Source organism: Salvelinus fontinalis, chromosome 25, assembly GCF_029448725.1.
Source record: "Salvelinus fontinalis isolate EN_2023a chromosome 25, ASM2944872v1, whole genome shotgun sequence".
NCBI lineage: Eukaryota > Metazoa > Chordata > Actinopteri > Salmoniformes > Salmonidae > Salvelinus > Salvelinus fontinalis.
In genome coordinates, this window is record NC_074689.1 from 30,626,241 (window position 1) to 30,770,419 (window position 144,179).

Consider the following 144,179-nt stretch of genomic DNA (forward strand, 5'->3'; position numbering starts at 1 on the left):
TAGAATAAGGCTGTAACGTAACCAAATATGGAAAAAGTCAAGAGGTCTGAATACTTTCCGAAGGCACTGTATATATATATATATATATATATATATATATATATATATATATATATATATATATATATATATATATATATATATATATATATATATATATACTACCGTTCAAAAGTTTGGGGTCACTTAGAAATGTCCTTGTTTTCCATGAAAACATACATGAAATGAGTTGCAAAATTAATAGGAAATATAGTCAAGATGTTGACAAGGTTATAAATAATGAATTTTAATTTAAATAATAATTGTGTCCTTCAAACTTTGCTTCCGTCAAACATTCCTCCATTTGCAGCAATAGCAGCCTTGCAGACCTTTGGCATTCTAGATGACAATTTGTTGAGGTAATCTGAAGAGATTTCACCCCATGCTTCCTGAAGCACCTCCCACAAGTTGGATTGGCTTGATGGGCACTTCTTACGTACCATACGGTCAAGCTGCTCCCACAACAGCTCAATGGGGTTGAGATCTGGTGACTGTGCTGGCCACTCCATTATAGACAGAATACCAGCTGACTGCTTCTTCCCTAAATAGTTATTTTATAGTTTGGAGCTGTGCTTTTGGTCATTGTACTGTTGTAGCAGGAAATTGGCTCCAATTAAGCACCGTCCACAAGGTATGGCATGGCGTTGCAAAATGCAGTGATAGCCTTCCTTCTTCAAGATCCCTTTTACCCTGTACAAATCTCCCACTTAACCACCACCAAAGCACCCCCAGACCATCACATTGCCTCCACCATGCTTGACAGATGGCATCAAGCACTCCTCCTGCATATTTTCATTTTTTCTGCATCTCACGAATGTTCTCAAAATTAGATTTGTCTGCCCATAACACTTTTTTTCCAATCTGTCCAGTGTCTGTGTTCTTTTTCATCTTAATCTTTTCTTTTTATTGGCCAGTCTGAGATATGGCTTTTTCTTTGCAACTCTGCCTAGAAGGCCAGCCTCCAGGAGTTTCCTCTTCACTGTTGACGTTGAGACTGGTGTTTTGCGGGTACTATTTAATGAAGCTGCCAATTGAGGACTTGTGGAGGCATCTGTTTCTCAAACTAGAGACACTAATGTACTTGTCCTCTTGCTCAGTTCTGCACCGGGGTCTCCCACTCCTCTTTCTATTCTGGTTAGAGCCAGTTTGCGCTGTTCTATGAAGGGAGTAGTACACAGCGTTGTACGAGAACTTCAATTTCTTGGCAATTTCTCGCATGGAATAGCCTTCATTTCTTAGAAAAATAATAGACTGACGAGTTTCAGAAGAAAGTTCTTTGTTTCTGGCCATTTTGACCATGTAATCGAACCCACAAAGGCTGATGCTCCAGATAATCAGGACAACAGTTTTCAGCTGTGCTAACATAATTGCAAAAGGGTTTCCTAATGATCAATTAGCCTTTTAAAATGATAAACTTGGATTAGCTAACACAAGGTGCCATTGGAACACAGGAGTGATGGTTGCTGATAATGGGCCTCTGTACACCTATGCAGATATTCCATAAATCAGCCGTTTCCAGCTACAATAGTCATTTACAACATTAACAATGTCTACACGGTCTTTCTGATCAATTTTATTTTATTGGACAGAAAATGTGCTTTTCTTTCAAAAACAAGAACATTTCTAAGTGACCCCAAACGTTTGAACGGTAGTGTATATATAATTTGATGCGCTCATTTTTGTTAGAAAATCAATATCAAATACAGATTGAAAAATAGCTAGAGGCCTTGTGAAACATAGTTTAGCTAATGTTATTACTATGTATTGTAGTGGAACGAAATTGAACCAAGTATGTTATTTTATTCTGATTCATGCTGACTGTGTGTGATAGTAAGGTAAAATAAATGTTTTTATTGAAATGCGTTGCACATAATCTGTCTGTCCCAATTGACAGTGGTAAATGCACAATTGGCATAGAGTCGCCCGGGTTAGGGGAGGGATTGGCCAGGGGGGTAGGCCGTCATTATAAATAAGAATTTGTTCTTAACTGGCATGCCTAGTTAAATAAAGGTGAAATAAATAAAAATGAATAAAAAAAATGCACACTTGTCACATTGACGTCATTCTTGTATTTGACACTGAAGGTGCCTCTCCCACCTGATAACAATGAAGATCTTTGCACAATTAATGTGTGGGAGCATATCAGTTTTCTCTCCTCTCATGAATATTACATTCTTATCAAGAATTTCCTGTGAATATTCTCACTATTGTGGTATGTCACTTCATCCAATAGGCTAGCCTACTGTCACGGATATTGTGTCCAGGATTTCGCAATACAGTAATTTTTTGAAAAATATGTATTCTATCATTTGTGTAGTATTATGTTTATATTCTGTCTTCAGAGTCCTCCCTAACCCGCATACCTGAGAGGGTACGGAACTGGTTCTACATTAAATCAAATGGAACAAGTGTAGTCTCCATGTTGCTGTGGACTAGATTAGCGTAGTAAGAAAATATAGTAAACTGTTGCTTTAAAACATAACCCTCCTAGTTACGTCAACGTAGGGTCAACGTGGTGACATGTGATTATGGGAACTCAGGCAGGAAAGTACAGTGAAAGTGAACTAAAGGTTTGACGATGTCATTGAAACAAAGAATTGCATTTCACTCGCGGTTGAACAAATTTACTTTAAACTCGGACTATTGGTATAGTAAGCAAGAAGAGAGGACACACGGGGACAGAGCAAGTTTCACTACAGTTGCGCTCCAACCTAGCATTTCCTCTCTGAACACAATTTTGACGAGCAGCATCCATTCGCGCTGTAAACAATGTAACACCGATTCTGGCTCTTGCAACCTTGACAAACGAACATGGAGAAGGAGACTATTTACGGGAGTGAGCGCAACTAAGGTTTTTAAACGGAGCTTTTTATTTGTCAGAGGTATGTATGTACACTCTCTGAGCCAAGAAGACAACAAACTACACTGTCAAAAATAAGTTTGCCAGCTCGGGTTCAGATTGCAACGGTCGTCACTAGTTACCACAGCCACAACGTCATAAACCCCGCCCATTTCGGCAATTACTCTTAAAGTGTGAATGAAATCTAACCCTATATTTAACCCTACGTCTAACCTTATGCCAAACCATAACCTTAAATTAAGACCAAAAAGCATATTTTTGTTATAATTACATTTTTACAATATAGCACTTTTTGACTTTGTGGCTGTGGTAACTAGTAGAAATCGATTGCAACCGGGGTTTGAGTGACCTCGTGAGGTAAAATGATTATTTTGTAACAGATATATATATTTTTTTTAAAGGCCCAGTGTTAATGCATTAAACACCAGGACAGATATGCCACTAATATACATTAAATACATGAAATGTATCTTCATATCACCCTCAGAGTGCTATACATTTGTATAACATTTTCTTAATTTGATGCAGGATCCTATGGTGGTTATAAATAAATAAATTGTCATGTTCTGATCTGTACGCTACATCTAACTTTTCCTTTTATGTGGATATCAGAGCTGAGCACCTCTATACTTCAGTATGAATTGAAAACAGATATGACAAAGTCTGGAAACCGGAGGCTGTATTTTGATACCCATGCATTGGTTCGACTCCTCGAAGACAATGGTTAGAATAATGTTTTTTTATTTGTGTAATTTGAAGTAACCCCCATGCATATTTAATTCAGTGGTTGGTTTGAACCCAGTTAGTGTTTTTTATTTTCATCAACAGGCTTCACCACTCAGCAAGCTGAGGTAATTGTCAGGATGATGGTCAGGACAACACACTCCAACATGGATCTAATCTATAATGACATGGTAACCAAAGTGCAGCAGGTGAGGCTTGACTTTTTCATATCAACATACAGTATATGCCCAAAGGTATGTGGACACCTGCTCGTTGAACATCTCATTCCAAAGTCATGGGCATTAATATGGGTTGGTCCCTCCTTTGCTGCAATAAACCTATTCCCCCTCAAACTGAAAAAAGACTGAAAAGATATGGCATGGGTCCTCAGATCCTCAAAAGATTCTACAGCTGCACCATCGAGAGCATCCTGACTGGTTGCATCACTGCCTGGTATGGCAACTGCTCGGCCTCCGACCGCAAGGCACTACAGAGGGTAGTGCGTACGGCCCTGTACATCACTGGGGCCAAGCTTCCTGCCATGCAGGACCTCTTTACCAGGTGGTGTCAGAGAAAGGCCCCAAAAACTGTCAGACTCCAGCCACCCTAGTCATAGAGTGTTCTCTCTGCTACCGCACGGCAAGCGGTACCGGAGCGCCAAGTCTAGGTCCAAGAGGCTTCTAAACAGCTTCTACCCCCAAGCCATAAGACTACTGAACATCTAATCAAATGGCCACCCAGACTATTTGCATTGCCCCCCCTTTATGCTGCTGCTACTCTCTGTTATTATCTATGCATACGTCACTTTAATAACTCTACCCACATGTACACACACTACCGTTCAAAAGTTTGGGGTCACTTAGAAATGTCCTTGTTTTTCATGAAAACATACATGAAATGAGTAGCAAAATGAATATAAAATATAGTCGGTGATGTTGGCAAGGTTATAAATAATGATTTTTAATTTAAATAATAATTGTCCTTCAAACTTTGCTTTCGTCAATGAATCCTCCATTTGCAGCAATTACAGCCTTGCAGACCATAACCAAATACTAGAATACTAGAATGCCAAAGGTGTATGTAAATTTCCGACTTCAACTGTAGATATTCCATTAAAAATCAGCCGTTTCCAGCTACAATAGTCATTTACAACATTAACAATGTCTACACCTGTATTTCTGATCAATTTTATGTTATTTTAATGGACACAAAACAAGGATTTCTGAGTCACCCCAAACTTTTGAACGGTAGTGTATATATTGCCTCAATTACCTTAACTAACCGGTGACCCCGCACATTGACTCCGTACCGGTACCCCCTGTATATAGCATTGCTATTGTTATTTTACTTTTATGTGGCTTCACCACATATTTTACTGCTGCCCTTTAATTATTTGTTACTTTATTTATTTAAGGTATTTTTCTTAAAACTGCATTGTTGAGTAAGGGCTTGTGAGTAAGCATAAGGTCGACCTACACCTGTTGTATTCAGCGTATGTGACAAATACAATTTGATTTATAACAGCCTCCACTCTGTTGGGAAGGCTTTCCACTAGATGTTTGAACATTGCTGCTGGGACTTGCTTCCATTCAGCCACAAGAGCATTAGTGAGGTCGGGCACTGATGTTGGGCGATAAGGCCTGGCTCGGAGTCGGGAGTTCCAATTCATCTCAAAGGTGTTTGATTGGTTGGAGGTCAGGGCTCTGTGCAGGCCAGTCAAGTTCTTCCACACCAATCTCGACAACCATTTCTGTATGGACCTCACTTTGTGCACAGGGGCATTGTCATGCTGAAACAGGACAGGCCTTCCCCAAACTGTTTCTACAAAGTTGGAAGCACAGAATCGTCTAGAGTCTCATTGTATGCTGTAGCGTTAAGATCTCACTTCACTGGAACTAAGGGGCCTAGTCTGAACCATGAAAATCAGCCCCATACCATTATTCCACCTCCACCAAACTTTACAGTTGGCACTCTGCATTCGTGTAGGTAGCGTTCTCCTGGCATCCACCAAATCCACATTCGTCCGCCGGACTGCCAGATGGTGGAGCGTGATTCATCACTCCAGGTGTTTCTACTGTTTCACAGTCCAATGGCGGCGAAGCTTTACACCACTCCAGCCGACGCTTGGCATTGTGCATGTTGATCTTAGGCTTGTGTGTGGCTGCTTGTCCATGGAAACCCATTTCATGAAATTCCCGACGAACAGTTATTGTTTCCAGAGGCAGTTTGGAACTCGGTAGTAAGTGTTGCAACCAAGGACAGACGATTGTTATGCACTTCAGCACTCGCCGGTTCCGTTCTGTGAGCTTGTGTGGCCTACCACTTCGCGGCTGGGCCGTTGTTGCTCCTAGACGTTTCCACTTCACAATAACAGCACTTACCGAGGCAGCTCTAGCAGGGCAGAAATTTGATGAACTGACTTGTTGGAAAGGTCGCATCCTATGACGGTGCCATCCTGAAAGTCAGTGAGCTCTTCAGTAAGGCCGTTCTACTGTCAATGTTTGTCTATGGAAATTGATGACTGTGTGTGTGCTCGATTTTATACACTTGTCAGCAACGGGTGTGGCTGAAATAGCCAAATCCACTCATTTGTGTCCCACATACTTTTGTGTGTATATATATACACTGCTCAAAAAAATAAAGGGAACACTTAAACAACACAATGTAAATCCAAGTCATTCACACTTCTGTGAAATCAAACTGTCCACTTAGGAAGCAACACTGATTGACAATAAATTTCACATGCTGTTGTGCAAATGGAATAGACAAAAGGTGGAAATTATAGGCAATTAGCAAGACACCCCCAAAAAAGGAGTGATTCTGCAGGTGGTGATCACAGACCACTTCTCAGTTCCTATGCTTCCTGGCTGATGTTTTGGTCACTTTTGAATGCTGGCGGTGCTCTCACTTTAGTGGTAGCATGAGACGGAGTCTACAACCCACACAAGTGGCTCAGGTTGTGCAGTTCATCCAGGATGGCACATCAATGCGAGCTGTGGCAAAAAGGTTTGCTGTGTCTGTCAGCGTAGTGTCCAGAGCATGGAGGCGCTACAAGGAGACAGGCCAGTACATCAGGAGACGTGAAGGAGGCCGTAGGAGGGCAACAACCCAGCAGCAGGATCGCTACCTCCGCCTTTGTGCAAGGAGGTGCACTGCCAGCGCCCTGCAAAATGACCTCCAGCAGGCCACAAATGTGCATGTGTCTGCTCAAACGGTCAGAAACAGACTCCATGAGGGTGGTATGAGGGCCCGACGTCCACAGGTGGGGGTTGTGCTTACAGCCCAACACCGTGCAGGACGTTTGGCATTTGCCAGAGAACACCAAGATTGGCAAATTTGCCACTGGCGCCCTGTGCTCTTCACAGATGAAAGCAGGTTCACACTGAGCACATGTGACAGACGTGACAGAGTCTGGAGACGCCTTTGAGAACGTTCTGCTGCCTGCAACATCCTCCAGCATGACCGGTTTGGCGATGGGTCAGTCATGGTGTGGGGTGGCATTTCTTTGTGGGGCCGCACAGCCCTCCATGTGCTCGCCAGAGGTAGCCTGACTGCCAATAGGTACCGAGATGAGATCCTCAGACCCCTTGTGAGACCATATGCTGACACATGCACATTTGTGGCCTGCTGGAGGTCATTTTGCAGGGCTCTGGCAGTGCACCTCCTTGCACAAAGGCGGAGGTAGCGGTCCTGCTGCTGGGTTGTTGCCCTCCTACGGCCTCCTCCACATCTCCTGATGTACTGGCCTGTCTCCTGGTAGCGCCTCCATGCTCTGGACACTACGCTGACAGACACAGCAAACCTTTTTGCCACAGCTCGCATTGATGTGCCATCCTGGATGAACTGCACTACCTGAGCCACTTGTGTGGGTTGTAGACTCCGTCTCATGCTACCACTAGAGTGAGAGCACCGCCAGCATTCAAAAGTGACCAAAACATCAGCCAGGAAGCATAGGAACTGAGAAGTGGTCTGTGGTCACCACCTGCAGAATCACTCCTTTTTTGGGGGTGTCTTGCTAATTGCCTATAATTTCCACCTTTTGTCTATTCCATTTGCACAACAGCATGTGAAATTTATTGTCAATCAGTGTTGCTTCCTAAGTGGTCAGTTTGATTTCACAGAAGTGTGATTGACTTGGAGTTACATTGTGTTGTTTAAGTGTTCCCTTTATTTTTTTGAGCAGTGTAATATATATCTATATATATATATATATATATATATATATATATATATATATATATATATATATATATTTGTCAAATATTGATAATACATGTAAATAACAACTAATGAGACTGACTTGCTGTGGCCATGAATTGCAGGAGATCATGTTGCAGAGGGTGTTTTCCCAAATTGCATCGGTGAAAAAGGACATGATTATCCTTGAAAAGAGTGAGTTCTCTACTTTGCTGGCAGAGAATGAGGTGAGTATTAATTTGTAGGAGTTCTCTAATCCACAGGAGGCTGCTGAAGGGAAGATGGCTCGTAATAATGGCCGGAACGGTGAAAATGGAATGGCATCAAACACCTGGAACCATGTATTTTATGTATTTGATACCATTCCACTGACTCCGTTCAAGCCATTACCACGAGCCTGTCCTCCCCAATTAAGGTGCCACCAACCTCCTGTGCTCTAATCCTATCATCACTTGAAGCACATCAGGGAGCCTTTTATGTCTACTGCTTTACAGACATCATTTCAACGTCTATTCAACGCTGGTTCAACATAATTTAATTGATGAGGAAACAACATTGATTCAACCAGTGTGTGCCCAGTGGGAAGAGACGGTCCCGTGATGTGACACATGAGGGTTAGGATTACCTTATATATATTCCTTATGTAACTTATTTTCCAGTGGTAGTCAGTGTTCTTCCTTGTCATTTGAACAGTGACGGTAAACACTGACATCAAGTACATCCTATGGAGTCCACACACGTGGGGTCCCAGGTCATACTGGTTGCATGTCAATTGTTTAAAGTTGTCTCTTCACCTTGCATCTTCTCTTTCACTTGCTCTGAACTGAAAACATAGGATTGCTCCCTCTGTGGTCACATGACTGAGACAGTGGATGGAATTTTTTGGGGGGCCATGTTATTTCCTTAGTCAGGCATTTGAACTATATCAATGAATTGATTAATCTTTTCTTACAGAAAGTCAAGGTAGAGCTACTGCAACTGAAGGTGCAACTGGCTGTAAGTTGTTTTAAGGTGGTTTAATTTCTGTCGAATAAAAATCATGAGCTGGGGCTTACTAATGGCGAATAAACTATAACCCTGAAGAAGGCACAGTGATGCCGAAATGATTTACGGTATAAATAAATTACGGTACTGGGAATTTATATATAGTGTGTAACTCTTTATTTTTATGGTTTAATTTCTGTGAAAATATGTCTGCAGATCACCCACATGTTGCTGCCAACATTTCATCTGTTTGTGATGATTTTGCGTGTAAACCGTGTGTAAAGTTTTCTATATCTATAAAGTATGACTCTTTGTGAAACAGAGCGATGATCCGTTTGGATTGCAGCCTTTAACAGCACTTCAGAACCATTGAGAGTGTTTGAATGACGGAATACCTCCTTTTTCTTTTCGCAGGATGTGATGAATAAAGTGCGCTTTGACAATATCTTGGATATGAATTCGGAAAAGAGCAGCATGAAAGAAATGGTAAATGTCTTAGTATTAAATTGTATATGCTGATGGTTTTTACATTAGTATTCCTAGGATGAAGGTGTGACGCTTTGCTTATTACATACAGTACATCTTGCTCTTATCAATATTTAATGCAAATTTGACCGCACAGTTTCGACTCTGAATGACTATTTGACTTTCAGAAATCAGAGCATGAGAAGAGACTCATGGAAAGTCGGACCGAGATAATGGAAATGGTCTGTATACTGTACATTATGATTAAACCATTCTACTTTAGAGCACTTAACAGGTTACTTCATTCACCATGCATGTGTAACACCCATCTCAATGATGTCTTTTCACCATGTATTTGTTATTTAGTTATGAGGAGAATATTATGTGAATAATAGCCAAATCTGTCTGTTGTAGAATGCTGAGCAAAATTGTCATTTGACTCGGTCCAATATGAAAATTGACACTGAAGTGGCAGGTTTGAAAACCATGTTGGAAGCTCACAAACTTGATACTATCAAATACCTTGCAGGTAAGAAGTGTCATTCATGTATCCATGCATTATAGTCTTATTTGTTCAATATTTAAAAGGCACTCGCACATCTGAGCTATCTTTGTTGCAGGTGCATGAGAAAAAAGAAGAAACCCACACACTGCTCTTGCTAGTATCACTGCTCTTTATTAAGCTTTCTATTGGCCTCAATGCCTTCGTCAGAGCTTTTTCTGACTGAGGAAATCTGACAAATGCCTTGAGGCCAATACGTAAAGATTATTTGCTCAATAAAAACACACTATAAATGATGGATAACATATGTTCCTCGAATGAAATAGATACACAATTAGTATCTGGTTTTGGTCAACTAAACGACACTTTAGTCCATAAGCCATTAACAAGTTCTGACTGACTGACTCCTATGTCTTTCAGGTTCAGTCTTCACTTGTCTCACTGTGGTTCTCGGATTCTATCGCATCTGGATGTGACTCCGGGGAGTACAAGAAGAACTGGTCATATGGACCACTAGCTCAAAAAGAACCCATTTGAACTGCCACCATTTTGTGTTTGATAAGTAGTAAATCGCTATAGGAACAAACAACCACTGGCTGATGGCATGAAGACAGATAAAATGCTTTGATGTTGATATTTCTGAGGACCAATGACTTAAGATTTAGAAGATGAACCCAGCAAACCATGAAATGCGAAAGGCTGCACACTATCCAACATTTTTAATTGGTTGTGTTTTCATAGAGTACCCTATAAATTAAATGTTATTTAAGATAGAATCCTGACAACAAATATGTATTGCAATGTACATGAATGCATTTTTTTGTACATGCACTGTTAAGCAAGAAACCTGTGTATGTTGTGTTTGAGAAATATGTTGTAAAAATGCATCGATATATACTGTAATTGCCATGCTGTCCAAAGTGCATTTCTGGCTATGTAGCCAGATGTATGTAGCCAGTAAGATGCAGCTCTGTATATTTTTTTTAACTTGTAGACACTAGAGGACTTGTGAGTCATTGGAACACACATTCCATCAGTCTAATGGACAGTTTTTTATGACCATAGTAGATATTGTAAAAACTGTATAAAAGGAAAGCAGCACAAATGTATGACTAAACACAAATCAATAATAAAGGATAATTTGACCATAACATGTTTTTTATATTATTTACCAGACCATAATAGGATACGTTTATTGTGAAGGAAACAACCCAGAAGTTATTTCCCGCCTGTTAGAAATAATGCAATTTATCATATTTTGCTTTCTAAATGTTAGAATTATTTATACTGGTGGTCGTGTTTTGATGAGAAATTTGCGTCCGATACCATCTATGCCTGGTCACCTCTAAATTATTTGATTTGACATCAAGTTGGGTCGTCATTTACGAGCTAGGTATCTAGCTGTACAGTAGCCTATATTGACATGATAAATTGCAGATACCCAGCAGAAACTCCATGTTCTGTAGGAGCAGCATTTATCATAGGCGAGGAATTCAACAGTGAGCCTTCATTATCATCTTGCTACATTTGATTGTGGTGCTGGGGATGAGACCCTAATTCAACTATTTTCTATTAATATATATTACAATGACTGAAGCATTCAGCAGCAACAGAATGTTCACTCTGGGAATCTAAAGGAGCTCTATCAGATCATTGAGACACTTTTTATTTTATTTCACCAGGTAAGCTAGTTAAGAACAAGTTCTCATTTACAACTGCGACCTGGCCAAGATTAAGCAAAGCAGTGCGACACAAACAACACAGAGTTACACATGGAATAAACAATAACACAATAGAGGGGGAAAAAGTCTATATACAGTGTGTGCAAATGGCGTGAGGTGGTAAGGCAATAAATAGGCCATAGTAGCGAAGTAATTACAGTTTAGCAAATTAACACTGGAGTGATAGATGAGCAGATGATGATGTGCAAGTCGAAATACTGGTGTGCAAAAAAGCAGAAAAGTAAATAAAGACAATATGGGGATGAGGTAGGTAGATTGGGTGGGCTATTTACAGATGGGCAATCGGTTAGCTGCTCAGATAGCTGATGTTTAAAGTTAGTGAGGGAAATATAAGTCTCCAGCTTCAGCGATCTTTGCAATTCGTTCCAGTCATTGGCAGCAGAGAACTGGAAGGAAAGGCGGAAAAGCAGGTGTTCGCTTTGGGGATGACCAGTGAGATATACCTGATGGAGCACGTGCTACGGGTGGGTGTTGTTATCGTTACCAGTGAGCTGAGATAAGGCGGAGCTTTACCTAGCATAGACTTATAGATGACCTGGAGCCAGTGGGTCTGGCGACTAATATGTAGCGAGGGCCAGCCGACTAGAGCATACAGGTCACAGTGGTGGGTGGTATAAGGGGCTTTGGTGACAGAACGGATGGCACTGTGATAGACTGCATCCAGTTTGCTGAGTAGAGTATTGGAAGCTATTTTGTAAATGACATCGCCAAAGTTGAGATCCGGTAGGATAGTCAGTTTTACGAGGGTATGTTTGGCGGCGTGAGTGAAGGAGGCTTTGTTGCGAAATAGGAAGCCAATTCTAGATTTCATTTTGGATTGGAGATGTTTAATATGAGTCTGGAAGAAGAGTTTACAGTCTAGTCAGACCCCTAGGTATTTGTAGTTACAACATATTCTAAGTCAAGAACCGTCCAGAGTAGTGATGCTTTTCGGGCGAGCGGGTAGCGAACGGTTGAAAAGCAGGCATTTGGTTTTACAAGCGTTTAAGAGCAGTTGGAGGCCACAGAAGGAGTGTTGTATGGCATTGAAGCTCATTTGGAGGTTAGTTAACAAAGTGCCCAAAGAAGGGCCAGACGTATACAGAATGGTGTTGTCTGCGTAGAAGTGGATCAGGGAATCGCCCGCAGCAAGAGCGACATCCTTGATATATACAGAGAAAAGAGTCGGCCCGAGAATTGAACCCTGTGGTACCCCCATAGAGACTGCCAGAGGTCCGGACAACAGGCCCTCCGATTTGACACACTGAACTCTGTCTGAGAAGAAGTTGGTGAACCAGGCGAGGCAGTCATTTCAGAAACCAAGGCGGTTGAGTCTGCCGATAAGAATACGGTGATTGACAGAGTCGAATGCCTTGGCCAGGTCGATGAAGACGGCTGCACAGTACTGTCTTTTATCGATGGCGGTTATGATATCGTTTAGTATCTTGAGCGTGGCTGAGGTGCACCCACTTCATCAATGATCATCAGTTCAAAAATGTATAAGGATTGTTATCCCTTAAAACAGTTGCTAACAAGCTAGTTACACAAATTGTCACTTGAATAACAGTTTGTGTGAGTGTAGGCTAATTATGATTTCAGTATTTGTTATTGAATGAGACTAGTGAATTTGTAAGCATTAGTTTACCATTTTAAAAAAGGTCTAAAGCCCTTCTTGATATCAAATAATTTCTGAGTAACAATGCAGTACCCTACTGTGACTATTTTTTGGACCATTTTAAATTGACATCAAACAAAAAAAACTTTTTTAGCATGATTTTCACTACAACTGTCTGGGAGTGGTCTTGACTCTTTGTAATTGGACTATCAACTGTGTCACCGGGCAGGCCAAAACTCCATCCTACCAAAACAGGCTGAAATGTCAAACAGCTCTTACACTAAAATGGCATTACAATAATTTTCACAATTATTATTAAAATAATTATTACAACCTCAGTGTGAAAATATATATAAAATACAGAAAAATCTAGTTTTTGACTGCACTGGGCCTGTAATAATTGTAAGAGATTTATCACTATAACCGTATTGTCAATACTCATGATATTTCCAGTTGTGTAGATGAAGTTGCAGCGGAGCATGTAGGAGCGGACTGCATCATGCACTACGGGAGGGATTGCCTCAGCCCGTCCAGAAGACTCCCTCTGATGTACGTGTTTGAGAGGAGACGTGTGCCTCCTCCTTCAGAAAGCTGTACCCCGACAGACAGTCACATCATCCTCCTGTACAATGTCAACTATGCTCACATTATTGGTAATGTTTCACACTGACTTATGTCCCATTGTCTGAACTTATTTTAGGACTGGGAAACTGAGTTTGTGATATACTTCAAAAGGAATGTGAACAATTAATACTATTTTAGTGACAGTTTTATAAATGTATTAAAACAAGATAGGACATTTTCAACACCTTTTAGCAATGTATTTAATACTGGTTTAAAGCATGATAATGTCTGTCCTCAGATGATCTTCTGGAACTTCTTTCCTCTGAGTATCCGAACATTGCCTCAACCCTTCATGTGGACGGAGAACTTTGCTACAGTCAGACAGACAACACAATGACAGCAGTTCTCCGTGGAAATGAAATGTGAAATGTGGACAGACCGTTGAGGACTACAGTGTGTTCTTTATCGGTCACGAAGGTGCAACCATGACAAACTTCATGATGACTTGGTACCGCTGCCCTTTCTGTTCTTTTGACCCAGTGACAATAGCAGGTTCAATCAGTATCAACAAAGCTTTGACGAAGCCATATAACGCAATAGAGCGAACAAAGGATGCCAGTGTGGTGGGCATTCTTGTGGGCACAGTAGGTGTGGCAAACTACCTCACCACCGAGCAGCTGAAAGAAACCAACCACAGAGCAGGGAAAAAGAGCAACATGTTTGCCATGAGGAAACTGAATCTGGCCAAACTGGCTAACTTTCATGAGATTGACATTTATGTACTGATCGCATGTCCTGAGAACTCTATTGGACTCCAGTGAGTTCTACAAACAGGTCGTGACCGCCTTTGAAATGGAGGTGGCCTGCAATAAGAACAGGGAATGGTTGGGAGAGTATGTCACAGACTTCAGGGATCTCCTTCCAGGTAGGATCGGATTGACATTGATTTGCTGCTGAATTAAACTTTTGGCCAATAATATTGTGAACAAGAATAGGCCTAGCTTCTGCTTCACTGTGCATATCATAGCCTGGTCCCAGATCTGTTTGATGAGTTGGCAAGACAGCACAAACAGATCTGAGACCAGGCTATAGGTAATATGACTAATAGTAAAAACCTGTTATAGGTGGATGCAAGCATGTGGCCTTGGCGAATCCTGACGACCTCAAGGATGGTGATGAGACTGATGTCTCCCTCCTCACCGGAGCTCTACGAACGACCCGCTTCTTGTGCAGTGAGCCAGTGTCTTCCTCACGCCACTCCTCACTAGTCATACGGAACCAGACGCTCACTGTGGCCACCGCTAACACAGCTGGTACGATATGTGGGAAGAACAGACAGCTAAAAACAGGCCAAAAACAGGCTGGGTTGGTGTTAAAACTCTAAAAACTCTACTCTGGGATTGCAAGACAATAAAGAGGTTGTTGAGTGGTCTCTTCTTCAGTTACAATTTTAATAAGTCCCTCTGTTTTTGTTTCAGCCGCATTCCTGGCGGGCCGTAGCTGGCAGGGACTGGAGCAGAAACACTGGTGGTGAAAGCATTAGAGGGAAGGAAAGGCATTGCCTACGAAGAGGAGCTGACGACTGACCAGGACCATTTGTCATGAAGGCACTCATCACATCCAGATAATTAGTGCATTGCAAACATTTTATGCATAATATCTAATTATTTACAATATACACTGTATTATGTTACGTCATAGCTCAACAGATTCCAATTCAAGCAATCAAACTTCTGAGACATTTAAGGCCAGTATTATTGCATAACTAAGCTAACTGACAAAATAAAGGAAACACCAACATAAGCCGCCATAACAGCTTCAATGTGCATTGGTATAGATTCTACAAGTGTCTGGAACTCTATTGGATGGATGCGACACCATTTTTACATGAGAAATTCCATAATTTGGTGTTTTGTTGGTGGTGGTGGAGGAAAATGCTGTCTCATGCGTGTTCAATTGGGTTGAGATCTGGTGACTGATGCTCTTTTGGGACCCCTCTTTCAAAGTCATTGAAACCTCTTCTAGCCATGTTAGCCAAAATAATGGGGAACTGGGCATTTTTATACATGACTCTAAGCATGATGGGATGTTAATTGCTTAATTAAAGACATATTCCGGAGCTTTGGCGACTAGTAAGTACTTTTTTAAACCTCCCGCTTTGGGCTGGATGTGACAATGTGTAGCTGCTGCTCCAGTTTCAACTGTTCTGCCTGCGGCTATGGAACCCTGACCTGTTCACCGGATGTGCTACCTGTCCCAGACCTGCTGTTTTCAACTCTCTAGAGATAGCGGGAGCGGTAGAGATACTCTCAATGATCGGCTATGAAAAGCCAACTGACATTTACTCCCGAGGTGCTGACCTGTTGCACCCTCGACAACTACTGTGATTATTATTATTTGACCATGCGGGTCATTTATGAACATTTGAACATCTTGGCCATGTTCTGTTATAATCTCCACCCGGCACAGCCAGAAGAGGACTGGCCACCCCTCATAGCCCGGTTCCTCTAGGTTTCGGCCTTTCTAGGAAGTTTTCCTAGCCACCGTGCTTCTACACCTGCATTGCTTGCTGTTTGGGGTTTTAGGCTGGGTTTCTGTACAGCACTTTGAGATATTAGCTGATGTAAGAAGGGCTATATAAATAAATTTGATTTGGTTCATACATACATAATCTATGAGCAGAATAACGGTTTTACCTCAATTAGCCATGAAATCCCAAGTTTTAAAAGCGACTGTTTACAGCCCATCGCCATTTTAGTGACAGCTAGCAACATGCACACACAGCAGAGTGCGAGAGAGAGAGACGTGAACGTAGGATGCAATTTTTGGGGAACACTTTTGCCTCGTGAGCGCTACTTTCAGAATTACTGGATAAAAAGTAAACAGAAGTACCAGAGAATGTCTTTAACTCAGGAAACACACCTGTGTGAAAGCACCTGCTTTCAATATACTTTCTATCACACATTTACTCAAGTGTTTCCTTTATTCTGGCAGTTACCTGTATATCAACTGGATTATATTTGCGTGATGCTTATGTTAAGTTTGTTTTGCTACACTGAAGCTTGTCGTGGAGGCAAAACGTAAAAGTGCAAGCCTTTTCATGTAATATTTAGGCTTTTTAATGCACATCTCTTTGTAAGAAGCGTGGATATATAAAGGTTTATACAGTTTGTCCACATTTTGTTATGTTACAAAAGAGGTCTGAATACTTTCCGAATGCACTGTATATGCGTCTTAAAAAAAGAACAGAACCAGAACTGTTAAAATGTAACAGATGAAACTTTGAAAATGTGAGACCACATACTTGGACTTAAAGGAAAATTCCACCCAAAAGTTTAAGGTCTCATACCTTTCAAAATACAACAATATGCATCATACCGGCTGTATTTTAAAAGTTAAATATCTTGAAAACTTGATTTCTGACAGGCAAAACATTTTGGGACTATATCAACAATGGATTAATGAAACAGATAAATAATTATTTTTGGGTGTTTTCCTTAAATGCACTCATCGCTGTTGTGATTATTTAATCACCAACAGTTTGCTCCATGCACTGTAAATCACAAGAGACATATGAAAAAGAGTTATGTATGATTTTGTCATTCAAAATCTTTAATATAGGCTGCTGGATCAGTCATATTTGCAGATATCAAATGTGCTATGAAAGCTATTTTCATACACACACACATACCAAAAGGTCCTGAAACTGCAACTCAGAATAGTCTGTGTCCATGCTATACCCAATGTTTAATTTGTTTAACAATGACATAAAAACAACTTAGGTATAGCAGATGGTTCCCTCAGGAACAATTTGTGGTGTCAGATACATACAAGCACATACAGTTGAAGTCGGAAGTTTACATACACCTTAGCCAAATACATTCAAACTCAGTTTTTCACAATTCCTGACATTTAATCCTAGTAAAAAAATCCCCATTTTAGGTCAGTTAGGATCACCACTTTATTTTAAGAATGTGAAATGTCAGAATAATGGTCGAGAGAATGATTTATTTCAGCTTTTATTTATTTCATCACATTCCCAGTGGGTCAGAAGTTTACATACACTCAATTAGTATTTGGTAGCATTGCCCTTAAATTGTTTAACTTGGGTCAAACATTTCGGGTAGCCTTCCACAAGCTTCCCTCAATAAGTTGGGTGAATTTTGGCCCATTCCTCCTGACAGAGCTGGTGTAACACTCAGGTTTATAGGCCTCCTTGCTCGCACACGCTTTTTCAGTTCTGCCCACAAATTTTCTATAGGATTGAAGTCAGGGCTTTGTGATGGCCACTCCAATACCTTGACTTTGTTGTCCTTAAGCCATTTTGCCACAACTTTGGAAGTATGCTTGGGGTCATTGTCCATTTGGAAGACCCATTTGCGACCAAGCTTTAACTTTCTGACTGATGTCTTGAGATGTTTCTTCAATATAATTTTCCTACCTCATGATGCCATCTATTTTGTGAAGTGCACCAGTCCATCCTGCAGAAAAGCACCCACACAACATGATGCTGCCACCCTCGTGCTTCGTGATTGGGATGGTGTTCTTCGGATTGCAAGCGTTCCCCTTTTTCCTCCAAACATAACGATGGTCATTATGGCTAAACAGTTCTATTTTTTTTTCATCAGACCAGAGGACAATTCTCCAAAAAGTATGATCTTTGTCCCCATGTGCAGTTGCAAACCATAGTCTTGCTTTTTTTTATGGCGGTTTTGGAGCAGTGGCTTCTTCCTTGCTGGGAGGCCTTTCAGGTTATGTCGATATAGGACTCGTTTTACTGTGGATATAAATACTTTTGTACCTGTTTCCTCCAGCATCTTCACAAGGTCCTTTGCTGTTGTTCTGGGATTGATTTTCACTTTTGGAACCAAAGTACGTTCATCTCTAGGAGACAGAACGCATCTCCTTCCTGAGCGGTATTTCGGCTGCATGATCCCATTGTGTTTATACTTGCGTACTATTGTTTGTACAGCTAAACGTGGTACCTTCAGGCGTTTGGAAATTTCTCCCAACGATGAACCAGACTTGTGGAGGTCTACAATTTTTTTTCTGCGGTCTTGGCTGATTTCTTTTGATTTTCCCATGATGTCAAGCAAAGAGGCACTGAGTTTGAAGGTAGGCCTTGAAGGTACGCCTCCAGAGATATGCATCCAATTGACTGAAATTATGTCAATTAGCCTATCAGAAGCTTTTAAAGCCTTGATATTTTCTGGAATTTTCCAAGCTGTTTAAAGTCAGAGTCAACTTCGTGTATGTAAACTTCTGACCCACTGGAATTGTGATACAGTGAATTATAAATGAAATAATCTGTCTGTAAACAATTGTTGGAAAAACGGACTTGTGTCATACAAAGTAGATGTCCTAACCGACTTGCCAAAACTATAGTTTGTTAACAAGAAATTTGTGGAGTGGTTGAAAAACAAGTTTTAATGACTCCAACCTAAGTGTATGTAAACTTCTGAACTCAACTGTAAAAAGAATGTAAAACTAAAAAATGCATTTCTATTAAAATACGTAGAAAACCTGGGCATGCTTGATTTGTGCCGCCAAAAAGGTTATTAAAACTTATAACATACTTTAACAATAACATGACATGGTAAATATCAGCCCATTGAAGAAAAGTCCTTGCTTAGGTAATGACGTTTCAGACCTAAATGCCTTCCCTCAACATAAATATTGAAATCTGACTGTTTTTCTTTGATGTTTGTTTGGTGGTTTCCAGATTAGAAGACAAAGGCCAGGATTCGATCCCATATTGAGCTGAGTCAGCCGACATATGCAGTGTGGACCATGAATGTTGTTTCCACGATTGTGTGAACATTGCCTTTAAAAGGTGCATAGCTGCCAAAGCGTGATCGGATAGAATCCCGGACCTCATGCTCAAAGTAGAAATAACAAATCCCACAATCTCTATGAAGTCATTGTTCCTTATCCTGATATTATGACATTCCTTTTACATTATTTATCTTTCATAGGAACTTCTTCCACAAAGGATGCCGGAAATATGCCACTCTTTCCATTGCACTGTCCTTCAAACCAGTCTTCATTGACTGAAAAGAAAGTAATGAAAATGTGAATTTACTTTTGCTTCTGTATTTTAAAAGGAAAGAAATCCACTCCAAAACTATGTTTCATTATTTTTTCCCACTGTTTTACAGTCCCAACAATATTTTGCATGTCAGCAGTCAAGTTTTTGAGATATCACTTGCCACATCATGATAAATCCAAATGCATCATGGGATTAAAAACGCATCATTTTGATGTGACAAGTGACACTTTGCTTCTTGAAAATACAATATCTTCAAAACTTGACTGCTGACATGCAAAACATTTTGGGACTATATCAACAGAGAACAAATTAAACAAATACCAAAATATTGTTTTTTTTTAAGGGGATTGTAAGAAAACATTAGGTCGAGGCTTTTTCAAATGACAATAAGTCAATGTACGCCTCTACAGCTATTAGAGAAAATACAGTTAGTCTCTTGACACAAATTATTTTCCCAATGTCAAAATGGGGCCCCACATGAGAAATGAAAATGGGAATGTACTATTGCTTCTGTAACCCTAATTCTGTGTCCTGTAAGACAACAGCAGGTTTCCAGCTTTTCCAGGATATCATATAACAGAATAAAACACTGACAACTGATTTCTGCATTGTGGAAATGGTGCCCCGCATGAGAGAAATGGGTAGCTCACCTTTGGAGAGAAGTAAGATGGTATCTCCTTGATGGAACTCAAGATCCTCTGGAGTTGAAGACTCATAGGAATGAAGCGCCATCAGGTGAGTCTGGCTTTGTAGCTGCTCACTCATTCCCTGTAGTGTAGATTACATGAAATAAGGCACATTAGTACACACATAATGACATCTGTCAGAACAAAGTTTTGTTGACTATTACATTTGTAAATTAAAAATCTACATAGCAAAAAACTATTATGACATCAAATACTGTATACAGTACACGACCACATTACCTCTTTGAGATCACACCACAGTGTTAAACGACCATTGTGGACACAGCTCCAAACATCTTCCATCCTTGTGTTCTCATCAATCACTTTTTTACCAGAATCTATTTGGGCATAGCTTGAGAAAAATCACAAAAACCCTGAGCTTAGTTTTGTAATAGTAATGATTGTTGAAGTAAATTGACGCTAATGTTTCAACAGTGCCATACCTCAAGGTGATTGCTGTGGCAGGGAGGCCCAGTTTGTTACTGATTTTCTCCAGAGTTGTTGTGTAGGGAAGTCCAGGCACCATGCAGATTGCTATGGTGTATGTGAAGTGCACTTTCACTACACAAAGTGAATGGTCACTAAACTCTTCACTCTGGCAAGACTAGGGAATGAAATAAACGTACAATGATATTTAAAATGTGTAAGCGTAGAGTACTGATAAACAATTGATATTTGCTTTGAATATTGCATGCTGTGAAACATGTCTTGAATTCGATTTTCAATTATTCTCATACCTCTGTTTTTGTGTCCCCAATGCTCTGATTTTCAGTAGCAGAAGCTGCTGCAATAATACCCCCAAAAGTTACAACATTTGTAATAGGTGATGTTGCATTGCCAATAATTAAAATGTTAACTATACAACTTCCATTCCAGTTTTACATAAAATATCTTTACCAGAATTTCTCTGAGGTCTATTCGGTGGTTCTCGTCTAGGTGGCGCTGGGATGTCATCCTTGTCTGTCCCATCCTACAAGAAAGCAATCAACCCACGTAGGGGGAATCAATTAACATAGCAATTGAGGGGTAAACTATATTTACCAGTATTTTGGGGATTCAACTTTTAAAGATGTCCAATTTGTTATAGCTCAGCATTGACACACGTTAGAGTCAATGCCATCTTGTCATGAGGAATAAACACTATATTGACAGTAGACATGTACCTGATCTTGCTTAGATGATAAGGTTATTTCCAAACGCTCCAGGAAATTATAAGGAACAAGCCCCCTCTAAAAATGTAAAGTTGAAATTAATTCACTGCACACAAATCATTTTTTAAATACCGGACACTCATTATCAACCAAGTTTGTTTATGCTTAATGAGTACAATAGATCCACATTTTTCATGCTTAAAGCATTTCAGTGTAATGTTTGTACTCATACTCGCTCATTGAAGATGACAGAGGCCCAGTTGTCAGATCCTTTGTTCAGCACAAAGACAATGTTGCCAGGCACCACAGCTAACTCATCACTTGTCTCAGGGACAAACTCAAAGAGGACAGTGTGAGGCTCTCCCTCCAGAGCCCTGCGGGGGGCGACAGAGATATCCTACTTTAACTCATACCCAAATAATGCTGTTGAATCGTTAGTATGCTAGTATGTGGCCAAAGCATAAATTGTAGAAAAATAAAAAATAAAAAACCCCACCTCAAACTTGTATCTCAAATAGACAGTTTAAAAATGCTTGCTATTTCCTCATAGAACATGATGTTATGTTGGCACACTGGCTGAGCTGGCCAATCAGTGGTTTACTTGTGTGAATTAATAGTTGTAATGACTGGTATAAGGCCACACCATTCTGTTTTTGGGGTACGGCCAAACCATTCGAAAAGAGAAAAGCTTATTTATTTTTTGATATTTTGGAAGGACAATTATCTCACTTATATTGTAATTAAATATAGGTCATATTTCATAGAAATCTGGAAACACTGGACAATTACTTTAGGTGTCAAACCACCCCCAGTGTCCCCTACAATTAACATCGAGATCACATGAACTTTACCTCATAACTTCAGGCGCTTTTGGTCTGGTAGGAACATCTTCAACCTAATCTTACCGTTAAAAAAATGGCACATCACATTACACTGAATATTCCTCCTCAATCAATTTCTTATTTTAATTGTTCATCGTTTTTATTTTAATTGTTGACAGTTTTTAAAGGCACTGTTAAAACATCAAATCATATGACACTTCACCTGTGGCTGTAACGGAGCAAAGCCAGAGAACTCATCCTGGAAGATGATGGAAGAAACAACCTGAGGATAGAGAATAAAACTGGTTCAACATGAAACAATACTTTATGACATGCCTACTTACTAATAACGTGCCAAATAACAATCCTAAAGAAAGACCCAAGGCTATTCACAACTCATTTAAATTGCTTAAATTGCACATCTCAAACAAAGTAGGTACTAGACATGCATGTTGTATACACATTTACAAAGTCGCAACATTTTGGCTGGTTAATATGCATGTTATGTTTTTAGAGAGAGATGATAGGGATACCTTGGCCTTGCCCAGGTAGTCCTTCTTCTCCAGTTCAGCCACGTAGTTCTTGTTTGGCTTGAACAGCACTTTTGCCGGGACCTTAACTGGCTCAAACAGCTTCTGCTTCTATAAGGATTAACAGAGGACTTACATCTCCAACTTTGTTGAACAGTCAGACGCCGTGAAAATGCATAATGCATACACATTAAAACACTTCTCACACTACTGAGATGAGCCACCTGGCCTGGTTACTCATCCACTATAGCTGTTGGAACAAACAATGTAAAAAAATTAAATAAAAAAAAAGTACATATCTAAGCCAGCACAGATATGGGGTCGACATGATAGTGTGAAAAAGGCTTGAGAGAGAAGGGCCACTGACCAGGATGCACTCCAGACCTCTGTCGATGTGGCTGAGTTTGGCCTCAGTCCTGAGATTCAGAGCAGTCAGGAGGTTCTCCTTGGCTTTCTCCCACTGACCCAGCTGGGCATGGGCCAGCGCCATGTTGTGCAGTACCTGTGGGAGTGATACCACTCAGACATTTGTTGTTGTAAAATTACAGCTATACAGCACTTCCCGCCCAGGTCTCAAAGTGCTTTACATTGTAGCATCCACCTATGCACTTTTTTGCCACGTGTATACATACTGTGATGTTTGTTGGGTTAGGTTGCTGTTGATAGGTTGCTAAAATACACGTAACATATTCGACATCCAATCATTGTTACAAAGGCAAGACTTCCATCATATCTTTACCTGGACTCACCTCACAAGCATATAATTTGTATCTCAGACCAAGAGGTTTGTAGTCAATCAGCTGGTTCCCCCTCAACTCCTTGAAGGCATGTTGGAAATCAGCAAAAGACTCCTCAAACCTGCAGGCAAAGTGAGGAGGTATCCATGTAATTCACTATCCTGCTATATGTAAAACACATATGCAGCTGAATAATGTAGAATAAATAATATGCTACGTTTAATTTTACAAAACAATTATCCATTTTAAGAGACATTTCACAATTTAACTTCACACCAGATGATGTCATAAATGTTTCCAGATGAAGTCATCGGAAACACTTATCCTCTATAAAATCACAGAAACTCACTGTTTTCACATGTTGATGTTGGTGGTCCTGATGATGAATATGAACAATTGTGAAATGTCCCTTTAACACACCATTCGAAAGAATGCGATTATTTTTTAAAGCAATTATAATGCATCTAATCACCCATCCCTAATATGATAGATTTGTCTTGCCTTTCTTTTTTGTAGAATGTCAGCCCCCTTTGAAAGAATGCAACAGCCAAGTGTTCATCCTTTCCGATACAGCTGTCCAAAGCCTGTGTGATATTCAGAAAAACTCAGTGACTTCCTTCCAATCAAATGGTACCACAAGCATTGTGTACTCAAACTAAACTTCCCCTTTTTCTGTGACTTGCATTTTTGAAGTGTAAAATAACATTTAATTACAATGTAATAGTAACTTTAACCCTGAGATGTATTGATTTCTTTGGTAAAAACAGGGAAAGAGAGAATTGTCTTTTAATTAATGATGAAATTTGGTCAAAACTGCCATACCTTTTCAGCTGCATCTAGGTTCTTATTGATCAAATGTAGGCAGCCAATGTTGAAAAATATTTTGGAGTTCTTTTCCTGGATGTCCAGAAATGTTCCAAGGGCAGCTGCGGAATCCCCGCGTTCGAAACAGGCCACTGCCTCATCCCACTGTTTGAGAGTGTTCACAAATGTCATGTTTCCAAATAGAGTCGATGCGCTGAGCTACAGTGATATGATGAGAGAAAAGTGAAACCACTCTTCTTAAACTGACATTTCCCCCACTGAGGTAGGAAGGAAGTGTAATGATTACACAGAATCGCAGTTCCTTTTTTTCTCCAGTCCATTTAGTGTTGTAACAGTACGCCAGGGTTGAGGGTTCAATTCCCACAATGGACCAGTAGGAAACTTTACACCCCAAAAATAATAATATATATATATATATATATTTTAAATCGCCCTGGATAAGATTATCTGCTAAAATATAAAATGTGTTGGCTGCAACAGTGCATCTGGATAAGAGCGTCTGCTAAATGACTTAAATGTAAATGGATGTGAAATGGCTAGCTAGTTAGCGGTGGTGCGCGCTAATAGCGTTTCAATCGGTTACGTCACTCGCTTTGAGACCTTGAAGTAGTGGTTCCCCTTGCTCTGCAAGGGCCGCGGCTTTTGTGGAGCGATGGGTAACGATGCATCGTGGGTGACTGTTGTTGATGTGTGCAGAGGGTCCCTGGTTCGCGCCCGGGTCGGGGCGAGGGGACGGTCTAAAGTTAAACTGTTACACATGAAACAAACATGCATTTACAGGGTTGCCAACTTTTGAAGAAAGCTTAGAGTGAAATTTTGCCTAAACGGTGGTCTGCATCTGTTTTAAAGCTAATTTCCAGCAATTCTATGTATTTTTACAGGCCTATGACCAGGGTGGGGGGAAAATACAGGTCAGGTGTATTTAGAATGCTTTGAACATTAAAATGAACACTCAAAATTCTACGACTTTGTTACTTTTGGGGGATGACATTTAAAGTATGCTCATTTTTTTTAGGTGGTTTGAGACTTTCAGATAGTAATGAAATTAGATGGGAAAACAGGCAAATGTGAGGAATAGTGGGAAGGTCAGTGGGAATGCTCTGCACAGGAAATACTAATATTAATGGTTGATGGCAGTGGGTAACCAAATCATAGATTGTAGTCTCCTTGTCCATATACTGCTTTCAAGGTAAGGACACAAACATTTTGTATTTTATAATTTTGGTGAACTCTTTAAAACAGGGCTGGAAGAAAATCCTACTTGCTCTCCAGGAGGGTTGGCTTATCTATGTTTCCTAAGTGCTAGGTGTTTGAAAATGTTCTTGTTTTAACAATACATTTCTCAATCAACAAACCTTCAAATAAAATCTAACGAATTTCAATATTCAGGCGGTTTATGCCTACTACTTGAAGATCCTTGCCATCATCTTACACTGCATAGACAAGATATATGATGCGTGTTTAGGAGTCCCCCTCTACTATCTCTGCCTTTCATGTGCACTATACTAAAATGGCCTGAAGCATTTCATATCCATCCAATGCTTATTTGTAGGACTTATTGAAAATTGTCCATGAATGGCTTGCAAAAAGACTTTGCCTCATATAATTCATTTTCAAAGACACAAGTAGACATATCAGACACTGGCAATATTGTGAAGTGGAATAATAAATGACTGTAAGTGTGGGGAATAACAGTGGTGTTGTTGCTGTCAAGCACACTAATTCACTTTTATTTTAGCCCTTTGTTAAGAATGAGAATTGCTCAACTGATCAGACTAAATACAGTACATTGGTAATAAAATCTCCTGAAGACAAGATTACCCTAACCAAATAATTGTTATATTCTTTGTCCTCACTCTAGAATCAAATTTAAACGTTTGGGTTCACAATCTGACCAAATTATTTTTATAGTTAGAAATCAGGTCACCCTACCAATCTTCCCTGCTGCCTTTTCGATGTCACAGACTAAATGCCAATCACCAAACGAGGGGAATAAATCGATTTTAGTACCAGCTGTTAAAAGGCTGCATTCTGCAATAGGCGGGGAGTAGGAGCAACCTAATTTTGTTGACAACATTGTACATAAAAGAGAAGCATTGTAGCGCTGTTTTAACAGCTGTATAAACTCAGTGGATAACGTTCTCTCCATTCACCCACATTCTAATCTTGAGGGGCGTTTCTTTAAAGCGCACATCCAATCCCCTTGATTCCTTACATAACCAATCATATCCTTCAATGTGCCGCGGTTCACAGTCCTGTGGCAAGAGGTTTCGCGCTTGATTTAAATTGCAGTTTCCGATTTCAAAACTATTTGAAGCAAGGTTGAAAAGTTAACGCACTATACAATGAAAAAAAAAAAAAACGCAGTACTTTTCAATGCGTGAGATATAAGACGTAAGGAGTGAGCGTGAGAAGAGGTTCAAATCAAATTGTATTTGTCACATGGGCCAAATACAACAGGTGCGCCGAATACAACCTTACAGTGAAATGCTTACTTTACAAGCCCTTAACCAACAATGCAGTTGTAAAAGTAATAGATAATAAAAACGAATAATTAAAAAGCAGCAGTAAATAACAATAGCGGGGATATATAAAAGGGGGTACCAGTATGGGGGGTGCAAATACTCTGGGTATCCATTTGATTAGCTGTTCAAGAGTCTTATTGCTTGGGTGTAGAAGCTGTTTTGAAGCCTCTTTGACCTAGACTTGGCGCATGGCAAGCGGTACCAGTTTATGACTAGGGTGGCTGGAGTCTGACAATTTTTAGGGCCTTCCACTGACACTGCCTGGAACAGAGGTTCTGGATGGCAGGAAGCTTGACCCCGGTGATGTAATGGGCAGTACGCACTACCCTCTGTTGTGCCTTGCGGTCGGAGTCTGGGCAGTTGCCATACCAGGCAGTGATGCAACCCATCAGGATGCTCTCGATGATGCAACTGTAAAACCTTTCGAGGATCTGAAGATCCATGCCAAATCTTTTCAGTCTCCTGAGGGTAATAGGTTTTGTCGTGCTCTCTTCACAACTGTCTTGGTGTGCTTGGAACATGCGTGTGTCTCACGGCTAATGCGTGAGAGTTGGCGGCTCTTAAGTTTGACGTCCATGTAAAACTCCTTTGGGCCCTAAACAAATCTATCCTAGGTTTGGCAAATTTCCTTATTAGCAACAATTTCAGCTTCTTCTTTTTTCTTCTTCTTCTTTTTTCTGTGTATATTCATATTCTTATTCAATTGGAAAGGCAAAACATTTTTATATTCCATTTAGTCTATAGCTTTACTAAAACTGTATCAGATGGTAAACTTGTGAATGAACCTCTAAATAAATTAACAAAGAAATCACAATTTTGACCTTTACAGCAAAAAAATAAATACATTTCAAAAGAGGGGCATGAGTCACTCACCAAATGTACTTTCTCCATGGATGTTTTTTGCTGCTCTTGACTGATTCAAGCAGTCCTTTGTCATTTTGCATAGCCAGAGAGAAGCCCTTATATGACAAGTCACAGTTCACAGATATCTAGAGTTCATTTTGATCAGCTCTGTCACAGAGCCTCTGTGCGACATCTGTTTCTTAAGTCTGACCATTTAGTGGTCATCAGAGAAAATCCTCTCTACAAAGGCATTTGAGCCTGGCACACTGAGGACAAATGAGACAATCCTGAACATGTTGATCAAGTTGGCTTTCCCTAGGTTTTGTGAAACTGCCACTCACTTCTCACTGGTGGATTTTGTGGTATCCTGTCTGTATTTCCTCCCGGCTAGCACAAAACTCTTCATTTGAGGGCAACCACCGCCTGCTCCAGGTCAGTGAAGGAGAGCTACTCATAGAAGCCGGTCTGTTTCACCATTACATTTTCTGGTGAGAAATCAAACCACTTGTCAATGCATGTAATGACAGTGTCATAGAACTTCAAAATCCTGTTGCTGCTTGGACCTTTGAGCTGACAATTGTTTGTCCATCAGCTGCTTGGTCTGGTATCCAAAAAAGCTGTCCTGTTTCCGCTGAAGCATCTTCATTGTGAACTTTTGGACTTCCTCGTAAACATCTGTGATGTTGAGCGTTGTTTCCTCCAGCTTTTTACGAGTTGGTCATAAACACACCCTACGTTGTGGAAAAAACACAAATCTTAGCAGCTTCTGTTTTATCTTCATACTCAAAAATACTCTTCAGTGGCACAGGACAGGTCTCCAAGGGACCTGAAGTATGAAGTAAGAGCTGGCCAGCTTTGCAGGAGACGATCGACAGCTGGATGAAGAGAATGTTGCAGAATTTCACGCCACTCACTCTCCCTCTCTTCGGGAAGCAGATACTGAGACATGGCTGTAGATCTTTAAAACAATTGTTTCAATATCCAATGACAGCTGATCGCAGGCATGTTTGCAGGCATTATGAACACAGAGGTAAAGACAGTTTCAGGTTGAATATTTGACAGATATTCGCCTGTAGTTTTCCTTACGTCCACCAACAGCAGTTAGGGACCGTCAACATAGTGACAAATTTAATTTTTCAAATTTCAATAGCTCTAACCATTACTCCTAAAACTTTCAAAACTGGTTGTAGCTAACCCGATGGCATAGACACACATTGCACACATTTTTTTTGTCGATTTACATCTCACACTATTTTAAATTATTTATTAATCAATCAATTTTATTTTATATAGCCCTTCGTACATCAGCTAATATCTCGAAGTGCTGTACAGAAACCCAGCCTAAAACCCCAAACAGCTAGTAATGCAGGTGTAGAAGCACGGTGGCTAGGAAGAACTCCCTAGAAAGGCCATAACCTAGGAAGAAACCTAGAGAGGAACCAGGCTATGAGGGGTGGCCAGTCCTCTTCTGGCTGTGCCGGGTGGAGATTATAACAGAACTATGCCAAGATGTTCAAAAATGTTCATAAGTGACAAGCATGGTCAAATAATAATCATGAATAGTTTTCAGTTGGCTTTTCATAGCTGATCATTAAGAGTTGAAAAGAGTTGAAAAACAACAGGTCTGGGACAGGTGGCGGTTCCATAACCACAGGCAGAACAGCTGAAACTGGAATAGCAGCAAGGCCAGGCGGACTGGGGACAGCAAGGAGTCACCACGGGCGGCAGTCCCGACGCATGGTCCTAGGGCCCAGGTCCTCCGAGAGAAAGAAAGAGAGAAGGAGAAAATTAGAGAGAGCCAAGATTTTCAAAATGTTCATAAATGACAAGCATGGTCAAATAATAATCAGGAATAAATCTCAGTTGGCTTTTCATAGCCGATCATTAAGAGTTGAAAACAGCAGGTCTGGGACAGGTAGGGGTTCCATAACTGCAGGCAGGAGAGTTGAAACTGGAATAGCAGCAAGGCCAGGCGGACTGGGGGCAGCAAGGAGTCACCACGGCCGGTAGTCCCGACGTATGGTCCTAGGGCTCAGGTCCTCCGAGAGAAAGAGAGAAGGAGAAAATTAGAGAGAGCCAAGATTTTCAAAATGTTCATAAATGACAAGCATGGTCAAATAATAATCAGGAATAAATCTCAGTTGGCTTTTCATAGCCGATCATTAAGAGTTGAAAACAGCAGGTCTGGGACAGGTAGGGGTTTCGTAACCGCAGGCAGAACAGTTGAAACTGGAATAGCAGCAAGGCCGGGCGGACTGGGGACAGCAAGGTGTCAGCATGCCCGGTAGTCCTGACGTATGGTCCTAGGGCTCAGGTTCTCAGAGAGAAAGAGAGAACGAGAGAATTAGAGAGAGCATACTTAAATTCACACAGGACACTGGATAAGACAGGAGAAGTACTCCAGGTATAACCAACTGACCCTAGCCCCCCGACACATAAACTACTGCAGCATAAATACTGGAGGCTGAGACAGGAGCGGTCAGGAGACACTGTGGCCCCATCCGAAGAAACCCCCGGACAGGGCCAAACAGGAAGGATATAACCCCACCCACTCTGCCAAAGCACAGCCCCCACACCACTAGAGGGATATCCTCAACCACCAACTTACAATCCTGAGACAAGGCCGAGTATAGCCCACAAAGGTCTCCACCACAGCACAACCAAGGGGGGGCGCCAACCCAGACAGGAAGTTCACGTCAGTAACTCAACCCACTCAAGTGACGCACCCCTCCTAGGGACGGCATGAAAGAGCACCAGCAAGCCAGTGACTCAGCCCCAGTAACAGGGTTAGAGGCAGAGAATCCCAGTGGAGAGAGGGGAACCGGCCCGGCAGAGACAGCAAGGGCGGTTCGTTGCTCCAGAGCCTTTCCGTTCACCTTCACAGTCCTGGGCCAGACTACACTCAATCATATGACCTACTGAAGAGATAAGTCTTCAGTAAAGACTTAAAGGTTGAGACCGAGTCTGCGTCTCTCACATGGGTAGGCAGACTGTTCCATAAAAATGGAGATCTATAGGAGAAAGCCCTGCCTCCCGCTGTTTGCTTAGAAATTTTAGGGACAATTAGGAGGCCTGCGTCTTGTGACCGTAGCGTACGTATTGGTATGTACGGCAGGACCAACTCGGAAAGATAGGTAGGAGCAAGCCCATGTAACGCTTTATAGGTTAACAGTAAAACCTTGAAATCAGCCCTTGCCTTAACAGGAAACCAGTGTAGGGAAGCTAGCACTGGAGTAATATGATCAAATTTCTTGGTTCTAGTCAGGATTCTAGCAGCCGTATTTAGCACTAACTGAAGTTTATTTAGTGCTTTATCCGGGTAGCCGGAAAGTAGAGCATTGCAGTAGTCTAACCTAGAAGTAACAAATGCATGGATTAATTTGCATCATTTTTGGACAGAAAATTTCTGATTTTTGCAATGTTACGTAGATGGAAAAAAGCTGTCCTTGAAACAGTCTTGATATGTTCGTCAAAAGAGAGATCAGGGTCAAGAGTAACGCCGAGGTCCTTCACAGTTTTATTTGAGACGACTTTACAACCATCAAGATGAATTGTCAGATTTAACAGAAGATCTCTTTGTTTCTTGGGACCTAGAACAAGCATCTCTGTTTTGTCCGAGTTTAAAAGTAGAAAGTTTTCAGCCATCCACTTCCTTATGTCTGAAACACAGGCTTCTAGCGAGGGCAATTTTGGGGCTTCACCATGTTTCATTGAAATGTGTGTCATCCGCATAGCAGTGAAAGTTAACATTATGTTTTCGAATAACATCCCCAAGAGGTAAAATATATAGTGAAAACAATAGTGGTCCTAAAACGGAACCTTGAGGAACACCGAAATGTACAGTTGATTTGTCAGAGGACAGACCATTCACAGAGACAAACTGATATCTTTCCGACAGGTAAGATCTAAACCAGGCCAGAACTTGTCCGTGTAGACCAATTTGGGTTTCCAGTCTCTCCAAAAGAATGTGGTGATCGATGGTGTCAAAGGCAGCACTAAGGTCTAGTAGCACGAGGACAGATGCAGAGCCTCGGTCTGACGCCATTAAAAGGTCATTTACCACCTTCACAAGTGCAGTCTCAGTGCTATGATGGGGTCTAAAACCAGACTGAAGCATTTCGTATACATTGTTTGTCTTCAGAAAGGCAGTGAGTTGCTGCGCAACAGCTTTTTCTAAAATTTTTGAGAGGAATGGAAGATTCGATATAGGCCGATAGTTTTTTATATTTTCCGGGTCAAGGTTTGGCTTTTTCAAGAGAGGCTTTATCACTGCCACTTTTAGTGAGTTTGGTACACATCCGGTGGATAGAGAGCTGTTTATTATGTTCAACATAGGAGGGCCAAGCACAGGAAGCAGCTCCTTCAGCAGTTTAGTAGGAATAGGATCCAGTATGCAGCTTGAAGGTTTAGAGGCCATGATTATTTTCATCATTGTGTCAAGAGATATAGTACTAAAACACTTAAGTGTCTCTCCCGATCCCAGGCCCTCGCAGAGCTGTGCAGATCCAGGACAGCTAAGCCCTGGAGGAATACGCAGATTCAAAGAGGAGTCCGTAATTTGCTTTCTAATGGTCATGATCTTTTCCTCAAAGAAGTTCATGAATTTATTACTGCTGAAGTGAAAGCCATCCTCTCTTGGGGAATGCTGCTTTTTAGTTAGCTTTGCAACAGTATCAAAAAGAAATTTTGGATTGTTCTTATTTTCCTCGATTAAGTTAATTAACATTTACATTAACATTTTTGAATTTCAATAGCTCCTTGGTCGTGTGACCTACTGACTTCAAACAATGCTCAGAATGTCCATTCAGTGGGCCTACACATTGCACACCCTTTAGTTTGTACATTTTCAGCTCACACGTTTTGACATTAATTTTTCCAAATTTAAAATTTCAATAGCTCCTTGGTCATGTGACCTACTGACCTCAAACAAGGTTCAGAATGTCCACTGACTATGCCTTCATATCGCACACTCTGATGTATGTCTACTTTAATCTCATGCTATTAGACTTAAATCTGTAGGCCTGAGGCCCAGTAGGTGTGGACAGTGGACACCCACACTTAGAAGTCACTTGGAGAAAAAAAGAGAGTATCTGACTGATAGAGTAGTTAACAGTGATGACTATTATCTGTCCGACCCCCTTGTACCCTCAAACCCTTCCAGGACATTACAATCTCACAACGCAGGATATTCAATGGTCCTTAGACTCCTTTCTAACAGTCCTCAAGCTTCAATAGGATAGTCATAGACTGCATCACTGTTGAAATTCAGAGTCAATGTTATCATTTTAGTAAGTCTTATGGTCGGGCATGAAATGTCTCCAGTTTCTTGCTTTCTCAGGCCCTGCTGAGTGGACGGTATTGATGCCTTTTCAGTCTAGCTCCAGTCAGGTGTCATTATGTTATAAGCACAACGCCACTCCCATTTCGTAACACCCTCTCACTTTCTACCATTTGTCTACACTTCAAGAACCATGAGAGCCTTCTAGCTGTAGACACCCCCAGATCCATGACAACTGAGATTCCCATATCCATTGCCTTCTTAGCTTGTAGGTCTAAAAGCGTTCTTGTCCTTACTATGTTGAAATATCAAGAACACTAAGCTTTTGTGACTCTGGTAAGTCATTTAAAGTCAAAGACTTGTTTTCCTGGTACATAAACATATTCTACTAACTAGTTCTGTTTATTTTGACTTTGCAGCATAAAAATCTTGTTGGGAGCTGAAAAACACTTCCACAGCTGTATGTTAAATAAAGAAATACTACAGCTCAGTGCAATGGTAAATGTTAAGTCAGCTGTGCGATATGAACAGTAGAGGGGGATGCTGTTGTAGTGACAGTAGAGTCATCACTATTTTCAGGACTTTTCTTTTGATGATGGTCACAGCACTGGAGAATAACCTGGTTCTGGTCCAGATGTACCGGACTCATTTGCCTGAGGGTGGCCTCTAAAATAGTAAATAAAGTTATGTTTGCTTGTATACTGGTCATCCTTATGCACTCCATGCAATACTTGCTATTGTTTGTAATAGTTAGTCATGTTTTTGTCCACATTTGTTTGGAAATACGTGTAACTGTCCTTTGTCATTGGCATACAGCTGCATGGTATGACATTAGTTGTCATGTTGTCACTAAGCTGGATGTTGTTAGTCTAAAGCATACTTTTACAAGTTTGTTTAATATTTGCATTTGTCCCTCAGCTCTTTGCCACAAGAGTCCAGTCTGCTTTTCACAGCCCGTATTGCAAAGACGACATTGTAAAATCCTTTTTCCAAAATTGATTTAGGTACAGTTTTGTTACGAAGTATGAGGGTTGTGATATGGATAATTTAATAGTAAAATCATTTAAGGGATCAATACATTTCTATATTGCATCCCCAGTATTTGCATGAACCATCAGGCCAAGTGTTTTGGTTGACCCTGCTGGACAGAAAGAGGAATCGGGAACACGCTGCATTCAAATTCAGTTCTTAGTTGTACTGGATCTAATACATATTAACATTTTACATACATTCATAAGTGTAATAATTGTTTATGACATACTGTGATAAACTCGCTTGGCTGCTGGCTCTGTCACTTTCAGACATGCACAGAACCACAGAAGTTCTCTATAAAGAGAGAGTAATCCAAAAAGGCACAGACACACCCCTTGACTTTCAATTGGTAGCCTTGACCTGTGTATTCTCTCCTGATTGGCTCTGTGGTGCTTAGTCAATGGGAACTCCGTTGCCGGCCCCATCATAAAGTTTTTACAGTCTGACTAAAGTGCCAGAGGTATAAGGAGTGACATCCTCTTTTGTATTTATGGGAACAAATATTTCTTAACAATTTGGATCCTATTCTTGGACAGTTAGAAGACAATGCATCAATGCAACAACAACAAAAATTAACTTACAAATTACTGTCCATGAGTAACCTCAACCTTGTGGGTCTGTGGGTGTTTGGGCAAATAAAGTGGCAACTCAATTCTACCACTGACTAGTCTCTCATGCCCCTATGAACGGGGACACGGGGCAATAGTTTTTAATCTAAACCAGCTCTTTTTTACTGGAGTACACTAACCCCTAATTGGGGCTCTTTTCTTGACACACAGTAGCAGTTTAGCAGATAAGAAGTCAAGAAGATCAAAAAGTAGATTGTTGTAAGGGTGTATTACATCCTGTGCTGGCCACATTGTCATATCCATTCTGGATTCTGAGTGGTAAAATCATAGCTGAAAAATGCCTCTGTATGTGTATACTGTATGTGGGAATGTCTTATTCCATGTACCAACACTACATGTAAAACCCTTATCCGCCCGCGTTGGCTCGCGATTAGCATGAAAACATTTACAAAACTCACATAAAGCTCATTTGACCTAAGACAACCCTGTAAAAACTTTGCTAATATCTACAACATACCAGCTTTCCAACAGCACAGATATTACTTTTGAATACCCTTTGAAATTGTAATATTTCATCTAAGCCTATGATGCAGAAATGAACAACTTCAGAACCAGGAACGTTAACGTTAGTACTATGGCACTGTTTTAACAGGAATCGCAGTCCTATGGTCTCTAATTTCACAAAACTGTCTCTTGCAAAATGGAAACCATGCAGAGGAGCCTTGACTGAGCTAGGGGGAGGCTGATGCACAACAAGGTAAGAAACATTGTAGTGGGTTTGGTTGGGTTCACTGTTGTTTTTTTCACTCTCCCTTCTCCTGCTGGCCATTGTATTCGTTCTTGGTCCACATTTCTATTTATGGCTTGGCTTTAAAATCCAATATTATAAAAACATTACTTGGCCACAATTTATGAGTTACTATAATTTGGAATGAGGGGGGTGGGCGGTGTGACAATACATTAAGTAGCCTAAACGCATTGCATTGTTGTTACAGCCAGCTCTGGTTACCGGGCTCCTCGGACTTGGAGAGGAGCTAGAGGTGCACCGTGTTATGCCATCACTCAAGAGCAACTGAGGTTTCTGATGTCCTGTGCTTTGTGTGTCTCAGATGGCAGATATTCTACATGTGTCCCGATCAACACTCAAACATTGTCTAAGGTCAGTTGTTCTTGGGCGTAATGCTATAAACTACAGACTAGATGCATGGTTTCCAGTTTCTTACCAATCAAACAATTTTAGAATGGCTCCAATCAAGACAGGACTTTAAAATGACTATGATGATATACATTACCTCATCCCTGTCCACTGTTACAAATTTTTCCCCAGACACATCAATCTGTCACATGCACTGTTATATTCTGACATGTCAGACTTGGCTCTGGATGAAAAGATTAAGGACTTGGTGGCTGGGAACGACAAACTTGGACCGGAGGCTGTTCGAGCACAATTAAGGGCGTTGGGAATCCGGGTGCAGAGACGCAGAGTGAAGGACAGCATAATTTGTGTTAACCAGAGGGCGGCTGCCCTCAGAGCCATGTCGCAGAGGCTGCATAGAAGGTCATACCGTGTTGCTGGATCAAACTCGTTATGGCACCTTGATGGAAACCACAAACTGATAAGGATGATGTATCTTTGTGATAGACACAATTATCTATATCACTGGTGAGAAGTTGTACATTGTAACATCTCAAATTGTTCATCAACAATTAACAGTTTAGTTTAGCAAGCAATGGTCCAATATGTCAATCATGTGGATAATAATTGTTTTATTGTGTTTTTTGCTACTTCTGTGATCGATAGAATATCTGCATCATGAAATTAACAAACATGCTTATATTGAGGACATACTGAGGAAAAAATGGTTGGAACAAAGTATTTGTGCCTAAGTGTGAACAACAGGAGTCTGTCCTCTTGACTCATTAACTTGATTAGTTAACATTGTTCCACATTTTGGATGTTAATTTAATATCTGGTCTGCTGCTTTGTTATATACTGCAGGTACCAGATGCAGCATCTAAGTGGTAAAGGAGGATGGTGATGTTTGTATATTTCATGTGTCTTCAGCTTTTGTATCAACCAGCGCTGTGTTTTCTGATTTAGGTGGAGGATAGTCATTCATGGTGGCATTGATTAGTACAGCCGCCTCGTTGTGTTTCTCCGTGCTTCCAGCAACAATCGCAGCAGTACTGTAATGGATTGCTTCATGAATGCTGTCTCCAGATATGGCGTTCCCTCCAGAGTTAAGACGGACCAGGGAGGAGGAAACAACACCGTCTGCTTGTTGAATGTAAAGTGGCTGCTCCACTGGATGTCATTAGGTGAATGCACCAATTTGTAAGTCGCTCTGGATAAGAGCGTCTGCTAAATGACTTAAATGTAATGTAAATGAATGTAATACACATTGAAAATATTATTGAAAAATAAAGCTACATGCATCCTTAAAAGGTATTCTTGACCTACACATTGATTACATTCTATAGTGAGTGATGCATGCGGCTACATTTTTCTTCTGTAAATCATATTCAGAACACAATCACATTATGTTTGACAGCTTTATTGCTTTCTCCATGTTTTTGAAATGTATAAGCCTTTAAATGACCTTTTACATGGGGGTGTAGAGACACATTTTTTCAGTGAGGCTATACAGGCAAGTGTGTGGCCTTCAACCTCCTGTGCCAGAACTGAAAGAAATTGCAGAATATGACTTCAGAGAGAAGTTGGAGAAGGTAAGTAACTTTATACTGTGATGGATGTTATGTTACTGTTAATTTGCACTAAGTTTGAAAATAAATTGGGTTGTAGTTCATGAGAACATTTCCACATGGATTTGGTTTATTTTTGTTGGCAGTCAATCTTTAAGTTTTGTGATAATCAGTTTATTGTTTTGCTAATTCATCCCAAAACACAGTTCAATAAACAATCTAAGACCAGTTAGCACAAACTGTTGACAAGGCACAGGAAGTGGTCATGCTGGGTCCAGTGCGATACATTCGTACATTGGAGAGGGATGCCCTGGTGGAGTCAGCCACAAAGTTCTACTTAGAAAGCAGGATGCGGGATCCTCTTGAGTAGTGAGTTTCCATATATCTAAGGAATCTCAAGTTTAGTTCAATTCTTCAGGGCAAATTCATTGACTTTTTTTAACTTTATAGATTCAAAGAGGGTCTGGAGTGTCTAGGTCTCCAGCCTTACATGAATAGACACTCAAGCCTCTTCAGAGAGGTTTTCATCTACGCTGAGAAACCTCTTTTGGCCAAAGACATAGCTTCTCTCTTTAAAGCAGAACACTCCCCACCTGGTACCAATCAAAGAGCAATAGAGAGAAGAGTCATATTTTTCTGGAGGGACTGACTTCTGGAGGTGGAAGGTTAGATGCAAAACCATGATCATTGAAGAAACACAGCCCACACAGCGCACATCAGTAAAACATCACCTAATCACCCTCACAACTGTGGGACAGCATTTTGTAGCCTTATTCTTCCATGGGCCCCCTAAGAATGTAATAGATCAATTAAATCCCAAACTACTTTCACTTAAGAGTATTGTGTTCTCCAACAAGTGTTACTTATGGACTTTAATGTCCCCCTCTTTCCTTTTTTCAGGGGGGAACACATACCCTTTAACTATGGAGAAGGTTTTCATTTTCACTTGGGGGCTTCAGCATTCCTAGGCTGGGATTGCCAGTGGAGCCACAGCTACAGTTCTCTGCAACTGCACGGCAAGCAGTACCGGAGCGCCAAGTCTAGGTCCAAGAGGCTTCTAAACAGATTCTACCCCCAAGCCATAAGACTACTGAACATCTAATCAAATGGCTACCCAGACTATTTTTGCAACTTTTCAGGGAAGTTAGGAACAAATATACACAGGCAGTTAGGAAAGCTAAGGCTAGCCTTTTCAAACAGAAATTTGCATCCTGTAGTACTAACTCAAAAGGTTCTGGGACACTGTAAAGTCCATGGAGAATAAGAGCACCTCCTCCCAGCTGCCCACTGCTCTGAGACTAGGAAACACTGTTACCTCCGATAAATCCACTATAATTGAGAATTTCAATAAGCATTTCTCTACGTCTGGCCATGGTTTCCACCTGGCTACCCCTACCCCGGTCAACTGCCCGGCACCCTCCACAGCAACCCGCCAAAGCCCCCACCATTTTCCCTTTACCCAAATCTAGATAGCTGATGTTCTGAAAGAGCTGCAAAAACTGGACCCCTACAAATCTGCCGGGCTAGACAATCTGGACCCTCTCTTTCTAAAAGTATGTTGACCATGATCTTGTCCCTCACGAGGAGTTTATTGGGCTATACAGGGTGTCGGAGACAACAGGCGAGGGCATTGCGAAAGTGGCAACTGAAGTGTTGTTGAGGCTCAATTTGCCCATGTCTGGCTTACGTGGGCAGAGTTACGATGGTGCCTCAACCATGGCAGGAAAATACACAGGTGCACAGGCAATTGTGAGAAGGCAGCAGCCATTAGCCCTCTATGTCCATTGTGGAGCACACTGTGTAAATCTGATTACACAGGCTGGCTGCTCAGCCTCCCCACTGATCCGGGATTCCCTTTCTTGGGTCCATCAGTTAGGTGTCCTCTATGGCCAGTCAGGAAAGTTTAAGAGCATGTTTGAATCAATTGCCACGTCCAAAGATACAAATCTGGCCACCCGGAAACCCCTATGTCCAACAAGGTGGACTGTGCAGAATACTGCTATTAGAGCTGTGCTAGGGCAGTATGAGCGGGTACTAAGCAGCCTAGAGGAGATGGCAAAATCTGCATCCAAGACAGCTTCAACTGCCAGTGGCTTATTCGAGCACTTCAGAAAAGGCAAGACTGTGTTGGGCCTCACACTTGCCTCTGCTGTTCTTGGAGAGCTTGAATGTCTAAACATTTCACTGCGGAAGAAAACTCAGACTGTCTCTGTTATGCAGGCTGCAGTCAAGTGTGTGCGGTCATCTTTTAGGGGCACGAGAAATGACGAAAGCTACCTTGCATTGTATGAGAAAGCAACATTGATTGACTCTATTGAATCCATTGAGACGCGCTCAAGGCGATTTGCTGGCAAAGCAGTGGATCTCTATAGGGCAGAATTTTTTACGTGTTGGATGGTGTGGAGTTTCAGTTTGGTGACCGTTTTGACCAGGACGGTCTAAACGTCCTGCAAAAGTTGGAAAGAGCGCTTCTCACGGAGGAGTTGGATGAGTCTCTAGATCAGTACCCAGAACTGAACATAGATTCTCTTTCAGTGCAGATCCCTCTCTTTCACAACAAATACCCCTGTAGCAGCAGTGGAGAGGCAGCAGAGGTCCTCAGGAGGCTTCCAGTGGAGATGCGGGGGTTGTTTGACCAAGTTGAGGTGCTGATCAGAATTTTCTTTGTGGTGCCAGTGTCTTCATGTGAGGCTGAGAGGAGTTTCAGTGCACTCCGCAGGTTGAAGACTTGGTTACGGGCTAGCATGGGCCAAGAGAGACTGAACGGCGTAGTTGTCTGTAATGTACATAAAGACAGGCTGGACAGTCTCAAGAGGGAAATATCAGCCAGCAATTTGTTGGATCCATTGAAACCCGCAAACATATGTTCGGTTCTTTTGTTCAGTAGTGTGTATAGCAGTGGTTCTCAACCTTTTTTGGGTACTAGAACCCCTGCATATTTTGAGGCAAGGTTTTGAGCGGTCCTCAGGGAACTCCACTCTATATTATATGTAAACTTGCTGGAAACCTTGTGGTACTGACTACATTCATTACACTTTTTTATTTCACGGACCCCTTGCAATTAGTCCATGGACCCCTGTTTGAGAACCCCTGGTGAAATTGATATTTGTTCTTTTGTTTAGTAGTTTTTAGTACATTACAGTACACTTACAAATTATTTATTTCATGTTATTTTGAAGTAGTTATTTTGCTTTTAGAACTGTACTTATTTTAAGCTTTTTGTTCTTGTAAAGATATTGTAGTAGACTCAGGCCAGTGGCACATATTTAATGACTATATAAATGTATCAGAAAAAGCACAATTAAAAGGTCAATTCAATATGGAGACCAACTTTGGGATGGTTCTCAATGGAGATTATTTTAGATGTGATCACACCATGTTCATTGTATTTATGAAAACTACACCAATACAGTGTACCTACTGGCCTTTCTTGATATTGCTGGTTGTAAGTACGAATACCTGCATACATACTGGACTGGTAAGGAGCACTGCTATAACTATTATTAGTAGTAGTATTATAATGATTTAAACATTTGAACAAGTTGGGAAAACCCTTCAGTTAACTACTGTACCTATCAATTATAAAGTTGTAGGTATTATGGTTCCTCAATATACATTTACCATATTACAACGTAGGCTATGTGTTACAGCACTACTTTTGGTGTCCCCCTCAGGAATTGCTCTTGAGAAAATGTAATGTAATTGTCCCCTCCAAGGTTGATATCAGATTTTCGCTCCTGGGTCTGGTTGAAATATTATCGATTATGTTTGTTAAAAACAACCTGAAGATTGATTATAAAAAACAATTGACATGTTTCTACGACCATTACGGATACTTGGAATTTTCGTCGAACGAACGGAACGAGGCTTTGGCTTTCTGAACATAATGTGCAACCCAAATGGCGTTTTTTTGTTATAAAAGTAATATTTATCGAACAAAAAGAACATTTGTTGTGTAACTGGGAGTCTCGTGAGTGCAAACATCCGAAGATTATCAAAGGTAAGCGATTAATTTGATTGCTTTTCTGACTTTCGTGACCAAGCTAATATAAGGCTAACTGTTCTAGCATTGATTGATACACTCACAAAAGCTTAGATTGCTTTCGTTGCAAAGCATATTTTCACATTTTGACACGATAGGTGGATTAACAACAAGCTAAGCTGTGTTTTGGTATATTTCACTTGTGATTGCATGATTCAAAAATATTACTAAAAATATTTATAATCTGATACGTTTGGGAATTTTCTTCTGGCTTTCAGGACCAGAACGAGGCTGTAGTTTTCTGAACATAACACGCAACCCAAAGGGCGTTTTTTGTTATAAAAGTAATATTTATCGTACAAAAATAACATTTATTGTGTAACTGGGAGTCTCGTGAGTGCAAACATCCGAAGATTATCCAAGGTAAGCGATTAATTTTATTGCTTTTCTGACTTTCGTGACCATGCTAATTTTGGGCTAGCTGTTCTAGCATTGATTGATACACTCACAAAAGCTTGGATTTCTTTCTCTGTAAAGCATTTTTTCAAAATCTGACACGATAGGTGGATTAACAAGCTAAGCTGTGTTTTGGTATATTTCACTTGTGATTGCATGATTATAAATATTTTTAGTAATATTTTGCGCCCTGCAATTCAGCGGTTGTTTAGGAAAATTATCCCGTAAAAGGGGTTCGTAGCGCAGAGAAGTTTTAAGTTAATTTACCTTGATAGTGTTAGGATTTATGTTTATGCACTATAGGCTGTTAGCATATTGATTGAAGGTGAATGATGTTTTGTTGCACACACACACACACAATACAGAGGGGGGTAGGTGTGTAAAAACGGACCACCACAGGCCATAAAAGCTGTGGACAGTCTGGAGAGGGGAGGGGTGCATCTCTCTAGACCAACCAGGAGTTTAGAATACTGGACAATACCATATTAGGAACTGTTTCCGTGAATGGTCGAGGGGGACAAGATAGAGCTGCTCTACCCAACAACCGGATGTGGAGAAGGAAAACGCCAAGGGGCTTGGACAAGTTTGGGGGCCCACAAAGGAGGAGCAAGAGTATGAACCATGCTAAACCTCTACTATGATAGGCCAACTGGACAAGTTGAGAATAAACTTGTCATAGTATAAAACTACTATTTTGAGTACATTCCACAGTTCTCTGATCTACCCTGCACGGAGATCCAGTGAACCCGTATATACGAAAATTGCATTTACCATTTATCGTTTGAGTTTAATTAAAATATATTCGGTGACTATGAATCACATTTTGTCCTGATGCCAGATTTGAACTGACGCAAATCTTTTTCAATAGTATTGTAATGAAACAGCAGGGAGCAGGTCTCGAACCCTCGACCTCCTAGCCCGAGGTCCGGCGCGCTATCGACTGGGCCGCAAAAGCATGCTCAAGCGGCAGAGTCGATTTCCGCGCTTATAAACCCAGGGTCGTTACAGTATTAACACAGTCCTATGCGTTTCCGTGGCTGTTATAGTTTACATGTTTTTTCAGCAGGGCTTTTAATAAAACACAAGACGTGCCGTTCACTGCGTCTAGCAGTATGACAGGGCAAAGTTTGAGGCTAACTATATGATATAATGTGGCCGGGGTTCGAGGCTACCGACGTTAGCTAAATTAACTAGCAAAATATCTGATTTAGCTTATGCTAAGCACTGCTGATCCTGGTGCTAGATTGATTTTAGCTGAATTTTATAACCAGTGATGAGAAACAGATCCTTCCACTGTAAACTAGCTGATAAACTTTACGATTCAGTAACAACAAATTTCAAAGACAAAACCGTTACCTTGTAAAGCAGGGGTGTCAAACTCATTCCACGGAGGGCCTTGTGTCTGCAGGTTTTTGGTCTTTCCTTTCAATAAAGCCCTAGACAACCAGGTGTGGGGAGTTCCTAACTAATTAGTGATGTTAATTCATCAATCAAGTACAAGGGTGGAGCGAAAACCCGCAGACACTCGGCCCTCCGTGGAATGAGTTTGACACCTGTGTTGTAAAGGTTCACACTCTGCTTGTTGTGGAAAGGGAAGTTCCTTCAAACTGTGAAATCTGGTTGAAAGGAGGAGCTATGGAATTTAGCATATTAAGGAACGCTTTAAGTTAGCGTGTCTTGACGTGTGCAGGACCGCTTGCAGCCGTTTATTTAGGACATGTTGAACAGCCTGCAAGCACATTTCCACGCGCTTATTTGACACTTTAGGCGTTAATTTAACATGTGCACGCGTTAATTTAGCGCCGGCACCTGTTTACTTTACACAAGCAGCATTAAAAATATCGCGTTTTGACCACGTGCTTGAAGACCCAAACGGTGTTCCATAGGCAGTCCTCTTGATCTATTTACGTGACAGAGAGTATTGAGCTGAGAACGCTGTTCATGTTCCTTTCAAAGAGGCAACAGCTGGCTTTGCTAAGACTTATCTCTGACTTGGACCAAGAGAAAGGCTATCCACAAGATCAAGTACGCCACCTATATGCTCATAGCTTGATAGATACAGAAGGACAGTGTGGAAAACGTCAGGGTCTGTGTGACCTCTAAGAAAACAAGTATGGTTTAATAACATTGACCAACAGGTCACATTCTCCTACAAGTATAGCATTACAAATGTATGCATGAATGGTGCTGGAGTAGCCTAGGCATATAAGGTTGAAAGTGGACTTTCAAGAAGGAAATTGGCTGTTTTGATCCCCCACCCTGCAGGCACCGATTTTCTTCAGCTCCCACTTTAAGTAATTTAACTAGTTTCTTTCTCGTGTGGATAAATAATATGCATACCATTTAAAGCACAATATATGCGTTTATATATGTTATATGCATAACATTTGTCAGCCTGATAGTTGTTCGAGTAGGACACAAAGTAAAATAAAGACTTGAATTAACTCATGATATTCTCCCTTGGATTCCCCTGTTTGTGTTGAGTCTCAAGCTTGGCCTTGCGGTGAATTCAACAGCTGACTAGCAGGCCACAGTAAAAACCGGCTACATCGTACAAATTAATGAAAACAAAAATGTGCTTTTTTGTCTTTAAGGTCAGGGTTAGGCATAAGGTTAGAAGTGTAACATTTTAGAAATGGGCGGGGTTTATGGCTGTGGTAACTAGTGACGACCCAGACAAGGGAATAGTTTGAGAAGTAGGCGTCTGGCATGTGCAGATATCTATGGTTTCAATACACAGCATTTCCTGTCAATTTAGGTGCAACTAGCATACTAGCTAGCACGGAGCCAACATGGCTGTGCGACAATTCAGGAAAAAAAATAGCTAGCTAACCTCAAAATAAACAAAACCAAACCAAAAGAAAGGTGTAGGTTACATGCCTGAAAACAATGCAAAGCTAGCAGCAACGCTGGGAAGTGGTGCGTTCATGCTATGCATGTCGTCTGTTTACAAGCTAACATGGACCTTGGATCAATGCTGTACAACAATTTGAAAGATGTATCATGGAGCACGACGTCTTTACCCTTAGATCGACTTGTCAGTGTTTATAGATTGCCGCAAATTGTGAAGCTGGACAGTGGTAGGTAAACTTTGAGCAATATATTGTTTTTAGTAAGGGTTAACGAGTTAATACGCTGCTTAAAATGGCAGTAAGCCAATTAAGTTAGCTAGCCTCCAACCTAACCATCTAATGTTAGTTAAATTGGCTAGCAACCATTAACTAGCTAACAGTTAGCTACTCTGTCATTGTTGACAACGTAGCTAACGTTAGTCAACAAAGTTGCAAAAGCTTACCTAGCTTTTTAATACAATTTGAAAAAATAGAAGAAATGTATAAACGCTTGTAGCTAGCTAGATTCATTGCTTGATTGTTATCAAGTTCCCGGCACTGCATCTCAGTGCTAGAGGCGTCATATTGACCCTGGTTCGATTCCAGGCTGTATCACAACCGGTCGTGATTGGGAGTCCCATAGGGCAGCGCACAATTGGTCCAGTGTCGTTAGGGTTTAGCCGTGGCAGGCCATCATTGTAAATAATAATTTGTTCTTAACTGACTTGCCTACTTAAATAAATAAACATAACGTTACATTTGTAATTGAAAGAGGAATGCATTGCAATAGTTTTTTTCTGTAGCATGCAGTCCAAGAGTGGGCTACCAACAAAAACGTAGCTAAACAGTAGAGCAAATGCAGAGATTTTTTCACATGCAAATGTAATTTGGTTTAGGCCGTGATAGCCATATCTACAGTTCTATTTAAAGCTTTAGCAACATAGCCATTGAAAACAATATTTTTTACATTTTAGCCTACTGTTATAAGTCTAGATTAATGCTTAAAGTCTACATTAAACATGAGGTGATACGCTAACGTTAATCATGTAAAATATACCATTCATGTGGGACTGATGACTAGTTATACATTTAAATGATTGATATTACTGTATTCAAATCAATCTGAAAAATTGTGGCAATTTTTTTTTATGACAGTGATGTTTGCTACTTGTGTAATTTGAATGAAAGTGTCTCTTCTCCAGGTGAGTTGGTGGATGTCTTACGAGACAATGACTACCTCTTGATTCATTCCTGTCGTCAATGGACTACAATCACTGCACACAGTCTGGAGGAAGGCCATTATGTCATTGGGCCCAAAATAGAGATCCCGGTACATTATGAAGGTTAGTCAAATCACTGTTCCATTTTTAAATCTACTTTGTCAGTGGTTCACGTGGCAATGTTTACTCAGATGTATGTGAATGCCTTAGAGTAATATTAATCAGTAAACTAAACCCACTCAACCTTTACAACATTCACAATGACTCTCCCTTGCCACGGTCTAGCATATCTTTTAAGCAACCTATTTTACATCACACTTCACATGGACTGATTAGACAGATCTTTGCTAAAAGCTTATTTTATTGTTAACAAGCTTTTCAATGCCCTTCTAAAGCCATTGAAGTTAATCAAGGAAAAATACATTGATTTGTACTACCAGTACATTTTAAATCCTGTGCCAGAATCAAACATGCAAACATGCACATTGTACTGTTTGCTCAGGGTTTAGAACAGGCACAGTCCCATTTCACTAATCTTAAAAGCTTCTCAGGCTTGAATCAATGATTACACAGACGGTACCCTTTTTACATCACTGACTCTCTGCTCCGCCTGCACCAATCCAACTGATCTGGCCAATGGGACCTCAGACTGACATATGATCAATGCTCTCGCCTCACAGCATATGGGAAGTGTACTTAGTCAGACTGTAAAACTGATTCACAGAAACACTGTACATAACACTGGAACATTGAGGTTGCAATAAAAGCTTGGCCTGGTGCAGGCTGAGGCTACTGCTGGGAACCAGGGTTATTCAGATAGCAATGTTCCCAAAGGGTCTTTGTTATGTGTTCACTGAAATATTTCAGAGATGTTTCCTTTTGAAGCACAGACTAAACTAAAAGGGCCTATCCTATCCAGTAACATAAACAAAGGTAATATGCAGCTAGGCTATCCTGTCTGATTCTCTCCACCCCTTCCTGTAGGTCAGTTTAAGCTGCTGGAGCAGGACAGAGATGTCAAGGAACCGGTGCAGTACTTCAACAGTGTGGAGGAGGTGGCCAAAGCATTTCCCGAACGGGTGTATGTCATGGAGGAAATTACGTTCAATGTCAAGGTCAGTTGCTATTGGTTGATAGTTAATCAAAAGTTAATTTTAGCCTTAGTGACTTGTAAGTTATGTACATTTCCAAAATCTACAGATGTGACATTGTCATAAGGAGGTCAATTGGAGTGTTTTTAGGGGTTATAGTTATGTGATCTTTAGGCTATGAGACTACAATCCAACACGTCCTCGTCTCACAGATGGCTTCGGGCGAATGCAACGAGGACACGGAGGTGTACAACATCACACTAAGCACCGGTGATGAGCTCACCCTCATGGGCCAGGCAGAGATCCTGTACGCCAAGGCATCCAAGGAGAAGTCGCGCTTCAACACCATCTTCAAGAAAATCGGCAAGCTCAACTCCATCAGCAAGATCGCGAACCGTGGCAAGATGCCCTGCCTCATTTGCATGAACCACCGGACCAACGAGAGTGTCAGCCTGCCCTTCCAGTGTAAGGGTCGCTTCAGCACCTGCAGCCCCCTAGAGCTTCAGATGCTGGAGGGCGAGCACACCATCCGCAACATCGTGGAGAACACCCGGCTGCCCGTCAACGTCAGCGTGCCTGGCAGCCCGCCGCGCAACCAGCATGACGTCCACCTGATCCGCGAGAGTCACCGCTACAAGTTGGTCAACATCCAGACCAAGACGGTGGTGGTGGGCTGCGTGCTGCGCAGTAACAAGATCATCCCCGTCCACTTCCCGCTCCACATGGCCTCCATGCCCAAGTTCATCATCCCTGAAGGGTTGCTTCAGAACGAGCTGTGGCTGGACACCATGGTGCACCGCTGGTTCACCTACTGCCAGGAGCAGTTTGACATTGACGACTATTCCCGTGCTGTGCGTGATGTCAGGACCGACTGGAATGACGTTGATGGGAGGAGCCCCAAGAAGAGTAGTGGTAGTGGTGGTAGCAGCAACGGCTGCTCCTCCCACATGCACATGCCCAGCTCTCTCACGTACGCCCGCGACGAGCTTACCCAGTCATTCCACCGGCTCTCGGTGTGTGTCTATGGCAACAACCTGCACAGCAACAGCGAGGTCAACCTGCAGGGCTGCATGACGCTGTGCGGAGACTGGGTGCTCCTGCCATCCGAGGGTGTGCCGGCTGATTCGGTTGACACAGAGTACCTCTTTCCTGAGCTGCTGGAGGACATGAGCCAGTCGGATGTTCCCTACGAGGAGCTGTGGCTGGACCACTTGAGATCAAGTCGGGGAGGAGGAGGTCACAGTGTAGGCGGCGAGGATCCAAGAGGCACCAGCAACACTATCGCCACCTCCATGGCTGTCATATCATACCCCGTCAGCTCTGAAATCTGTCTAGCTCCGCCCCCAGTCCCACCAAAGTCTGAAGCTGTGAGTACACATGAATTCTATCACCATGGCTACATTTAACAACTAATATTCCAGTATTACTACCAAGCAAATTGGAGAAAATATTGATGTTACTGATATAATTGGCTGATCAGATGTAGGCCCATTGTAATAATTTAATATTCTTTACTGGTGTAAACATCCTCTCACAGCTAAAAACAAACCATTTCCCAAATTAGCTAGCAGTTGTTCATTGCTTGTTTTCAATGGCTGTTTTGGGATGGTTTGAGGCTTTCTGATTTACCTTCACCTTCCTCTCCAGGTGAAGGTAGAATGCCGTCATTTGAACGCCCCTCCCATTCCCCCCCGAAGTTCCAAGCAGATGATGTCCACCCCAACGCCGGCTGTAGCTAAGGCTCGGCAGACGGAAACGCGCTCTCCAAGCCCTACACTCTCCTATTATTCCTCAGGCCTACACAGCATGTAAAATCCCAATGTGTAGCCTCATCATTTGCACATACCTTTTGACTTCAATGCATGTTTCACACACACCACTCAAGTTAGGATTTGGTCCTGCAGTCTATAGATTTTATTCTGATACTAGATACATTGAATTTACCATTAAAAAAAATTACTAATGTACACACTTCCTTACACATTGACTAGTCAATAGCCCTTGTTTCCCTCCCAATGGTCTGGAGTGTTGGGCTACATTTATCCCTATGTGACATTATTTCAGAATATTTTAGCTGTGTTTAGACTCAACTTGTACCTAGTTCTTTCACTAACTTTGGTATTTTTGTTTTGCTCGCAGCAGTGGAGGAGAGAATGAAGTGACCGAGGCAGACGAGCAGAACCACGTATGTTACCCCTGTAATTGGGTCAAGGGCAACGAGGAGTGCCTGACGGCATCTCACGTGAGCCCACCTCTCGACGGCGTACTCTCCTGCCCTTCTAGACTATCGTGGCCCAACGACTTCTATGGAGGGGATTCTCAAAGCATGGAGGAGTTCCTGCCTATCCCCTGTCAAAGTTACTACAGCTATCCCAGAAAAAGACCCTCTGGCACACCCAAGTCGCCATGCACTTCCAGCCTTTTTGACTTAGATAGAAAAGAGCAGAAGGGCGGTAGCGCCATCCCCTTGAAATCCCACAAAGCCTCATACACTAATCACTTTTGCACCAAGTCGTCGAGCTACACCCTGGAAATGTACAGAGACAATATTAGAGACGAATGTAACACTAAACAAAGCCTATCGTGCCCCATCTTGCCACCGAGGATGCCCAAATCAAACGAGACATGTAAAGATTCTGTCGAAGATACGGCGCAGGACACTCTAAAGTGCCTGGTCAGCCAACAACACGACCAGGTCACGACGACGGAAATATTCTCCATCTCCTATCCCCCCTTACCGCCACTGTCCTCCCCCTCCCTGCCAGCCCCCGGAGGACAATGGCAACCACCTACCAACCTCTCTGGTCTTTCCATCGAAGAGGTGTCCAAATCGTTACGGTTCATCGGCATTTCCGGTGACATTGTGTCTTCGTTCGTGACAGAGAAAATCGATGGGAATCTACTTCTGCAGCTTACGGAGGAGATTCTGACGGAGGACTTCAAGTTAAGCAAACTCCAAGTGAAGAAACTCATGCAGTTTATTAAAGGTTGGAGGCCTATAATATAGCCTAACCCTTTACCAAAATGTTTTGTACTCAAATGCTATGCACATCCAGAAATTTTTCTGGGGGTTATTTCATATAGCAGAAGTTGGCCAGATGATTTTCTGAAACAATTCTGCACATTCTAGTTCTTTGAGAAAGATAACACATGAATTGGGCATAGTATATGAATTACTATACACCCTCAATAACCCACACTCAACGTTAAGCTTTCTTGTTAAACCAGAAAACCAAGAGCAGTCTCGAAGGTGGCTGCCTAACTTGTCAATCCAGCTCTCCGAAGTCCAACCCTGGTAATCATTACAGTTGTCTATGTAACAGGGATGTGTTTGTTGTGTGTTAACTCGTCATTATATCTGTTTAGATTTTCTGTTTGTCCTCTTTAGGGACATTCCCTCACAACTCCGTTACTATTTGCTTTAACCCAAAGCCTTTCAACAGAAGTAAGAGGTTATTCATGAAAGTTTGCAATCCAAGCGATGGCATTTAACTAATTTGTGTGTGCTTCTTGTAATGCGTAATTAATAACCACCAATACAATGTAACTTCATATTCCGCATAATGAAATGCACTTGAGTAAAACCGCCGTTGCCAGTACAAATAGACTGTGAATCGACTCATGACAACAGTGTCCTTAAATCTGTCATTTTTTTGAACCAACGTTGACTTTAATGGTTAGAGGAAGCATTGGGGTTCAAGAAACAACTACCGGGATGTACCGTTGCTAAAAGGACAATGGTTTGACAAATTAAATGGAGAACTTGCTATTTAAACTAAGGATATGTTACATGGGTTTTAAAGAGTATTTAATAACTACTAGCCATTGATTAATTTTATATAAACTGGGATATATCTTCCCTTATTCTGCACATTCACAAATACAGATTCTGACTTGAGACTAATCTGCCTTAACCCACCATAGACCATTAACTATACTACATTTAGCTGGGGTTCAAGGTAGTGAAGCGTAACAAAACGTTCAGATAGATATGCTTTGTATAGAAACGTGAAATCATGTTACGACTATAGCTATCTGCAACATTTCACCTTGTGTAATTTTTCTGGTGTTTGTGTCAAATTATTGTAATGTTATGACAGTAAATGATCAGTAGCACAGGACCATGAACGAGAAAACGTACTAACTTATGAACCCCCATTATATTTTGACCTAACTCTTTCTATGGTTGTGTATGATCAATAAACATGGACACGTCTCATCTTTTGGCTGAGCTACAATGACGACAACCTTGCACAAATGCACATCGAAGGACTGCTGTTTTATTCAATGATTCGCCATGCAGTGCCTTCCAAACAAACAAAAAGACATTTAAATGAATTGTCAAATTTGAGAGTGTGTTAGAATTCATTTATTTTAAGCATTTTTTTAAACAATCATAAAAAGACTGAAGACAGGGCTTCATGTACTAACTTCATAATCCATAAGGAACAACATCAGCACTATATCGTGGGCAACAGTCCATTGGTCCTGTTTGAATATTATAGGAACGCATGCTTCCTCGTTCCCTTGAAGAAATCTCTGATCCTTAAAGGAAAATTCCACCCCAAAACTCATTTGGTATTTGTTTCATTAGTCCATTGTTGATGTAGTCCCAAAATGTATGTCAGCAATCACGTTTTCAAGATATACAGCAGTACAGCCGGTTTCATGCATTTTGCTTCGTATAACGCAACAGGCGTCATATCGGCTGTATTTATGTATTTAGAAAGTGAGAAACTTGATTGCTGACATGCAAAACATTTTTGTTGAATCAGTGATTACTTCAAGGAAGGGTGTGTTTTTAAAGTATTCAAACATAGTTAAGTTGTGTCTCGGAGGGGCCTCATTGGGAGAGATGTGTGCATTTCAGATCCAGGGCTCCCAGCCCACCCAGACCCTCCCCAGAATGTTGGGGTCCATGGCCTGGTCCAAAAGACAGTCCACCTGGCTCTCTACCGACAGGCCGTCGGGCACCAGCCGGGCACGCACATTATGCTCCTCACTTCCCAATGCCACAGACTGCATGCCCTTGAAGGCAGAGTCCTTCTCAAAGCCCAGCTTCAGCTCCTCACTAAAAACAAACAAGAGAGACTAAGGGCCAGATTCAGCCATCCTACCATAGAAATGTTTACTAAGGCCGGGATTAAAACAAGCGCTAATAAATGACTAGTGCACTGCGATTAACTGATCAGTGATTTCTGCTTTAGCCAACATCCGTGGAGTTCACAGCAAATTGATCTCCGCAAACGTCGGGGAAATTGCCTTTAAAAGGAAATAATTGTGCACAGGTCATTAATCTGCGTTAGACTGAATCCCGGTCAAAGTTCTCTCATTTACTTTGCACTACTAATGCCTATGCACTCATCTTATTGTGCTGATCTCTTCACCATAGTCAAAACAGAGATACTGCAATGCGGTTTTGATTGAATCGAGCTCTTAAGACATGTACACAAGTAAACCCCCTGACTTTGTGAAAACCCAATTCAAAACTCCCTGGACACAAAAATCAATGAAAGTTATCCACTGTGTTTTCCTTGAGGAAATCTTGCCTACCTGGTTATGGTGGCAGGGTTTGCTCCTTCTAGTTTTCTTCTGGCAAAGTTGACTTTCTGTAGAGGGTACCAGTTAATTTCTTTGGTGTTGATGCTCTCAGTCCAGGTGCCTCCCTTCTTCAGCTGTTTCAGCTCAAAGTTCTGAGGGTTAGTGAAAACAAGTTAGTAACATTTTCATAATGTACACACATCAAATTAAAGTTCTCTTAGATGCTGGGCCCTAGACCTCGTGCACCCACCTTCCAGTCCAGAGACGGCTCCTTGACAAACACGTCCATGGTGTTGAGTAGCAGCTCAGGGTTGGCCCTGTAGGCTCTCAACGAATGCACCATCACACTCTGGATCAGGCCCGACTGTTTCATAGGCTGCATCAGATTCACAAACTGCCTCGTCAAGCGGAATGGCATCAGCTCTGGCACGGGGAGGAACTGTGCAAAAAAAATATGTTTGTCCAGATTTTCTTAGGGGTATAGATGTGAACTTGTACAAATATCATTCAAAAAGAAAATACGCTTAACTATATACCCAATGTAATAAACAGCTGCTTGCACATTCAACTCACAAGGCTGCATTATCCACTACACCAGTTAGTCTTATTCCTGGTCCTGGAAGCCCAAAGGGGTGAAAATATTTATTTTGCCCTACCACTGTACAGTTGATTCAAATGATCAACTCATAAATTGCTTTGATGGTTTAAATCACGTGTGTAGTACAAAGACACAAATGTGCCAGAATTAATAAACACTGCTCTACACTATCCCTGCCCTCAAAACAAGACAAAACATCAAGGGTGCCCACCTGTGTGGCAGAACCAAAGGCGTGGCCAAAGTCGATTCCGATCATACCACCGGTCTCCATGTTGACCATGAAGTTGGAGAGGTGACGGTCACCGATGCCCAGGAGCCATTGGCTGATACACAGCAAAGCATGGGAGCTGGTGAAGTGGGAGCGCAGAGAGAGGAAGGCTTCGGGGGTGGTGCTCATCCGGACAAACGCTCTCCTGGAAAAAAGATTGACAACGACCCTTTTTGAATTTGCAGAAGAATCTATGGCCGGCACACGCTGGATTAATCTTCTATTACATGTACAGAAACTTTTCATGACATGGATTGTTCCTCGGTATTGGACTGAAGACTGCTCCACTTCAGTATGCTCTAATGATAATTGATAGGATCAAAGCCTTGGGCCCTGTTAATAAACATCCTTCATCCCTTTCTTTCTTGAAGTAAGCACTGATCAAAAACAAATTGATAGGTGAAACCGTTCTATCACAAACAGTAGCTTTCACCAATCCTGGCATGTCAGATCAGGGATTTCTTCAAGAAAATGAGGAAGGAAGGACTTTAGGTTTGTTTACTAAATGTAACAGCTTGATAGCCTCATCTATACACAATGGTGTGGGTCATTATATAAATTAGAAACCCACCTCAACAGATCGCCCGGTACAAGCTGTTCCATCTTCATGAAATTATTGACTGTTTCATTGCGCTTTGCCATCCTGTGATAGATGGCATAAATACATTTAAATGGAAAATTATCTGGAACAGTTAGGGGAAAAAAAGGCACAAATGGGATTTATTACAGCACAAGACCCAGGATACATATTTACTAGATAAAAGCATAATAACAGGGTCAGCGAGTTTATTATGTTTAAGTACAACACACAGTTCAGTTGACTTACTTGTAAGACTCAGCATAGCGTCCGATACCCTGTATTTGACAAGCGTCTGACTTGGTGACTTTGGTGAGCCAGTTTTCATAGACTTCATTCGGTCTACAGTGAACAAAGAAAAAATGATCATTTATTTTGTCTAGATCGTCAGTGAGATCAGTTGTAGATTCTTCTATGTTTTTGGCATATCCGCTACTACTGGCAAATCTGGTACTACTGTACCTTGTTACAGTCTGCTGCTCCTCCTCAGTCCTGGTGCGGAGCAGCAGGTCTTTTAGCGTACAGGTGTTCTCCATCCACTCAATCAGTCCAATTCTGTAGGGATACATCAAAAACATACTGAAAAGTACAGGAGCTGTCTGCTTGGTAAACAGAAAATAACTTCATGACCCCTGCAATACTAGCTGTTAATTTTAAACTGCCACATTTACACAATGATGATTATTAGTTGAATCATGTGTGCAAGTGATGGATAAAGTATGTTGGCCCTGAGGACTGGGTCGGGAAAACACTTTAAATAAAATGAAAAGCTACCTGGTGGTTATGGGCACCACCTGGTAGGTTCGGAGCTGCATGCTGCTGTGGGCGCAGGTGGTGTTCTGGGCCAGGAGGATGTTCATGACGGTGAAGAGCTGTTCGATGCGCTGGTCCTGACGGAGGTCCTCTCCGCCCTTCACCAAAAATGGGTACTCCCGCTCGTCGTCCCCGCGCACGATCAGACGTTTGGGCCGCCGGATGGAGTTCATCACCTTTACCTGGGGACGGATGAACGCAGACACACACAAGTTAAATTAAGTGCTACTACTATTTCCCCTAGATTATATCCATGCCTAGATATAAAAAGGCCCCCGAAGTAACATTCAGGGTTGCAAACAGCAACACATTCAATTGAAATAGAGGCTAAAGTGAGGGTCAAGAGAACAACAGGAAGTGGAAATAACAGCTGTGGATCATACATACCCTTTCATCAAATCCTGTAATTTTTGCATGATACTCTGGCAAAGGTTTGGATCTGCTGTCATATTGCCCTAAAAGACAAGAGGAGATAAACCACATAGTATTGGTGATCATATATTATATATAAAGTGACGTCTGGAAAGCAAAATGGCATCACCTGCGTAGAACTTGACTTGAGAAACGTTGTATCCCTACTGACCTGGGACTTCCAGCTCGTTCCGGAGTGAGTCGGCTTTGAAGCCGCTCAGCCAGGGGGAGTATTCCTTCAGGTTCCCTGGCTCTTTCTGGAACCCGCGCATGGAGCTGATCAGGTCTGTCTCCACCTGCCTCAGGAAGGCCTTGTCTCGCCGCTTCTCAAAAAGCCTGGCACCACCACGGCCCAACCACTTCTCCACTTCCTTGGCAAATTTCTAGAGTGCACCGTAATGAGAGTGATTTCAGTTGAATATAATAACATATATGATATACGCTGAGTATACAAAACATTAGGAACACCTTTCTAATTTTGAGTTGCACCCCCTTTTGCGCTCAGAACAGCCTCAATTGGTCGGGGCATGGACTATACAAGGTGTCAAAAGTGTTCTACAGGGATGCTGGCGCATGTTGACTCCAGTGCTTCCCAGTTGTGAAACATCTCAAGGATGATCAATGGAAACAGGATGCACCTGAGCTCAATTTTGAGTCTCATAGAAAAGGGTCTGAATACTGATGTAAATAAGGTATCTGTTTTTTATTTTTAATACATTTTGAAACATTTCTATGGGGTATTGTGTGTAGGTTGATGAGAATAAAAAATTATAATAATTATAATAAGGCTGTAACGTAACAAAATGTGGCAAAAGTAAAGGGGTCTGAATTCTTTCCGAATGCGCTGCATATGACAAGTACACCTGTATCTGTGTTTTTTATGATATGTGAAGATGCCTACCTGTATAAACTTCTTGCGGAATGCGCCAAGGCCTTGTGACTTCTGATCGCAAAGGGAAGAATACATTTCTTCATACATGTTCCTCATCCTCTTCTTATCGAAACTCGTTTTCTCACATTCAGTTTTTACATCGTCCCACCAATCCTGTGACAATCACATGACAATGTTATCAGAATCTACACCTCAAAATGAACTGAGAAGAATCAACAACCACTGATGACCGCAATAAGAAAATGGTTCACTTGTTTCAATGTTGTAATCATCAACCACCTTGAAAAGCATCTCAGGGTTTGTTAGCTGCTGGAGGGCATCAACAAAGTCCCGCACAGCACCCCCTTTATCCAATAGGGACTTGAGCCTGTCCAACACACATCACCCGTAGTAGTTATTATACAGTTAGTATGAAATACCAATTATTCCTAGTGGTGCTTGTTGCAATGAATCCCAAAGGTATAGGCTAGCTTATGAGCAGATGTAATTTTTGAATAAATTCCATGCAGGTAAATAGCGGACTGTAACATAAAGCGTAATAAAATACACTGTAGTGAACACTGAACTGTTCGGCATTGCTTGATACTGGATCCATCTCTAGTAACACAATTTGTTACTATGTGATTGTATGATTCAAAACTCAGCGTCCATGGTCTTTTGGCGAGCTGAGTAGACTGTTTGCCAGGGTGGAAACAGAACAGTACCTGTCAACAAACTCCTGGTGTTTGTGTCCACTGGCCGAGTCCTCAAAGTGGTAGCTCTCATTGCTGATCATATAGGGGTAGACCAGCGCCTGGGGGTAGCACTCTGCAATCTGACCAATCATATGCTGCACCGCCACCGCCTCGGGCTTGTCCAATAAGGCCATCATCTGACTGATCCAGCCAATCAACAGCCAGCAGGGCACCGTCACCATCTGTCAACCACAACATGGGAACTTTGAGATGATAATTCTAAACAAAGCTATAGTATTTTGAGGAAAAGCTTTCTTATGGAAATGGAATGGACCCCGGGTAGGCTCCCTACCTCTTTGGCCATGAGGTCCAGAGTCTCAGCAGGGTAGAGCTCGATGATCTGCAGAAGACGGGGGAACTTGAGCCGGGCCTCTTTTGAGTTTAGCTTCAGGGCTTTGAGCATGCTCTCTACCACGTGAACAGGCAGGGTGGCCAGCTCAGGGAACTCACTAACTACAAGACAACATCCAGATAGACACGTTAGTAGTGATTAGACGATTAGTCACTGCCTAAACAGCAATAAGAGTACATTACTGTGTCTAATAGTTGGTTTCCCTAACTAAATGTCAGTCCTATTTCAGCTGGAATCTACTAAGACATTATACAACGACAACTGGTACTGTCTGGTGCTTAACAAAACTCAGCGTAACAATTACATCTAACCAGGAACCAAATCGTCCATAGTGATACACTCATCTTTCCAGGAAACTAGGGCTAAAGTCAGAGGTGCTGGAGGGACTCACTGTTACTGCTTTGCTCCTCTTCACGCAATCCTTGGTCACAGAAGTTGGCCAGAGCCATGTAGGCCTCGACGATGCCGCTGGTGTCTAAACACTCCTGAGTATAGGACTGGACTTCCTCATCCGCCCTCCTCACGGCACCACTGAACAACTCCAGAGCTCGCATCTGCAGCCCTACCACCGCCTGCACAGAGGGTTAGAAATGTTCTGATGTGGCACGGAATTCATCTTTTTGAAAACATACAGCAGGTTACAAACGATGCCCCATAATTGTATACCTTCTGCTGACTAGCTGTTGAGGAAGACCCAGCTAGCTGCAGAACTCTGTCTGCCTTCTCTCTCCCGATGCTCTCCAGAACCGAGGGGCTCCTGCTCACAGCCGAGGCCATGATGTGGTAGGACGTTCCCAACAGGATCCTCTGGTCTCTGAAAACATGGCCGCTGGCACTCTGGCACTCGGCCGGAAGGTCATCTATAGAGGACAAGACTGAACGTAAGGGCTGCACCACATCACGTTGAGGCAACATGCACCCATTTTTCTTAACAAACCTGCTCAATTAATAAAATGAAGATTTATGTAGCCCTTTTTACAACACTTGAGGAGCTTAATCAAACTCAGGCAGATGGTTTGGCCACTATTGATCCCAGACCAGTCCATAACGGACCTCCAAGTATCCATGATACGTACCCAGCAGTGGGATAGCCTTCAGCATGGTGGCGATCTGCTCCACGGGCCCCTGAGCCAGGCTGCGTTTGTGGCTGAAGCGGCTGAAGCTGTGGACCCAGCGTAGCAGCCAGCCTCTCTGAGTCTTGGCTTCTCGGTGGAGCTCCTTCAGCAGCTTGGTTGCTACAGGGAAGTTGCTCTGGAATGACAAAGCATTTTAAAAAGGTGCAATGTGTCACTTCCTGTGTGGCCATGGGAGGACATCCACAATGGACAATGGTCAAACAAAAACACGTGGCCTCGGCTGTGAGCAGGAGCCCCTCGGTTTTGGAGAGCATCGGGAGACAGACTAAGATCTCACCTGTTTCCAAGCGCTGTCAGCCATGCATAGCTTCATGCTAAACTTGCAGTTCTTGACGATAGTGTCGAGGTCCTGGGCTTGGTCCTGCTCTGCCCCGTCCACCTCCATGGTGTCACTAGGGACCTGGTTGCTGAGCTTCTCACATATCTTGTCCAGGAAGAAACATCTGGACCACGGGCAGATAGAAGGGGATATTTTGACAGTACAAAGAAACCACACACCCTGAATTATATAGACACATTTTCTTCAACAAAACAAGAAAAAAAAACTCTTACCGAGACGTAATGATATCATCCCATACATTCATTGGATCCATTTTGGCGTCAGGATAGCGGTCAATCCATCGTCTAATGAGGTTTTGTAGGGAGTTAATGGAAACTACGACAAAAAGAGATAAATAGAACATATACACTGCTAAAAAAAATCAAGGGAACACTTAAACAACACAATGTAACTCCAAGTCAATCACACTTCTGTGAAATCACACTGTCCACTTAGGAAGCAACACTGATTGACAATACATTTCACATGCTGTTGTGCAAATGGCATAGACAAAAGGTGGAAATTATAGGTAATTAGCAAGACACCCCCAATAAAGTAGTGGTTCTGCTGGTGGTGACCACAGACCACTTCTCAGTTCCTATGCTTCCTGGCTGATGTTTTGGTCACTTTTGAATGCTGGCGGTGCTTTCACTCTAGTGGTAGCATGAGACGGAGTCTACAACCCACACAAGTGGCTCAGGTAGTGCAGCTCATCCAGGATGGCACATCAATGCGAGCTGTGGCAAGAAGGTTTGCTGTGTCTGTCAGCGTAGTGTCCAGAGCATGGAGGCGCTACCAGGAGACAGGCCAGTACATCAGGAGACGTGGAGGAGGCCGTAGGAGGGCAACAACCCAGCAGCAGGACCGCTACCTCCGCCTTTGTGCAAGGAGGTGCAGGAGGAGCACTGCCAAAGCCCTGCAAAATGACCTCCAGCAGGCCACAAATGTGCATGTGCCCGACGTCCACAGGTGGGGGTTGCGCTTACAGCCCAACACCGTGCAGGACGTTTGGCAATTGCCAGAGAACACCAAGATTGGCAAATTCGCCACTGGCGCCCTGTGCTCTTCACAGATAAAAGCAGGTTCACACTGAGCACATGTGACAGACGTGACAGAGTCTGGAGATGCCGTGGAGAACGTTCTGCTGCCTGCAACATCCTCCAGCATGACCGGTTTGACGGTGGGTCAGCCATGGTGTGGGGTGGCATTTCTTTGGGGGGCCGCACAGCCCTCCATGTGCTCGCCAGAGGTAGCCTGACTGCCATTAGGTACCGAGATGAGATCCTCAGACCCCTTGTGAGACCATATGCTAATGCGGTTGGCACTGGGTTCCTCCTAATGCAAGACAATGCTAGACCTCATGTGGCTGGAGTGTGTCAGCAGTTCCTGCAAGAGGAAGGCATTGATGCTATGGACTGGCCCGCCCGTTCCCCAGACCTGAATCCAATTGAGCACATCTGGGACATCATGTCTCGCTCCATCCACCAACGCCACGTTGCACCACAGACTGTCCAGGAGTTGGCGGATGCTTTAGTCCAGGTCTGGGAGGAGATCCCTCAGGAGACCATCCGCCACCTCATCAGGAGCATGCCCAGGCGTTGTAGGGAGGTCATACAGGCATGTGGAGGCCACACACACTACTGAGCCTCATTTTGACTTGTTTGTTGAGGACAGAGGGCGCTGTTTTCACTTTGGGGGAAAATCGTGCCCAATTTAAGGACATTACATCAAAGTTGGATCAGCCTGTAGTGTGGTTTTCCACTTTAATTTTGAGTGTAACTCCAAATCCAGACCTCCATGGGTTGATCAATTTGATTTACATTGATCATTTTTGTGTGGTTTTGTTGTCAGCACATTCAACTATGTAAAGAAAAAAGTATTTAATAAGAATATTTCATTCATTCAGATCTAGGATGTGTTATTTTAGTGTTCCCTTTATTTTTTTGAGCAGTGTATTTTGTCACCTATGCAGGATATTATGGTGAATCAAAATAGCGAGATAGCTCTGTGGACTAACACCGGTGACCCGGGTTCGAACCCCAGTTGGTCACGAAATAGCAAGATGATATGGTTCCTCAGATCAAAATTAGCGCGATTGGGGGGCACTCACCCTCTCCAGTGATGAACTGGAGGAAGTCCTGGATCTCTGTCAACGCCTGCACCGACTGCAGAATGGTCAGCCGGCTGCGGTTCAGCAGAGAGTCCACACTAGAGTAATTCTTCACAGAGGAAATGTACAAGTGAGTGATTGAGTGTGATCAGGCACCTCCATATTTAAATGACAACTGACTTTGTCTGCACTACTCCATCGACATTAACCATGTTTCCTACAATCCCCCCCCCCCCCCCCCCCCCCTCGCACACTAGCAGTAACTACAGTAGCAGTATTTGTCGTCTTGTGGTGCCACTGACCTGCATGAAGACCTGCAAGCAGTTGTTGGCGTAATACTTGGCGCGGTCGTAGTCCTCCTGCAAGATGTAGAGCAGGCTGAGTTCCTGGCTGTAGTGGCTCTCCAGCAGGGCCTTGCGCTCTTCCACCTTCATGGCGCCATCCACGAAGCTGAGCAGAGCCTGGTCCCTCTCCCCCAGCTGCAGCTGCTTCAACATACTGCGCATCATATACTGCAGGTATGTTTCCTGTCAAAAGCCAACACACACATTAATGAATACAATCCATCGTGCAAGTCAAAACCCAACTGATAAGGGAATTTATATGTTTAAGGTAGTGACTAAAGAATTCCACCCTGAAACGTAATTATTAGACTATGTAAAATGTATTAAGAATAATTAGACTAAAGTCCAATAAGGTTTGGTCGAGACAAGGGAGAGAAATGTGTGTGTGACTAAGAAAACAGAGGACAATTAAACTATACATGACCTGACCTGGTTGGAACTTTGAAAAACTTATGACAGGAAAGAGACACTGTCAAGGTCCCTCTAATCCTGGGAGGGAGGGAACGGTATGGAACTGCCAGCTTGGTAGTGATAAACGAGGAATGTGAACTGTGGGGTGTGTGTGCATGTAATCCCCATATTGTTTGTGTGTCGGTGTGTGCGTGTAAGTAGGAAGGGGGGGTGAGAGTTATAAAATGACATGTCTTTGTATTATGGACTTCAGAATGTTCTTGTGAATAAAGAACCAACCTTTTTCTTGAGTCTTTGCCTAATTATTATTAAACCCAGGGTCTTACAAACCTCGGAGATTGGTCAAAGCTTAAATAATTGTTTAGTTATCATCATTGGGATTGAAAATTCTCGTGACACCAACACACACATTCATGAATACAATCCATGATGCAAGTTAAAACCCAACACACACATTCATGACTACAATCCATCGTGCAAGTCAAAAGCCAACTGCTACTGTAGATAGCTTTGATATAGTACATACAGACTATAAATAGACTAAATAAAAGCAAATACATACTTTTGTGGCTTGTCATGTATTCTGTGATCCCTCCTTACCCCATAGGATGTCCCACCCAGTTGACTACTTTAAAAATGGTGAAAGGCTTCAATGGCACAACTCATGCAGGCTTTGTGGCAAGCCCTCTATCCAACTCTGTGGGATGGGATTACCTGATAGAAGGGTTCTGCCCACATCTTGTCCAGGTTGACTGGCTGTTCCTGGTCGATGTTGACGATAGAGCAGTACTGCAGAGACTTCCACTCTGTTAGATGGCTGTATGCCTCCAGGGCCGCCATTTCCCAGAAGTCCTTCTCTGTGTCCGTGGGCTCGCCGTCACTCCACTCCGTGTTGAGCGCCTGCCGCGTTGAGGAACATCAACGTGAGCATCAACGTTAAAAGGTGTTACAGTTGGTAACACTTTTTATAAACCACCTGTGTGTAATGCAATATGACTGCATGTATAGCCTTTAATGCAGTTATGATTACTGTTGTAAGGAGCGGTGAGCTGTTATGAACGCTGTTATGAATGCTTATAAGTTTTATAATACACTATGGGGTGATAGAGTAACAGGAGTACCATCTACTCCAGGACCAGCAAACTTAAAAACATTGATTTGTTGGATGTTGGTGTTGTATCTGTATTCCTTTTATACACATGTACTTGCACAAATAATCACATCTCAATGAGGCAATTGAATTAAAATCAGCTGGACTTGATCAACATTCTTCTCAATGCATTACCTCGTTGTAGAGCCTCACTGCCTCAGCATAGTTGCTGCTGGCTTCCGCTTGGAGAGCAGTGCATGTGATGGACTTGGTCCCAATCTTGCCGCCAAAGATCCCCCGAACGACGTCGTAGTCTCCTAGAGATCTGTAGAGTCTGGAGGAGAGAAAAAGGAAAAACAATACCACATCAAATTCAAAAGTATAGTACTGTATTAGATGAGGTGTGTGTGTGTGTGTGTACAGCTAAAGCATTTTTAGCACTTGAAAAAGGGCTCTGCAGAAATAAATCCAACCTATAATTATGATTCCCTTTTATTAGATCCTCAAACTACCGTTACATACTTTGCCAGATGAATCCATTTCTCTGTGTCTGGAGGGACCTCTTTGCGTCCACCGCGGGCCCGTTTGGCAGGGGGCTCTTCGGGGCTGCAGCCCTGGACCAAGCCCTCCTCCAGCAACAGGATGCCAGTGGGCTGCTGGAGGCTGGCCAGGCAGCTGGAGCTCACTGCTGCAGGCTGCATTTGGAGCAGATCCTTGTGCTGGTAGCTCATGTCCTGTAACACACACACACACCAGTCATCTTGCAAATCATCTTGTTCACTGGGTATTTCTGTGAATGCATTATTTTTTCTTACTGTATGCAATGAATAATACATGCACGCCCACAACATACAGTTGGAGTCTACATACACCTTAGCCAAATACATTTAAACTCAGATTTTCATGATTCCAGACATTTAATCCTAGTAAAAATTCCCTATTTTAGGTCAGTTAGGATCACCACTTTATTTTAAGAATGTGAAACGTCAGAATAATAGTAGAGAAAATGATTTATTTCAGCTTTTATTTCTTTCATCACATTCCCAGTGGGTCATATCTGTACATACACTCAATTAGTACTTGGTAGCATTGCCCTTAAATTGTTTAACTTGGGTCAAACATTTCAGGTAGCCTTCCACATGCTTCCCTCAATAAGTTGGGTGAATTTTGGCCCATTCCTCCTGACAGAACTGGTGTAACTGAGTCAGGTTTGTAGGCCTCCTTGCTCGCACACGCTTTTTCAGTTCTGCCCTCACATTTTCTATAGGATTGAGGTCAGGGCTTTGAGATGGCCACTCCAATACCTTGACTTTGTTGTCCTTAAGCCATTTTGACACAAATTTGGAAGTATGATTGGGGTCATTGTCCATTTGGAAGACCCATTTGCCACCAAGCTTTAACTTCCTGACTGATGTCTTGAGATGTTTCTTCAATATAATTTTCCATCCTCGTGATGCCATCTATTTTGTGAAGTGCACAAGTCCCTCCTGCTACAAAGCACCCCCACAACATGATGCTGCCACCCCCGCGCTTCACGGTTGGGATGGTGTTCTTCGGCTTGCAAGCGCTCCCCTTTTTCCTCCAAACATAAAGATGGTCATTATGGCCAAACAGTTCTATTTTTGTTTCATCAGACCAGAGGACATTTCTCCAAAAAGTACGATCTTTGTCCCCATGTGCAGTTGCAAACCGTAGTCTGGCTTCTTTATGGCGGTTTTGGAGCAGTGGCTTCTTCCTTGCTGAGCAGCCTTTCAGGTTATATCAATATAGGACTCGTTTTACTGTGGATACAGATATTTTGTACCCGTTTCCTCCAACATCTTCACAAGGTCCTTTGCTGTTGTTCTGGGATTGATTTGCACTTTTTGCACCAAAGTACGTTCATCTCTAGGAGACAGAATGTGTCTCCTTCCTGAGCGGTATGACGGCTGCATGGTCCCATGGCGTTTATACTTGCGTACTATTGTTTGTACAGATGAACGTGGTACCTTCAGGCATTTGGAAATTGCTCTCAAGGATGAACCAGACTTGTGGAGGTCTACAATCTTTTTTCTGAGGTCTTAGCTGATTTCTTTTGATTTTCCCATGATGTCAAGCAAAGAGGCACAAGGTAGGCCTTGAAATACATCCACAGGTACACCTCCAATTGACTCAAATAATGTCAATTAGCCTATCAGAAGCTTCTAAAGCCATGACATCATTTTCTGTCATTTTCCAAGCTGGTTAAAGGCACAGTCAACTTAGTGTATGTAAACTTCTGACCCACTGGAATTGTGATACAGTGAAATAATCTGTCTGTAAACAACTGTGGGAAAAATTACTTGTGTCATGCACAAAGTGGATGTCCTAACCGACTTGCCAAAACTATAGTTTGTTTACAAGACATTTGTGGAGTGGTTGAAAAACGAGTTTTAATGACACCAATATAAGTGTATGTAAACTTCCGACTTCAACTGTAGCAGAGATGGCAAAAATTCAAGTGTTACAAATGCAGATGCCAACATATGAGAAATATTCCACAATAATCCCAAAATAACTGACCTAAAATAACTGAATCATCCTCTACACAGTGAAAAAAATGTGAGAAGTCTCGAACCTGCACACATGCAACAAAAGGAGGAAAGTAAAGGGTACTCTTCCTTAGGAACCCGTTCATATCCCTCAGTAGCTCCTCCTTGATCCTCTTCTTCTCCTCATTAGACTTCTCCAAGCCGTCCATTTCTTGCAGGACACCAGCAAACAGAGAGCTGAACAGCTGCTTGGCCAGAGTGGGATCTCTCTGGGGAAAGACATTTAGAATAAAATGAAGTAGATGAGAACCTGAGTCCAGCTCTGATGAGATGGAAATGTGTGTTCTGCTCTCCCACAACACAGAGCACTACTTTTTACTATCCAAAGTGAAATGTTAAACAAAAGTAAAGTGAGTACAGTATATGAAAGTGACGTAACAGTGGGGTGGCCATCCAGAGGTGGGACAGACCTGTGCCAGAGCCTGCAGTGGAGCGATGAGGCTACTATGCTGGATCTGGATATCAGGCAAGTCTCCTGATCTGTAGCTGCGGTACAGAGTGACCTGGGCCTCCTTTCTTAGCCTCTGGTCGGCCATCTTGTCCTAAGTTAACACATAACCCGGCCATTTTCAGGTAAGGGGAAGACAAAATGGCAGCATAAAACTCAAGCAAAAAAAGATCGAAATGCAGATAACTACAAATACAGAACAAATATGGATTTGATCTACACTGAGTGTACAAAACATCAGGAACACCTGCTCTGTCAGGCTGACCAGATGAAACCAGGTAATAGCTATGATCACTTATTGAGGTCACCTGTTAAATTCACTTCAAAAATCTGTGTAGATGAAGAGAAGTTAAAGACAGTTAAGACAGGTTAAAGAAGGATTTTTAAGCCTCGAGACATGGATTGTGATACATTCAGAAGGAGAATGACAAGACAAAGTATTTAAGTGCCTTTGAACAGGGTATGGTAGTAGGTGCCAGGCGCACTGGTTTGAGTGCAACGCTACGGAGTTTCTCACGCTCAACAGTTTCCCCATGTGTATCAAGAAGGGTCCATCACCCAAAACACATCCAGCCAACTTGACACAACTGTGGGAAGCATTCGAGTCAACATGGGCCAGCATCCCTGTGGAATGTTTTTGACACCTTGTAGAGTCCATTCCCCGACGAATTGAGGCTGTTCTGAAGGCAAAAGGAGGGGGTGCAACTCAATATTAGGAAGGTGTTCCTAGTGTTTTGTACACTCTGTGTATAACCCCTTCACTTAAAAAGGGGCTTTCTTGACGCTTGCCTTCTCCTGTCTCTGGTGGCGTATTTCCTTCTTGGCGAAGCCCAAGCTGACTTTCTCTTGGTCCTTGAGGAAGCGTCTCCTCAGCCTCAGGATGTCGGCGCGTTGTTCACTCTGAGCTGTTGAAGAGAAGCAGACAAACAGGACATTGACAGCTGATAGACATACAGTATCCATAAGTGCACACAACGGAAAACATTTGGGGAAAAATGTTTTCTTTGCAATGAAAACAAAAAAATGTCTGTTTCTTATTCTTTATGTCCTGGTCCATGTTCATTCTGAGACTATTGTGTTATCATTTTTAAACAAAAGGAATAACATCAAATGGTGGTATGAAACTTGAGAGACTAGCCTTTGCTGCGGCTGTCACCATCGTCAGAAGGCGAGGCGAGGCGCCTGGTGCCAAAGCCTTCCCCGGTGGGCCTCCAAGCAGCCGGCTTCTTCTTGTCAAACACGAGTAGAGAGGAAAGGGACTCAGAGGACAGCGAGTACTCAGCCAGGGTGTCCACGCTGCTGCCGGTCAACCAGTTATAGGCGGAGCGCCGGCCTGAAATACAGGGAAACAAAACAATATAAGACGCACGTAACCACACAAAAAACACAAATATGCTAAACACTATCAAAGAGTTAACTCAAATGTATAGCTAACAATTAGTTAGTTACAGCTGGTTAGTCATAGCTAACTCACACCCATACCCCAACCAACTGAATATCTCAGTTTCAAAGGCTTTTGAAGGAAAGGGGATGTACATACCTGGAGCTTGAGTCTGGCTGAACTCCAGTGAGCCTTGTGTTGCTCGGAGCTGGTTCCTCACGGTCCCTGGTTGAGACGTGGAGCTCTCCGGGCCCTGCGTGGCTCCCTGTGTGGCTTGAGTTTCTACAAACATCGGGGTTAGGACGGTGCTCCTGAGACGCCAGTTCGAATCAATCACATAGTCCTTTAAGAGAGAAAACGTCATCAAAACACTTTGCTCTACAGTCTTATTACAGATTTCCCCACAGTAGTAGATGTTTGTGTCTTTTCTGATCATGTGTGGAATTCACATTTAATCTAATAAACCTGAAAATATATATTTGAATGTACTTTTCTGTCACATTGTTTTGTTAAAGTACATCTATCAAAATGTGCATTCTTTGCAGGCTGAAGCCTATATTAGTCACTTCATAGAAATAGAATGTTCTAAAAATAACAATCTTGAAAGAATGATCAATAAATAAATGATTTGATTTCTACGGTGGTCACAGTCTCCTGACCTGGAACTTGCACTCGGACAGCGGGTACTCAAACATGTTGCGTGTGTAGTCTGGACTCTGGCTGGTCATCTCCAGGAGCAGGTTAGTGGCCAGACTGAGGAAGTGTTCCTCGATGCGACTAGAGTATAGAGAGTGCAGTAACACCAGCATGCGCTCCAGGGTGGCTTTGGGCAGGCGCTTCTCGTGGCTCCAGAAGTTACGCACGTACAGCCTGCAGATCGAGGGGAGTCAGAATGCTACAGACACTACTTTGTGAGAAATTACTTTTATGCCACATGTAAGATAAGTACTTACTGCAGCCCTTGGTTTCTATCGGTAAGTCCCTGAAGCAGGGTTTCCTTTGCCTCGTTGAACACTTCCACCGAAACACTGTCAGACTGACTCTCTACATCACTGAAAACAAATGACTTCGTTAGCCTTTCACAATCATTCCATCCGTAATTTCCCGAGCATCAACATTAGAGCAATTATAGGGGCATAGTGGTGGGGCCCAAATAGGAACTAAACCGTTGTTGTGTGAGGGTGAGGCATGGTGATTGATTCAATGCGGTGAGGCTGTCCTAAAATGAGCACTGCACCAACCTGTAGTTATCCTGAATCCACATGAGGATGTCGTACATCCTCTCTCTGCAGGCCGGCGAGGGGTGGGAGATAAATGCTGTGACGGCTCCCAAGACCTCCTGGAGCTCCGCTGGCTTCAGCTTGGCCAGGATCTTGTGGATGATGTCCAGACACACTCTCTGTCTCACCTCATCCCTAGGAGAACAGCAACAACGTAATGTGGTTTCTACCGGAGTTTATGTGTGACATTAAGGCTGATTCTGGACTAAAAAGCAATTACACTGGAGATTCTCCAATTGACCATGCTTTTTAGTCCAGGCCTCATGTGTGTATGTGTAGGGGGCAAACCTGTGGGCCATGATCTGGGTGAATCCCTTGGTCTTCAGCAGCAGGTAGATGTCTGGGATGACGTCGGCCCGGCTGAAAATACACTCCAGACAGTGGGTCTTCAACATGCCGTGCAGCTTCGGCAGCAGGTAGGACACTACGTTGACAAACCTAATATAGACACACAAGTGTGCGCACACACACACAAACACACATTATTGTAAGTCAAATCAAAATCAACTTTATTTGTCACGTGAACAGGATACAACAGGTGTAAACAGTACAGCGAAATGTTTACAAACTCTCATAAAGCTGCTTTGTGTATTTAGAAAGTAGCTTTGTGTATCAAAATAACTGGGTAAATTGCCCAGATTTGATTAGAGCAAACCAGCCAGGAAGTCTTCCTCCAGAATCCATTCTAATCGAGGTGACCCGATGTTTATCTACAAATATTTGTAATCTTTGCCATTTCCTAACAAAAGGAGCATTATCAAAGTAAGTTGGAAATGTAGGACAGTAAAGGAGTGCAGCTTCACTTTTAGCCCAGTTAATTTTGTACCCAGTGAATTGGCTAAATTATTTTACTTCAGTTTTAGCACCTAACCCACTGATGGACTTGGGCTGAACTAGCTTACTAGATCATGGTGTTTCAGGAAGTTACAAGATAAAAACACTACTCTTACCGGTCCATAAAGGGAGGAAAGTGTTTGGAAACTTTGCTCAAGCAGATAATGAATTTGTCATCCAGGTCTTTTTTCTTCAGATCTGTTAATTTATTTACAGTGAGACTGAGCAGCGATGCATCAGGTTGCTGAAAGAAAGAAAAAAAAACATGTTGAATCATGTTCAAATAAAAAGTAAATAAAGTCCATCATTTGGGTTTAGGATTATCAAGAGGACAAGTTTACATACACTGTCCTTTTCAGTCATGTTCTTCAAGATAAGACCGATGATCTCAGCGGCTGCAGAGTAGACCTCCTTATATCTGGTGAAGGCCAGGTTGTTGGTCAGGGACTGGATATACCTGCAACACATTTCACATAGTAAGGCCTTATTCACTGAAACACTCAGTACCCTCATTCAATACAACACTCACAATTGAGGAATGGGTTCTCAATCACATTTACCACGTAAAATAAGGTCAACAATAGTCAGGTAAATAATGCCATAATACTACTAGTCATCTTCATCATCATCACCATCATAACAACAATCATCATCACCATCATAATCTTCTTCATCATAACCACAATCATGCTCATCATCATAACCACAATCATCATCATCATCATCATCATCACCACAATCATAATAATCTTCTTCATCATAATCATGCTCATCATAACCACAATCATCATCACCACAATCATCATCATCATAATCTTCATCATCATCCTAACCACAATCATGCTCATCATCATAATCAATCTAATCAGCTGATGCATTCGTTTACTTTCTCGACAGACAGACACACAGGTTGCCCATTTACCTGTCGTACTCGATATCACACTTCCTGGCATCGTAGGCAGGGAGGCTGTTGGCCAGAACGATGCCCAGCAGCTGGAGTCCTACTGAGTTATCTTTACTGTTTGGGTCTGTGCCACAGAAACGCTCGTAGATCAGGCTGAGCAACAAAGAAGAAAGAGGACACATGTTGATATTAAAAGGATAGTTCACTTTTTTGAGAAGGTTTTCAAAAGCTTGGGGAAATCAGTGGGAAAGGAAATAAAATGCTTGTACTATGGTCATTCTCACTTGTAGGGCACGTCCAGACAGTCCTTCCAGCACTCCACCACAGTGCGAATGATCTCCAGGTTGTGTCTGAAGACGGGTCTCTTGGGGTGGAAGCTGTTCCTCATCAGGAACTCCAGCAGACGATTGGCCAGGACTTCATCTCTGGTGTTGCCCTGGGATACAAAAAAAAAAGGACTGTATTGCAACATTTCCGCTATGGGGGGGGGGTGTGTGCAAAATCATAGTAGGAGAAACAATGCTGTATTGGAAGTACACTACATGACCAAAAGAATGTGGACAACTGCTCATCGAACATCTCATTCCAATATCATGGGCATTAATATGGAGTTGGTCCATATTTTGCTGCTATAACAGCCTCCACTCTTCTTGGAACGCTTTCCACTAGATGTTGGAACATTGCTGCGGGGACTTGCTTCCATTCAGCCACAAGAATATTACTGAGGTCGGGGTACTGATGTTGGGCGATTAGGCCTGGCTCGCATTCCAATTCATCCCAAAGGTGTTCGATGGGGTTGAGGTCAATGTTTCCTCTAAGCTTAGCACGGGCGTGCAGTAGCCCAAGACTGCCGCGCTGGGAACACCGCACAGAGCTCAGAAGAAATATCAGCCCACGTAGAGAAGCACGAGATTGAACTTCACTCAACTTTCTAGAGTTTTCCCTGTTAGTTAACACTATCAACGTTTCCCTTTACTGTGGCAATTGTGATCGAATCAACACCATATTAGCCACTTTCAATACAACATACCGAAACAAAACAAATTATGCAAGAGATTTTGTTGTTGGTAGAACGCGTCAAAGTAGGATTCTATTGTGCACGACTCAGCCCGTACTCTACACAGACCGGTGCGGCATAACCAATCAGAGCTGCAGAATGCCTATATGCAAATAGACCATTGCCATATGAATCTGTGCCATTTACTTTGAACTGGACTCTGTTTACAGCTGTGGTCATGAGTAGATGTGCTTGTTTTGAGCTCAAAGCAAGAGCTGCATGTAGCCAGTGAGTTAATAGCCTAGTTATAGATAATGTGTAGTCAGCAATAGGGGAGTGATTGCTTCTTACAAGAGCACAAAACGTGTACATTTCTCTTTAAAATGAGAGTCAGGTAGAGGTTTTTTTGTCTTAAAGAGGCAGTGTTGTATTTTGAGACAGGCTTGAATAAGCTAAGTACCCAATAGGCAGAAGGTAGGATAATTTGTCTGATTCTCTGTAATAATGCATTATTTTTTGTAAAGTGGTTTCTAGCATCAAAACACAACAACATTTTCCTTGTCTGAAGGGCAAGTGGATAAACAGGTTAAGCCCTGTACTGTATGTTTTTTGTCAAAAGTCTCATGGAATGTAGGCCTACATTGAACACCACACATTGGCTGCTACTGTAGACAAACTAGCTATTTCCATGTTAAAATGTTATGGGATGCATTTTCTCCATTGTTTTTTTTATTGTAGGCCACTCTGGTGGGCCTACATTATGATCAAACATAAAAAAATAGCCTACTTGGCCACTGTTAAAACTGTAACTTAAAGCTGGTACAGCCTCAGTGTTCACAGTAAACACATGCTGAGATGAGATTGGAGTTGTTGGTTAAAGCTGCCTGGCCCTATAAAAGACACTCACAAAATGTGAGTTTGCTATTCACAAGAAGCATTGCCTGATGTGAACCATGCCTCGAACAAAAGAGATCTCAGAAGACCTAAGAATTGTTGACTTGCATAAAGCTGGAAAGTGTTACAAAAGTATCTCTTAAAGCCTTGATGTTCATCATCCACGGTAAGACAAATTGTCTATAAATGGAGAAAGTTCAGCACTGTTGCTACTCTCCCTAGGAGTGGCCGTCCTGCAAAGATGACTGCAAGAGCACAGCACAGAATGCTCAATGAGGTTAAAAAGAATCCTAGAGTGTCAGCTAAAGACTTACAGAAATCTCTGGAACATGCTAACATCTCTGTTGACGAGTCTACGATACGTAAAACACTAAACAAGAATGGTGTTCATAGGACACCATGGAAGAAACCACTGCTGTCCAAAAAAACAATTTCTGCACATCTGAAGTTTGTAAAAGTGCACCTGGATGTTCCACAGCGCTACTGGCAAAATATTCTGTGGACAGATGAAACTACAGTTGAGTTGTTTGGAAGGAACACACAACACTCTGTGTGGAGAAAAAAAGGCACAGCACACCAACATCAAAACCTTATCCCAACCGTAAAGTATGGTGGAGGGAGCATCATGGTTTGGGGCTGCTTTGCTGCCTCAGGGCCTGCCTGAACAGCTGGCTATCATCAACGGAAAAATGAATCCCCAAGTTTGTTGACATTTTGCAAGAGAATGTTACGCTATCTGTCCGCCAATTGAAGCTCAGAGGTTGGGTGATGCAACAGGACAATGACCCAAAACGCAGAAGTAAATCAACAACAGAATGGCTTCAACAGAAGAAATATTGCTAAACTGAAACAGTTTTGTAAAGATGACAAAATTACAGTTTTGTAAAGACCCAAAATGACAGAAAACATTTGGTTGAGGTTATTGCTGCCAAAGGAGGGTCAACCAGTTATTAAATCCAAGGTTTCACATAATTTTTCCACCCTGCACTGTGAATGTTTACACTGTGTGTTCAATAAAGACATGAAAATGTATAATTGTTTGTGTGTTAATAGTTTAAGCAAACTGTGTTTGTCTATTGTTGTGACTTAGATGAAGATCAGATCAAATTTGATGACCAATTTATGCTGAAATCCAGGTAATTCCAAAGAGTTTACATACTTTGTTTTGCAACTGTAGCAGAATCATTTGCAACTGTAGCAGAATAATTTGAAGGGGTGTCCACATACGTTTGTATATATAGTGTAGCTCAATGAGAAAAGGGGTGAAAAGAAGACATGGGAAAGAACCTTGGGGGTGACCAGGCCAATCCAGGAGAGCACTGTGACCACTATGTCCACCACCATGAAGTGGATCCCTTCACCCCCGTTGTTCCCAGAGACCACCAGCTGTAGGAGCGGCCCCAGCCACAGCCTGGCGTATGGACGGAACACCTGCAGAACAACAGAGTCAAGACCATCAGAAATATCAGGAACAGTATGTTGGAACCACACCTGCCAATTTTGATTTGAAATACAAATGGGAAATACATAATCGATGAAGGGTAAACTCGGGGAGAAAATATATTGTTGGCAGATATTGTTAGAGGATGGGTGGCCTCACCTCCTCTGTGTTGATTATCAGCTTTGCGATGAAAAGTCGGATATTTAGCGTTGTGGCTGGATTTGCCAACTTTCCTTGCAAGAACTTCATCCAGGGAGGGAGTTCACTGGGTACACCTCCCTAGATCACACAGAAGACAAGACAACATGTTGGAATGGGTCCCAATCCCAAAAATGTACTATCAACCTTTCTCCAACTGCAGTAGACAAACTTGTGCAGAATTCCAAATCCACCCCTAGCCCCTACTCCCTACTCCCTGTAGATCTGATGAGGGCTGGATATGTGGAACCGATATTGCAAAAAGCTGACCAGAGGGATTAAGATTAAGCCATAATAATGCTTATATCTATCAAAACCTCTCAGATCTACAATAGTTCCTGGGGTTCAGGGGCTAAGTGGTCAGTGTGGAATGGAACAGTAGAATGGAGCAGACCTGTTCAACTCTAGGAGTGATGTTGTTCCTCTGCATGTGGCCCACCAGAGACGTCATGGCCGCCATGCACTCGTGTTGGTTCAGTTCATCCATCTCCAGGTCCACCGTCTCCTCCTGAGCCGAAATGGTCTCTGCTCGCTCCTAAGGTAATTCCAAAAACAGTCAAACATATCCCAATAAAAAGATACAACAGTGCAAATGAGATTGTAGGCTCTTTGTGTATATTTATATCCAAAGAGACACACAGCTGTTCCTTCTGCTAAAAGGTGCTTCTACTAAGTATTGACTCAGTATATCTTTAGGATATCTTAAATATTGTATATGTACTTATGCAATGTGTATAATAAAGGTAAGGGGCCTGTTTGGGGATGGGACAAGAGTCTCTCCCATGGATACACTCTAACCCTAACCCATGTAAAAGCAACCCTGGTGCATGGAGAGAGACAGCGGTCGGACTGACCCTCTTCCTGACTGTGCGACTTTGCCCCGCAGGATTCTGGGAATTGTAGGAGAAGCTCTGGACTCCAGTTGAGAAGTCAAACTGACTCATCTCCTCACTCAGACTGCTGTCAGCCATGTAGGACTGAGAGGAGAGGTATACTGGCTCCTCTGATGGGCAGAGACAACACGGATAGAAAGGTTAGATATGGAGACAACTGTTACTTCCAACAATCTAACGTGAAGTATACTAAGGAACCTCAACTGAATTTCAGGTGGAGATGCAGATTCATCCTACCTCCGTTCTCCTCGCTCACTTCTTTCCGAATCATAACGTATTTCTTCTTCCTCTCCATAGGAACCTATAGGGAGAATGAGAAGGCTATGCTCAGATTACCGACATCACTCCGATTACTCACTGATGTTATCTCATCAGTGGGAAAAAAACAAAACAATATACCTCGATTTCAATAGGGAATCTGTACGTCCTTTGGGTATCAATGAGATTCTCGAATATGAATTGATTCTGGGGGAAAGAACAGAAGAACATGCATTATTGATTTGTATTGTAGAATTGATCATGTGAGATGAGCCTGGTACTTCTATACCCATACCATTTAGCAATTTTATTTCACCACAGGAAAAAAGTACATAGTTTATAGGTTTTTATAAACTGAGTGTATATATTATAATGCACACTCTAGAATGCCCTTCAAGCCAATCAGAAACTAGTATTCAACAATGCCATGGTATAACTTGTATTATAAACTGTGTGGTTCGAGCCCTGAAGGCTGATTATATCTGTGGTATATCAGACCGTATACCACGGGTATGACAAAACATTTATTTTTACTGCTCTAATTACATTGGTAACCAGTTTATAACAGCAACAAGGTACCTTGTGGGTTTATGATATATGGCCAATATACCACGGCTAAGGGCTGTGTCCAGGCATTCTGCGATGCGTTGTGCTGACAAACAGCCCTTAGCTGTGGTTTATTGGCCATAAACCACACACCCTCGGGCCTTACTGCTTAAATATACAACTGGATAAAATCTGCAAGGCAGTTTGGTTGAATTAACCCTTTTTTATGGCATGACAATAGGAGTTGGCTATAGAGCACAAACAGATCTGGGACCAGGCGACTTTGTATCACCTTCTCAGGTTTCTCTGTGAAGAGGAAGCCTTGGTAGAACTTGGTCTCGTTGAAGCTACAGCTGATGACTGCGATGGCACAGTTATACCCAGCACAATGGTACTGCCTCCTGATCTCCAAGAGCTGAGTTTCTCCCGTCATGTTCTCCGTGAAGGCTTCAAAGCATGACCTAAAGGGAAATTACAACTGGATTTAGCAACACAAACAGATTAAACTAGACGACTGGAGAAATTCATTGAGTACCATTTTTATTTATTTTTTTACCCCTTGACAAGTTAGGGGTGAATATATATTTAATGGGTGGCTATATTGGAACATTTTATGGATGGCACCTTTAAAAAGATACAACTTATCGATGGACTTACTTGATGAGAGTCTTTGAAAGCTCGTTGCCCTCTGTTTTGACTGTGGTTCCACAGTAGGCCTGGTTGATCTGGGAGTCTTTGGAGTAAACCTCCTCTTTAGGCAGATGAGAGTAGAGCAACTCCATCAGTTTGTAACAGCCATTCTTCTTAATCAACTGGGCCTCATAAGCCGCTTCGTTGGACTGAAAAAAAAAAGTCAGAAACATTTTTTAAAACTGGTTAAAATGTTTTTCAACTCTATGAGAACTTCAGAAAAAGCTCAGTTAGGATTAAGTTTATCTGCAAAAACAAAATACATTTTCTAATTAGGCTAAGTCAAATAACATTTCAAGCCTTAAACGTGACAGCAGATCTACACCAAAACACTAAGTTCTCTGTTATTTAAAAATGTTTTCAGACTTTTTCAGTAAAGCACATGTCCCACCATATAACAGATTAAAGCAATGAGCCTTGTAGATTCCACAAAAGCCAAAGCTCTCTGCACTTGTCATTAATGTTCCACCACGGCAAAACACTGCAGAATATTAAATACAGATAACAAGAAAGCCACCAACAGACCTTGGTAAAGCGAGCAAGCAGCGCCGCCATGATGTCAGAGACATTAGCGCTGAAGAATTCAGCCAGGGCTTTTGGGCTGCAGTAAGAGGCTAATGGTAGCAGCACTCTCTCCAGCATGGCTTGGAGCATGGAGGGGACAGGCACGTCACCCTGCTGGATGGTCTTGTACACGGCGCATAGCAGCTGCACCATTCGCTCACCACTGGACCTGCTCACACACAAAACAGTTTTCAATCCACCTTACACTTGGAGAAACCAACACTGATCTAAACACGGTGGGGGAAATAAGTGCCTCACTCACCCTCTAGCAATTCTTTGGAAACACGTTTGGAACAATTCCTCCATAATGTGCTTTGTATCGCGGCACAGAACTCCGGCCATTAATTTCAGCAGAAGAGGACTTTGAGAGAGTTCTAGGGCATCCAAAAACTGAAAAGGAGTGACATTCATGATAATGTACAATAATAATTCAAGATATCATTAAATATGTGGCGGGAATCAAACCCAGAACCCGGATGTTGCAAGAACTATGCGCCCACCAACTGAGCCATTAAAACACTACTGGTCTAGCGAAGTTTCCACTACTCCACCCCCTTATGGATTTAATGTGGACTGGTGTAAGAACAATGTTGGAGGGACTTAGGACTTAACCATTCAAGTTGATGGCAGATCAGAGCTCAAATACAGGTGTATTTGAGTATTTGTTTTTTAAATTATTATTTTTCTGTGTAGTGAGTATGTTCAAATAATGTGTCCCGAATCAACTACTTCTATTGGAAGTATTTGAAAGTATTTTTAATACTTATGTTAAATACTATTTATAAATACCTAGGTTAAATGCATTTGAGTATTTTCAAATACTTTCCAAGTGTATTTACAAATACATTCCAATATTCAACTACTTGTATTTTCAAATAAATAATATTGAAATACTTACTTCCAAATGTCTTTGAAAGTAATTGAAATACCCTAAATACTATTTTTGAACCCAGGTCTGGTTGACCTTACCTTTCGAAGACAGTCCATGTAGTTGTTGCGGTGCAGGGAGCCGCGGGGGAACTCGTCTGACTGCATCGGGAAGTGGGATGCCACCAGGGCCTCCAGGGACGTCTGCAGCTGGGCCAGGGGCTCCTCCGGCAGGGTGGTGAAGAATGGCAGCATGATCAGTGCCTGGCTCTGAAGAGTGGTGGGGTTAAAGGGATAGTTCACTCAAAACAGTGATTAACATTTTTCCTCTTCCCTTGACTAAAGGTAAGACAGTTTTCTATGACTATGAGTCAATCCCATAGCACTTGTTGACAAGATTAAGGACTTAGTATTGTAGTGTGGCTTATGTTCCCAACCTGGCCATCCATGCTACCACAGTCAGTTAATTATCCACAGCTACCAAATGACCCTTCTCCCATCCCCAGCAACTCGATTTTCAGTGAACACACCTTGTAAAATAGGGCTTAAAAAAAATGTTAAAAAAAATTGAGATACCAAGAAACAAAATCAGGAAGAATAAATTGATTAAAACGACCTTAATGCTTTACCTTGAGATTCAACGGCAGGGCCATGTCAACGATGAGAGTAGTGAACGTGGAGAACACCAGTTGGAATGCTTGGTGGCCAGCATTGGAGCACACAGACGAATCAATCTGCACAGAATTAGATATACATATAGTTAGATAAACTCATATCAAGCTAAAACCAGGGTCCAAAAATACAATGAAAACATGTTTAAAAAGATGAAAAGAAGCCTATATATCTGGCTATGCTGCACCTGTAGAACCTTGGAGAGCAATGTGAGGGTGGCGGTTTTACTTTCTGACGTGGAGGCGTTGTTGCCCCACCATGGCCTCAGCAGCTCCCACCTCTGCAGTACCCGCTCCACCAGCCGACTGCCCTGGCTCTTCCTCATCGAGCGCTCCCGGAAACTGTGGTCCAGCATGCCGTTCAGCAGCACGCTAACCTGTTGCAAGGACACCAAAGAAATGTACAAATGTATTCTACAACACTTTTTGGTCATCTTGCTTAGAGAGAGATATACTTTGTCCATTTTCTTGGTAGGTCATGGAAATGTGTATTTTGCTTTCAACCCAATCCCTGGCATTTGAACAAAGGTTTGATTCTAAATCATTTATTAGATGAGACCACTACTTCTCACCATGCTAGGATTTTGGGTGGCGGCTTTCATGAGCAGTGTTACGGTGGTATCCAGGTTGCTGAGCAGCTCTGCATTGAGCGTCATCTGGAAGAGGCTGTAGAAGTACTCTCCATGAGAGAAGCTGAGGAAGTTCTGTTTGCGGCTGCCCGCCAGAGGCACAGACAGCATGATGGTGTTCAAAAGCAGCTCTACCAGCTGCTCACTCTGCCAGAATGACGACAGAACACAAACAGGTAAGCCCAGCAGAGACGGAGTTTGATGAAGTACTTGAGTCAAGCCGCAATCTGTGACCACTCTCAAATTCATAGCTGAAGCTATGAATACAATCATTGACTATCTACGAGATTAAAGTTTTAAACATATTTGGAAGTTATACATTGTTTGTTTACAAAAAGATTAAAAAGAAACAGAAGTCTGCCATGTAAGCAGAAAACTGCCAGAGGGCATGGATGTTGCTCTGTTGGCCTTAGCACCCCGCCTGCAAAACAATCTAGGGGAAAGACTGGATTAGGCTAGGTGTTTCCAACCTGTCCACCCAGGGAGAAGGCCAGCTGCACCAGTCCGTCGGCTAGCCTCCTGCTGCTCACGTCCATGGAAGGGAGGGCCTTCCTCTCCTCTCCGGGGGCGATGCCTTTGTATACCGCCAGGAGGAGTTTGGATCCCAGGGACTGTGAGTAACTGAGATCCTTTAACACACAGCAGAGAGAACAACCACATATTTAAGAGATTTCAACAAGAGGGATGGTGTGTAACATTTACTATTTGTGCACTACAAGACAACAATGGAACTCTGGCCTTAGTAAAGCTGGGCCTAAATGTTTCAGCAGCATCAGGTAGATCAGTAAGACAGGGGTAAGGAGAGAAAGAAAGAAAGAGAAAAAGAAAGAGTACCTGGCTGTGCAGAAGGGAGCTGAGGAAGCCTGCTTTGTGAATCTGTTTGCAGGCAGAGAGAAGCATCTCCATATTGGCATGGCTGGTACGAGTGTCTGGATGGTAAAGGTCCACGCTACACAAGTCCTCCACACTGAAGACAACACAAACCCATTATTAATCATCATTCCTACACTATGACTTACTCTGTGCTCTGATGATTACCTGATGAAAATGAATGATAGAACTCCTATAAAGACCATAGTTGTCTACCTAACATGTTTAAAGGTGCTACTTAGAAACGACAAAGGTCTAGTGGTTGGTTCGGGACTGAACTGATCTTAACCTTAACAGAGGACTAATCAACACCATACAGACCTTTGCTGGGATATCCTCTTCCTGAGGCTGTCTTCCAGATCCTCTCTGTAGGGTGAGACCAGCAGGGCCTTCAGCAGGGGAACACACACCTCTGGCAGGCGCTTCATCACCTCCAGGTCAGCCATGTTGAAGCCGATAGACGAGGGCTCACAGGCAGTCAGAGCCACCAGCTCCAAAAAGGCAGAGTCAAACAGATCCTTCTCCAGTAGCTAGGGACAGGGTTAAAACAGGTATTTACCCGTTTATTTCTACAAGTAAACAATCTTGCACGTTTCCAGAAAGCAGCAAACGAAGACCCATGATACCATACTTCATCAATAATACAGCGAGACAGTGGGCATTCAAATGATAAAGGGATACATTTGACACTTTTCTGACACTTTATCCTCCCCCAAAAATACATGCAGCTTGTGATTGCATGGGGGAATTGTCAGCGATTCAGAGGTTATGTACATACATTTTCCAGGAAGTACTGAGAGTTTTGTCTTGTTGGACACTAGCACAGAAACGAGGTGCCCATAAATGTCTACAAAGCCAAGAATATACATTAAGTAAGCCTTCACCTTCCAAAAGTCCTGTTGGCATTTGACCAGTACCACCGTGGCAAACTCCATGAGTCGTACGATGATGGTGCACTTGCTGTAGTTGTACTGGTCTCTCTCTCTGGGACTGAAAAGGGAGATTCTCTGGCCTGCTCTGAAACAGCCCTCTGCTGCCTCCAGCTCCTTGGTGGCCAGTTCAGCAAGGAAGAACCCCAAGGCATTCAAAAAGCTGGATTTCTCATCAGAGCCTTCAAATAAAGAGAAAAACTTGTGACCGAAATGCAAGTGTGACCATATTGGAGACCATACAGGTCTCCTGTGCGTCACGCTACTTTGTTAGCCCTCTGAGCTAAAAGCGAGTCCTCATGTCTCAGGCAAGGTCCCTCATCATACGAGTGTGGCTCACCAGTGAGTTTACTCACCTAGTATCTGCTGGGGCTTGATGATGTGTAGGCCAATGAATGTGTTGTAGCAGTCGAGGGCGGCCAGCAGCAGGTCCATCCACTGCAGCGCGGCCCTGACAGTGAAGGGGCCTGCCAGGTGCCTGAGGGTGGGCTGGGAGAGCAGCCCTCCACCCTCCAGCCTGGAGATGAGGAAGCCCACACCATGCTGCTGCAACAGCTCCTGCAGCCATTGGGACGGAGACCTCTCTCCTACAGACAAGAAAAGTCTCATTAAGATCGTTGTGGGCTATACTAAGCCTTGTCTCGGGGTAGTAAGTTGGTGGTCTGTTGATATCCCTCTAGTCGTGTGGGTGCTGTGCTTTGGCAAAGTGGGTGGGGTTATATCCTGCCTGGTTGGCCCTGTCCGGGGGTATCGTCAGACGGGGTCACAGTGGAAAAAGTACCCAGTTGTCATACTTGAGTAAAAGTAAAGATACCTTAATTGAAAATTACTCAAGTAAAAGTGAAAGTCACCCAGTAAAATACCATTTGAGTAAAAGTATTTGGTTTTAAATATACTTAAGTATCAAAAGTAAATGGAATTGCTAAAAGGTACTTGTATCAAAAGTAAAAGTATAAATCATTTCCACTTCCTTATATTAAGCAAACCAAACAGCAACATTTTCTTGTTTTTATTTTATTTACGGATAGCCAGGGGCACGGTTCAACACTCATTTACAAACAAAGCATTCGTGTTTAGTGAGTCCGCCAGATCAGAAGCAGTAGGGATGACCCCTTGAGAAGTGTGTGAATTGAACCATTTTCCTGTTAAAATGTAATGAGTACTTTTGGGTGTCAGGGAAAATGTATGGAGTAGAAAGTACACTACATTCCTAAAGAAAATAATGAAGTAAAAGTAGCCAAAACTATAAATAGTAAAGTAAAGTACAGATACCCCCAAAAACTACTTAAGTAGTACTTTAAAGTGTTTTTACTTATGTACTTTACACCACTGGTCACAGTGTCACCCAACCCCCTGTCTCAGCCTCCAGTATCTATGCTGCAAGAGTCTATGTCCCGGGGGGCTATGCTCAGTCTGTTGTATCTGGTGTAATTCGCCTGTCTTGACTGGTGTCCTGTGTGAATGTAAGTATGCCCCCCCCCCCCCAGCCCTAGTACTATGCCTCAGGACTACCTGACCTGATGACTCCTGTCTGTCTCCAGCATGTCTGTCCCCCTGCTGGTCATCTATGAACATTTGAACATCTTGAAGAATAATCTAGCCTTAATGGCCATGTACTCTTATAATCTCCAACTGACACTGCCAGAAGAGGACTGACCACCCCTCAGAGCCTAGTTCATCTCTAGGTTTCTTCCTAGGTTCCTGCCTTTCTACAGAGTTTTTCCTAGCCACCGTGCTTCTACATCTACATTGCTTGCCATTTTATTTAAAACTTCTATTTATTTAGACATATTTAAATTAAAAAGGTAAAATATTTAAAATGTGCATTGTGGTGTGGTGCCAGGGCTTTATAAATCAATTTGATTGATTGACTGATTGAATAATATTGCCGTAAATAAACAACTTTTTCAGGTCAATTGTGTTTGCCCTTTGTCTAGAAGCCATAGAATTGCACATTTAAATATTTAACCTTTTTTATTTAAATGTGTCTTAATAAATAGAAGTTTAAATTTTTTTAAACATACTATAGTTAGAATGTGTTATTGTCACATTTGTCTTTTTACAGAAGAACAGATACGAAGAGTACCTGGTAGCAGGGGCACAAGCTCGTAGAAGAGCTCCATGCACTTGTGACGGCACTCAGTTTGAGGTCGCCCACACTGCTCCAGAAGCCACATAACAACATCGGACAAACACACATTTCCATCAGGGGGAAAGCCCCTAGTGGAAAAGAGAGAAGATTTAGTAAATTCTACAATTAAAAAATGCTTTAAAACGAAGTTGCGTGTACTTGAAGTCGAAAATGCAACCATCCCAAAAGAGAGCCAGCCTAGTACATTGCTAACCTTGGAATCCGCCTCTTGGTGTCCTGCTGATTGAGGTTGGAAGCCTTGTATTTGATGATCCTCTTCAGGTGGTCAATAGCACTTCCACACTGTTGCAAGGTTCCTAAGGAAGTAGAAGGATTTTATTCATCTTTATGGCGATATGGATTTGCATGATGATGCATATTGTTGGATTTCAGCACCTCAAGATCTTAACTGTCTGGACACACGTAGAACCTAATTATTTTGTGGACTTTTGTTCATATTGAATATCATCATTAACAGGATGACAGAACCAACAGGAATTTAGTGACAATCCTTACCCAAGGATCTCTCGTCGGAATGGGCCAGTGCCAGGCTTTCAACGAATACCACTAGTGCTTCAAAGACAAACTGCTCCACCAGGGAATTCTCTTCTCTGCACAGACAAAGCAAACAAAAACAAATTGCAGTCTGTAGTGTAGGCAATCTAGCCACATTTCCTTTATTTCCTAGTATGACTGTCCCGTTTACTGCACTGTCGAAACGTTGGTGATTACATTTTTGCATCTGAGCTCCTAGAGTGTGCAGCTCTCTTTTATTTTCAAGTTTTGTACTCCGCTAGCCAGCACCTCGCCTAAATAGGTGTGCGTATCTTTTTCTTCTAGACCGTTTACTGCACTAACACGCTTCACAGAATCAAATAAGACCGTACCTGAATAGTCGGTAGATACTGTTGAAAGCCAGCGCAGCACCCAGCCTCTTAAAACCATTAGGATGCAGGGCCAGGCTGTAGATGCGCTTGAACAGAGACTTGATGTTGGCTGGGCTCTTCTCTTGTTGCTTGGGGGTGGTCTGTTTAATGGACCACTTGATGAACTCGTGAATGCAGCGACCACAGAAGTCTCGGAGTGTGCTATCCACAGGGTCTATCACGCCATCCTGAAGAAAAACTAGATCTTCAGCAACCTTTCATAACAACTGCTGTAGAATAAGTACATTTAAGTTTCACACATTCAGTCCTGGTTTAAATACATTTGTGACAAATTGTGGCAACATGGGACCAAAAGCATTGAAGAACATTGCAGTTGCAACTACTTTTTCTATCAGTTTCACATTCTATTAAAAATAAATAGTATTTGAAATTCAGTAGGGGGAGAATTACCATAATAGCCTCCAAAACAGCAACTGTGTCCTGACTTTCAAATTTCTTGTTGTTGGTGAACCAGTGGATGAGCTGCATCACCAGTGGTTCGAAGAGCTGCCTTGTTACCTGAAAACAAAAAGTTGAGGTTCAAATACATGATTTCTGTAGCATCTACAGTGCATTCGGAAAGTATTCAGACCCTTGACTTTTCCACTTTGTTACATTACAGCCTTTTTCTAAAATAGATAAAGAAAGAAATCCGCAATCTAACCACAATACCCCATAATGACAAAGCAAAAACTGTTTACTTATTTAGCAAATACAAAAATACTGAAATTTCACATTTATATAAGTATTCAGACCCTTTACTCAGTACTTTGTTAAAGCACCTTTGGTAGCGATTACAGCCTCAAGTCTTTTTGGGTATGACACTACAAGCGTGGCACACCTGTATTTGGGGAGTTCTTCTCTGCAGATCCTCTCAAGCTCTGTCAGGTTGGATGGGGAGCGTCGCTGCACAGCTATTTTCAGGTCTCTCCAGAGATGTTTGAACGGGTTCAAGTCCGGGCTCTGGCTGATCCACTCAAGGACATTCAGAGACTTGTCCCGAAGCCACTCCTGCTTTGTCTTGGCTGTGTGCTTAGGGTCGTTGTCCTGTTGGAAGGTGAACCTTGGCCCCAGTCTGAGGTCCTGAGGGCTTTGGAGCAGGTTTTCATCAAGGATCTCTCGATACTTTGCTCCGTTCATCTTTCCCTCGATCCTGACTAGTCTCCCAGTCCCTGCCGCTGAAAAACATCCCCAAAGCATGATGCTGCCACCAACATGCTTCACCGTAGGGATGGTGCCAGGTTTCCTCCAGACGTGACGCTTGGCATTCTTGGTTTCATTAGAACAGAGAATCTTGTTTCTCATAGTCAGAGTCCTTTATGTGCCTTTTGGCAAACTCCAAGTGGGCTGTCATGTGCCTTTTACTGAGGAGTGGCTTCCGTCTGGCCACTCTACCATAAAGGCCTGATTGGTGGAGTGCTGTAGAGATGGTTGTCCATAGGGTTCTTGGTCACCTCCCTGATAAAGGCCCTTCTCCCCCGATTGCTTAGTTTGGCCAGGCAGGCCAGCCCTAGGAAGAGTCTTGGTGGTTCAAAACGTCTTACATTTAAGAATGATGGAGGCCACGGTGTTCTTGGGGACCTTCAATGCTGCAGAAATGTTTTGGTACCCTTCCCCAGGTCTGTGCCTCGACAAAATTCTGTCTCGTAGCTCTACGGACAATTCCTTCAACCTCATGGCTTGGTTTTTGCTCTGACATGCACTGTCAACTGTGGGCTCTTATATAGACAGGTGTGTGCCTTTCCAAATGATGTCCAATCAATTGAATTTACCACAGGTAGACTCCAATCAAGTTGTAGAAACATCTCAAGGATGATCAATGGAAACAGGATGCACCTGAGCTCAATTTCGAGTCTCATCGCAAAGAGTCTGAATACTTATGTAAATAAAGTATCTGTTTTTTTTTTATTTTGTATACATTTGCAAACATTTAAAAAAAAAACGTTTTTGCTTTGTCATTATGGGGTATTGTGCGTAGATTGCTGAGGATTTTTTTTTATTTAATCAATTTTAGAATAAGGCTGAGACGTAACAAAATGTGGAAAAAGAGAAGGGGTCTGAATACCTTCCAAATGCGCTGTATATAATAGGCCTTACAAAGTGGTCATGAAGGCTACATCAAGCCTAGCGGTTAAGAGCATTAGGCCAGTAACCGAAAGGTTGCTGGTTCGAATCCCTGAGCCGATAGGTGAAAAATCTGTCAATGTGTCCTTGAGCAAGATACTTCACTCTGATTGCTCCTGTAAGTTGCTCTAGATAAGAGCGTCTGCTAAATGACTGAAATATAAAAATGTATCAAGGCTACATTAAGCTTTAAGCTGATGTTTTGTCTGAAGTCCATCAGGCACATGTGGAGCCCGGTTCCTCTCTAGGTTTCTTCCTAGGTTCCTGCCTTTCTACGGAGTTTTTCCTAGACACTTTTTGGGGTTTTAGATTGGGTATTGTATAGCACTTTGTGACAACTGCTAATGTAACAAGGGCTTTATTAAAATAAATGTAATTAATTGAGTTAGACTTATGGACTAACCTGGTCCACGTCACAGGCGAGCCGGAGCAGCACAGGGAACAGGCGTTTGTGCAGGTTGTACATAGGAAGGCTGCCCTTCTTCCCTTCCACCATCTGAGAACCCTTACCCACCATGTACACCACCAAGCTATGAAGCAACTCACAGGCTGCCACCTGAACACAGCACATACACAACACACAGTAAAAACCTTAATAACAACTCTTGAGAAGTGCACATTGGATAAGTGCTGGATCTATTCAACTCAATGCCATGTATAGAGCTATATTGTTTTGACTTATTTCAGGGATCTGCACACATTCACAACAGTCCCAAACTATTAGGTCTATCAGATATATACTTAATCAGATTTTTTTTGCCATCTAGCTTCCTTGTAAAATATATATGTTTGTTTACAAAGTTTGAGGGGCCATACTTTGGTTTGCCTGTCACTTGTGGACAGCGCCAGCTCTGTGATGCGAGGTAGAAATGGGTCGAGGTAGATGACGGGCTTCATGTCAGCAAAAGGCACAGCGAAGCTCAGTCTTTTCTCAGAGTCCCAGGCCACAAACTTCTTCATCATCTCCTCGGCTGAGGTCGCTGGTGAGAGAATAAGATCCTATATAAACTATAGAAACACACCAAAGGTGATATATAAAGATATGAGGGTATACATACAAGCCGACATACAATCAGCTGATATGCAGACGTTCAAACACATCACAGGAGGTTGGTGACACCTTAATTGGGGAGGGTGGGCTCGTGGTAATGGCTGGAGCGGAATGGTATCAAATACATCAAACACATGTGGTTGATACCATTCCATTCACTCCGTTCTAGCCATTATTATGAGTCATTCTCCCCTCAGCAGCCTCCTGTGATGCACATATTAGGTATACTTACAGTACACACACACACACACACACGTTTTTTCATCGTGTTTAATCAAAGTGGTAGTTGCAAAATACATCTAGATACTCACCGGTCACCAGATTCCTGTTCAGCTGCCCTCCCAGGTGTCCCAGCAACCGCACCACCCTCTTCCTCACCATGGCAATGGGAGAAGCTTCCTCCTGACAAACAAAACATCCTGTAATTAATATTTGAGAAACTTATGCTTCGGTTACTTATAGCAAGGAAAATGACTCCTACTACTTATTACCATGGCAACCTTCTTGGATCTCTTCAGGAGCTTAGCCATCACTTTGCTGTATCCTTTTTCTTTTCCCGTGGATAGAGACGTCACCTCCCAGGGGCTCTCATCGTTGTCTGCAATCAAGACAAAAAGGGGAACAGAATTATAGCATACCGTACAAACAAGTAGGTCAGATTCCCTGAGGGAAGTACAGCCAAATAGAACAAAGATATTATTTGTAATTTCCTTTCTAGACTGAGATAAAGCAAGAATGGATGGATGGAAAGCGAGGTCAAATCACCGTCAGCGGCGGCTGTTTTCAGGTATCCGTCGAGGTGGGGCAGGATCTCCCTATAGTATGGCTGCATGGTGTCTCGGGGAATACGTGACGACCACGCCTCCAGAGCGTCCAGCGCTGCATTGGCCAGTGGGGCATGGCTCAGGCCCAGCTTCAGAGCCACCTGGGGTACACCAACCACAGAGAGCGGTTAAGTCATCAATTGGGATAAATTGAAAACAGCACCTATACATGTACATGACTTAGTACCAGGTAGGTAGGTATATGTTGAGTTGAAATGTTTTAGGCACCTGAAGTGGGGGGATGTATGCCTTGATGTCCAGAGCAACTATGTCATGATGAAGGGAGAGAACAAAGGTCAAGCAGGAGGCCAGGAGCTCATCTTTATACTGCTTCATTCTCACAGCCACCTAAGGAGACAGCAACCATCCAGTACATCATTCTGACCAAACAACATGGCCTTTAACACCGCTCTTCTCGTTCTAGAGTGGATTCAAAAAGTAGTCGTGCTGTACCTCTTTTCCAAACTTTGAGAAGAGTGCAAAGCAGGCGCTGCTTTGAGCGCTTTTGGGTCCGACACCCTGTTAAAGAAAGTATAGTGTTTATCAGCCATCATGTACATCACACGTACATCAGCCATCATGTACATCACACGTACATCAGCCATCATGTACATCACACGTACATCAGCCATCATGTACATCACATGTACATCAGCCATCATTTACATCACACGTACATCAGCCATCATGTACATCAGCCATCATATGTACATCAGCCATCATGTACATCACACGTACATCCGCCATCATGTACATCAGCCATCATGTACATCACATCACATATGTACATCACATGTACATCAGCCATCAAGTTGTAGAACATACAGCTGTATCTACGTGGCATATATAACCTTTGTTCTAAACTTTTATCCAGTACAGTGACTGAATAGATAGTGCATATGACCCAAGAGGAAATCAAACCCACGACGCTGGAGTTGCTAGTGCATACAGCGGAAATTTTATTAAACATCTTTTCAAAGCATAGTGATGGGATGGAATTGATGAACACGGTTTACCTGGAAGTACTTGATTCTCTTGGCTACTTCCATGGAGACAGAGAGTAGCTTGTAGAAGCCACTGACAAGCGGGGCTCTTATGGACTGAAGGATCAGCTCGTGGCTCAAAGGGTACACCCACTGCCCAAAATACTCCAGACGCTTCTTCAGGAGCAACTCACTACAAGGACAAACAGATAGAGGCCTCATAGTGTAACTAGAGGTAGGGACTCAGGTGCCAAACTGGCATACAAATACTCAGCTTGAAAGCACTGGATGATTTAGGCTGCATTGAGGATTCCTCCCATTCACTGAATAAAAAACAAAGTCACAGATCTGTGCTGTATAGCCGCTTTCTATGGTTGTTGTTATGCCAGACAGCACACATACATCTGGGACCAGGCTAGAGGATGGGGACTGGTACTGTACCTGCAGAAATCAACCAGGTTGATGAAGGCAGTGAAGTCCTTGGGTTTGTTGGGCAGGAGGTGGGCTGTTGGGTCAGAGGACGGCAGAACCATACTGCTGTTGACCTGGTCATCCTGATCCTAAGACAACACAAACCACATATTGTCAATGAGAGATTCTCATGTGTTTACAATATCAATTATTTTCACACGTGGCACACCTTTATTAATCGGCTAAAGCCGGGACACATCAGTGATGACCGTTTTTAAAAATGATTCACCACAAATCAAAAGTTATTATCAGAAGAGGTCTCACCTCCTTCTCTGTGTTGACTTTCTGAACTGAGAGGTCCAGCTTCTCTACAATCCTCAGGATGGATTTCACCAGTTCATCATAAAGCAGACGGCTCAAAGAACTCAGGGTAGCGTTCTGGGTTTCAAACCCCTTGTCGAGAAACCCAGTGTCCTACAGCAGAAGACATTTTGAGTCATTGATTGCAAGGATCACTTCATCAACCAACACTGTATGTGGAGGACTAATCTCTCATGGACAGACTACGTCAGCATAAATGGTAGCATCTAACCAAATGATGCACAATTTAAGTTCTGGGTTAACCGAGATTAGTGGAGGACTAACTAGGCTAAGAGAACCAAACTGAGCAAGGAAGATTAAAAACATCTTTCCCCTTAGAACCAGACCTGGGTTCAAATAGTATTTGTTATATTTGATAGAGCCTGCCAGCGGAGCTAAATGGGCAGCGTTCACACTTTTAGGACTATTCTACTGGGCCAAGCCAAGCTTAATCAAGTGCAGTTAAAGTATCTGAAAGAGAAAAATACTAATTTAACCAGGATCTGCTTAGAACAGCATCCTAACTGGTTACACACACACACACACACACACACACACACACACACACACACACACACACACACACACACACACACACACACACACACACACACACACCTTTAGATGATCACAGTCCAAGAGACCCCTGAATAGATCCAGGTAGTCACGACAAGAGGGAACCCTCCATTTCCCAGTCTGCATTTGAGAGGCCTCAGTCCCGGTGACACTCTGAGCGTTCTCCCCCTCCTAACAGAACAGTTACCACCATTAACAAGTTCCCACTGACAACAACTGATCCTGCCAACTGACAATCCCCCATCCCGCCAACTGACAATATCCCATCCTCCCAACTGACTGACAATACACTATCCTGCCAACTTTCAATCATGGTTAAAGAAAATATACCTTTAAAGTATACATTTAAATAACAAAACTATGCAACTAAGTAGAGTTGATGAAAACAAGGTCAACAACACATAGATCACAGTCCATGTAAGGAATGTATGATATTCTCATATTAGAGCATTAAAACAGTGGCATAATGTAGGGCCAAAATGACCTTACCTCAAGAAGGACAACAGGCTTCGAACAGACACGAATCAAGCCCTGGTGCACTGAAAGGAAAAAAATCAAACAATTCTGGCATAGTGATGCATCAGAAGTTACGGTAACAACAACTTTAACGACTTAATGAGGCCTTCATAAACCCTTTATAAGGTCGATATAGATTTTATTAATACTATACACGTACAACAAAGGCTTCAGAAAAATGTCCTTACATCTGGCACTTTGGCGATTGTGTCAAAACCCTTTGCAGCCTCTACCTAACATGGCATTTGTTTACAGCCTAAATGATTGTAGCTTAAATGGTTTGTGAAGCAACTATGATGGCTTTATAAATGTTTTTTGAAGGCCTTCATAAATGGCGTATATTATAGGCTAGAGTCTGTGACTCAGTTTCTTCAACTCACCCACAGAACTGATGAAGCTCCAGAATACTGGACCCTTGGATGCCATGGCGACAAGCACCTTGACGATGGCACGAGTGCAGGTGGGCTGCATTCTAACGCTGTACTGAGGGAAGCTGTCGATCTGTACCACCAGGAGGCGCTCTAGCACAGGTGTGTAGACCTCAGGGATCTGTGGGTGCACAATAAACAGTGATATGGTAATGCTAGTCTCTCCACCATCTGTAACTAAAGTTACATCGGTTGGAACATAGGAACAATTATTGCGGTGCGCTAGATTTAGCATCACTGATTATTTGGACAAATCAGGATTTCGCGGGGGTAAGCATTTTTCAAATTTCGGAAGGGGAGGGGTTCATTTGGACTGTGTTCTGGGGTTACCTTGTCTAGGTGGATGATGACACTGGCGATGGAATCCAAGAAGCTGGGGAGCTGGTAAACTTTGTCCTCCTCTCCGTCGGACTCCGTGAGGTACATCTGTTTGCAGCGTTGGATCAGCTCTGTGTACATCATGTCCACGTCTTGAGGGCAAACCACTTTACATGGCTGCAACAGCAACAATTATACAATAAATGGTTCAGTAATGCAAAATAAACAGTGCACTGGATAAATTGAATATATCACAACTCCAAATGCATGTACATATCAGTGACTAACTGTAGTATACTACAACATAACAACAAACCAGTCAGTGGCTTTTCCAGCAGGACAAGCCCAAAGGGATGAGGGGAGAAAATAGAAACGTACCGCTGCAAAGAATCCATAGCCACGGATAGCAATGGAGAGCTCCTTGTGAGTGGAGTCCATGGTCTTGATTATGGCACAGAACTTCTGCATGAAGAACTTGAGCTTGCCTTTGTGCTCCTCAACATTCTCTGCCACCTGGAGAGCAACCTAAAGCGATAATCCAACAAACAGTTATATTTCTCAGGACAAAAAGGAAACACTACACCTTGCAAAACAAAGGAATAGAAATACGGTTATTCACAAAAATCCTCTCAAGTGAAACGCTACCTATATCTTATGAAACAATAAGTATAGGGGACAAATTAACTGATGCCCTTCTGTGCAGCGTGACTGCAAAAAAAGCCTAAAAACTAAAACGGCACCATTAATTTGTCTGACGGCAGTTCCACGGTAACAGAATAACACAGACTCCGGTTGTTCACTTTCAAAATGTAGGTCAAACAAAAACCAATGATACAACTCTATGCACAAGTAATACTTCTAACAATTTCCAAAACTATACAAAAACACATTTACTTGAAGAACAGTGCAGATTGACAATTTTTTGGGCTCTAAGAGTCTAGCCGCCCTAGTCATAGACTGTGCTCTCTGCTACCGCACGGCAAGCGATACCGGAGCGCCAAGTCTAGGACTAAAAGGCTCCTTAACAGCTTCTACCCCCAAGCAATAAGACTGCTGAACAATTAATCAAATGGCCAACCGGACTATTTACATTGACACCCCCCCTTTGTTTTTACATTGCTGCTACTCGCTGTTTATTATCTATGCATAGTCACTTTACCCCTACCTACACGTACAAATTACCTCGGCTAACCTGTACCCCCAGACATTGACTCGGTACCGGTACCCCCTGTATATAGCCTCGTTATTGTTATTTTATTGTGTTACTTTTTTTTACATTTTTTACTTCAGTTTATTTTGTAAATATTTTCTTAACTTTATTTCTTGAACTGCATTACGGTTTGTTCTGTCATTCTGTTACCAAACTTTGCATCTGCACTGTTTTTCAAGTAAATGTGTTTTTGTAAAATGTTCAGTAGACATTGTTTTGTAGACATTGTTTTTCATTGGTTTGTTTTAAATACATTTTAAAGTGAAATATCGGAGTATCAGCATCATTCTGTTACCATGGAATTGCCCCTAACTACATTCAGGGATGTGGTAAGCCCACCTGTTTGAGGAAGGACTCCAAGGCATAGTAACTGGTCTTCTTCATCTCTTGGTTGATGTGTCCACACAGCTTGGACATGACATCAAACAAGGCTCTGTAGTGGTCCATCAGCAAGTGGCTGAATTGAGTTGCATGCTTTGCTAACAATCTCAGTCCAGCTACAAAGCGTAGAAAAATTGCTTATTGTCAAGCTCAAACAATGCTGCATTTGATTGAGATTGCCTGGTGCAATGGAATGGATTTAGCAAATCATTTGGCACTCAATGCAGTAAATCTTACCAAAGGTGACAGCATAACGGCACATCTCCACCTGTTCAAAAGAGAGGACGTGAAATGAACGGAAGGATGAATGAACAGTCCTATTGCTCACATTAGACAACCTGTACGCTACCACATAGGATATTGAAAGCACTAATTGTATAACATTTTACCAACCTGGGGACTAATTGTCTTCAAGGCATACTCGAATATTTCCTTTGAGGTTCCTGGGTCTGCAGAAAAAATATTAAAAATTAAATAGGGAAAATACAGGATGACCTGAAGACAAAGTCACCTTATTGGTGCTGAGAAAGTCAATCAGAAAATTTACAACTGAAAAAAAGGTTCCCATACATGAGCAACACATCCAGTTAAGTAAAGGCAATAAACACAAAACACACACACCGTCTTCCACTGACTTGGTGAAATTAACCATTAGTGCCGTGATCCCTCTCAAACATCCAGCTACAACAGTAAGCTTTGGCTCCTTTGTCGATGAAGTCATCTAAAAATGGTTTCAACATTGCAACCAAAAGAAAATGAAATTCAATGCACACAACAAAATCTATTGTAATTCAACTGTAAACCTAAATATTGCACAATGAACACGGATCAAATACCACACAGTCTACTGCAGGGATAGGCAACTAGATTCAGCCGAGGGACGATTTTTGTTGGCCCGGATGTGTACGGGGGGACGGAACAGAATTATAATAATTTGTACACTGCAAATTGACCAACTTGTTACTTGAAAAGAACAATCATTTAATATCTTGATTACATTGCGACACGATCACATACAGTTGTGGCCAAATAGATAGACACCCTTGCACATTTCTTAAATAATTCCCTATTTCTTAAAAAAAAAAACATTTGAAATTGAAAAAAACTGTCTCCACAACCTGTTATGGATTTTCAACAATGCAGAACCAATTTTATTTTTGTAAACTTAAGTTTAAAATTGTAATTTAGAAAATAAAGACAAATTTGATATGGACAAAATTAAAAAGTATATATTATTTTTTTTACCCCTTTTTTTCTCCCCAATTTCAATCATCTTATCGCTGCAACTCCCCAAAGTGCTCGGGACAGGCGATGGTCGAGTCATGCATCCCCCGAAACATGACCCGCCAAACCACACTTCTTAACTCGCGTCCGCTTAACCAGGAAGCCAGCTGCAACAATGTGTCAGAGGAAACACTGTTCAACTTATGACCAAAGTCAGCCTGCAGACACCTGGCCTGCCACCAGGAGTCGCTAGTGCGCGATGAACAAAGTAAAGCCAAACCAAACCCTCCCCTAACCCGGACGACGCTGGGCCAATTGTGTGCCGCCCAATGGGACTCCCGGTCATGGCCGGTTGTGACACACCCTGGGATCGCTCCCGGGTCTGTAGTGACACCTTTGACCTCTGCGCCACTCAGCAGGCCATATTTGTATATTTATTTGAGAAGAAATAGGGAAATATTTAAGAAAAGGGTGTCTTTATATTTGGCCACAACTGTATGTCTCTTTTTTTAATTCATGGAAATACTTGGGAACAGATTTACTAAATAAAACTCGTTTTAAGCCGAATTCCTGGTGAATTTACAGTTGTTTTGAGGGGACGATTTTGGCCTGCGAGCCACCTGTTGCTGACCCCTAGTCTACTTTATATGGGATGTACCTGAAGTTTCAGCTCTCCTAAATAGGCTCTGTAGAGTTTATCTGAGTGGTTGACCATTTCGCTGGGATGGACCTCACCCAAAACTCCTAAGAGCTCATAGATTTTACTGAGAACTATTGAAAAAATAAGACAAATCAGAAACACAAATCAGTGTCAATAGGACTTGCAGGTATAGTATACTGCATTATAGAGAGAGCAGACAGTGATTCCTATGCCATTGGAAACATTGGAATTACAATGTAGGTCAGTAAACATGGTTGAATATGTGGGGCTCTATTGAAAGCTATTCTGCGACACCTACTTGAAGGTGCCTGCTTTTGTACACTGTCAATATGACCCCCATCAAGAAGGAAATTAACACTCACCTGTATCTGCGATTTTGTTCTTGTAGGAGAGCTCGAAATAGAATTTGTCGAATATTTTACCAACTTTTAAGTCCTGAGCAATGCTGGAGTCCTTAGTTAAATAGAGAACCTATAAAAGTTAGGAAATGGAAAACTGACATTTAGTAAAAAGATGGTGTCATTTAACCAGTTTTCAATAAAAACATTATCACATGAATGCATGTTAATCATTAACCTTGATCAGGAGATCTAATGTTGGTGCCTTGCATTTTGCAGCTTTGTCCTTTGTGTACACAACCAAGCATATGTCCTACGACCAGAGGAAGGATGGCGTTAATACTGAGGAGTCCAAGGTGTCAAATAAAAATCACTTCAAAATGTATAAATAAACATTTTAAAAATACATCAAATGTAACAGTTAATAACATACCTTGACATCAATGGCATAAGTCTTCTCCCAACCCTTGACGCTTGTAGATATCCTCTGCAAGAACTTGTCCAGTAGACTGATGGTCTCAACTCTTGTATCCCGGAGCTGCATTTAAATATGAACCAATCATCATGGCAACAACAACAAAATAGAACTGGACTGTCATTCTACATTTAAATTGGGGAACAGATTTTCATTGACCTCATTCATTTGCACTAACCTCTTCACATGCCAGTGATTTTCGAAGAAAGTTGAGCAACCCATCTTCATTTGAGAACAACAAGGATGCATGTAAAGCTTCAAGAGAAAACAAATCAATCAATGACTTGATGTCACTCACTCACCACTTCAAAAACAAACAGGTAATTCTATATTTCACAAAAACACTATGTCGTATAGTCCCTACAGAATTAGAATAGCATCCTAGAGCAGCGTGGACTTGCCCTCCTGACCCCAACGGATTGTTGAAAGCTAGGGAAGATCTTAATTGCATACTCCTTGTGTCCTCTCCTTTTGCCGCCTCCTCAAAACACATTGGAGGGGGAGATCAGAAATGAGAGACTTCTGGCTCTCATCCAATGGGTTTTGAGAAAGAGACTAGAAGAGGACGTGAGAATGCAACTGAGATCTTCCCATAGTGTGGACAAGCCTGCAACGCTGCTGACCAGAGCCTCAGATGTAGCAGGCCTGATAGTCAAGAGCTACAAAAAAAGTAAGGACCCCTTTAGTCCTTAGAATGAAACAACATTGAGAAACACGCTAATTTAGGGTCTTAAATCACTATTACCTAGATAGTTAATCCCAAATGACATATGAATGGGGACGTTTGGCATCATTCAAGATGGGTGCAATGCGCATGCGTAACTGTGATTATTAGCATCTCAAAAAATGGCTCTGGCCATCGTCTCAAACAGGTGCCCAGTCTGTGCCAGTATTCGTTCATTGGGAAGGTATGTAATCATTGCGCCAATTCTGTAGCAAAACGTTTTGCAACAGAAACCGTTTCCTCCAAACGAAAACGAGAGTTTATATTAGACAAATTCAGATAGGTCCCTTCCCGTTAAAGAAAAGTTTTGCAACAAAATAGGCTAAATTAATACACCCCCCCCAGCATTAGCAAGCCAAGGGTAGGCGCAAATCTATACTTGCTAGCTAAATTGCTATGCTATCTACATAGCTAGTTAACGTTATGCTGTTTGGGTCTGACAACCACTTAAGTTAATATATTGCACACTTTATATAGAACTACAGTGAACCTTACCCAGCTCGTTCTCGCTGTTCGTTAGCATGCATTCTTGCCCCAAGTCCCCGATAATGTCATGACATCTTAGCGCTGCATCTCTTGTGTCGACATCTGAGAGAGCTGCATGAAGTTTCAGAAGATGCCCTTGAATCCCTCCAACAACCTTAACTTTGTCGTCGGAGGACATGTTAAACTAATCTAGCTACTGCTAGCTATCCTTAGAACACATCAACAACATTCATACGCGCGCGACCAGAAATACATCTAAAAGTTTAAACACTCCCATCAAAGGTATATTCACGACCAAGCATGATGTTCAAAAACGTTACAAACCCGGAAATCAGATGTCAACTGTTTAAAATGTAGCAATCTCAATCAAACTCTAATTTATATTGCAATTTAATTCTAGCATGGACTAGCCTTTCAACAGGCAGCGATTGTGTCACAAGTCTAATAAGTAACCTTAAATGTATCGTCGTTTTCAAATGCTAAAGCAACGCTGAAAAGATCCTGAATATACCCCTGTAGTCGTCAATGCTAAACGCATGCAACTGTAAACAGCGTAATCTACTGGCATGGAGTATCGATTATATTCCTATAGGGAAATATTGTTAATTTATTTATTTTGGAAGCCAAAAACCATAACACAGAAAGTTGAGTTAGTGTACACTCTACAGTCTGTAGAGAGCAATGTGTAGGTTGGCAGTAATCTGAATACTAACAAAAGAAGAACACTGTCCATCTTTTCATGAGGTTTAATAATGCCAGTTACTACGTTCATCAGCGGACTAAATCCTACTTTGTTTACACACACAAATCACTAGATTTAGTACAAGTAACAACATTTCCGATAGTGAAATAGCCAAAACGAATGTAGAAAAAGAGAAAGGCTGAAAAAAAACTGAAAATCAGACATTAAAAAAAAAATGAGGACAATCTTCCCTCATCATTCTGGCAAACCATCCTCCAATCACTTACATCATCAGTGTGCGACAATCTTAATTCAAGCCTTTTAAACCTTTATCTCCCACATTCATTAAGACATTACGGGCCAGTTTCCCAGACACAGATTAAGACTAGTCCTGGATTCAGAAGCATGTTTAATAGAGATTCTTAATTGGATGTACTTTTTAGTCCAGGACTAGACGTAATCTGTGTCTAGGAAACTGGGCCTGAAGGTCCGTTCTCACTTAGTACTCACTCTCTCGTACATCATCAGCGCTTGTCGCAACAGTCTCAATCTCAGCCTAAAGGCTTTCATCTCCCACATCCATTAACACATGACTAGGCATTTTCTTTCCTAGTACCCGCTCACTCCCTCTACTGTATCTCCCCTATGACAGCCCTGTTGCCATAGCAATAAAGGATGGCTGCACATCACGTGCCGCTATGTCGCTAAGCAGCAGACCGCCTCCCAGTCGTGGCCCCAACTCTGGGTCATGGGGTCCCTTCAGGGTTTTTTTTGCTGCAGCGTTCTCCCCCACTGGGAGTGTTCTGGAACGCTGGCGTCCAGGAGAGTCTCCTCACACCTGGGCTATAGGGTCAACTCTGACTTCCTATACGGTTGGTCTTCAATCGGAGTGTCATGCCTGTTACCTCTTGTTAGAGGTGCGCGCACCTGGTGTCGGACCCAGCCTGTAGGAACTACAGAACAGAATGATTATATGCCTACTAATTACAGTCAGGCTGTGAATGCAATTTAAGGAAGTGATGGGGACATAGGTTTATAGATGGGATTTTAACATGTGTAATATTGGATTCAGACACCATGTGTCCTGCATCCTGGTTAGGGGTTTGTGATGTCATGGTGGTCTGGGGTTACTGGCACTGCTGCCAAAGGAGGAGTGGAAGTTGTGGATGGTCTACTGCAAAATCTGCCTTTCTCTCCCCTGCAGCAACAATTCAGGTGAATCATAATAATTTATATATTTTCAGTGGATGTATCAAGGTGTGACCCCTCTTTGGTAACTAAACACGATATAAATAAAACAAATAGATAGGCAGGGAACACAGAAAGGGGGTTTAGTAAAGAATGAAAACGACCTTCCCAGCATTGAGTTCAGAAATTGCTGCCAGTATTTGATACCTCGGCCCATCTGTTTTAATCCCCATCCTTTAAGTCTCCATCTGTCAGAGTAAAGAAAGCCTCCATATCCACCTGTAGTGGATGCACACTCACTGACCGACCGACCGACCGACCGACTGACTGACTGACTGAAATCAGGGTTGGGGTCAATTCCATTCAATTCAAAAAGTAAACCAAATTCCAATTCCTCATTTTCCTCATTAAGGTAAATTGGATTTTCAGTATAGTTCCTAAATTGACTGGAATTTAAATGGATTTTACCCCAACCCTGGATGAAATGACATGTAAGCCACAGCTATGAACATTTTATAATAAGTAGCAAATGCAACTTGGCTTATGATATAGTGTGAATGACACATACCTCTTGCTCTTCGAATATGGGCTGGATAGTTAATCTGTTTGTAGTAAGAGATAAGCAGAGATCAGCAGAGGAAGGGTGTGTTTTTAAAGTATTCATACCAACCACAGATGCCCAGGCTCACCCTCGTCGGTGATGGTGCCACTATTGGAGCCGCCGCTGCTCTTGGAGCGTGGATGGGAGGAGGCGGAAGACAGGGAGTCCCCCAGGGCAGGGGTGGGGGATGGGGTCAGGGTGGGAGAGGTGCTCTTGGAGGTGGAGGAGGTTTCAGACAGGTCTCTTCTTCAGGTCTGTCTGCACAGAAAATAGATGTGTGTATATCACTTCATCATCTTTTGCTAGTAATACTGACATTTTGTAAGCATGCGTGACCCTTTATAATGTCTTATAATAAGGCTGGTATATTTTATGTCTGACCCGTCTGGAGTGGACATCGCTGGCCACCAGGCTGGGGGTGCTGTGGATGTCTGGGAGGCTGATGTCAGGCACAGTGGAGGCAGGAGCAGGCACAGGGGTGGGGCTTGGGACCTCTGCTGCCTGGGCCTAAGCATCCAGCAGGCCTGCAGCTCTCTTCCTCTGGGCAGCAATTTGAGACAAGTCAGTGCCCCCTGTGGGGAAGAGAGGAAACGCAGCGCATGAGAAGCAGCACGAGCACTGGCTGTGTCTGCCCAAATCTCATAGATGAAAAGTCTGAAAGCGGGGGATCTGTGTGTGTGTTTGTGTGTGTGTGTAGCCTAGCGCATGCATACATATGTGCTTGTACCCAAGCGGTTGTGTGAGTCTGGCCCATGGCGGTTGAACACTGTTGGAGGCCCCGAGGAGTGGGGGGAGTAGTAGTTGCTTGAGTTGGAGGGGGAGGTGGACGAGGGGCCCTTGGTGATGCTGGGGAACTTGATGGATCTGCTCATCACACGACTGATAGAGGTCTGTGACACAGCATGAAATTAAATAATAATTTTCTTTCCTCCAAAATCAGGATCGATCTATCAGCGGTTTTCAATTTCATACAGTGAAAATAGTTTTTTCCGAAAATCGTCGACAACATGTGACTCAGTTGCCATTGCTGTTGAGGTTGGCTTTGCCGGGCCTCTGTGGCATGGGCAGCTGCGGGGTTTCACTCTTGCCCTCTTGGATGACTCGCGAGCAGTCTGAGTTTCACGGTTCAAAGTTCGACGGAGGCAGGAAGGGTGGGATCACTGCCTTCAGCTTGTTGTTGGCAGACGGGTCAGGGACGCCCCGTTTCTCAGCTGGAAGTTTAGTATACGTTTTAATCAATTCAATCACACCAGCATTGCAGTATGGGGGGGTGTATGCCCAGGGAGCCATACAAGCTAGAACCGCCACTGTCTAGTACCATACTTGACTCATGTTCCTCTATCCAAGGTCCAACTGTTTCACCCACTGACCACAAAACAGTATGTTTCAACTAAATCTCTCAGTAAGAATATGGCCATTGTGAAAAATGAACAGCTCCAAAACATCATGGAATCAAGATGGTTTTGCAACGGAACCATTTACGCCACTGCTTTTGTTCAATTGCCATTTCCCACAGACAATCCAATCAGTAGGACAGCATCTTACAAGACTAGAGTGTTGGCATGCTGGTTCTAAACTGGCTATACTGTATTTACACAAATTCAGCTTTCAAAACAAAAACAACAACTTTGGAAGCTTGTTTAACATTTGTTTGTCATGTGTCACCACTGTCTTTGCTCTTGGCTGTCCACGCTGTGCTGATGTCAGTCCTCCCCAGAGCTGCAGGGGGCACTCCTTTGGGGGTGGCACACTTCCTCTCAGCCTTCATGGTGGCATTCCAGAGATGCCTCGGGGTTGTCTGGGTAGGGGGCCAGGCGGTTGGAGGACAGCCCATGCCTTAGAGTGTGGTTCAGCTTGAGCCTCCGGAACCTGTTAGACATCCTGTTCCAGCACGACTGGACAGGAAGGAGACAGTAATGTCATATGATAATAAGCTGAGAGTAAACAACAACTGGCCCGCAGGCCAAATGTGGTCTGCAATCTGAGTTAATTTGGCCTTGGTCTTAACAGTGCATAAGCTTAAGTCCTCCTCTGTCATCAGGTGGTACTGGGACGTTGTTGAGAAACTGCCTGCTCATGGAGCCGGTGAGGGGAGTCCTGCCCTGGTGTTTTCCCTTGTCTTTGTCTACCTGTATGCAGATGGACACCAACAGCCTCACCAGCTCAGTGTCTGTGGGGAAGCAAATGGCTGAGCGTGACTGGGGTGTATTGTGTTTACCGGGGATGTAATCATTAGTCCAAAGGGTTTTGCAACGGAAGCCGTTTACTCCAAACAGAAAACATTTAGACATTTCTATTGGACAAATTCAGGTAGGTCCCTCCCAGTTTAATTTCATTCTGTTTGCTCCTGTTTGGTACCTAGTGAATACACCCCTGGTGAACTAAGCACTAGCAATGGTTACGACACATATCACAGTGCAGATGCATTCTAACACTTGACACTGACTATCTACACAAGTAATACACCCAGAAGCAGTGGCAGGTTGAGTCGTGGTTTACCTGGGTCATTCAGCAGCTTTTGACCAGGTCAAAGGCCATGTATCCATTCTTGGCTCGCAGGTTGACATCTGCATCCTGATTGAGCAGATACTTCACCACATCTTCATTCCTATGAGCACAGGTACGAAAGAAGAAAAGCTTAGATATGAAGCCAACTCCTAAAAAGCAAAGTTCATGCAACCTGGCTGTATGAGTGTTTTAGCCATTGTGTGTTTGTGAAGGTGTCTGTGTCGTACAAGAAAGCATAACCAAAATGGCTGCCACATGTCATACGTGTTTACCCATAGTACGTGGCCTGCATGAGGGTCCAGCCATGTACTCTATCTTGTTTGTCCACGTAGGTGATCTTCTCAACCAGGAGCTGCACCACATCCAGCTGCCCACTGACAGCTGTGATCATCAGGGGAGACACCCCGTCCGGGTTGGCCATGTTCACCTGGGACGGGTCCCCCTCCAAGATCTCCTTCACCAGTTGGGAGTTGCCTGAGATACACACACACACACACACACACACACACACACACACACACACACACAGAGATATGCAAATGAACACACACACACACACAGGATTACCACAGACCACCCAATTTCAGCTACAGACAATCTTACTGAAACAAAGGTCTCTGGTCTCTACCCAAAAGTTTCAAATGTGTTCAACCCTTGCAGACCCCACACAATTGTCCCTCGCAGGATTTAGGGTTAGTTGTGAATGAGAGGTTTTCAGACCCCACACAATCTTCCCTCCCAGGGTTTAGCACTTACGCCAGACTGCATTGAGCAACTATGTAAGATTGCCCAGTGCACATGCCATGTTAGATTCTCATAAAATCACATAGGCCCCATTTTGGGGATGTTTGAAAATTACTTCTTGGCTTACCTACATTCATGGTTGGTTTACATATTGAAGACATAGCTCAATATGACAGCTTTCCCCTTAAAATGCAATACGTCCTCTCACAAGGCAAACCTCTGTTTAACATGTGTCTGCGTCCTCTAAACTCACCTAACTTCAAGGCACTGAAGACATCTTGTCTCCTCTTCTTGTCATCTATGAGGGGGTTAAAAGAACAGAAGATAAATATACAAAGGACCTTTTGGTGGGGGTGAAGCAACAATCAGACATGGTCATGAACTATGCTACCCACCACACACTACCCCACTGCTGAACCCAGTCACATTGGGTAACAGGATAAGGCAGGGAACCCTCAGTGGAGAAATACTGGAGAGATGTACAGGCTAAAGTTAAAGAGATTCTCTGGTACTTTTGTATACTTTTTAGCCCGTAGTTATACAAGTAGCACTTACAAGCCAAAAGTGTTCCCCAAAGATTGTGTACTATGTCACATATGTTCACCATGTCATCGATCTCTCTCGCTTTCTCTGCTGTGTCCATTGAGCCGGGCAGGCCTCTTGCTAGCTATCACTCAAATACGAGGGGCTTGAACTTGAATTGCTAGGGGGCTGGCCCACGTGGGGGTAAATATAGGGGAAATGGTCGCTGCACAGCTTCAAACTAGGGATTCTGTGGCTAATTGAGGTATGATAGTCATTCTGCTCATAGTATATGCATGTATGAACTACACATTGAAACATTCAGCCCTCCCCCAAAATATTTTCTTAGTCGCCAAAGTACCAGAACATGTCTTTAACAAGTCCAAAACCATCAGGAGAGTGTACCACAATCACATGACTGCTATCCAGGGAGAGGGATGAGGGAACTCAAAACACAAGTGACTGGTCCTAATTTTGTCCTGAATTGTAGTTAAGGTTATTGTGCTTAGATGTACAGCATACCACACAAATAATGTATACATTAAGAATGCAGGAGTGATATGGACACTACGTGAGCAGTGACTTGAGAGTTCTGATGCATCAATTAAACTGCAAAACATTTGTGAAAATGTATGTAGAAAATATTTTTTACAATTGTTTAGGTTAAGACCAATGATATGTATTAACCCTAAATGACTGACCGGGGGTGCAGTTTTGAAGCCACCGCACAGCCATTTTGGTGGTACTCCTCCTCCAGTGTAAAAAAAGAGTTTGGAAGATATAGAAATACATTTATTAATGTCTACATTTGTTTTTGGCAAGTATATTCTATTACAGACACCTTAACTGTAATGCATACTTTTAAATATTAAGTGAACTGAACATGAACATTTAAATCAAATGCAGTGTTTTATATATAATTCCACACTATGAGGTTAGAATAATACTGTGCTATTGTAAAAATTAAGATAATGCCGTTTTAGTTGAAGAGCTGTTTGAAAAGACCGCTTGATATTTCAGCCTGTTTTGGTGGGATGGAGTTTTGGCCTGCCTGGTGACATCACCATTAGTTAGACCAATAAGAAATAGAGTTCCAAACCTCTGCCAATAACAGCTAATTTTCAGCTGCATTGGACATTTATTTCTGTAGAGTACTAATGTTAATGTCCCCACTACAACAAATAAATACATGTAATTTTGACCTTGAAACATTTTATTGAAATACTGTAGAATTCCATTCTTTTCTATGGAGGACTGCTCCTTCCGGGGAGTGCCAATATGGCACCAGTGGCTCCAAAGCCTCTCATTGGCCATTACATAGAATCAGCAAACCAGGGTTTACTTTATAGACATCATTGGTTCAGCCCTAATGCAGTCAAAGAAGGCAAGATTCATTGTACACGATCTGCACCACACCAAAGACATAAATTGTCTTTCCAGCTATACAGAAATTGCAGATATAGCCTAATCCATAGTATCACGACGGAGCCATCGTGATCATTAGAATAGGTAACTGACTGAACAAATTCCCTCCTGTGTACATCTTGTCCAAACACAAGATGCACATCAAAGAGAACAGGTGTCTAAAGGGGGAATTCTGTAACGATGACTGTTTCTTTTAGACACCCAAGATGTGACCACTGACTGCATTTCAAGATTATTACAGTTTTTCTCCTGAATGTTTCTTCAGCAGGACACAGAACCCTGAATCAGCATCAAGCCCTGCCAACAATAACATTTCCTAAACAAATTGATACCTAGCCTGAAGGTTTTATACAGGGCATCTGTTCTGTTCTATTCCAAGTAAGCTTAATGATAAAACAAATATGGGAGAACTCATTTCAGACAGTGTGTGACCGACCAGGGTTCGAGTCCGGGTCCCCAATGTGTTACAAGACTTTTAGCCCACCGGGCTAAAGTCTGGACGTTAGCTTGGGAAGCTAACAAAAGTGTTCAGGTCTCAGGCAGGGTTAGTCATCACATGAGCATGCTTCACCAAATCACCTGTGTTAGACCTGGACAGAGAAGTGAACTCGTTGGCTGGTCCATACATGGCTGTGGGCGCAGGGTGATGATGGAGTCCAGGTAGGCCTTGACATCCCTCTGCTTGAGCTGCAGTGACAGGTCAAAGGCCATCTTGGCCAGCACATTGACCTGGTCCGGGTCTGCCCCCCGCTCTACCAGCTGCTGGGCCACGCCCACCTTCCTGCTCAGCATGGCCAGCATGAGGGCGCCCCAGTCTGTTGTCTTCTGGGAAATGTTCACCTCTGCCCCCCACTCCAGGTGCAAGTGAATGGCCACCCCGTGGCGAGCACCTTGATGTTCATGAAGTCTCTTTCGTCGCTGCCAAAGCTGCCGATGCTATTGTTGTTGTTGCCGTTGGCGATGCCCTTGGCAAGCGCCAGGTGGTCGTAGTCGTCGACAAAGGCGCCACTCTCCAGGAGGAGCTTGGCCATGTGGGTGTGGCCGCCATGGTCAAAACGTTGGCCCTCATCCGGTTCCCGTCGTTCACCTCTGCCCTGTTCTCCAGCAGGATGTGGGCCACATTTAGATGGCCAAACCTGTTGGGCGACAAGACAATGTCATGATCCTCTGTAGCTCAGTTGGTAGAGCATGGCGCTTGCACCACCAGGGATGTGGGTTCGATTCCCAGGGGCCACCAATATGTAAAAATGTATGCACGCATGACTAAGTCTCTTTGGATAAAAGTGTCTGCTAAATGGCATATATTAGAATGGAACTGTCCAGAGATTTCCAAAAACATACTGTACTAAGATGTAGGCAATGGCCGAACAATGATATCTTAATGCTTCATGTTTTGTAGACCAGGGGAACTCTCACATTGGGTCATTGGTCACATAGTACACAGGTGACCTGGAAGTGTTAGCACATGTGAGAGCAGAGAGGCTATAAGGAGACCTTATTTTAACCAATTATGAAATGAAATATCGGTTTGCAGGTCAGTAGTGTCCATAAAGCTTTTCCAGGAGAGCATAATGGTTCTTACCGTTAAAGATTCACTTTATGTTTTTGGGAAACGCACCCCTGCTAGTAAGGATTGTTTTATTTTGTTGTGCATATTATAATATTATAATTATAACGTTTTAATCGGTGACACACCCATTTAACATCTGTATAAGTTATTGACCAATGAGCACATAAATTGGTAGCGACCACATGAGAGGCGTCCAGCCATAGTTGTTAAGGCTGTCCACCGAAGCCCCCTTTCGCAGTAGAAATCAGACCAGATTCTCATGTCCACTATCTCAAGAATCCCTCGAGCAGTTTCGTAGTCGCCTTAATCACAAGCACGAAACGACAACAGTGCGTTTCCCGGAACATTCATCTCTAAGGTTAGTTTGAGTTTCAGTTGTGATGTTATAAAAAATGTCTCCAATGTCTATCGGTGGCCCATCTTTGAAAAGCATGACGCACTAACAAGTGTAAAGTTCACTCCTCGAGTAATACGCAGGTTTTGTTTGTACTATCACAAAAATAAAAAGCTTTTTTATTTTCTACTGTAATCATATAGCAACCGGTGTTACCATCCCGTCTCAACCTCTGGAAATCATTGTTCCCTGTTGACATTCTGCGTGCGCAAAATGAATCAAACATAATAGCGGTCTTTTCGGACCACACAGCCCAGCACCACAAGTACAATGAAATGCTTAACTCACAAGCTCTAACCAACAGTACAGTCATTCAAATCATTCATCACATTCATTTGTAGTATAGCAACTTAATATTCATATTTTAATGGTCAACTTTAATATTAATTAGGCATGACATTGGATTTTGGATATAGGCCTACTGTTCTCTAGGCTTCTAAATTAGAGATCACTGGACATTTTTGTTGTAGGAAATGTGAAACATATTAACGCTTCTTTACGCCACTATTGTTTTATATTGCTTTTTATGAATTGGACTTGTGGTTGTTAATTGAATTGACAATTGTCTTTTATAAATGCATTCCAGTGGAGGCTGCTAAGGGGAGGACGGCTCATAATAATGGCTGGAACGGAGCTAATGGAATGGCAACATGGTTTCCATGTGTTTGAAGTATTTGATACCATCCCACCTATAGCCCTCCAGTGATTACCACCAGCGCGTTCTCCCCAATTAAGGTGCCACCAACCTCCTGTGAAATGGCTGCAGTCAGATTCTCTACCCTTCTCCCATAGGGTGTACTCGTTCACTCCCCCTCATCAATTAAAACCACTCTATGGGTTAGACACCCCAAGCATGGGCTAGAGGTAGTCTCCACCATATTTATCTTACACCAATCCATTCCTTTTAAATCTATGGGGGGTATGTAGTGGAATGAAATAGTTACACTTTGGGGAGATGAATTTAGGACCCTAATACTTTGATCAGGATTCAATACTTCATTGATTCTGTAGGGCTGCAAACTCTGTATAGCTGTGCATTCGGAAACTATTCAGACCCCTTCACGTTTTCCACATTTTGTTACGTTACAGCCTTACTCTAAAATTGATTAAATAAAATAATTCCCTCATCAAATCTACACACAATACTTGAAAACAAGTTTTTAGACATTTTAGAGAAAACCCCCAGAAATACCTTATTTACGGAAGTATTCAAACCCTTTGCTATGAGACAAATTTAAATTGAGCTCCTGTTTCCATTGAATATCCCTGAGATGTTTCTACAACTTGATTGGAGTCCACTTGTAGTAAATTCAGTTGATTGGACATGATTTGGAAAAGCACACACCTGTCTATATAAGGTCCCACAGTTGACAGTGCATGTCAGAGAAAAAACCAAGCCATGAGGTCGAATAATTGTCTGTAGAGCTCCAAGACAGGATCGTGTTGAGCCACAGATCTGGGGAAGGGTACAAAAACATTTCTGCAGCATTGAAGGTCCCCAAGAACACAGTGGCCTCCATCATTCTTAAATGGAAGAAGTTTCCAACCACCAAGACTCTTCCTAGAGCTGGCCGCCCGGCCAAACTGAGCAATCGGGGGAGAAGGGCCTTGGTCAGGGAGGTGACCAAGAACCTGATGGTCATTCTGACAGAGCTCCAGAATTCCTCTGTGGAGCAAAGTACAGAGAGATCCTTGACGAAAACCTGCTCCAGAGCGCTCAGGACCTCAGACTGGGGGCGAAGGTTCACTCTCCAACAGGACAATGACCGTAAACACACAGCCAAGACAACGCAGGAGTGGCTTTGGAACAAGTCTCTGAATGTCCTTGAGTGGCCCGGGCAGAGCCTGTACTTGAACCATCTATGGAGAGAGCTGAAAATAGCTGTGCAGCAACGCTCCCCATCCAACCTGACAGAGCTTGAAAGGATCTGCAAAGAAGAATGGGAGAAACTCCCCAAATACAGGTGTGCCAAGTTTGTAACGTAATACCCAAGAAGACGATGCTGTAATTGCTGCCAAAAGTGCTTCAACAAAGTACTGAGTAAAGGGTCTGAATACTTATGCAAATGTAATATTTCCAATTTTTACTTTGTCATTATGAGGTATTGTGTGTAGATTGATGAGGAAAAGTAACAATTTAATACATTTTAGAATAAGGCTGCAACGTAACAACATTTGGAATAAGTCAAGGGGTCTGAATACTTTCCGAATGCACTGTAGCACTACCCACCAACAGCAGATGGAGTCATTCTCCTGTCAACTGCATTGTGTGTAGTCAACTACCAATTAATTTGAGGGTCACATTCTCCTCTCATAACTCCACTCCACACACAGTTTATGAACCTAAATGTAAGGATCCTGAATGAGTAATGTTCTTTTCAACCTGTGGCAACCGGCCAAGCACAACAACTATGGCCTGTACATCAACCATTTCCAATTACCCTGTCAAACATTGATATAGAGCTCAATGTCGTCAGCAACGGACTAAAGAGCCGGAGGTGCGCTCATCCCCAAAATACAGGGACACTTTTTTTTATAGAAACACGGCTATAAATAAAAGGATTTGACAAGTCTTAAAGTAGGAGTCACTTTGTCTGTCCTTACTGCTAATAGGTCTACATTGGCCAGTAGGACGTGTAAAACACTAAGCTTTTTCCCATTTTTCTCCTTAGGTCCTGTTTGTTACTGTAAAGTCATATCACAGCTCACTGATCCCTAGATATCAGCACTCTTCTGGGAAATGGGATCGTCAATCATCAACTCAGTGCCGTCATATTGGCCCTTCAATATGGTTGCAGCCAGGTTTCACTATGTTTTTTGGATATTATGGTTTTGATATTCAACAGTGTAATTTATGCACTTCAAATACATTTAGACTAACAATTGGGCAACACTTAAAGCATGCATGTATGAGGCTTTTTAATGTCTTGTAGTAAGGCGTTGTCACGATCGTCTTTAGGTGAATGAGTGGACCAAGGCGCAGCGTGATATGAATACATCTTCTTTTAATATGACGAAAACTGAAGAACACTGACAAACTAATACAAAAACAACAAATGATCGTGAAGCTATACAAACTACGTGCACACATGCAACATAGACAATTACCCACAACCTACCTAATGCCTATGGCTGCCTTAAATATGGCTCCCAATCAGAGACAACGATAGACAGCTGTCTCTGATTGAGAACCATTCCAGGCAACCATAGACTTACCTCAACACCTACACTGAACACAACCCCATGAACTCTACAAAAACTCCCTAGATAATACAGCCACCCAAGACGAGACAAACACACACAAACATCCCCCATGTCACACCCTGACCAAACTAAAATAATACAGAAAACAAAGATAACTAAGGCCAGGGCGTGACAGGCGTACTACCTTATGTGTTATGTCTCTCTATGTATCAACATTTCAGATGATCGAAATGGCTATCATTTTGTCAAGATTTGAGACGAAGAGAATAAGACTGTATAAGGGGGTCATACATGCTCAAGTCATAATGCATTATACAGCAGGCTTTAAAGAAGGTGTTATCAACATTCTTCGTAAAGTATTGCCTTATTGCTATATGCAAGAGTTAAAGGAAAATTCCAACCCAAAACTATATTTTGGTATTTGTTTAGTCCATTGTTGATATAGTCCCAAAGTGTTTTGCTTGTCAGCAATCATGTTTTCAAGATATGTAACTGTATGACGCAAAACGCAGCATCAAATGATGCAAAATCCATCATACGGGGATGAATTTCTGTATTTTGAGAATTACTTATCTTAACTTGATTGCTGACAAGCAAAACATTTTGGGACTATGTCAATCATGGACTAATGAAACGAATACTAAAATATTGTTTTGGGGTGGAGTTTTCCTTTAAGTGTTTGTTTGTCCCAGAAGGCAGGTATATAAATAGTATATGTAGCTAAACTGCTGACTAGAGCTGTTATAGCTCATTATGTAAATCTAAACACACCACAGTCAATTTGAATAAATCATGAAGGGCTATTTCAGTAAAACTGGTTTAATTCCTCTGGTTCATATGAATTATAACGGAAATGAAACTTCCTGTAGACTACTAATGCACATGTCCAGAAGGGATGCATCATTGGAATGTATCCAGAGGATATGTTCCAAAACTGAAAGGTCAGTCTATTAATTCCCCCCCTATTCCAATACCTTTAACCGCATGGGATATTAGACTGTCTGAGTCGTTAGCTGTTTTAATGGAATCCGGGAACTGAAGGAAACAACGTTGTGAGGCCACTACCTCATACACTGAAATAGTCCCAAACGTGAAACATCTGCGTAAGCTTTTAATGTGCAGGGACCTTAGTGCAAAAACACACAGATGTCCCAAAATTATTCACCAGAACTGAAATATTCAGTTGCAAAGGTTTTAACATAATTTCCCTTTAAGACATGTCACCAAAAAGAGACTCTCTAAATCAATGTACTTTTGTTCTCATTGCCCTGTCATTCTCTGAGTATTCAAAGCCCATCTAAAGCTCTGTGAGGGGGATCAGTTCATACACTTTGTGAGAAAAAGAGAGAGAGAAAGAGAGAGAGACACACAGACACCTTTTTCTCCCTCTCTCTCTCTCTCTCTCGCTCACGCTCTCTCTCACTCTACCTCTTTACCTATCTACCTCTTTACCTCTCTACCTCGCTCTCTCTCTCTCTGAAGAACAGGGAAGGCTGTTATCAAAGTCTGTTTCCCACTTCACACTTTAGCTGACTCTGACTTAAATTACTGAATATGATAAAGTGCAGAGTGGCATATCACTGCGCAGTTCATTTTGTAGAGGGTGAAATTAGTGATCCCTCATTAGATTAACATGTTGATTATTTTGTTCCTGGGAGTATGAGAAAGCACAGCCATACATGTTGGTTATAATGTTATTATAAGGTTATAATGAGTATTATTTGCAAACTAAATTAAACTAATTTGAAAAACAAAAACATATCAAAACTTAATTTGACAGTCATGGGAATACGACTTTGACAACAATATTTGATAGTGTGACCATCTTACAGAGTGTGGCTTTAGCCCTGAAGTTGATTCCGCCTTTTGTTGACTGTAAATCAAAAGACTTGGATCTGGCAACAGGCGGTGATGACAAATCAATCATGGACAACAGTGTCCTTGAGAATCCCTTATCTAAAGTATTGGTTTTAAGAGAAAGGAAAGAGGTGCTTTCCATCCATGTTTCACAATTGAATATGTTGTTTACCATCGCCCCTCTAAACTAGTAGTGCTTTGTGTGTGGAAGATATAGAACTGGTGTTGAAATGTCTCTAAGCCTCAGTCACATTCTGAGTTAGACAATATATGTCAACTGTGCATATATTACCATTTTCCTCAACGCTAAGCTAAAGGGGCGTATCAATCACTGGTGCGCCGGCTTCTGGGCTGCCACTTTGCTGTAGCAGCCCAGCCACATCTGTCACTGCTGCAGGCAAATCCCCAAGATTATTTATGGGGTTGTAAAGATTTGGTTTTGCACAGTAGGTAAAACAAAATAAAGCTTTATCTACCAGATCTAGGTAATTTCATACTCCGGGGCACTAAAGAATGTTCCTCATCCCTGATCACAGTTTCATTTTAGTCGGTATGCATTTCCATATACCTTTTGGGATAAATTGCTTGCTTCAGTAAGTAAGGGATTTAGCTACAGCTGTGAGAACATTAGTGAACATATTTTGCTTGGTGTCAGATTTTCTTATTATTACAGATATTGTCATTGACACAGGAAGTTATATCTCTGGGTATTTCACTCACTTACCATCAGGATAACATTTAGATAGATGTGGACAACAGGAAGTTTCTTGACATTGCTGACATTTATTTAACCTTTAATATGAGGAAGGCTATGAAATTGTTGCTTTTAAATTTATACACTATAACACAAGTGAGACTTCTCCAGCAATGCTTTTCAAAACTTATGATCTCTCCAAATACAAAGCAATTTGCTTTTAAATGTTACAACGAGATTTCCTCTGTTTTGTTTGAATGTAGCCTCTCGCTACAAAAAGGCAAATGGTAAATTCACACAAAGAACAGCAGAGGGCAGTATAGTACTGACATTTTCACAGCAGGGTAGCCTCTGTAAATCCATGGGTAGTCACTGATGTCCAAGACTCAGGAATGACAGATTATCAAATCAAAATAAAAAATGTATTAGTCACATGCGCCGAATACAACAGCTGTAGACCTTACATACGAGCCCCTTACCAACAATGCAGTTTTAAAAAATATGGATAAGAATAAGAAATAAAAGTAACAAGTCATTAAAGAGCAACAGTAAAATAACAATAGCGAGACTATGTACAGGCGGGTACCGGTACAGAGTCAATATGCTGGGGCACCAGTTAGTTGAGGTAATATGTACATGTAGGTAGAGTTAATAAAGTGACTATGCATAGATGATAACAACAGAGAGTAGCAGCGGTGAAAAAGAGGGGGGGGGGGGGGGGGGGGGCAATGCAAATAGTCCGGGTAGCAATTTGATTAGGTGTTCAGGAGTCTTATGGCTTGGGGGTAGAAGCTGTTTAGAAGCCTCTTAGACCTAGACTTGGCGCTCCGGTACCGCTTGTCGTGCGGTAGCAGAGAGAACAGTCTATGACTAGGCTGGCTGGGGTCTTTGACAATTTTTAGGGTCTTCCTCTGACACCGCCTGGTATAGAGGTCCTGGATGGTAGGAAGCTTGGCCCCAGTGATGTACTGGGCCGTTCGCACTACCCTCTGTCGTGTCTTGCGGTCCGAGGCCGAGCAGTTGCCATACCAGGCAGTGATGCAACCAGTCAGGATGCTCTGGATGGTGCAGCTGTAGAACCTTTTGCGGATCTGAGGACCCATGCCAAATCTTTTCAGTCTCCTGAGGGGGAATAGGTTTTGTCGTGCCCTCTTCACAACTGTCTTGATGTGCTTAGACCATGATTGTTTGTTGGTGATGCGGACACCAAGGAACTTGAAGCTCTCAACCTGCTCCACTACAGCCCTGTCGATGAGAATGGGAGCGTGCTCGGTCCTCTTTTTCCTGTAGTCCACAATCATCTCTTTTGTCTTGATCGCGTTGAGGGAGAGGTTGTTGTCCTGGCACCACACGGCCAGGTCTCTGACCTCCTCCCTGTAGTCTGTCTTGTCGGTGATCAGGTCTACCACTGTTGTATCATTGGCAAACTTAATGATGGTGTTGGAGTTGTGCCTGGCCGTGCAGTTATGAGTGAACAGGGAGTACAGGAGGGGACTGAGCACGCACCCCTGAGGGGCCCTTGTGTTGAGGGTCAGCGTGGCGGATGTGTTGTTACCTACCCTTACCACCTGGGGGTGGCCCGTCAGGAAGTCCAGGATCCAGTTGCAGAGGGAGGTGTTTAGTCCCAGGGTCCTTAGCTTATTGATGAGCTTTGAGGGTACTATGGTGTTGAACGCTGAGCTGTAGTCAATGAATAGCATTCTCACATAGGTGTTCCATTTGTCAAGGTGGTGGGAGAGGGCAGTGTGGAGTGCAATAGAGATGGCATCATCTGTGGATCTGTTGGGGCGGTATGCAAATTGGAGTAGGTTTAGGGTTTCTGGGATAATGGTGTTTATGTGAGCCATGACCAGCCTTTCGAAGCACTTCATGTCTACAGATGTGAATGCTACAGGTCGGTAGTCATTTAGGCAGGTTACCTTCGTGTTCTTGGGCACAGGCACTATGGTGGTCTGCTTAAAACATGTTGGTATTACAGACTCAGACAGGGAGAGGTTGAAAATGTCAGTGAAGACACTTACCAGTTGGTCATCGCATGCTTGCAGTACACGTCCTGGTAATCCGTCTGGCCCTGCGGCCTTGTGAATGTTGACCTGTTTAAAAGTCTTACTCACATCGGCTGCGGAGAGCGTGATCACACAGTCTTCCGGAACAGTTGGTGCTCTCAAACATGTTTCAGTGTTATTTGCCTCGAAGCAAGCATAGAAGTTATTTAGCTCGTCTGCTAGGCTCGTGTCACTGGGCAGCTCTCGGCTGTGCTTCCCTTTATAGTCTGTAATGGTTTGCAAGCCCTGCCACATCCGACGTGGATCAGAGCCAGTGTAGTGCGATTCGATCTTAGTCCTGTATTGAGGCTTTGCCTGTTTGATGGTTTGTCGGAGGGCATAGCGGAATTTCTTATAAGCTTCCTGGTTAGAGTCCCGCTCCTTGAAAGCGACAGCTCTAGCCTTTAGCTCAGTGTGGATGTTGCCTGTAATCCATGGCTTCTGGTTGGGGTATGTACGTATGGTCACTGTGGGGACGACGTCATCGATGCATTTATTGATGAAGCCAATGACTGATGTGGTGTACTCATCAATGCCATCGGAGGAATCCTGGAATATATTCCAGTCTGTGCTAGCAAAACAGTCCTGTAGCTTAGCATCTGCTTCATCTGACAACTTTTTTATTGATCTAGTCACTGGTGCTTGTAAGCAGGAATCAGGAAGATAGAATTATGGTCAAATTTGCCAAATGGAGGACGAGGGAGAGCTTTGTTTGCGTCTCTGTGTGTGGAGTAGAGGTGGTCCAGAGTTTTTTTCTCTGGTTGCACATTTAACATGCTGATAGAAATGAGGTAAAACGGATTTAAGTTTCCCTGCATTAAAGTGTCCAGCTACTAGGAGCGCTCCTAAGTGAGCGTTTTCTTGTTTGCTTATGGCGGAATACAGCTCATTCAATGCTGTCTTAGTGTCAGCTTCTGACTGTGGTGGTATGTAAACAGTTACGAAAAATACAGATAGTGTGGTCTACAGCTTATTATGAGATATTCTACCTCAGGCGAGCAATAGCTCGAGACTTCCTTAGATATCGTGCACCAGCTGTTGTTTACAAAAATACATATTCCGCCGCCCCTTGTCTTACCAGATGCCGCTGTTATATCCTGCCAGTGCAGCATATAACCAGCCAGCTGTATGTTGATAGTGTATCAGCCACGACTCCGTGAAGCGTAAGATATTACAGTTTTGAATGTCCCGTTGGTAGTATAATATTCCGCGTAGGTCATCTATTTTATTGTCCAAAGATTGCACGTTTGCTAGCAGAATGGAAGGAAGTGGGGGTTTATTAAATTGCCTATGAATTCTCAGAAGGCAGCCTGCCCTCCGGACCCTTTTTCTCCACCTCCTCTTCATCTGGGCCTGTTCCCGAGAAAGCAGTATATCTTCGCGTCGGGCTCGTCAGACTCGTTAAAGGAAAAAAAGGATTCTGCCAGTCTGTGGTGAGTGATTGCAGTCCTGATGTCCAGAAGTTATTTTCGGTCATAAGAGGACCGAGGACCGAGCACGCCCCCATTCTCATCGACGGGGCTGTAGTGGAGCAGGTTGAGTGCTTCAAATTCCTTGGTGTCCACATCAACAACAAACTAGAATGGTCCAAACACACCAAGACAGTCATGAAGAGGGCATGACACAGCCTATTCCCCCTTAGGAAACTAAAAAGATTTGGCATGGGTCCTGAGATCCTCAAAAGATTCTACAGCTGCAACATCGAGAGCATCCTGACTGATTGCATCACTGCCCGGTACGACAATTGCTCGGCCTCTGACCGCAAGGCACTACCGGGGGTAGTGCATACGGCCCAGTACATCACTGGGGCTAAGCTGCCTGCCATCCAGGACCTCTACATCAGAGGAAGGCCCTGAAAATTGTCAAAGACCTCAGCCAGCCCAGTCGTAGACTGTTCTCTCTACTACCGCATGGCAAGTGGTACCGGAGTGCCAAGTCTAGGACAAAAAGGCTTCTCAACAGTTTTTACCCCCAAGCGATAAGTCTCCTGAACAGGTAGTCAAATGGCTATCCAGACTATTTGCATTGTGTGCCACCCCCCCCCCCCCCAACCCCTCTTTTACGCTGATACTCTCTGTTTATCATATATGCATAGTCACTTTAACTATACATTCATGTACATACTACCTCAATTGGGCCGACCAACCAGTGCTCCCGCACATTGTCTAACCAGGCTATCTGCATTGTGTCCCACCCACCACCCACCAACCCCTCTTTTATGCTATTGCTACTCTCTGTTCATCATATATGCATAGTCACTTTAACCATATCTACATACTACCTCAATCAGCCTGACTAACCGGTGTCTGTATGTAGCCTCGCTACTTTTATAGCCTCGCTACTTTTATAGCCTCGCTACTGTAAATAGCCTGTCTTTTTACTGTTGTTTTTTTTTCTTTACTTACCTATTGTTCACCTAATAACGTTTTTGCACTATTGGTTAGAGCCTGTAAGTAAGCATTTCACTGTAAACCTCTTGTATTCAGCGCATGTGACAAATAAACTTTGATTTGATTTGAGACAGTGGCGCTAACATTATGTACAAAATAAGTTTAAAAAACAAGTTACAAACAACGCAAATAAACGAACAAAAAAACACAATCAGTTGGACACGTAAAACGTCTGCCTTCTTCCCCGGTGCCATTTTAATCTAAACTACCCCTCATCTTTGACTATAAGAAGGCATGTTTAATCAGTGAAGGCACACAGGCTTTGGAAGCATACATGCACTAACCTACTCTGTAATTTCACCTTCTGTCACGCCCTGACCTCAGAGAGACTTTTTATTTCTCAATTTGGTTAGGTCGGGGTGTGATTTGGGTGGGCATTCTAGTTTGTCTATTTCTTTGTTGGCCGGGTATGGTTCCCAATCAGAGGCAGATGTCTATCGTTGTCTCTGATTGGGGATCATACTTTTAGGCAGCCCTTTCTCCCACCTTCAGTTGTGGGATCTTGTTTGTATGTAGTTGCTTTCTGCACTGCATATAGCTTTACGTTCGTTCTTGTATTTTGTAGTTTTTCGGTGTCATTTTTAATAAAGAAAAAATGTACGTCTACCACGCTGCACCTTGGTCTCCTTCAATCAACGGCCGTAACACCTTCCGTATAATTTGAGGCCAAAGTATCTATTGACTATCACATTGAAATGATTGTAAACCATATTGTAAAGCTATTTCTTACTAATCTCCATACAGTCTAACAGTGATTGTCAAGAAACCTCCTTTATAATCAGATCTTGTTTACAATATTATTTTACACAACTCTAGAGGCAATCTGTGATTACTACATTCATTTTTGGACTTTTAAATGAATGATGTATACCCATTGATGCTTAAATGTATACAGTATAACTTGTAAATGTATCAGGAGCTTTGTTCAACTGTCATACCCCATCAGAACCCAAAATATAAAGCTTATTTTACTCTATTGTTTGTAAACAAAGTAAATGTAAACAAACACTCTATAGCCTCAAAACATGGTTAAAAATATTCATGGATAATCAGTCCTTACATCCATAGCTCTTTCTATGAACTTGAGAGTGGTTACATTTCTCCAGGCCCAACCCTCAGCTTTTTACCAAAACAGAGGCGGGGTTGACCGCTTTATTGTTCGAACTGCAGATTGCCCCTTTAAAGTTCGGAGGCTCATTCATCTTTAATTAGCTTCGGTCCTGAGACATTCTTCAAGATCAGCTCTGAATTTTAAGAACCCTCGGAATGAAATCATTCACCATCCTACAGAACTCTAAAGTCACAACAACACCGTTTTTGTTATGTGACTGATTATGAAGCAAAAAATACACAGTTGATGCTAAATGTTACTCCTAAGTTCAATTACAGGAGATGTTAATATACATGTTTGTTGTCTGATGTTCAGCTTGATCATGAGTAAGCATGATTGCTTTCCATTTTACTCAGTCATGTCTAGTAAATCCTGAGCAGATGGTAGAGTTGATAAAGACAGAGGCTTGGTTGGGCCTAAGTGTTTAAATCAGATGAAATGTAGGCCCGGCTGAATGCCCTGGCTACACAGACACTCTTTCCTGAGGGCTAAAAACAAAACTCCTCCATTGAAAACATATCCTGACACAGTATCCCAACAAAGGCAAGCTAACCAACGAGAAAGATTATGGTTATGGCGTGTATATTGAATATGTTATCCTTAATTCAAGATACAAGCAACAGCCATTATATCTCATGATTTAGCCCCTTGCATCCAATGACTACCATTTTCGATCCATTGTGATACCATTATAATTTAATTGAAGTGAAGTAGCACTTCTTATTCTCTTTTACAAGCTAAATGCCCTTCACAAACACATTTGGAGTTAGGAGATACCACTGTGGGACTATATTGAGGTGACTTTCTAGCAGAGCATACAGAGAAGATCAATGGACAAGAAGATGTAACACCTGGATGTGATTAGAATTCATTGAAAAGCGATCAAAACAGAGACAGAGTAGAGTGTTGGATTACTTGACATTAAGATTGTTAGATTGAGACATGTTGGTTTGGGGGAATGGGATGGAAGGTTGGGGGTGGAGGCCCACTCTTTATATTGCATTTATTATCATTTAATCTGTATTTCTTCTTTATTTATTTTTGAGTGGCAGCCTACAGGTATATCTTTTATAAACGTATAATTTGAAATGAATAATGTACCTGTAACCCCCCCAAAAAGAACATAACATTTTGTCCAAAACAAAGGTGAGGTTTCACCTTGGAGATGAGGGCCACCAGAGAGACTAGTGAGCACCACTGGGGTATAAGAAGAACTGGAGACTGCGTCCAAGATGTCCGACCATTGTTTTCAATGTAAACTTCTCACGTTCGCATATGCCGATTCATTGACGTCTATATCCGGGTTGCATCCGGTTTATACGGACCAACATCACAAGCACATGCACAAGCATTCAGTGCGCCCAGGGAAAAGCGCGAGTAGCAACAAAGTCATCACATCAGCCAAACACATGGCAGACGTTGGATGAATATAAAATGTTAATATCTTCGGCTGTGAGTGATGGGAGGGAAAAAATTATGTCTTGTGCACAAAGGTGATGACTAAAGTGTCTTATTAGGAATTTTAGGACTTCTATGTGGCCAGCTATGCAAATAGTTTTTCTGGGCCGGGCGTCAGTTACACTGCAATACCTTTGCAAAACAGTAGGAGTAGTCGAAAACGTGCTTCTAGACCAGAACCCTGGCCCCTTAGTGAGCACCTGCTCTGAAGTACTGTGTACATTTGAGGACACTTTAGGGTGTTCTACAATGAACAACGTATTAAAATTCCAGGAAGAGCAGTTAGAAAGGAGTTGCCTCATACGGTTTATACAAAATCACCAGTCTCTGAGGCCAAGGCTCCTAGACCCCAGCAATATCACAAGTCTCTGAGGCCAAGGCTCCTAGACCCCAGCAATATCACAAGCCTCTGAGGCCAAGAATCTTAGACCCCAGCAATATCACCAGTCTCTGAGGTCAAGCCTCTTAGACCCCCAGCATTCTGTCATCATGTTACACTCTAGCCACTGCCTCTCTGGTGACACCCACTCTAATCAGTATGACAGGAATGAAGAAGACGTCTATGCTGGTAAGAAGAATCTTCATGCTTTTTGTACTTTCCATATGGCATCCCTTTGATTTCTATGCAGCTAGCTAGCGAAGTTCTCCTAAGCTTTTGTTCTGATTCCATTGGTAGTGGAGACAAGCCGAGGAACCATTGTTCCTAGTTCTTTTTAGTTCTCTTTCATCCTAGTTCCTCCTCTTGGTTCTTCTAATGGGGAAATGGCATTAGTGTGCATCTCAACATCCTAAAGTGTCCCTGGTCCGCTCCTCTCATCTGCAGTGATATGAATCTTATCTTGGGATAAATATGGTTGAATACGCTGGCCGTCAATGGTCAGTGGAAATGCTATTTTTCGCTCAACTCCTTTGGTGTTATTGTGTTTCAGTGGGAAAAACCTTCATTTGCTATTCAATTATGTAACAGACAAAATACATTTTTGGTAATTATAGGTTGATCAAGTTTGAGTGATAGTAGAACAAAGCTACTTTGCCATTAGACCCACAGTAATGATTCACCTTGGCACCTTACAGAATTGGACTATTCTATATGACACAACAGACTCCATGAAATGAAATGCTCCTGCAACATGACAGGCCAAACCAGAGGCACAATGAAGTTCTGTCTCATGTTGTGATAATGTCTGTGCTCTGTACGCTTTCATTAGCATGCATAAAACCCAGGCTGAACAATATTATTTCCCCTCCCGAGACACAACTTACATTTTTTTTAACTAGGCAAGTGAGTTAAGAACAAATTCTTATTTACAATGACAGCCTAGTGGGTTAACTGCCTTGTTCAGGGGCAGCACGACAGATTTTTACCTTGTCAGCTCAGGGATTCGATCAATCAATCAAGTTTATTTTATATAGCCTTTCGTACATCAGCTAATATCTCGAAGTGCTGTACAGAAACCCAGCCTAAAAGCCCAAACAGCAAGCAATGCAGGTGTAGAAGCACGGTGGCTAGGAAAAACTCCCTAGAAAGGCCAAAACCTAGGAAGAAACCTAGAGAGGAACCAGGCTATGAGGGGTGGCCAGTCCTCTTCTGGCTGTGCCGGGTGGAGATTATAACAGAACATGGCCAAGATGTTCAAATGTTCATACATGACCAGCATGGTCAAATAATAATAATCACAGTAGTTATCGAGGGTGTAGCAAGTCAGCACCTCAGGAGTAAATGTCAGTTGGCTTTTCATAGCCGATCATTAAGAGTATCTCTACCGCTCCTGCGGTCTCTAGAGAGTTGAAAACAGCAGGTCTGGGACAGGTAGCACGTCCGGTGGACAGGTCAGGGTTCCATAGCCGCAGGCAGAACAGTTAAAACTGGAACAGCAGCAAGGCCAGGTGGACTGGGGGCAGCAAGGAGTCATCATGCCCGGTAGTCCTGACACATGGTCCTAGGGTTCAGGTCGTCCGAGAGAGAGAAAGAAAGAGAGAAGGAGAGAATTAGAGAGAGCATACTTAAATTCACACAGGACACCGGATAAGACAGGAGAAGTACTCCAGATATAACCAACTGACCCTAGCGACACATTAACTACTGCAGCATAAATACTGGAGGCTGAGACAGGAGGGGTCAGGAGACACTGTGGCCCCATCCGATGATACCCCCGGACAGGGCCAAACAGGAAGGATCTAGCAACCTTTCGGTTACTGGCCCAACGCTCTAACCACTAGGCTACCTGCCCGCAACTTTACAAGGGCTGCGATAAAGCTTTCTAACAGTGAAAGCTCACGCTTAGTAATGGCAGCTAAAATTGCATGTACATATCTTACTTTCAATCTCTCCTATGTTAAAGTCCGAGATGTCTAATTGGCCAACCCTCTGGCAAAGATCAGGTGTATGAAAATAAACCATTTCAGATGTGTTTTGGAAAAATACATATTTCACCTTTGCTGCGCTCAGTCAAACATGTGCAAACACACACACCGTCCCCACAGGGCGTTGAGCTGAAACACTATAAAAAGTCATTTAGAAAATTAAAAACTCACATTTATTGATCGGTCAGATACTGTATCTCAAAGCCTTCACTAAAGGCATAGAGCTCTCCTGTTCTTTTCCAGATATGGTATTTTACTTGTATCAGTAAGAACTCTAATGGCAACCATCATCACTCCTCTATTATGTTTGTTTTGCCATGGTCCCTGACATCAGCGTCCGTCCCTCTCTCGGATTATAAACACGCCCTGCAAACCTTATGTGGTGAGACCCAGTACAGCGTCATGTTCATTTCCATCCAGGACCTCTATACCAGGCGGTGTCAGAGGAAGGTCCTAGAAATTGTCAAAGACTCCAGCCACCCAAACGTGACTCTAAACTGATAGTGTTAGCTAGCAAGAGTGGGTAAGTTAGCTGGTCCTGCTGTTGGACGTATCACCACGCAGACTAAGTTTTCTACTGTGATTGGTCAACAACGACAATTTTCTCCTCCTCGGCTGAGCGGCTTCTACGGCACAAGCACCGCCGACCGCTCTGCCTGGATTGAATTTTGCCGCTGCACATCAACTCTGTACTGGTACTCCAGCCATAGTATATAGCCAAGTTATCATTACTCATTGTGTATTTATTCCTAGTGTTTGTCACGACTTCCGCCAAAGTCGGCTCCTCTCCTTGTTCGGTCGGCAGTCGACGTCACCGGCTTTCTAGCCATCGCCGCTCCATTTTTCCATTTGTTTTGTCTTGTTCCCTGCACACCTGGTTTTCATTCCCCAATCACACTACATGTATTTATTCCTCTGTTCCCGTCTTTGTGTGAATTTGTTTTTGTGTTACGTGTCAATTTTGAAGCGCTATACTGGTGTTTGTTTGTTCCGTGTTTATCACGAGGTATGTTTATTTGTTTGAACATAATTATTGTGACTGTTTGCGCTTTTTGCACTTTTGCCAATTGGCTGGAGGTTGACGCAGTGGCGTCCGTCTGTTGGTTTCTCCTGCCTCAATAAAGTGTGCGCCTGTTCACAACTCTCTGCTCTCCTGCACCTGACTCCGCCCCCATTACGCACACCATTGACAGTGTTATAATTTTTTGATTTTTCACTCTGCATTGTTGTGAAGGGCCCATTGGTAAGTGTTTCACTGTTAGCCTACACCAGGGCTCTCCAACCCTGTCCCTGATTCTAATAATTAGCTGGCTGATAAGCTAAATCAAGTTAATTACAACAGGGGTTAGAGTGAAAACCTACAGGATAGCTCTCTAGAGAGGGTTGGAGAGCCTTGCTCTATACCTGCTGTTTATGAAGCGTATGACAAATACAATCTGATTTGAACAGAATTTTTTTTACTGAAACATGGAGGCACTACCATTTTAGTTCCCCGTTGCAAAATACTTTTACATGTTTTCTGTTGCTAGTCTAATGAACATGACCCAGCTCTGTGCTGTCAGAATAAAGGAGGAGTTACGTGGTGGTGGAGTTCACCCAGAGGTCACTGAAGCATGTCAGGTGTGACCAGGGGAGAGGTGCCAGCCAATTGGACAGGTCTGTCACTACCAAGACCCTTGGGACGGGGTGACATGACATCAGAGCCTCTGTGATCAGTCTAGTAGAGCCTGACAACCGGGTCTCAAGGAGACTGCAAGGTGTAAAAAGGGAGATACAGGTAAATACCAGCCTGGCACAATGGACTCAATGGAATAGTCCCAAAAGTGCATTGCACGCCCATCTGGCCCTCCAGGCATGCTCAATCAAACGCTTGAGAGAATACTATTTGCACCCAGACCGGTCTGATTTAAAACAAAACTGAAAACAAACAGTGGAATTCCCAACGTTAATCTTTTAGACTAGGGAGGTCATTTGTAATTGGCTGCATTATCTTGAATGTCAATGTGATGTAATAACAGCATTAGCACATTTTGTCTTGTCAGAATGTGCATGATTTAATCAAATTGGAAAAAGAATGGTACTAAAATTCAGCAGGTTCGGAGGCGCTGTACAGCACAGTGCATTCGGAAAGTATTCAGCCTTATACCCAATAAGACTTAAGGCTGTTATTGCTGCCAAAGGTGCTTCAACAAAGTACTGAGTAAAGGGTCTGAATACTTATGTAAATGTAATATTTCCATTTTTTATTTGTTCTAAATTAGAAAAAATGTCTAAACCTGTTTTTGTTTCATCGTCATGGGGTATTGTGTGTAGATTGATGAGGGGAAAAAACTATTTAATCCATTTTAAAATAAGGCTGTAACGTAACGAAATGTGGAAAAAGTCAAGTATGCACTGTATCTTGGTTAATTTGTTTTCTGTATTGTTCTCTGATTTGGTTTGTGATGTCGCTTTAAGACAACAGAACTTCTGTCTGTGACATTCATGACACCTTGCCACAGAGTCCGGAGAAAGTAGGGCACAGACTGGCAAAGAAGAAAGAAAAAAGAGATCAAATCCTATTGGTCACATACACAGTCTAGCAGATGTCATAGCGGGTGCAGTGAAATGCTTATTTTACTAACTCCTAACAATGCAGTAAAATGTCAAACAAGCACACAAATATTTACACAAAAAAGAACAAAACAAAGAAAAATGTCGGAACGAATCCAAATCACAACCCAAATAGCACTGTAACAGTAATCCAAATGCAATCTATATGTATCTACACCAGATTAATAAATGAAAGAGACAGACAGAGAGAGAGTGAGAGATGGGCACAGCAGCAAATGGTTGAAAATGAAGCACTATATTCCACTCATTGCGACAGTTTCATTACCAGAAACCTTTGTCCCAGGAATGAGTGATCACACCATTCCCAGCAACACCACCGCCCCCCCCCCCCCCCCCCCGCCATGACTTTCAGATGCCTGAAAAGTTTGAGCAGAGACAGTGCGAGAGCACGGGAGCACCTCTATTAGCGTGAGGTATGTTTATTGTGCTAGGTATTGATTAAGGCCTAACTCTTTTTCCTTGAGCTTGTGAACTCATTTGAATCAGTCTTTCTTTTGGGCTTTGTGCCTACCGAAAAGAAAATCGAACTGCTAGAGGTGAGATTGAGAGGGCTACTGCACTGTTGTATCAAATCTGCCATTATGATATATAGCCGCTGAGGCTGTGCTTCTGTTGTTCTGTTGGTTGCAATGTGACCCAAAAAACATAGAGCAGTCAGAGAACATCCCGGGCCATCTATTCTGTTGCTCCGGCTATATGCCACAATAGAAAAAGAGTGGAAAAGAGCACCATATAATTTCCATATTTGCAGTGGTAATCTTTAATATTATTTTGGGGATGAGCCAACACACATTTGTAGTGAGAATCCAACTCACATTTGTAGTGAGAATCCAACTCACATTTGTAGTGAGAATCCAACTCACATTTGTAGTGAGAATCCAACTCACATTTGAGGGAGAATCCAACTCACGTTTAAGGGAGAATCCAACTTACGTTTGAGGGAGAATCCAACTTACGTTTGAGGGAGAATCCAACTCACGTTTGAGGGAGAATCCAACTCACCTTTGAGGGAGAATCCAACTCACGTTTGAGGGTGAATCCAACATACGTTTGAGGGTGAATCCAACTTACGTTTAAGGGAGAATCCAACATACGTTTGAGGGTGAATCCAACTTACGTTTGAGGGAGAATCCAACTTACGTTTGAGGGAGAATCCAACTTACGTTTGAGGGAGAATCCAACTCACGTTTGAGGAAGAATCCAACTCACGTTTGAGGGAGAATCCAACTCACGTTTGAGGGAGAATCCAACTCACATTTGAGGGCGAATCCAACTCACATTTGAGGGCGAATCCAACTCACATTTGAGGGCGAATCCAACTCACATTTGAGGGCGAATCCAACTCACATTTGAGGGCGAATCCAACTCACATTTGAGGGCGAATCCAACTCACATTTGAGGGCGAATCCAACTCACATTTGAGGGCGAATCCAACTCACATTTGAGGGCGAATCCAACTCACATTTGAGGGCGAATCCAACTCACATTTGAGGGCGAATCCAACTCACATTTGAGGGCGAATCCAACTCACATTTGAGGGCGAATCCAACTCACATTTGAGGGAGAATCCAACTCACGTTTGAGGGAGAATCCAACTTACGTTTGAGGGAGAATCCAACTTACATTTGAGGGCGAATCCAACTCACCTTTGAGGGCGAATCCAACTCACCTTTGAGGGCGAATCCAACTCACCTTTGAGGGCGAATCCAACTCACATTTGAGGGTGAATCCAACATACATTTGTTCATGTGTTTTTTATATGCACTTATTTGATTGTAACACAAAGCTAATTCCTTTCCATTGGTAGAGGAGACTCTGAAGGTGGAAATAGAAGCACATGTTGAATGCGTCTCTTTCCTCTGAGAGATTCTGCGAATAGACCAAATCAACAAGAGAACACACTAGCAGCACTTTACGATGTGCGTTTCAACTTCTAGCTCTCTGGCTCATCAAAACAAAAAGAAACTCACTGAAATGAACAATGCACAGCGCAAGCAATTTTGGACATGAGCTGTTCTATTTTCACTGGCATTGTGACAGATTGAATGTATTTGATGCATTTTGTTTGCTAAACAGAACATTTATTATCAGCACGTTGTCTTACATAAATGAGTTTGAGTAGGAGGAAAAACAATACAAAAAGGACTTTTGTTTTTCTATAAGTAGTCATTGGACCTAATGTATTAACAGATGGTGCACAGCAGATAATAGTTTTTTGACAGTAATCTTCAACACTGCCAAGAATGCTGTGTCCTAAATTGAACCTTTGCTGAGGATTTAGAGTAGAACGGAGACGTGAAGCCTGGGGGAATCGGGGGCTGGATCCTAAAAGCTCACTGATGCTCGCTGTTTCTTTGGCCGCGATGTGACAGTCAGGAACAGGTGCAGGAGCTTTCAAATATATTATTGGGGAAATTCCCTTGTCTTTGTGATCATGGCTTTTTCACTGAGGGACAGAGATTCTCCCAAGGTTTGTGTTGAGTTGATTGGGGTTCATGAGAAAAAGTGGAAAGTATTATCACACACAGCAATCATCACTGATATGTCATTAACCTCCAGCATCTGCAACTTCGATGACACGTTCTGTAATTTCCTCCCCCTCTTCTTTCCCTTCCTCCCCCTCTTTCCCCCTTGTCCCGTCACAACATTCAGGAGACACCGTGCCCAGGATACGGACGCAGGATTACTGTCAATACGTTGCCTCCCACAGCTCATTCTGACACTTGTTGCAGCATAATTATGTCCTGCTGTACCTGTCATCCAACACTGGCATAAAGCATCGACGTGGCTCCGTATGAGAACGGTGTCCATTTTAGGTCAGCATCACATAGAAGTTGGAAGTTGTGTTGAACTCATACAAACATCTCTCATCCAGAGTTGGCTTCATTGGACTTGGTGTAAAAATCAGACAAACATGGTGTCAAACAGTTGAATCATTGGGTCTATAGCTGGCTACGTCAGTCATAGTGAGTAACTTGCTAACAATAATAATATCTAAATATTATAGCCAAACACACTATGCTTTGAATTAGGTCATCCTCTGATTGGTTGAAGGTGATCCAATTCCTGACAAATCAATATTGAATAATGCACTTCATTACAGATGTATGCTCAAGCAGTTTGAATGAATAGGAACGCCAGACTGATACGTGAAGTGGAACAGGAATAGTAAACAACGATCAGGCAAATCTTTACTAGGCTATGTGTTTCTGAAGCCTTTAAACCTCATCTCTAAAGTCAACAGAAAATAATATATCCCTTCATGTTCAGCTCAGCAAGTCACAGGAACAGAACTGTTGTGTGGCAAGACAGTCAGTCTGAACCTGTAATTCAAACATAATTCACCTTTTGACCAGTGATCTCAGTTGTTCTCTCACTGCTGTCCCATGACGCTTTCCATCTAATTTCACCTCACGAAGACGGCAAAAACGAAAGGGAGGAGATTTGTACTTAGCTCGAGGGAATCTGTGATTTTTTGACAACTGCCTTCATTGTGTTTACATTGCCAGCTTTCAAGAAACTGACAAGATTGTAAAGTTGGAAAGGAAGTGACAAGAAGCACAACACACAATATGAAGCTCAGTCTGCCACAATCTGTTCCATTGTCGGTTGCAAACATTTAGGCTACTCCCCTGGACAAGCGCCATTAATTACAAAACTGAACCATTTTCTCCCGTCTGTCAGTCATTTGATTTAGTTTCCCCACAGACAAATATAAATGTTACTAAGACTTACATAATTCTCAGTGATTGAGTTGAAGTAATTATGCTAAATGATTGTGTCAGAGGTCTACTGTCAACAGAGCAACACTGGAAGCTCCTCTGTCTCTTGTTGTTCTGACTGGCTAGCAGATAATAATACATGTTGATATTTCAAGTGTCTCCTGTGTCATTCTGTTCGGGCCTGTGTGCTGTGCAGCTTGTTGGGGAAACTTGGCGGCTTTAATTATGTCTACATGACAGATGTTACAGAATTGCAGAGCTCCTTGTCACAGAAACTTCAGCAGGAGGGACTAGGGTGTCACAGAGAGGTGGCAGACTTGTCAAAAATCTGCCAGATGTTATGTCATGGAAATAAAATAAATAAATAACTTGATTTTAAGAAGCCAATTTACCAGCATCTGAAGTGCAGCCTTTGCTTGCAGCAATTTCTTTAATTACATATTTATACATAGACCTAATTCAACAAAATTATTAAATGAGAAATAGACTGGGTAATAACGACACACCATTGCATTAAAAACTAGGGGTTTTAAAGTTCATGGTAAGAATGTTCCCTGTCTATATAAATGTACAATCATTTACTTTACAAAACACGGAAACAACACGCCAGGATGCTTCAGAGCTGAGTGTGACGGTGAAGGGCAGTCTGGAGTTTATTGTACATAATTTTGTTGTTATATTAAGAATGTCATATTTTCCACCACTTTTCTCACAATTTTTTTTGTTGTTGTTGATAAAACAAAACATTACAGTGCATTCTGAAAGTATTCAGACCCCTTGACTCACATTTTGATGCGTTTGACACGTTCCATGTTGATACGATACCCTTATTCTAAAATGTTATAAAAAAAATCTACACACAATACCCCACAATGACAAAGCTAAAACAGGTTTTTAGAATTTGTTTCAAATTTATAAAAAAATAAACATTCCATTCCATTATTTTTAAAACACATTAAATCTGATGTTTCTATGTCAAACTGTTTTGTTATATTTCAGTCTTCTGTGATGTGTATATAAAGTGTAATGCAAACTATAAATGTAATACATTTCAACTCTATATCTGACAGTACAGGTGTCTTCTTTTTTTCAAGCCCATAACCATGGGTGTGAGGTGTATACAGACTTGGCCAAAAGTTTTGAGAATGACACAAATATTCATTTTCACAAAGTCTGCTGCCTCAGTATCTTTAGATATTTTTTGTCAGATGTTACTATGGAATACTGAAGTATAATTACGAGCATTTCATAAGTGTCAAAGGCTTTTATTGACAAATACATGAAGTTGATGCAAAGAGTCAATATTTGCAGTGTTGACCCTTCTTTTTCAAGACCTCTGCAATCCGCCCTGGCATGCTGTCAATTAAATTCTGGGCCCCATCCTGACTGATGGCAGTCCATTCTTGCATAATCAAAGCTTGGAGTTTGTCAGAATTTGTGGGTTTTTGTTTTTCCACCAGCCTCTTGAGGATTGACCACAAGTTCTCAATGGGATTAAGGTCTCTGGAGTTTCCTGGCCATGGACCCAAAATATCAATGTTTTGTTCCCCGAGCCACTTAGTTATCACTTTTGCCTTATGGCAAGGTGCTCCATCATGCTGGAAAAGGCATTGTTCGTCACCAAACTGTTCCTGGATGGTTGGGAGAAGTTGCTCTCGGAGGATGTGTTAGTACCATTCTTTATTCATGGCTGTGTTCTTAGGCAAAATTGTGAGTGAGCCCACTCCCTTGGCTGAGAAGCAACCCCACACATGAATGGTCTCAGGATGCTTTACTGTTGGCATGACACAGGACTGATGGTAGCGCTCACCTTGTCTTCTCCAGACAAGCTTTTTTCCAGATGCCCCAAACAATCGGAAAGGGGATTCATCAGAGAAAATGACTTTACCCCAGTCCTCAGCAGTCCAATCCCTGTACCTTTTGCAGAATATCAGTCTGCCCCTGATGTTTTTCCTGGAGAGAAGTGGCTTCTTTGCTGCCCTTCTTGACACCAAGCCATCCTCTAAAAGTCTTCGCCTCACTGTGCGTGCAGATGCATGCACACCTGCCTGCTGCCATTCCTGAGCAAGCTCTGTACTGGTGGTGCCCCGATCCCGCAGCTGAATCAACTTAAGGAGACGGTCCTGGCGCTTGCTGGACTTTCTTGGGTTCCCTGAAGCCTTCTTCACAACAATTGAACCGCTCTCCTTGAAGTTCTTGGTGAGCCGATAAATGGTTGATTTAGGTGCAATCTTACTGGCAGCAATATCCTTGCCTGTGAAGCACTTTTTGTCCAAAGCAATGATGCCGGCACGTGTTTCCTTCAAGGTAACCATGGTTGACAGAGGAAGAACAATGATTTCAAGCACCACCCTCCTTTTGAAGCTTCCAGTCTGTTATTCGAACTCAGTCAGCATGACAGAGTGATCTCCAGCCTTGTCCTCGTCAACACTCACACCTGTGTTAACGAGAGAATCACTGACATGATGTCAGCTGGTCCTTTTGTGGCAGGGCTGAAATGCAGTGGAAATGTTTTTTGGGGATTCAGTTCATTTGCATGGCAAAGAGAGACTTTGATCTGATCACTGATCATCTGATCACTCTTCATAACATTCTGGAGTATATGCAAATTGCCATCATACAAACTGAGGCAGCAGACTTTGTGAAAATTAATATTTGTGTCATTCTCAAAACTTTTGGCCACAACTGTACTTTTGTTTCAAAGTAGATTAGTTAAAGAGTACCAAGAAACACTCCGTGTGACCCGGATTTAGCCCCCTGCAGTATAAGTATTAGGCTATACGTTATTGCTGTATTTGTCTTATGCCATGTAGAAATAAAATACCATGTGTCATTACAATTGATCAATAGGCCAACCAATATGAATGTGTGTTGCAGAAAAGGTTAAGTAGTGTTAGCCTGCTAATATTAGTCTCACTACTCATGTGTATGCTGTCCACCAATAATTAGGATTTCAATCCAAAGTTGGATATTTGCGCATACATTCAGAGACTTATTTTAAAGTTTAATTAGCTACTAATTGTTTAACTCAAATGTCAGCTTCAATATTTGCCGTAGTTAATATGCATACATGAAATGTAGTTATTATTATTATGGGGAGGTGTGCTTGCCTGACGACTGATCCTGAATTGAATTCCACTGCTCTTATCGATCGCGTTAAACATTGTCTGAAACTGCCATCCTAAAAGTATTTTTTTACTGACGTCAAAATGAGGGGCATTGTCCAAAACAAATTAATCAGCGATTGGATAATCTCAAATCAATCGGACTATCAAAGCCAATGAAAAAGTCAAAGCCAAACCTAGGGCTGTAGCGGTCTGAAATTTGGTCAGACGGTTATTGGCATGCAAAATATTGCCGGTCTCACGGTAATTAACTGTTAATTAACAAACACATTTAGTATCTCCAGGCCTCCACACATACAAGCCTCTGATGCGCTCTTTAAGAACATGTACACTTAGAAAAGTCTAATAAATCAATTGAATATACACCATCACAATAAATCCATTATTTATTTTAGGCAAGTCTAAAGAAACATGAAGAAAATGTATTTCAGAAGAACAAAATATGAGTTGGCCTACTGTATGTTATCTGGCTATGCTCCATGCCATAGACTGTAGGTTTGTTCATTTAGCAGACAATATTTGCTTATAAGTCCCTTCCATTATTTTATATTATATGATTTTATTGTAAGAATAATATTGAATATAATAGAAAGGATATTTTTTCCCATTCTGGAGCGAGAGTGCGCATATGAAGTGGCTATGTTGAGCATAAATCATGATAATTTGAAACAGGTCCTATATGCTAGATTTAGAGTTATTTGGCAACTTGAGTTGTGAATGATACAACCCATAGAATTCCTTAGAAAAAGATAGATGGGCTGCGTGATGTGACTATAGGCTGTTTATGATTTGAGAAGGTGGGAAAAAAGCCTGTGCTCTGTTCCTTGCCTCTGGCTGCTCACGCTGTTCTCTCATCAAGTGATCATATTTTCACCCATCAGACTATTCAAATCAAATGGTATTTGTCACATGCGCCAAATACGACAGCTATACCTTACATTCTCAATTTAATTTAGAATGGCCCATTACCAAATGGGCAAGATAATATATATTTTTTTAAATGGCATTCGTATGCACTCATAGTGAATGATTTGTTTCACTCATGTTGGGTAGGCTATTCTGGTTATTTCACTCCAGGAATCAACCACTGTTTGAGGAGCATGCAGCCTCTTGCTGCGCGACAGGTGATATTCCGCCCAAACTCTGTATGCCATGGGCTCTCTAACCCTGTTCCTGCAGCTACCCAGTGCTCTGTATGCCATGGGCTCTCTAACCCTGTTCCTGCAGCTACCCAGTGCTTGATTTGGGAAACCAAGTTAAATCTGTTGGGGAATATGGATAGTAACATGCTTTCACAACGATATTTCACAACATATTTGAGAGAAAGGAATGAAGGAGAGAGGTGAGGAGATGGAAACATACGGTGGTGAGATATTCTGTAGTTTAAGGTTATGTGTCAGCCTATTAATTATGAAAATATACAAAATGCCCTATTACTAGGGTATTCAAAATAAAAAAAATACAAATTCACTATAATTGTAGGCTAACTCTGAATTTGTTTCATTTAGCCTAGACTAATTATGTACCAAAGATATCTTAAATCTGTATTTAAAAAAAAGGTTTCTGCCATGTAATATGTGGTAGGCTATGTATTGTATAATGCACAACCATTATTTTAATTCAGTTTTTTTCCTGTGCTTGGGCTCATTTAGCCCTATGTATAAGCTCTAATATGCATATGGGTGTTTTTCATTAATCATCACCTTAGAAGGCACTGTCCATTTCGTTGTGTTTGGCTTTAAAATAACATCCACAACGACCATGTTTTACACTGTTTCAACCTGTTGAATTTCTTTCTTCAAATTTATCAAACACAGTGAGGTGAGTTTTAAAAGCAAGATACTGTTTTGATGAGAAGTGTTTGATGTGATTTTCAATTGCATTTGCATTGATGGCAGAGTGGCTAGAGGGACAGTAGATCCTCGAGTACCAGGCCATTAGCTGGGTACTACTAACACATGTCCAGAGTGCATAAGAGGAGATTACCGTGACTCAATGGTCAAGTAAAATTTTACTGCGGTCATGACTCATGACTCATTTACTGCGGTCATCTGCCTTACAATGACAGATTCTCCTATTTGAATGTGAGAAAAATGTTATGCTGCCTTCACGTGCTCGTGGGAAATGGGAAACTGGGAAGTGGGATGTCATAAGTCTGACATGATTGTGTTCAATTGCTTTTGAAGTCGGAATAATTCTTCAACCTGTACGATTTTAGTTTGATATCTAGCCAACAACGCTCATAATAAAGTTAGCTATATTGCTTTGCATTGACAATATGGTGAAACTAGCTACATTTTCATATTGATTGTAATTGTCAAAAACTGATTTGTCATCTTTTGGTTGAAAAGGTAAAAGGTCAGTGGTGAAAGGTCGCAACTCAAGTAACAACATTTTCTCAGAGTTTCCCATTTGTAGTTCTGACTTGGAGGGTCGTTCAAGTGAAATTTCCCACTAGGAACTAGGAGCTGTCCATAACTCCGATAGAGTTACATGCCGTGTTCACGTGCTGTCGGGACACAACAATCACGTCATGCATAACCTGTACAGGAACTGCACAGCTCGATAAGTTGCTTGAATGCTACCTCCCCTTTTCTAGCATTGACTCTACTGACAGCTACTTTGAGGAAAAATGTACTTTCTATGCCTGTGGTATGTGGTTGTTCCACCTAGCTATCTGGAGATGAATACACTTACTGTAAGTCGCTCAGGTTAAGAGCGTCTGCTAAATTACTAAAATGTAAAAAATATTGGGTCAAATTAAGATTTGGCTAGCTAGAAAAGTCAATTTTATTGTAATGTGGACCCTGAATGACAAACTATTTAGTTTATGCATTTATTGAGAGGAATGGATCACAGACCACTGCTTTAGCTACAGCCAGCCAACCATAGCAGCAGATGGGAACTTGCTAGGCTACGGAAGCCTCCGATAGCATAAAAAAGTCACCCAAAAGAAGTAGACACTTGGAATGATCCAATCCAAATTATTTAGTATCTGATTCGTATGACTTAGTATCTCATTTGAACAACTTAGTAAAAAAAAGTAAAACATACATTTTTTACTAATTCGTTCAAACGAGATACTACGCCATTCAAAACAATAAATTAAGTTGTTTGAATTACTTATTTTCTCATTCAAATTACTTATTTTGCCTAATTAGGCTTCATTTGTTATGTAGCGCCAGTTGTGCTTGTCAGATCGTCGCTGCAGCCATTCATTCACTGATTCCATCCCATTGAAATCATTATTCATTGACAGTTCTTTTGATAGGGCTCCTTTCAAATGCCAGAGTATGTAAGTGGGCCAAAAAGATCTCACAGTTTAACAATTTGACTTTAGACTCTGATGTTTAGCCATGTTTCTCCAAACATCAAATTTCAAAGTGTTTTTGATAGCCTGGGTTGCTCATCCTGCCCAGCATTGTCTGAGGATTGCGGGTTCAATCGCAGTGATAGTCGTTTTTATATTTTTTGGTTTTAACCCTATGCCAAACCTTAACCCTTACCCTAACCATACGGAATGAATGCCTAAAGTTCACAGTATAGTATAGTGTTTATATATTTTTGTCTTGCACTTCAGGGCTTCCGTACTAGGCAGTTGTTGTGTTTTTTTTTTTTTTTTTTTTTAGAGCTATACAATACAAAGTTCAGACAAACTGAAAATAATCAGACGTAGAGTAACATAACTCCTGTTTACACATACACAAATGTATACACTTAGGGTAGAGTACTAAACTGAGATGTACTTGTGCAACGCAGACATTCATGTTAATCTCCCCTTGACGTTAATGCACGATTTACATGAAAGTTTGCATGCCCTTTGTGTATTTTGCAATTACTTGCTCTTTTTCAGTATGTAACTATAGAATCAACATCAATCATAACTAAATTGACTTGTTCCCTCTGAATATGTATCATGTATCCTGAAAAATACATATGTGATGTGCTTTCCTCGTGTTATAAGATATCTACATTTCTAATTGGCTCCCATTCTTATGTTTTAGAACATGAGTAACAAGCAACAACGGAGGCGCCATGATTGTGGATAATTTTTCAAACTGTATTTGATCTATTTGCTCTTGAGGGAACACACTGATATTATGTTTTCTATTGACAGAACGCTCTCCCAACAGTGATGTTCTGTGATGCAATTTATTCTGCATTGTGCCTGTGTGATCTACTGAGAACCTGTAAAGTCTGCGTCCAACTCACACTCCCAAACACTTAGATCCCCTGAATGCAGCCCACTTTCCAGCTCACTCTCCAGATCCCAATCACCAGAATTCGAATCACCTGTTCACACACCTGCATGTCATCATCCCACACTATTTAGTTCAGTTCCTTGCACCACATCACTGTGAGGTATTGTTTGTTTTTGAGACAGATGTTTTTGGAGTGCTGTTTTTTCCCCGTCCTTCTCGCCTCACAATGCGTTTAGCCTATTCCCTCCCTGTACGGTTGCCATTTTTGGACCTACCATGTATGACTTTCTGCCTGCCCCTGGACCCAGCTACCTGCCTTCTCCTATGGTCCCTTGCATTAAACATCTGCTGCGCTCTGCACTTGAAACCAGCTATCTGTCTCCCTCGTGTTCATTTCAGAACCCAGGAGCATTGACTTCACTCATGAATAAATGTGCCGCTCATGTGTCCCTTTGAGTGTGTGCAATGCTACCGTTGTTTTCACCTCTATCTCTTATTCACATATCTTATGTCTACCTTTTGTACATGTGTAAGGAATATTTTCAATCCAAAGAGCATGTTAATAGCAAATAATGATGTAAAAAATGTAATCGTGAACGCACCAATTTGTAAGTCGCTCTGGATAAGAGCGTCTGCTAAATGACTTAAATGTAAATGTTAAATGTAATCGGTAGAAGGGCTGGATGGCTTTGGACAAAATGGTGGGTGTTGTATAAATGCGTTAACCATGAATAATGGAGAGAAGAGTTATGTGAACTCATTGAAGGGTTACTATACCAGACTGATGTTACATGGTTGTGAATTCAAAGTCTACGGTATACCTGGGGAGATTCCATTTACCGCATAATAAACGGGTGAAATATACAATGAGTTCAATCTCATTTAAAAGGTCTAGCTGTGCTGTCTACCGAGACCTAAATGATTAATGTGTATCAGTAGAGGGATGAAGAAGAGGAGACATACAGCTTTCTATCTTTATCCTCTATTGACCTTCGGTTATGGCGAGAGATGTGAGCGGCATGCTGAATGTTTTCCATATAGGCTACATACTTGATGATATTCAGGATTTTGTCATATTTTAAAATCATCTAAAATGTATTATTTGATTTTTAATTGATCCACTATTCAATTATTTTAACCTCTTAGTGATCCCTTCACGCGCCAATCCCTTTAGCGGGATCGATTTGACAACATCCAGTGAAATTGCAGAGCGCCAAATTCAAACTACAGAAATATCAATATTCAACATTCACAAAAATATAAGGGTAATACATCAAAATAAAGCTTAACTTCTTGTTAATCCAGCCGCTGTGTCAGATTTCAAAAAAGCTTTACGGCAAAAGCAGACCATGCGATTATCTGAGGACAGCGCCCCGCATACAAACACATGAAAATCATTTTTCAACCAGGCAGGTGCGACACAAAAGTCAGAAATAACAATATAATAAATACTTACCTTTGAAGATCTTCTTTTTTTTGCAATCCCAAATTCTCAGCGACACAATGAATGGTTGTTTTGTTCGATAAATTCCTTCTTTATACCCCCAAAATGTCCATTTATTTGTCACGTTTGATTCAGAAATACACCGGTTCCAATTCGCCCAACATGACTACAAAGTATCTAATAAATTACCTGTAAATTTGGTCCAAACATTTCAAACAACATTCCTAATCCAACCTCAGGTATCCTAAAATGTAAATAATCGATAAAATTTAAGACGGAATAATAGTGATACTGATAACAAGTTCAAACAGGTGCCATTAATACAGGTAACGAGTGGAGGACAGAGGAGCCTCTTAAAGAAGAAGTTACAGGCCTGTGAGAGCCAGAAATCTTGCTTGTTTGTAGGTGACCAAATACTTATTTTCCACCATAATTTGCAAATAAATTCATAAAAAATCCTACAATGTGATTTTCTGAAATTTTTCCCCTAATTTTCTCTGTCATAGTTGAGGTGTACCTATGATGAAAATTACAGGCCTCTCTCATCTTTTTAAGTGGGAGAACTTGCACAATTGGTGGCTGTCTAAATACTTTTTTGCCCCACTGTAATTGAACTCAGAGGGCCTGTCACTGTGCCCTCTAGGAATTCAGCTCTTGTTCGATATCCTAGGCAAAGAGATAAGTAAATCAACTGTAGGTTGATCTACCCCTCACCCCCACCTCAAGATCCAATCAAATAAACAAGCACTGAATCACCTACGGTGTATAACCAGTTTAAACGATTTGTAGCTTCATCCTTGACATTCATGGATTTTGAAAATCCATGTAGCTGTAGCTTACTGAATTTGGCAGCTCCACAATCCATCTCCAATTTTTAACTCAGCTACGGAACATTTCCAATGAGTGTCTTGTTGCCACAGCGTTTTAGGAGCAAAACAGAGTTACACCTATTAATTTGAATGGTGCACACTCACACTTCATATTTGGATGTGGGCTACATTGAGCTTTCAGCATTGAGTCAATCCTATGAAATGGGAAGCCCCTAATTCCGGTAATTAATTCAAAACCGGGCTCCGCAAATGTGAGAGATAATAAGTGACGCTGTGGACGTCTTGTTTCACCAACAGAAACAAGAGGGTGCAGAGTTGATTTCCAATTAGAGGCCATTTAACAGCTATTCTAATAAGCTCTCAGACAGACAATGAGGACAATTGGGGCGATGTCTGACAGATACTTCCTGGGAAACATTTTCATTGGGGACTTTTCCTTCACATTAATTGTTCAGGAAGCCTTATCGCAGACTGTGTCATCACTAAATGTCATCAGCCATGTCTCGAAATGGAGAAACCGCTTTTAATACTATTTTTATGTTGTTGTTTTTAACTGCCCTATGCCCATTCACATTGATGTTTGTACTGGTCTGAAAAATGTATTTTATTTGAGATTATAGGTAGAAGATAACCGATGGTCGCTTGATTAAGGGCCTAAGAGAATTGTTGTTCTCTAAAAAAAGTATTCTGAAGACGATTAATGATTCGCAATATACGATTGTACAATAAACTCTTATCAAATGTCACAGGCACAGTATATTGCAATTAGTGTAAGATTTTGTATTTGTGGCGGCAGGTAGCCTAGTGGATAAGAGTGTTAGGCCCGTAACTGAAAGGTTGCTGGTTCAAATCCCCAAACGAACTATCTGTCGAAGTGCCCTTGAGCAAGGGACTTAAAGGAAAACTCCACCCAAAAACGTTTGGGTGTTTTGGTGTTTGTTTCATTACTCCATTGTTGATATAGTCCCAGTTTTTAATGCATGTCAGCAATCAAGTTTAAGATATCTAACTTTCAGAATACAGAAATACAATAGATATGATGCATTTTGTGCTTTGCATTATATAATGCCAAATATATCAAATCGGCTGTGTTTCTGTATTTTGAAAGTTATATATTTTGATTGCTGACATGCTAAACATTTTGGGACTATATCAACAATGGACTAATGAAACAAAATGCCAAAAGATCATTTTTTGGGTGGAATTTTCCTTTAACCTAATTGCTCCTGTAAGTCGCTCTGGGTAAGAGCAACTGCTAAATGTCTAAAATTGATTTACATTTCGTGGCAGAACAGGCCTAATCATGGCAGGTCTCATTTTACTTGTCTAGGTGGGATAGGTGAAGTTGTTCACCTACTTTATATCACATCTACGCTGGACAAAAATCTAAACGCAACATGCAATAATTTCAGAGATTTTACTGAGTTACAGTTCATATGAAGAAATCAGTCAATTGAAATAAATTCATTAGGTCCTAATCTATGGATTTCACATAACTGGAATACAGATATGCATCCGTTGGTCACAGATACCTTAATTTAAAAAAGTAGGGGCATGGATCAGAAAACCAGACAGTATCTGGTGTGACCACCATTTGCCTCATGCAGCACCACACATCTTCGCATAGAGTTGATCAGGCTGTTGATTGTGGCCTGTGGAATGTTGTCCCACTCCTCTTCAATGGCTGTGCCAAGTTACTGGATATTGGGGTGAATTGGAGCAGGCTGTCATACACATCAATCCAAAGTCCCAATCATACTCAATGGGGGACATGTCTTGTGAGTATGTAGACCATTGAAGAACTGGAACATTTTCAGCTTCCAGGAATTGTGTACAGATCCTTGTGACATCGGTCCGTGCATTATCATGCTGCAACATGAGGTGGTGACAGTGGATGAAAGGCACGACAATGAGCTTCAGGATCTTGTCACGGTATCTCTGCATTCGAACTGCCATCGATAAAACGCAATTGTGTTCGTTGTCCGTAGCTTATGCCTACCCATACCATAACCCCACAGCCACCATGGGGCACTCTGTTCACAACGTTGACATCAGCAAACCACTCTCCCACACAACGCCATACACGCTATCTTCCTGGTACAGTTGAAACTGGGATTCATCCGTGAAGAGCACACTTCTCCAGCGTGCCAGTGGCCATCGAAGGTGAGCCTTTGCCCACTGAATTGCAGTCAGGTCAAGACCATGGTGAGAACGACGAGCACACAGACAAGCTTCCCTGAGACGGTTTCTGACAGTTTTGCAGAAATTCTTCGGTTGTGTGCTCATCAACTGTCCTGGTGGCTGGTCTCAGCCGAATCCCGCATGTGAAGAAGCTGGATGTGGAGGTCTTGTGCTGGTGTAGTTACACGTGGTCTGCGGTTGTGAGGCCAGTTGGATGTACTGCCAAATTCTCTAAAACGACTTGAGGCGGCTTATGGTAGAGAAAAGGCAACAGCTCTGGTGGACATTCATGCAGTCAGCATGCCTTTTGCACGCTCCCTCAGAACTTGAGACATATGTGGCATTGTGTTGTGTGACAACTGCACATTTTAGTGGCCTTTTATTGTCACCAGCACAAGGTGCACCTGTGTAATGATCAAGATGTTTAATCAAATTCTTGATATGTCACACCTGTCAAGTGGATGGATTCTCTTGGCAAAGGAGAAATGTTCACTAACAGGGATGTAAACAAATTTCTGCATAACATTTGAGAGAAATTAGCTTTTTATGTGTATGGAACATTTCTGGGATCTTCTATTTCAGCTCAGGTAACATGGGACCAATACATTACATGTTGTGTTTATATGTTTGTTCAGTTGTCAATTAGGATATAGGACACATGGAAGCAATAATGCAGAGATCTTTTTGGTTGCCCAATATCAGCAATTTGGTGAATTTCAAATAAGAAGCCATCTAGTTAAACATATATCACTAAATTACATTCACAGTGTGTTCTGAAAACACCCACAGTAATTACTTGAACCACTAATTAGCTCTCAGTTTGTTTGGTATCTTGCCCAATAAATATTGTTGCCAGAATAATAACAGCATAAACTGATATGAGTTTTATAGATTAATTTCCTCAACAGCACAGAAAGGACAGAATCACTGTCCTAAAAATAGCCTGTGCTTTGTATGTCTCTGAATACACTAAAGCCCTCCAATATTTTTGCCTAAACCCACCTTCTGAAAAGTGTGTTTATCATATGAATTAGTCAAAAGTATACTGTGTAATGAGTTATACAATGATCTAATCATCAATTCACCCACATACACTATTGTATTGGGTTTATATTGTCGTTAACTAGTATTTGAATGTAATACACTTGGGTGCTTTTCATTATTTTAATGTCGTTGTATGTCTGCTTTAATTAAGCTTTGCGTATTGGCCTCGTAAAAGCTTGGACGAAGGCCTTGAGGATGATAAGTCAAGCTTAATAAAGATCAGTGATCCTTGCAAGAGCAGTGGTCCTAGCAAGAGCAGTGATCCTAGCAAGAGCAGTGATCCTAGCAAGAGCAGTGATACTAGCAAGAGCAGTGATCCTAGCAAGAGCAGTGATACTAGCAAGAGCAGTGATCCTAGCAAGAGCAGTGATCCTAGCAAGATCAGTGATACTAGCAAGAGCAGTGATCCTAGCAAGATCAGTGATACTAGCAAGATCAGTGATACTAGCAAGAGCAGTGATACTAGCAAGAGCAGTGATCCTAGCAAGATCAGTGATACTAGCAAGATCAGTGATCCTAGCAAGAGCAGTGATCCTAGCAAGATCAGTGATACTAGCAAGATCAGTGATCCTAGCAAGAGCAGTGATCCTAGCAAGATCAGTGATACTAGCAAGAGCAGTGATCCTAGCAAGATCAGTGATACTAGCAAGAGCAGTGATACTAGCAAGAGCAGTTATCCTAGCAAGAGCAGTGATCCTAGCAAGAGCAGTGATCCTAGCAAGAGCAGTGATCCTAGCAAGAGCAGTGATCCTAGCAAGAGCAGGGATCCTAGCAAGAGCAGGGATCCTAGCAAGAGCAGTGATCCTAGCAAGAGCAGTGATCCTAGCAAGAGCAGTGATCCTAGCAAGAGCAGTGATCCTAGCAAGAGCAGTGATACTAGCAAGAGCAGTGGTCCTAGCAAGAGCAGTGTGTGGGTTTCTTCTTTTTCTCATCTTATTCAACTGTTACCATGCACCCGCAACAAAGATAGCTCAGATGTGCAATTGCCTTTTGAATTTTGAATGTCCTTGTATGTGCCACGACACCACAAAGTACCCCCTCCTTTAGTACTTCACCATGGCAAGGGAATTGTTTTGTTCTTATTACCACAATGAAATCCACTTGGATTAATACATGGTTTAGTATTAGTGAACAAGAACAGGGCTCAATATAGCCAGCTGCTATTTGCACCTCTTAAAAGTGCAATGGTTCCTTGTTTTTTAATTAGCATAATTAATTTCAACAAGGGCACAACACAAAGAAGGACAGTCATTAAGCTAGCCCTTTATGCTTCCGACTATAATGAATTGAATCCAAACAAATCCCACATTTCCACTGAAGTAGCCATTACACAGCTATTATTTGTGGAGTGATTCGAACGGGGTAAAAACAGGTACAGCTCTCACTCTCGAAGTCCAAAAATCCTCTACTTTGAAGAGATTATAATCGTTGACATTTCAGTTAACTTGACCTTCATCAGAATACATTGATTCGAGTGCATTCATCTCTCTTGAAAAAACACATTGCTTGGGATTGTGTGATGCAAACCAGTAAAGCCACCGCAGTAGGCTATATGGTGTACTTCTGGTCGGAATATATTTTCCTGAATGATTGATTAGATATCCATCCCCAAGTCTGTCTAGCTAAGATTAAGATGTGGTAGCCAGTGGAGCACCCCCCGCAAGGTCTGAGCTCTCCAAAGCTGTTGTTTAAATAAAGGGGCTACTCAGTGATGAGAAAAGTGGTGGGAAGCAGCAACTTGGGGTGGTAGTCGGTGCACCAGTGACCCGAGGGACAGATGCTTCCTCTTCCCACTGCAGCTGGGTCTGATGTACAGTGTCCATATTAGGACAGTCTGACAACCTCCATGGCTGTGTGACTCCTAATATGAAGTCCTAACATTGACTATACACCATGGGCTCCTGAGTTGCGCAGCGGTCTATGGCACTGCAGCCCCTGGTTCGATTCCAGGCTGTTTCACAGCCGGCCGTGATTGGGAGTCCCATAGGGCGGCGCACAATTGGCACAGCGTTGTCCGGGTTAGGGTTTGGCCGAGGAGGGCTGTCATTGTTCTTAACCTAGTTATATAAAATAAATACTGGAGTGGCTTTATCCTGGAATGCGCCACCTTTGGCACGGAACCCATATCAAAAGTCTGTCATTGTTCCATATGAAGGACACCCATGTGGTTTGATATGTTCATTAATGGTTAGATTAATAACACCCCATTGTTTGGATTTTGCATGCTCTTTCAATGTTGTGTTATTTTTGAAATACTGGTAGTCGGTGTCACGTTCCTGACCTGTTTTCCTTTGTCTTGTATTTATTTTAGTTGGTCAGGGCGTGAGTTGGGTGGGTTTGTCTATGGTTGATTTTCTATGTTGGGATTTTTGTGTTCGGCCTGGTATGATTCTCAATCAGAGGCAGCTGTCAATCGTTGTCCCTGATTGAGAATCATACTTAGGCAGACTGGGTTTCACGTGTGTTTTGTGGGTGTTTGTTTCCGTGTTTGTGTTTCACCACACGATACTGTATAGGTTTTCTGCACTTCATTTATTTGTTTTGTAATTCAGTGTTCAGTTTTCGTTATATTAAATCATTATGAACACTAACCACTTTGCGTATTGGTCCGATCCGTCTCGCCTCTCCTCGTCCGAGGAGGAGGACGAATATGAAAGCCGTTACAGTCGGAGAAGAAATAGTCTATGAAATGAAGTTATTTTGGGGTTCATTATTCTTCGGCATTATAGCCCGTCCTTGTATAATTTAATGACTATTATTTTTACTCTATTTTGATCAAGAAGTCTTTGATAGTCAGAACATGGGGATCATCATTAAGATAATTATTGTGTGAACATTTTATTTTTTGCAATTTAATGTAGGCCTTCTTGTTTGGATGATATACCTATACTACTTTTGCCTTATTTGCTATTTTATAACTTTAGAAGAGAAAGAAGTGACTTTTCATACTGTATGCCATCACTAATATCTCAAGGTTGAATGAAAAACTTTTGTAATAGAGCACCACCCACGTGTTGTCACCACCCAAGTGACGGCACCACCCATTTGAGGGCACAATCCAAGTGAGATCACCACCCAAGTGACCTCACCACCCAAGGGAAGGCACCACCCATTTGATTGCACCACCCAAGTGAAGGCACCACCCAAGCAAAGTCACCACCCATTTGATTGCACCACCCAAGTGAAGGCACCACCCAAGCAAAGTCACCACCCAAGCAAAGTCACCACCCAAGCAAAGTCACCACCCAAGCAAAGTCACCACCTAAGCAAAGTCACCACCTAAGCGAGGGCACCACCCAAGTGAGAGACACATGCCATGATTGGGCTCCACCTGTTCAGAGCACACTCCTCTTTGTCCTTCCAGTCTCCAAAGTGCCCTTTTCAGTGGTAGTATCATTTCCCCCAAAAATATGTTTTTTTAAATAAATGTTTTGTTGTTGTTGTTCTGAACCCACTGGCCACAAGTTGTCATTAAATTCTCATCTATGCTTCAGAACCCAAAATTTGCATCTTGATTGTTGACCAATGACCAGTCATCAGCATTGGCGCGCAAAGGTGGGAGCGCATATCCAGATTAGTGACCAGAAAGAACTTG

General features: G+C 42.2%; 5 protein-coding genes and 1 pseudogene across 9 annotated transcripts; 3 read left to right on the plus strand and 3 right to left on the minus strand.

The window, feature by feature from the left end:
- The first annotated feature begins 2,550 nt into the window (after positions 1-2,550).
- On the plus strand, positions 2,551-10,921 carry mcur1 (mitochondrial calcium uniporter regulator 1). Its single transcript, XM_055881846.1, has 9 exons — positions 2,551-2,921; positions 3,512-3,622; positions 3,728-3,831; positions 7,945-8,046; positions 8,774-8,815; positions 9,218-9,289; positions 9,457-9,510; positions 9,683-9,797; positions 10,191-10,921. Exons 1-9 carry the CDS (start codon positions 2,618-2,620, stop codon positions 10,244-10,246), a joined length of 960 nt encoding a protein of 319 aa, XP_055737821.1. The 5' UTR covers positions 2,551-2,617; the 3' UTR covers positions 10,247-10,921.
- Positions 10,922-13,190: 2,269 nt separating this feature from the next.
- Positions 13,191-15,275, plus strand: dph2 (diphthamide biosynthesis 2). The gene is given in 10 exon segments (XM_055882263.1): positions 13,191-13,195; positions 13,560-13,666; positions 13,669-13,714; positions 13,716-13,759; positions 13,969-14,049; positions 14,052-14,472; positions 14,474-14,595; positions 14,795-14,983; positions 15,149-15,184; positions 15,187-15,275. Coding segments are annotated over 10 exon segments (1,140 nt in total).
- Positions 15,276-17,254: 1,979 nt separating this feature from the next.
- Positions 17,255-24,726, minus strand: LOC129823097 (neutrophil cytosol factor 2-like). 2 transcript variants are annotated; one of them, XM_055881849.1, is made up of 15 exons: positions 24,467-24,726; positions 24,146-24,228; positions 23,657-23,765; positions 23,275-23,409; positions 22,911-23,018; positions 22,601-22,660; positions 22,408-22,451; positions 21,789-21,930; positions 21,569-21,634; positions 21,303-21,375; positions 21,143-21,186; positions 20,849-21,009; positions 20,646-20,757; positions 20,370-20,487; positions 17,255-19,720 (listed from the first exon to the last, which is right to left on the minus strand). In XM_055881849.1, the coding sequence occupies exons 1-15, from the start codon at positions 24,638-24,640 to the stop codon at positions 19,629-19,631; spliced, it is 1,521 nt and encodes a 506-aa protein (XP_055737824.1). In that variant the 5' UTR covers positions 24,641-24,726; the 3' UTR covers positions 17,255-19,628. The 2 variants fall into 2 exon arrangements, with proteins under 2 accessions (XP_055737824.1, XP_055737823.1); XM_055881848.1 differs by having other exon boundaries at positions 21,143-21,189; positions 24,467-24,725.
- Positions 24,727-44,530: 19,804 nt separating this feature from the next.
- LOC129823099 (GRB2-associated and regulator of MAPK protein 1-like) lies at positions 44,531-51,218 on the plus strand. 4 transcript variants are annotated; one of them, XM_055881852.1, is made up of 6 exons: positions 44,531-44,937; positions 45,891-46,031; positions 46,893-47,023; positions 47,212-48,366; positions 48,647-48,807; positions 49,142-51,218. In XM_055881852.1, the coding sequence occupies exons 1-6, from the start codon at positions 44,790-44,792 to the stop codon at positions 50,004-50,006; spliced, it is 2,601 nt and encodes an 866-aa protein (XP_055737827.1). In that variant the 5' UTR covers positions 44,531-44,789; the 3' UTR covers positions 50,007-51,218. The 4 variants fall into 4 exon arrangements, with proteins under 4 accessions (XP_055737827.1, XP_055737826.1, XP_055737828.1 ...); XM_055881851.1 differs by having other exon boundaries at positions 44,532-44,937; positions 49,139-51,218; XM_055881853.1 differs by lacking the exons at positions 44,531-44,937; positions 45,891-46,031 and having other exon boundaries at positions 46,941-47,023; positions 47,174-48,366; positions 49,139-51,218.
- Positions 51,219-51,259: 41 nt separating this feature from the next.
- Positions 51,260-97,006, minus strand: prkdc (protein kinase, DNA-activated, catalytic subunit). The gene is made up of 86 exons (XM_055881850.1): positions 96,616-97,006; positions 95,575-95,651; positions 95,355-95,459; positions 95,160-95,234; positions 94,946-95,054; positions 94,581-94,693; positions 93,320-93,419; positions 93,092-93,147; positions 92,936-92,966; positions 92,657-92,814; positions 91,486-91,632; positions 91,120-91,284; positions 90,742-90,910; positions 90,335-90,384; positions 89,888-90,016; positions 89,234-89,383; positions 88,940-89,058; positions 88,532-88,691; positions 87,969-88,034; positions 87,744-87,863; positions 87,457-87,616; positions 87,183-87,289; positions 87,003-87,093; positions 86,457-86,620; positions 86,044-86,196; positions 83,928-84,035; positions 83,478-83,704; positions 83,107-83,201; positions 82,805-82,907; positions 82,546-82,679; positions 80,816-81,046; positions 80,415-80,641; positions 79,852-80,060; positions 79,495-79,627; positions 79,131-79,289; positions 78,604-78,807; positions 78,220-78,408; positions 77,990-78,094; positions 77,463-77,630; positions 76,756-76,883; positions 76,455-76,662; positions 75,897-76,078; positions 75,532-75,700; positions 74,835-74,900; positions 74,673-74,736; positions 74,397-74,545; positions 73,937-74,077; positions 73,504-73,623; positions 73,191-73,334; positions 70,297-70,448; positions 70,031-70,165; positions 69,454-69,565; positions 69,225-69,352; positions 68,563-68,712; positions 68,236-68,409; positions 67,948-68,046; positions 67,654-67,864; positions 67,154-67,337; positions 66,752-66,946; positions 66,403-66,518; positions 65,576-65,707; positions 65,192-65,374; positions 63,118-63,329; positions 62,791-62,929; positions 62,220-62,405; positions 61,053-61,277; positions 60,751-60,859; positions 58,874-58,976; positions 58,599-58,764; positions 58,262-58,436; positions 57,852-58,045; positions 57,577-57,757; positions 57,126-57,286; positions 56,804-57,015; positions 56,379-56,466; positions 56,109-56,252; positions 55,380-55,590; positions 55,184-55,251; positions 54,758-54,978; positions 54,446-54,538; positions 54,233-54,325; positions 53,978-54,049; positions 53,350-53,551; positions 52,791-52,979; positions 52,553-52,692; positions 51,260-52,070 (listed from the first exon to the last, which is right to left on the minus strand). Exons 1-86 carry the CDS (start codon positions 96,782-96,784, stop codon positions 51,866-51,868), a joined length of 12,366 nt encoding a protein of 4,121 aa, XP_055737825.1. The 5' UTR covers positions 96,785-97,006; the 3' UTR covers positions 51,260-51,865.
- A 2,130-nt stretch (positions 97,007-99,136) lies between these two features.
- On the minus strand, positions 99,137-106,439 carry LOC129823336 (ankyrin repeat and SAM domain-containing protein 6-like; annotated as a pseudogene).
- Positions 106,440-144,179: the final 37,740 nt, after the last annotated feature.

Bases quoted from the DNA above. Each gene is read 5' to 3' on its own strand.
- LOC129823097 (XM_055881848.1), bottom strand. From the start codon at position 24,640: ATGACATTTGTGAACACTCTCAAACAGTGGGATGAGGCAGTGGCCTGT. The intron at 23,019-23,274 runs GTCAGTGGCCCT...TAATCCTTATAG, and splicing joins GAGGTCTGGAGTGCATCCTG to AAGCAGAAGCTGTTTGAGCC. The intron at 21,635-21,788 runs GTATGAGTACAA...TTACATTTTTAG, and splicing joins CTGTCATCTTCAATGAGCGA to AGGGGGCTTGTTCCTTATAA.
- prkdc (XM_055881850.1), bottom strand. From the start codon at position 96,784: ATGTCCTCCGACGACAAAGTTAAGGTTGTTGGAGGGATTCAAGGGCAT. The intron at 79,628-79,851 runs GTCTGTATGGTG...TGTTGTCTTCAG, and splicing joins AAGAGGATATCCCAGCAAAG to TGTGGAGGACTTGTGTAGCG. The intron at 60,860-61,052 runs GTCAGTGGCACC...TCCTCTGTGAAG, and splicing joins GCTTGCAGGTCTTCATGCAG to AATTACTCTAGTGTGGACTC.
- LOC129823099 (XM_055881851.1), top strand. From the start codon at position 44,790: ATGCATGTCGTCTGTTTACAAGCTAACATGGACCTTGGATCAATGCTG. The intron at 48,367-48,646 runs GTGAGTACACAT...CTTCCTCTCCAG, and splicing joins TCCCACCAAAGTCTGAAGCT to GTGAAGGTAGAATGCCGTCA. The intron at 48,808-49,138 runs GTAAAATCCCAA...TTTTGCTCGCAG, and splicing joins TCCTCAGGCCTACACAGCAT to CAGTGGAGGAGAGAATGAAG.
- mcur1 (XM_055881846.1), top strand. From the start codon at position 2,618: ATGTCATTGAAACAAAGAATTGCATTTCACTCGCGGTTGAACAAATTT. The intron at 2,922-3,511 runs GTATGTATGTAC...TGTGGATATCAG, and splicing joins GAGCTTTTTATTTGTCAGAG to AGCTGAGCACCTCTATACTT. The intron at 3,623-3,727 runs GTTAGAATAATG...TTTCATCAACAG, and splicing joins TCGACTCCTCGAAGACAATG to GCTTCACCACTCAGCAAGCT.